The 144,179-nt window shown below is 41.5% G+C and overlaps 4 protein-coding genes across 9 annotated transcripts in view; 1 reads left to right on the top strand and 3 right to left on the bottom strand.

The window, feature by feature from the left end:
- Positions 1 to 22,622, bottom strand: part of LOC139545404 (vinexin-like) — a 39,450-nt gene extending 16,828 nt beyond the window's left edge. For 3 of the 4 annotated variants that reach the window (XM_071353131.1, XM_071353133.1, XM_071353134.1), the window contains exons 1-6: positions 18,065 to 18,176; positions 4,908 to 5,063; positions 3,518 to 3,712; positions 2,526 to 2,604; positions 1,873 to 2,009; positions 1,094 to 1,157 (exon numbers count right to left, since the gene is read on the bottom strand). In XM_071353131.1, the coding sequence (XP_071209232.1) occupies positions 1,094 to 1,157; positions 1,873 to 2,009; positions 2,526 to 2,604; positions 3,518 to 3,712; positions 4,908 to 4,919 (487 nt within the window). In that variant the 5' untranslated portion in view covers positions 4,920 to 5,063; positions 18,065 to 18,176. Of the gene's footprint in view, positions 1 to 1,093; positions 1,158 to 1,872; positions 2,010 to 2,525; positions 2,605 to 3,517; positions 3,713 to 4,907; positions 5,064 to 18,064; positions 18,177 to 22,539 lie in introns of those variants that run through there. The other variant, XM_071353132.1, reaches the window with a different exon arrangement.
- A 4,507-nt stretch (positions 22,623 to 27,129) lies between these two features.
- Positions 27,130 to 36,169, bottom strand: LOC139545961 (E3 ubiquitin-protein ligase NEURL3-like). Its single transcript, XM_071354230.1, has 4 exons — positions 36,151 to 36,169; positions 30,104 to 30,616; positions 29,789 to 29,974; positions 27,130 to 28,825 (listed from the first exon to the last, which is right to left on the bottom strand). The coding sequence occupies exons 1-4, from the start codon at positions 36,167 to 36,169 to the stop codon at positions 28,656 to 28,658; spliced, it is 888 nt and encodes a 295-aa protein (XP_071210331.1). The 3' UTR covers positions 27,130 to 28,655.
- Positions 36,170 to 73,411: 37,242 nt separating this feature from the next.
- On the top strand, positions 73,412 to 76,462 carry nkx6.3 (NK6 homeobox 3). 2 transcript variants are annotated; one of them, XM_071353130.1, is made up of 3 exons: positions 73,412 to 74,268; positions 75,027 to 75,196; positions 75,365 to 76,462. In XM_071353130.1, the coding sequence occupies exons 1-3, from the start codon at positions 73,857 to 73,859 to the stop codon at positions 75,581 to 75,583; spliced, it is 801 nt and encodes a 266-aa protein (XP_071209231.1). In that variant the 5' UTR covers positions 73,412 to 73,856; the 3' UTR covers positions 75,584 to 76,462. The 2 variants fall into 2 exon arrangements, with proteins under 2 accessions (XP_071209231.1, XP_071209230.1); XM_071353129.1 differs by having other exon boundaries at positions 75,353 to 76,462.
- Positions 76,463 to 78,465: 2,003 nt separating this feature from the next.
- Positions 78,466 to 124,483, bottom strand: LOC139545401 (inositol polyphosphate-5-phosphatase A-like). Of its 2 annotated transcripts, XM_071353128.1 has the most exons (17): positions 123,498 to 124,483; positions 109,814 to 109,988; positions 104,969 to 105,010; positions 104,417 to 104,517; positions 104,004 to 104,091; positions 90,848 to 90,911; positions 90,109 to 90,212; positions 89,815 to 89,867; positions 89,110 to 89,229; positions 88,913 to 88,997; positions 88,711 to 88,803; positions 88,539 to 88,613; positions 85,477 to 85,550; positions 85,256 to 85,367; positions 85,078 to 85,146; positions 84,914 to 84,973; positions 78,466 to 83,794 (listed from the first exon to the last, which is right to left on the bottom strand). In XM_071353128.1, the coding sequence occupies exons 3-16, from the start codon at positions 104,984 to 104,986 to the stop codon at positions 84,932 to 84,934; spliced, it is 1,098 nt and encodes a 365-aa protein (XP_071209229.1). In that variant the 5' UTR covers positions 104,987 to 105,010; positions 109,814 to 109,988; positions 123,498 to 124,483; the 3' UTR covers positions 78,466 to 83,794; positions 84,914 to 84,931. The 2 variants fall into 2 exon arrangements, with proteins under 2 accessions (XP_071209229.1, XP_071209228.1); XM_071353127.1 differs by lacking the exon at positions 109,814 to 109,988.
- Between the last annotated feature and the right edge of the window lie 19,696 nt (positions 124,484 to 144,179).

Raw genomic sequence — 144,179 nt, 5'->3', positions numbered from 1 at the left:
ATGGCAATTTTCAGAAGGAATCAAACCACTGTATCTTTGATTCATCAATATATTTTGTGTGTAAAGGCTCTCCAAATCATTTTTTACATTTCTTACGTACTTTCCTAACCCCAAAGTTTGCCTATATAATCTACAAGATCAGATACTTTTTTTATCTAACAGTTGGTATTGAAATGGAGACGAATATGCATATATTTGGATTTCTTTCATTGACCCCCATTTTCTGAACCCGTTCTCTCGATGTATTCTAGTCTGTTGACAAATTTCTAATTAAAGGTATACTGTATTTAAAGGGATGGCTTAAGATAAATTCACTGAAAACCCAATTGAATGAAAACTCAATGAGAAAATCTGTTGACCAGCTAGTGGGAGGGTTATCACCGGTTCAATTACATTTATTCAGCGGAGCAAGGTAACCACACCTGCAAAGCCCGTTACACACCTTCATAAGGTAAGTCTGAATAACAACTACTGAGAAGGGCTGAAAGGCGTGCCTACGAAAGGCGTAATTTCCTAAGTCAGAATCGGGCCCTAGTGACATTCCAATGCAATTATGATATGTGACTAATGCAAATATTTTCTGTACTCTGTCAAAGGAATCCATCACCTGCACATTAATCAGGTTGGTGCCTATGGCACAATGAACCAGCACACTAGACACTGCTCTCAGGAGGGATCAGTGGCTGTGAAACCTGTAGTGGGTTAAAAGCCAACTGCCTGGAGAGTGGTGACACCTGAGAATCAGTTTTAAACTCCACCCAGGCCATTTCTGTCCTGTCACTCTGAGGACCTGAGTGCTGCCTGTCAATACCACCAAGCAGACACATAACCAGAAATAGACTACTGATATACAACTGGATATAAGAACTGGTATGAAGGAATACATTTAGGATGGGGCTAGATATGTGGAGATACTGTAGATAAATTGGAATGATTGGGTATAGATATCAAAACATCTTGAGAGTTCTCCTGTCCCTGGAATAATCTGCCTTCTGGATCAGCTCTCTGGAGGCTGATATTGATAGAAAGGAATTCTCTGTCTGGGCTGGTGTGAGTGTGTGTGAGAGAAGGTGAGAGGGAGGAGAAGTCATACCTTCTGGCTTCTTGTGGATCTGCCTGAACATGCTCCTGTACCAGTCTTTGGGCTTGTTCACGCTCTGGTGTGAGAAAAGAAGGAAACATGACAAAAACATCTTGTTAGACATATGAGAAAAAGCTCTCAGAAGTTTCAGAGTACATGAATGAGGACATTTTGGCTCCACGTAAATGACAACTACAGATGTTGGATTTTAATTTGACCACAGAATTTTGCTGTACTGCAGGAAATGCAGATGAGCTTCATGTTTTACATAAATTCACTGAGAACACCCAATAACACATTTTTTAAATGTATTTTTGTATTTATTCTTAATTTAACTAGTCAAGTCAGTTAAGAACACATTCTTATTTACAATGACGGCCTACCCTGGCAAAACTCGGACAACGCTGGGCCAATTGTGCGCCGCCCTATAGGACTCCCAATCACGGCCGAATGTGATACAGCCTGGATTATATTAACAGTATTGCACTTTTCATGTAGCTTCATTTTGGACAGCTAATAGCCTAACCATCGATCAAGCAACATTATAGACTAAACGTTTAAATCCTGTTTCTGCAGGATTATTTTGCTGCGACAACACTGGTCAAATTAAGATCCTACACCTGTTTGAGTGTACCAAGGAGTTTTTATTATCTGCGTGACCAGATTAAGAAAAAGTCTGGGCCCTAGGGCGATATATGGTTATAATATAATATATAACAGTAATATATGCCACTTAGCGGATGCTTTTATGTATGGTTATGCATGCTGCTATCTGTCTGTGTTCATCTTACTGATCTTGAGGCGATGGGCATCCCTGTTTCATCCACTGGGCCGATCCCAGAGAACTTGATGAGGCGCTCCTCCCTTGTAGCAACACTGCGTGGCAGAGTGGAAGAGCCCCTGGTCTGGACTCCATTAGAAAGACCCCCTGTTACAGAAAGACAGGACAGATCTGTTATCAAAAGCAATTCTAACTGTCCTAATTTTTCTATTACATTTCAGCTGAGTAGCAGTATGAACAGTCAAGCCTTCTTCACCACCATTGCCACTGGGTGGCCACAGAGTGCCACTGTGAAATGGAGTTTGTTTTAATTTATTTATGTGTGGTTAATACCCTGCATCATATAATACATTTTAGGGTGATAATAACATGATTGTGAAGGCTTCATTAAAGCTGATGATAAAAAATATATTATATATACATTAACCCTTGACATTTGAAACACAGAGTTCTGAGAATCTTTTAGCAGAAGATTGCAGACTGCGACCGCAGCACATATCAGTCATGTCTCCATTGAGGGTATTCCAGAGTGTTTTGTCTTCTCTCCCACCAAAGATCCCATGATCCCATAATGCACATTCATGACTTAAACATAAAACATATTTAAATCAAACTCAAACTGTAATGCTCTATATGATAATTTCAAGAAAACTATAATCCTACCATTTGATTGAGCAGGGCCATAGTATGATCCAAAACGAAGAGGGTCGGTAAGAGGGTCACTCCCATTGACCTCTGAGACCTAAGATGGAAAATCAATTAGTCTGTTATAAATATTAACAGTCGGAGAGCATGTGACTGTATATATGAATAGTGTGTAAATAGTATTTTTGTTGTCTCTTTGTGTCTTTCCTATATATAACTCTTTATTTATAAAACAAAATGTAATATCTTATGTTGTTCTTGTCTATTACTGTTCTGTACTTCGTCGTGTACATGTACGTTCTAAACTAAACTGTGGAAATAGTCTGTAGTGCAGGACACATTATCATATATTGGATTAACCAACACAAATTCAGGTCCTCTATCAATATCCAGTATATTCCAATCCAGTGGCATAACACTGAACCTGTGATACTAGACAACTCCACAGAAAGGAGCCGTTGTCTCTCAATATAACGTGTGATCTACAGTGTACAAAGTGTACAAAGCATTAGGAACACCTGCTCTTTCCATGACATAGACTGACCAGGTGAATCCAGGTGAAAGCTATAATCCTTATTGATGTCACTTGTTAAATCCAATTCAATCAGTGTAGAAGAAGGGGAGGAAGACACGTTAAATGATTTTTAGGCCTTGAGACATTGATTGAGACATGGATTGTGTATGTGTGCCATTCAGAGGGTGAATGGGCAAGATAAAATATTTAAATGCTGTTGGGCTTTCACACTCAACAGTTTCATTTAAAACCTGTAGTGTATTTGAGGTTGAAAAAGGCCTCTGAAGTTTGCAATTTACACTTAGAAATGTCAGACTTGATTTTCCCTTAAGAAAAATGTATCAACCCCTACATAAATGTACATTAATTATAATTCATATAATAATTCACATTTCCTATTGCTGCAGGATTATTTTCCTGCTGTAGCAAATTGGCTCAAATTAAGATTCTACATCTGTACAATAACCATGTGTATCTCCTTAACAGTTTTGTTTGCCTTAATGAGCTCCACGGGTGGCAGTCTTGTGGAACGGAAGGGGCTGAGAAGGGGGGTGGGGAGCCCCGGGGAGATGACCACCACCTCCTGGGTCAGGTCTAGAGGGGACAGGTGATGCTGCTGGCTGGAGGGAGGGCCATCGTCAGAGAAGACGATACGAGAGCCGTTCAGATGGTCCAGGATGTCCACACGTTGCTACAGGAAAGAGGCAGTTGAACACTACATCTAAACACAGCCATGTCATGTTGTTAATGCTCTCTCTCTCAGTTTCTCTCTCTCTCTCTCTCTCTCTCTCTCTCTCTCTCTCTCTCTCTCTCTCTCTCTCTCTCTCTCTCTCTCTCTCTCTCTCTCTCTCTCTCTCTCTCTCTCTCTCTCTCTCTCTCTCTCTCTCTCTCTCTCTCTCTCTCTCTCTCTCTCTCTCTCTCTCTCTCTCTCTCTCTCGCTCTCTCTCGCTCTCTCTCTCTGAGGGAGGTCAGGTGAGCTTGTTAACGACATTGTTGTTATGTGGACATTAATTGGCCCTAACAGTGGGGCTCCTGGTGAAAAGGCCTCTCATTTATTTAAAGCAGAGCAGCAGAAGGATGTGCTGTTCCACCCACTTCATCATCTCCCTTGCAGAGGCTGTAGAAAGGGCCCATTCAGGACCAGGATCAGGGGGCTGAAACAGGAGAGGCCTATTATAAGCCCATTAACCATCCATTCAGCTGGGCCTTGTGTTCTCCAACTAGGGGGAGTGGCCCAGGCCGAGGGGGTCGAAAAGGGGTCGCTGATGTTGACCGCAGTGAAAGTGCACCAGCGTTAGTGATTCTCCCAAAGCCCTCCCCTGCTCTCTACGTTTCCGTGTCAACTGGTCAGCCTCCCTCCTTACTGCCCAACACTGCCCCTCTTATCCTACTCCTGCGTGTTTGAGTCCACAAGGGGCGTTTCAGCTCTCTCTGTGTGAACTCTGGGGGTCATGGGAAGCTCTTGTGCCTCTCACACAGATGAAACTGTATCTAGCTATTCCGAGAGATACCATTATGGAGCTAGGACTGGGGCATTTTCATGGAAATTGTAGCCTATAAATACAGTAAAAAGCTGTTATTTTCATTCTAACTTATAAGTGTTGTTGTTTTGCCTTGTTGTATAACATCTTTAAAAGGCACCTCTCTGTATGCTGTTCATGCCAACTCTGCCAAGACAGACTTCAAAGATTATTGTCTCTGACACAGCAAAATCGATTTGTTTTTAATATCTCTATCAAATCTTCAATACTTTGGGTCTGCCTGAATATGTTATTTCATAGAATTCAGTTCTACTAAGAATCTAGCTCTCTTCATGTGGAGTTAGAGAAAGATGTCAGTTTTACTCTCAAATCCTAAATGAAATTTGTGAGCCAAAATGCCTGTACCTGAGACTGCATTTCATTTGTTATGATCCTGGCTGGTCTCTGACGCCAAAGTCTTCGTGTTATGATCCTGGCTGGTCTCCGACGCCAAAGTCTTTGTGTTATGAGCCTGGCTGGTCTCTGACGCCAAAGTCTTCGTGCAGCTGCCAAAATATTCACCTGTGATAAACAAAACACACATACCGGTTAGATGGTGAGCAAATAATTGATATCAAGTCACTCTCATGCAGAGAACACCACGGTAGCATATTCTCTTACACAACACCCTACAAGGAGACAAACAGATTTATGGTCAATTACCTCTTATTCCAGAGACAATTGCATTATGCCTTTTAGTTGGGTCACGTCCAAGTTTTGAAGGCAAATAACCCACACTGGTTGAATCAATGTTGTTGTGAACCAATCTGGAATACACATTGAATTGACGTCTGTGCCCAGTGGGAAGGGACTGACCAAAGAGCTCAGGAGCTGCCTGCACTGATAAAAGTCACTTACAATGCAACAAACTGTACTTCTTCAGTTATTGGATAATTTTTTATAAATGCCGAACATCACTCCCAGAGATCTGAACGTTGATGCAATTCCCGGCAGAAGAGCAGGCAGGCATTCAAGACTGAATTGTGTGTTCTCTAAAGACGAGTGAACGCATTCCAGATCAAAATAGCATTACTATCTAGAAAACGTTGCACGTCTATATTACATGTTAATGTGTAACGTCCTTTGTTGGGTCTCTGTGGGATTGATTGATTCATCCTATGCCACAGACCATTCTTTTCAATGGAACATTTAACATTTAATCTCTGAGTCATTAGTCTGTCTGCCAAACAACCTTTTCGTCCATAAATCAAAACTAAGTCATGAGTTGAGTTGACTGGGGTTCTATTAACCCACTGTCAAGGCATTCTGAAAGGAGAACGTTTGTTATCCTCCTATCCCTGTTACCACAGCAGAGGCCATTCAAAACATGAGTCACAACTCTCCCTAAACTCTTCCATAACATACAGTGAAAGAGAGCTGCGGGAATGGCCACCGTGGAGAGAGTGAGCCATGTCAGGCTGAAGTCAGGTCCTAATCACCAGCACCTTGGAAAATCAGATTAGCTGTTTCTACATCAAAGGCCTTGGGGACTCAAAGGGAGGTCATTTCCTCTTCTCTACAGTGGCTCCAAAAGCCCATAATAGCAGGGTTGGCATGGAAACGCAAGACCTGAAAAGATTAACAACTGCTACCATGGGACTTGAAAATTGATACGTGATTATTAAGGCTTTCCATTTGTGATCAACTTTCTCCGACTTGTGCCTTGGCCAGGCGAGGCTGAGAGCCTCGGGTTGATGGGTTTTGGGTTGATGGGTTTTCCATGTGGCCCGTAACTTTACAGACTATAATCATTATGGTCAGTGCTCAGAGACAGATATATGCACTCTGTCTGTGTACAGTACAACAACACAAGACCAAATGTAGCAGAGAGATCCAATCAGTGTTTCTGGTTCCAGACAATGATGTCACTCTTTCTGACTCATCACCTCCGAATAAATCAGGTTACGTAAGAGGGAAAATATGGGAAATGGGGGGATCATTGTCTACAATAATACTATTACAACTCAGATACAACACAGATGTTAAGACTGCACTAAAAGTAATGATGTTTATGTGAGGGACACTTTAACAGTATATCACACTTGCCAACAGTGTAAATCAGTTAGGCTTTCTGGTTGTTTTCACTGTGGTATTTCAACATAAATATTCACACTTCCAGCATTATAGATGTTTGACATCATGTTGGTTTCTCTTGATTCTGGGGCCATTACAACCCTCAGGTCAGGCTGTATGTGGTGCTCTTTGGGCTGACATTCACTCTGAGATCCCATCTCACTGATGGACAACTGGACGTGGAATTCATTGGCATTTTGGACAAATAATCTTTCCACATAGGAGGACTGTTCAATCTAATACTCCAAAGGGCAAACAATTGAGCTCCTTTTTGTTCCAAACACTGCTGCCATTCATGTCTCAACGTCAATCACTGCAGCAATAGGGCTGTCTCATATTTCTTCTTTTCATGTATAAATATTATAAATTGTGTTATCACTGGAGAGACATATCTAATCATGATACATGAAGAGGGGGATCAACATGCATTGACTGTTTTGTTACAGACTTTGTAAGAAAACAGCTGCAGACAAATGTCCTCTCAGTTCACAACAGAACACCATTACAATATCTGCTCTGAGGGCGGGATTCAGTGAAACAGCCACTGTGGCACACCCACCCACACTGCATACTGCATAGACATACATAACTTATGCACTGCAAAAATGAATGCGTTCATTCACCACATTACTACAAATGCACTTCCAATTATGGCAGTAACAATATCGCTTCCTTACTGCAGGTTTGAAAGAATTCCAGCCTAGGTACTTTTAGTATCTTTGGCATCACAACAAAAACAACTTTAAGATCCAATGCAGTGGTTTTTTATCTCAATATCAAATCATAAGTACCGTATTGTGATTGTTCTCAAATTAAAATGGTCAAAAATAAATACAAATAGCTTCTTAGCTAAGAGCAATTTCTCAAGCAATAACTTTATTAACTTGTGATGTCACCAGGCAGACCAAAACTCCATCCCAAAACAGGCTGAAATTTCAGGCAGTTTTTTCAAACTAAAAGGGATTTATCATAATTTTCACAATTTTACAGTATTACCCCAACCTCATAGTGTTGAAATATATATAAAACACAGGAATATCACGTTTTTGACTGCGGTGGGCCTTTAAAATATAAAATCATAGGTAGAATTATCTCCATCAGTATGCATTAGAAGCACACAAAAAATGCTTCTCCCTTTGTCTGTGCATTTGGCCTCCACCATTCTCATTACCTAAATTAGTCTGGATGGAGGATGCAGGTCTAACTCTATCAGCCAGAGCTACACATATTACCACTACTAGAGCACCAAACATGATCCAGCCTAATAAGGTAAAATCAGCTGTAATATCTGGCAAAAAATCCTTCTCCAGAACCTTGCTTCTCCCTGGGATATGTTTACTTTGAACACCCCACACATTCTTATCTGATTACTAACGTTCAAATACCACGACTATCTCTTTCACACGGACCTCCAACAGTATTAAACAAAGTCATATACAATTCTACTAATCTAAATGCAATATACTGTATATATGAATAAAAAACACCTGCAAACCTCATCATGTCTGGTATACCATATAGGGTTGAAAATCCAAGATCAGGGCTGGTTTACTACTAGTGAGGAATGTCAGAGTCTGTCGACTTGACTTTGATGTCCAAGAGGTTTCTTGTACTCTGGATACCATGATTAAGTCACACAGGTATAATTTGGAATGCTCTATTCATTTTGGACATTTCTCACACATGCAATATCTTATGTCAGATTGCTAGAGCTGCAGTGTGCCTTGTGTAATGCCCTCACCATGTCTTCCAGCATCTGCCTTGTGGCCTTATGGGGCAACAACCAGGCTGCTTTGGGACAAGGAAAGAGGATAGATAATTGAAGAAATATGACAATTGGAGACAGGGAGGATGTCTGTGTGGTAATCCCTCTCACATGGCCTCACACATCTCTGCTCAATAGAACTCATTTAGTCCCTTTGAACTTTGCCAGATGCTTTGCAATAGACTCACATTTCAAGAGAATGGGGTAGTCAATAAACGTGACTTTACCTTTAATACATAAGCAGTTGTCTCCCATTTAATGAGATAATGGTTCACAAACTCAGATGTTAGATACAGATACAGAGATCAGTAGAGACCAGTAGACTAATTAGATTGAGACAACAGACTACTGTACTTTGCAGAGAGAGAAAGTAGGAGGTGGTGTTAGTTACAGTAACAGTGCACTATGATGCAGTGAGACAGAAAAGTGTTAGTCAGCATGGGGTCACTGAACTTCACCACTCCCTGCTGCTGATTCCCAGGAAATGTATGGGACGTTTCCCTCACGGCCCAGAATAGCAACCGTGTAACTGAATAGAATGGAGAAGCACTGTTACATAGGTCAAGGAACCGACTCGATAACTAACAGCAAAGCTGCTGTATGACTATATCAGTGACGTGCAATCAGGGTAGGCAGGGTATTTAATGCTGTGATAATCAAATAAAAAAGCTGTTATGAATAGCCAAATAGAAAGAAAAAAGGTATATATTTTTTGCATTCTTTTTTGTTATCAAATGTTTTTTTCCCAATGATTCTGGTGGTTTTTAGGCTCAAAATCAAAAAATATGCTAAGAATGCTACAAAACCATAGGAAAGGTGTCAAGGTATGCATACCTTCCATTCAAATCCATTCAAATTGTTGACGGGCGTGGTCGTTCTTGACTCCAGTCACTTTTGACTAGGCCTTGCTGCTTTGCCTAGCTTCCTTCGTTGCATTGAGACGATTTTATATTTTGTGCATGCATATTAACTAAACATTTGGGCGTGTGTACATAATTTGGCGCTTGCATCCCTTGAACTGAACAAAGCTAGCGAGCAAGCAAAAACAGTCTGACGAATGGACACTATACTGCACCTTCTAGGCAGAGTTCCTCTGTCCAGTGTCTGTGTTCTTTTGCCCATCTTAATCTTTTCTTTTATTGGCCAGTCTAATATGGCTTTTTCTTTGCAACTCTGCCTCGAAGGCCAGCATCCCGGAGTCGCCTCTTCACTGTTGACGTTGAGACTGGCGTTTTGCGGGTACTATTTAACGAAGTTGCCAGTTGAGGACTTGTGAGGCATCTGTTTCTCAAACTAGACAGTCTAATGTACTTGTCCTCTTGCTCAGTTGTGCACCGGGGCCTCCCACTCCTCTTTCTAAACAGCAGCCATCCTCTCCTGCGCCATTCTTTCATTTCTCATGTTTACTCAACAGTAGCCTAACCCTGAAATTGCAATGGAAAATTCATATAGGCCTACATTTACTTGTAACTGAAGTCCCTTTGTCTGTTCTTCAGGGTGAACCTCTCAGTGACAGCGTTGTAGAAGTCTTCTGTTTTACTTTTGCGTTTGAAAAGTCTCTCAGCCTCGATTGACATGATGGCCAAGGATGACAAAATGTTCATATCTGGCTTTCATTTGAACACTGATATTGTCCAAAATGTCGTAAAACATTTCTCTCCTCTCATCTATGCTCCTGATTGCTGTGTCTGTCAGGCCGAGTGTGGTGCATTTCTTTCCTCAAACCGAATAATAGAAAGTGTCAAACTCTTGTCTCTGGGAATCCAGAACTTTCATTATGCCACTGATACGTGCACAGCAGAACCCCATGTTCGTTATTTTATTCTGCAGAACACAAAAGAGTGCATCAATTCCTCTGAAAATCTCCCCATAGACCATCAGCAGAAAGCCGGTTGATGCCTTTGGCAGCCAGGTATCATATCCAGAGGCCATCAGCAGCATGTCGTTGTCTCGATCGCATTATTTTCTGTCCCTTCCTCTAATGTAGGTCATGAAGTGCAGGTGTTGGTCTCCCTCAAAATTATACCAAGTGTCCCTTGGAAATCCAGCTTGGGAAATTTGGGGTCACTTAGAAATGTCCTTGTTTTTGAAAGAAAAGCACATTTTTGTCCATTAAAAGAACATAAAATTGATCAGAAATACAGTGTTGACATTGTTAATGTTGTAAATGACTATTGTAGCTGGAAACGTCAGATTTTTTATGGAATATCTACATATGTGTACAGAGGCCCATTATCAGCAACCATCACTCCTGTGTTCCAATGGCACGTTGTGTTAGCTAATACAAGTTGATCATTTTAAAAGGCTAATTGATCATTAGAAAACCCTTTTGCAATTATGTTAGCACAGCTGAAAACTGTTTGTCTGATTAAAGAAGCAATAAAACTGGCCCTATTTAGACTAGTTAAGTAACTGGAGCATCAGCATTTGTGGGTTAGATTACAGGCTTAAATGGCCAGAAACAAAATACTTTCTTCTGAAACTCGTCAGTCTATTCTTGTTCTGAGAAATGAAAGCTATTCCATGCGAGAATTTGCCAAGAAACTGAAGATCTCGAACAATGCTGTGTACTTCTCCCTTCACAGAACAGCGCAAACTGTCTCTAACCAGAATAGACAGAGGAGTGGGAGGCCCCGGTGCACAACTGAGCAAGAGGACAAGTACATTAGAGTGTCTAGTTTGAGAAACAGACACCTCACAAGTCCTCAACTGGCAGCTTCATTAAATAGTACCCACAAAACACCAGTCTCAATGTCAACATTGAAGAGGCGACTACGGGATGCTGGCCTTCTAGGCAGAGTTCCTCTGTCCAGTGTCTGTGTTCTTTTGCCCATATTAATCTTTTATTTTTATTGGCCAGTCTGAGATATGGCTTTTTCTTTGCAACTCTGCCTAGAAGGCCAGCATCCCGGAGTCGCCTCTTCACTAGTGCCCACAAAGCTAAGGACCCTGGGACTAAACACCTCCCTCTGCAACTGGATCCTGGACTTCCTGACGGGCCGCCCCCAGGTGGTAAGGGTAGGCAACGTCACATCTGCCACCTTAATCCTCAACACGGGGGCCCCTCAGGGGTGTGTGCTTAGTCCTTTCCTGTACTCCCTGTTCACCCACGACTGTACTCCCTGTTTACACTGCTGTTACTCGCTGTTTACTCTCTATGCATTCTCACTTTACCCCTACCACCATGTACAAATTACCTCGACTAACCTTGACCCACGCATGTTGCCTCGGTACCGGTACCCCCTGAATATAGCCTCATTATTGTTATTTTATTGCGTTACTTTTTATTTTATACTTTAGTTTATTTAGTAAATATTTTCTTAACTCTATTTTCTTAGAGCTGCATTGTTGTTTAAGGGCTTTTAAGTAAGCATTTCACGGTAAGGTGAAACACACTTGTTGTATTCGGCGCACATGACAAATACATTTTGCTTTGATTTGACAACATCCTTTGATGCTTTTGATTAATCAAGCTCAAATTTTGTTTTGATGAGACACTTTTTTGATGTTTTGAATTGCGTTTTTCAGTCATTTTGATTGTTGGACATTTCATTAGAATCGTATTATATATGTGTGTGTGTAATAATATTTCACATAATATTATTATTATTATTTGTGTGTGTGTGTGTGTGTTTGTGTGTGTGTGTGTGTGTGTGTGTGTGTGTGTGTGTGTGTGTGTGTGTGTGTGTCTTTTCGCAGTGCTTGGAAGAATTGTAAATCTATTGTGAAAAGCAATGGAGTTTGTGTTGTAAATTATTCTGATTAAATGTGTCCATATATTGGTATTTTAGTGACACTATTAGTTGTTTGGTTGTAACTGTGGATGCTACATCGGTCTATGGCTGAGCTGAGTTAACTTGTTATGGCTGCAGGGGGCGTATTGAGTAACTGGAAAGAGGTGACCATTTTCAAACGGCCTCGTACTCAATTCTTGCTCGTACAATATGCATATTATTATTACTATTGGATAGAAAACACTCTCTAGTTTCTAAAACCGTTTGAATTATTTCTCTAAGTGAAACAGAACTCTTTTTACAGCCCATTTCCTATCCGGAAGTGAGATTTCCAAAAGCGAGGTCTCTCTTCAAGAGCTTGTCTATAAAAGGGCATGTCACTTATGACTGTAGAAACACGTCAAACACCTTCCCCTGGGTGTCATGCGGAAGTGAGAGCAGAAATGACTTGATTATCTCGTTCTGGGATTGAATACAACCTCTTGGAGTGAGAGGTCCGCCATTATTTTTTTTTGGAAGGCGCGAAGTTGGACCTGGAATCGCCTCCTGGAAAACCGTCGTTATAGGTGAATATGATCTCCGGCTTCGATTTTATTTGATACATGTCACAATATCATCCTAAAGTATGTTTTTTCAATATAGTTTAATTATATTATTGAAATTTATTTGGGACTTTAGACGTGATACGTTGCAAGAATTTGTTCAAGAAGGAGAGGTTAGCGCCGCACGGCCAGTGTGCTTGCTAATTCAAGAGGGAAATAGTTCGTTCTGGATCCAAACAAAGACGGTTCTGAACAAAGGACCCCTTGTACAACATTCTGATGGAAGATCAACAAAGATAAGGACCCAATTTGGGATGCTATTTCATATATCTGTCGAACTGTGCTATCGCTACCGTTTGCCCTGAATCAATGCTGCTGTGTGTTAGCTATTGTAGTAAGCTAATATAACGATATATTGTGTTTTCGCTGTAAAACACTTAAAAAATCGGAAATATTGGCTGTATTCACAAGATCTTTGTTTTCCATTAGCTATCCACCATATATTTTTCTGAAATGTTTTATGATGAGTAATTAGGTAGTTGACGTTGGTGTCTGTATTTACTCTGGCTACTCCCGTGCGATTTCTGACTGTAGCTATGATGGTAGCAGTAATGTAAAACTGATTTATAGCTCAAATATGCACATTTTTCGAACAAAACATAGATTTATTGTGTAACATGTTATAGGACTGTCATCTGAGGGAGTTTTTTCAAGGTTATTTAGGTTGGTTCTAGGTTAGTTAGGTTGGCTTTGTGCATGCTACCTGCATGCTACCGTTGCTGTGAAAAATGTCTGTCTTTTGTATTTGGTGGTGAGCTAACATAAATATACGTGGTGTTTTCGCTGTAAAACATTTTAAAAATCGGACATGTTGGCTGGATTCACAAGATGTTTATCTTTCAAATGCTGTATTGGACTTGTTAATGTGTGAAAGTTAAATATTTTAAAAAAATAGATTTTGAATTTCACGCCCTGCACTTGAGCTGGATGTTGTCATAAGTGTACCGGTGTCGGGCTTGCAGCCATAACAGGTTTTAAGCAGTGTTTCATTTCGTCGGATGATACAAAATATGATGCCATCGTAGGCTATCGCTTGTGTACAGTATCTTTGCTACATTGGTATTTACATTTGGTGAAAATAGTTTGTCAATCTCAGTTAATAGCCTATGTCACTCTGGTTGTTGGAGCGATCTGTCGTATGGTTCATCAAGGTTTATCTGTGAGTAAATCTGTCTTCGATAATAGCTAGTGCAGCGTTTCCCAAACTCTGTCCTCGGGACCCCAAGGGGTGCATATTTTGATTTTTGCCCTAGTACTACACGGCTGATTCAAATGATCAAAGCTTGATGATTAGTTGATTATTTGAATCAGCTGTGTAGTGCTAGGGCAAAAACCAAAACATGCACCCCATGGGGTCCCGAGGACCGAGTTTGGAAAAACCTGATAGTGCCTACACAGCCAACGACCTCACAGTACATCACTGGACTATATTAGCTTTCATCATAGCCGATAACGTACGGGGACATTTTTCATATATTTGCTTTAATCTTCAATCCCATAAATAACTTTTATTACTAGAAGGTGTTTCACAACAGGATTTATCTAAGCACCAGTATTTTTTTTATGGTCAAGTGTTGCAATAGGATGATCTCATGAAAAATAAGTTGGCACTCTGTTTCTCTGTCACCCAGATTTCTCCTTTGATCCTCTCCTCCTCTTCTCTGCTGTAGGAGGCCACTGGGCAAAAACTGGTTGAATCAACTCTGTTTCCACATAATTTCAACAAAAACATTCAATATGATGACATTGAATCAATGTGAAAAACTGATTGGATTTGGAAAAAGTCATCAGCGTAAAGGTGGTGCAAGCTCTTGAGTGGTGCAGTGGTCTAAGGCACTGCATCGCAGTGCTAGAGGCGTCACTACAGACCCGGGTTCGATTCCAGGCTGTATCATAACTGGCCGTGATCGGGAGTCCCATAGGGCGGTGCACAGTTGTCCGAGTTAGGTGAGGGTTTGGCTGCGGGGGCTTTACAAGTAGGGCGTCATCGTAAATAAGAATTTATTCTTAACTGACTTGCCTAGTTAAATAAAAAGGCAATGTTATCTTTTTTTCACCCAAAATTGAACCTACATCCATGGTGAAATGTATTGTTGATTTCACATTGAATTCATGTTAGTTGACAACTCAACCAAATGTAAATCAAAACTAGACGTTGAAATGACATCTGTGCTCAGTGGGAGTTTTCCTGTGACTCGGCCCAGCTCTGACCTCTTCCACATCACGTCCACCAACTCCTCATCCAGTGCATTGTTCTCCCAGGGAGTATGGTTGTCAGGACAGCGATAAAATACACCTCATGAGTTGTTGTTCTGGTTGTCGCGGTGGCGACCCCTGAACTTCTGCTACCAACTGTATCACCACAACAGGCAGCCTGCCAGGGCCCCAGCAGGGTAGAGGGAGAGTCTACAGTCAGTTGGAATAACAATAGAAAAACTTGTCTTCATGCCAAACATCATGGAAGCATTTTTCAGCTTGAAAGAGAATGGACGAAACTCAACAATTGAATTGATGCATTGATTCACACAATTTAGACATTTTTCATGTTATTTGACATAAACCAAAAAGTGCAGTTCATGGTAGTATCATATAGGGCTGGGAATTGCCAGGGACCTCACAATACAATATTATCACAATACTTAGGTACTGATACGATATGTAGTGCAATTCTCACGATTCTATATGTATTGCGATTCGATACTGCAATTTGATGTTCCGAAGAGAGTGCATGAGAGAAAAGAGAGTGCATGAGAGAAAAGAGAGAGTATGAGAGAAAAGAGAGAGTATGAGAGAAAAGAGAGAGTATGAGAGAAAAGAGAGAGTATGAGAGAAAAGAGAGAGTATGAGAGAAAAGAGAGAGTATGAGAGAAAAGAGAGAGTATGAGAGAAAAGAGAGAGTATGAGAGAAAAGAGAGAGTATGAGAGAAATGAGTTTTGATCAGTCATGGAAATAAAAGTGCTGAAAACATGTTGGCTCACTTTTTAAAAGAAGATAGAGAACAAGCTATAAGAAAATACAGGAGTTTGGTGTAGGTACATCTAACTAGCCCGATTTAACACTATCTAGCAAAACATTTTTATAACATCGCAATATGTAACTGTATCGATTTTTCCCCCATCACTAGTATCATAGCTTGAGTATAGTGAAATTGGTGTGCAAAGTCAGTTTATGGATAACTCGATTTGACACCTAAAAAAGTGCACACAACTAATCAAACTAGTGACATCCTCTCTATTCATTGTATGTCTATGACTGACCACCTCCATTGGCCTCTGTGTGTGGGGCTGTGTTTAGCAGGAGGAGCATGTTAATCATTGACTCCATAATGTTGTTCCCAGCCATGACAACGGATCTAATTCCTGCTCAGAGTTAGACTAATAAGGACAGACCAAAACACAGACATGTCTGCTTAAGGTGGTAATTTTGTTTGTTTGTGTGTTCCTGTAGTGTAGTGCAACACAGGTCCTGAAAACATCTTGGTTTTCTTTAATATCAGACAGCATAAACATCCCTTCATCTGCATGTATCCTTTAATGGAAATATATATATATTTTTTTCTTTTAACGTTTGGGCAAAAACTGATTGAATCAACTATGTTTCCATGTCATTTCAACCCCAAAACTCTATGTGATGACATTGAATCCACGTGGAAAACTGATTGTTTTCAACAAGTCATCATGGTAAGGGCATTTTGTCTTTTTTTCACCCAACTTTTAACCTAAATCCAATGATGTTGATTTCACAATGAATTCCAGTTAGTTGAAAACTCAATCAAATGTAAATCAAAACTGACGTCTGTGCCCAGTGAGCCATGTCTGGTCTCGCACAACTACTCTCCGGATGAGTAGGAGTCAGGTAATGCCTTATCAAATAATCTCACACAATGTAGTAAATTCCAGGGGATAAGTTTCGTATGAATAAACCTGAAAAGACTGTCAATATCTTTTTGCTTGAACAGGATGTAAGATCATCGCAAATCCTTTTCAAAGACCTGAAGGGTGACTCATCATCAGGTTGTTATTATAAAGATGTTCTCTAAAGTATCCTACAAGGTTAATCACACACTCCTGCCTTGTCTCCAGACTGCAACTTGGCCCATGTGAACACACAGCCGTAGACCATACAAGGACCTGGACCCGGCCTGTTTATGACATGCGTTTATTGAGCGATACACACATTTATCAGAAGGAAACTATTCAGCCTCCTTGTATGGTGAAGCCTGCTGCTTGGGGGAAACATGGCTTCAGTGTTACTTGTCAATGGAGATACTACATGTTCCCTGCTGGATTAGATGCTCTTTATCAGACATACCATAGCCTCACTTTGAGGGGGCCGCTAATAATATGACGGCTGAACCAGAGAGTGTTTGGAGTTTTCACAGAGGTTACTGTACTCACATTAGGGCTCATGCAGTGCTATGCAAGGTAGTTCAGCCTTTACACTCGTTTATTTTTGTAATTATGTAATTAGTTTTGTAATTAATTTGTAATAATTATTTTTTTTTTTGAGTGAGTATAGGCTGTGGTGATGGAGCAAGAGAGATCTCAGAAGAGCTCAAAGAGGATCAGTGCAGGGTGGAGAAATCCTCCTGACATCCACAATAACCCCCAAGGTAAAGGGTGAACAAGTCTGGAGCCAGTGGGCCCTGTGTTAGGGGCAGTGTCCCAGGGAAGTGTCCCTGACAGGGATGTTTATTTCCACATGTGTCACATCATGGGAATCACACCTCTATACAGAGTTAATAAGAAAGCCCCCATGATTACAGTATAGTATTTCCAAACCCGTGGGCAGAGCAGTGAGTAACGACCATAATAACACAGTCCCCTCCTCTCATGCCCACCCTCTGTGTTTCTGTAATGTGACAGGGGGTGCCTCAGAGCTGCCCTCTCCTCTCCTCCACTCAATCATCCACATGCCACAACTCAGACTGCTACTCTAGGACAGTTCCTAAATCACAGCATTGACGTCATCACGGAGGGTAGCAGAATAAAACAACCTATTTTGTCAGAATGAGACAGCCTTAACGTAAGTATATTTATATTGTACTGGGTCTCGCTGTATGGCCATCCTCTCAGTTTACTGAGTCTCTAAAAAAAAACACTGACAAATTCCTGGGAAAGTCTGCCTCACTAATCCTGTGAAGCAAGTAAGCAAGGAGCAGACAGGCCGACGGGCAGGTTAATCAACTCTTCAATAAAAACAGAGCAAAGCACAGCCTAGCACAACCACGTGATTACATAGTTACATAGTTAGTGCAAAATATCTGTCTGGCTATATCGGACAAGTGTATCTAATGCTATGTCATCCTACAGTACTGCCTCATCATAGGAAAAATGTAGGCTACTCACCTCTGATGCAGAATCCCAGGGAACAATACACCTCTCAAAGTCCTGTCTGCTCCGTGGTGCATGTAAGCCCAATATGTTGTGGGCAGTCACTCTCTACTCGCACTCTCTCTTTCCCGCTCGCTCGCCCGCCCGCCCGCCCTCCCTCCCTCCCTGTCTCTCTCTCTCTCTCTCTCTGGACTTGCTCCGCCTGTGAAGGACTTCCCGGTTGACAGGCATAGCCATGGCAACCCCTGGGCCGTGTTCAATAGGCACCCTCCTCTTGGCTTGTCAGTGTGGGGCTCCTTCAATGAAGAGGGCCCATTGTTGTGATAAGGTGATATTTCACAGCGCAGGGTTAACCAAAGGGGAATGCAAATAGTTGATCACCTCCACCTCCCCAACACCCCACACTATCACACACCCCTCTCTCTGTCGATTTCTCTCCCATGACTACCTCTCTTTTGTGCTGCTGTTTGTTTGTGTCTGTTCTGGGGGCACATACAGGCCAGGTCTCTGTCCAGTCAAAGGGATGGGAGTAGAGAGGAGGGGAGGGGAGAGAAGGAGCTATCTCAGTCCAGGAGGGTTCTCTGATGATCCTCTGGCATCATTAGTCTTTTGGAGGGTCCACCCCATGTATCCTACTGACACTGGAGCCACCACTAGACCCTAGACAGATAGACAGAGCTGGTCTCTCTCATATCCCCTGCCCTTCCACACATCACTGATATCCAACTACAGCACGTTAGTACGATGACTAAAGAGGAACTATATGTGAGGGTAGGTGAATACATTTTAATATGCTTCAGCCACTGATAGCAATCCAGAGATTCTGTTTTCAAATATCTAATTTGCCTTTCATAATATTTATCCCTTGGGGAACACAGGCCATACATCAAGTGCATGAGATATTACAGTACATGGCACTATACTGTGTTAAAGTGAAGAGAGAAGCACACTCTCATATTCCTTAGTTGTTCTCTCTACCATACATGGAAAATTAGAACTGGGTTCTCCAGTTTGTCTGCAGTGTTTGCCAATGGAGAGAAACTGGATTAAACCCTGAAGTTTTGTATGCTGACATAAATGTGTCTGTCACATGTTTCTCAGGTACTGAGTTAACCTTTACACGTTCCACGTTGCAGGTGGTAGTCCACTCACCTTTATTGCACTTTCCAGACAGACCAGCTATAAACTAGAAATTATTTGATAAGCTGTATGCGTGTGCGTGTGTGTGCGTGTGCGTGTGCGTGTGCGTGTGTGTGTGTGTGTGCGTATGCGTGCGTGCGTGTAAGCCCCTCTCCTTGGCCAGTTCCAGGTTGGAATTGAAAAAGTCAACTCTTTTTTAATAACTCAGCGGTTTGGCTTGGGACAGTGAATCTCAGGCAAATACCAGGCAGTATCCACTTACTGAGTCTGCACCCCTTCTCTGGAGGTTGTTTTTGCTAAAGGAAAGCAGAGTTTTTCAGCCCTAGGAGAAGAAATGGTTCTGGATAGTTTGGCCTGTAGTGGAGTAGGCTATAGGTCCCAGTTAGGGAAGTCAGGCAGGCACAGTCCCCCGCTGTGACCCAATCCTGCACCCTGTCACTCTGTGGCTCAATGAGGTGCAAGAGATGATCGCTGCTTTGGCCGAGGACCCAGCACCTCTCTCACAAACACCCCCCCCTAACTCTTCTCTCCTTCTCTCTCCCCTATACACATGCATATCTTTCTCTCTCACTGCCATCTTGCCTGTACCTCCCTCCAATGACAAATACTATATTTGGAGAGATGGGAACTGTAGCTTGTTTCACTATCCCACTGAGTTCATAGCATGGTTTTTGTAACAGTGATGGGATCCTAATAACAATCCTAGCAACTCTCAAGCTCTGTACCAGACTGGTAAATCCCACCTAGCAACTTTCAACTGCAGCAAAACACATTCAATCCTGTCCTGTCTCAGTGGTATGTCACTATGTTCCAGTATGTTTCTATCAAACCCTGTCCAAACTCAGTGGTATTTTCCTGGATGTTCCAGGATGTTTCTATGAAACAATCGTGTGGGTCATTAAAATCCCAAATGCCAAGCCAAGTGAGTAAATACATCATGACATAAATCTCTGTCACATACCAGTGAACTACCTCACTTGATGATGGCTATAGGCTGCATACTTTTACTACTGCTTAGGAAAAACATTTCCTAGTAAAGCACTAGACTTCAGTATCTGAATATATAGCAAAATGAATCATGCATTTGGAATTAAACAATCAAAACCTCCCATAAAAGGAACTATTTGGTTTCCATCAAGCCTTTAAGATTTAATACCTAGTAGTATAATACTATTACTAAGTATTGCTGAACACTGAAAGACGTTTAACGTTTGTAAAGACGTTTGTAAAGACGTTTAACCTTTGCCTAAATGATCACCACTGTCTCCCATACAGCCTAAATGATCACCACTGTCTCCCATACAGCCTAAATGATCACCACTGTCTCCCATACAGCCTAAATGATCACCACTGTCTCCCATACAGCCTAAATGATCATCACTGTCTCCCATACAACCTAAATTATCACCACTGTCTCGCATATAGCAAAATGATCACCACTGTCTCCCATACAGCCTAAATGATCACCACTGCCTCCCATAAAGCAAAATTATCATCACTGTCTCCCATACAACCTAAATGATCACCACAGTCTCCCATACAGCCTAAATGATCATCACTGTCTCCTATACAAGTTGGCTGGATGTTGTTTGGGTGGTGGACCATTCTTGATACACACGGGAAACTTGAAGATGAAAACCCAGCAGCGTTGCAGTTCTTGACACAGTCATACTCCGTTCAAAGGCACTTAAATATTTTGTCTTGCCCATTCACCCTCTGAATGGCACACATACACAATCCATGTCTTAATTGTCTCAAGGCTTAAAAGCCTTCTTATCTTATCCACTTCATCTATACTGATTGAAGTGGATTTAACAGGTGACATCAATAAGAGATCATAGCTTTAATCTGGATTCACCAGGTTAGTCTATGTCATGGAAAGAGAATACCAGTGTACAATGTGACAGTGTTCTTATAATGCTTTTCAGAAGGACACAACAGCATCATGGGGGTTGTTGGTTTGTTTTGCTTGTACACAAACCTTTGGTGACAGCGGTTGGTCCATCTCCCAACCCTATGAGCCATAATGCTGACTGATGGTGAAGCCAACCATTCCCATGCATACCTCTGCTTAGACTCTCCTTAGGGGAATGCTCTTCTGAGAGTTAATCTATGATAAGAAACCTCTATAACCTCTATCGTTCTCTCTATCAGCACTAAGATGCACAGCACTTATGCACCCGGAGTATCAGAGTAGAGGAATGAACAAAAGAAAATATGCTTGTGGTGGTTTGCCCAAAGAAGAATCTGAATAATCATTATCCATTTGGAGCTCTCAAGGTTATCTACTACTAGGATAAAAACAACCCAGCTAGGGCCTCCTGAGTGGCACAGCGGTCTAAGGCACTGCATCACAGTGCTTGATGCGTCATTACAGACCCAGGTTTGATCCCAGGCTGTGTCACAACCAGCCGTGACCGGGATTCCCATAGGACGGTGCACAATTGGCCCAGCGTTGTCCGGGTTAAGGGAGGGTTTGGCTGGGGGGGCTTTACTTGGCTCATCGTGCTCTAGCGACTACTTGTGGTGAGCCGGGCGCCTGCAGGCTGACCTCGGTTGTCAGTTGAACAGTGTTTCCTCCGACACATTGGTGCGGCTGGCTTCCGAGTTAAGCGGGTGGGTGTTAAGAAGCGCGGTTTGGCGGGTCATGTTTCGGAGGACTCATGACTCGACCTTCGCCTCTCCCAAGCCAGTTGGAGAGTTGCCGTGATGAGACAAAATCGAAATTGTGGAGAAAAAAGGGGGTACATTTTTTTTTTAACAAGCTAAACAGAGAACAAGCACCAAAACCACAGAAGTGGAAATGATAGTTAAATTACTAGTAAGCCCTTCACATACGGTATGGTAACAAAATGATCATGATAAAACACTGGCATGTTGAATGAACGAATGAACAAATGAATGTATACAGTATGTGTACATGAACATGCACAGCATAACCAGAAGTGCAGTACTGAAGTGGTTTCCTTCAGCATAGCTCTTAGCCCAAAACAACAGCCACTGAAACAGCAGAAACCTGTTTTTCCGTGGAGTTCTGATTCCTATCTGCTCAACCATAGACAGTGAAAGATAGCTCCTCCCTAACACAACGTTAGAACTCTACCAGAACTACTCGGCTGTTACTGTTTAACAATATTCAGACAAAAAGTAATTGACACACATGGAGAACTAAAGATAAACAGAGTTCCAGTTCCCACAGTTCAAGTGTATAATCCTGTCATTACGCTCCTGATCTCTTTAGTGCTCTAAGTGATAGAGCAAAAGAGAGAGAGCGGGAGTCTCACAATATGAACTGTTTTTTAGTCTTAGTGTGGAGCAGCAGAGACAGACAGAGAGAGAGTTGTACTTACAGAGCAGTGCAGGCTGAGTAGAGAGGTGTTCTTGGTTCTTGAGAAAGAAAAAGAAGGAGGGAGGGAGAGAACCACTGCTGCTCTTTCTCACTCTCTCCAGCCAACAGGGTGTCTTTTATCTTCTGCGAGCTTGAGTTTGAATGTTTTTTTGTGTGTCAGTGAGTGACTGTATGTGTGTATGTATGTGTGTGTGGGTGTATGTTTGAGCATGCACCCCCCCCCCCCCCCCCCCCACTCCACTCCACTATACAGCGACTTTGTAATAGTTTCCATCTGCAGCTGGAAATAATAGAAATTCCCATGCAGGCACAGCCTCAGTGGCACCGACCTTTTGTGTTTCATGAGCAGGAACCGAGGAGGCCATTTCCATAGCCATCTAAATAAACATACTTTTGTTTGAGATAGATCCAGTAATAGCATGGTGCTCCATTCACAGTCTAAGGCCTGTGTGAGCAGCCTGGTCTCATAGACTAGACGTTACATAGTAAATGTAAATCTGACTTGCATTAGTATGATATGTTACGTTTGGTGTGGTTACAAAAGACAGACGGTTACTTGGTTGGGGTGGATGGGTGGGACTTTAGCGCGAGCGTCTAGCAACCCAAATGTTGAGAGTTTGAATCTCGTCATGGACTACTTTAGCATTTTTGCTAATCAGCTACTTTGCAACTACTTAACATGTTAGCCAACTCTTCCCCTAACCCTAATCCTAATCCTAACCCTTACCTTAACCCTTTTAGCTAACCCTTCCCCTAACCTTAACCTTAACCTTTTTAGCTAACCCTTGCCCTAACTCCTAACTTAACCTCAACCTTAACCCTAACCCCTAGCCTAGCTAACGTTAGCCACCTAGCTAGAATTCGTAAAATATCATACGTTTTGTGAATTTGTAGCATACAATACGAATTGTAATTTTTAACATATCATACGAAATGGGTGATGAACATCCACAAATGAATACATACCGTACGAAACGTAACATATCATACTAAATGGAGTGTCTCGGATTTACGCACAGAATAATAAGAAATGCTCTGAAAAAAGGTTGGTGTGAGAGAACAAGATGCAGATTTGCTAAACTAAACCTTGAGTCATAATATAAGTTGACACAAAGCAATGCATACACGGCTAGGGTTGCTATCTCTGCACGAATACACAAATTCAAAATACAGACCTGGGCTCACACTAACACACTTAGTCACACATTTACATTATATACACATGCCCAAAGCTGGAGGAGAGGAATCAGTGTTTCCATGGTCTGCTCCAAAAGCAGCCATCCCCATGCTGCAAAGGCAGGCCTCTCTTGCCCACCCAGTTTGGGAATTAGTGTGTTGCAGAGGAAAGTACTGTAGTATGTAGCAGGACAGCAGTGTAAAGTGGACACATTGGTAACTGCTTTCTACTTTAGAATATCAAACATGCTGAAGAACAAGAAACTCATGGAATGTGGTAGTGGTTGGAGAAATGACCTTTAATCTGTTGTAATGACAGCTGTTATGACAGCAGTATAAACAACCTGTTTCTCAACATAAACAACCTGTGCAGAAGTAGAGATAATCTGGTCCAGAAAGTGTACTTACAGTACAGGTACAAAGTTATTCCTCCTGTTTCGGTTCACAGAGTTCCTTAGTTTTGTTGTTATTCCTGACAACCTGTGGTAGAGAGGCTGGCTGGCCCCTCTGTCTTTCCCAGCGTCTGACTCAGTCCTCAGATATTCTTCAGGCCCATGGTAGACTAGTGGATTCCTCCTCTCTCTGGCTCTCTCTATCTCTCTCTGTCCTGACTGCAACCCAGCTCTGCTCTGCCATCCAAGATAAATATTTAACAGCCTGGCTGTGCTGTGAGATCAACAACCCCCTCTGTTCCCCTCCCTCCACATTATCTCCTCATGAAAGAAAACCAACTGTTCCAGGCTTCCAGCATCATGTCACCTTACCATCAGCTGAGTCACACCAACCATAAATGAAGAAGAAAGCTGTATAAGAGATTGATATTTAGTGGGTTATGGCATTGGTTTCAATGTGGCTCAAGTCACACAACTGGTCGTGTTAAACTTGTGGCCTGTGATCTGCCTCTTGAATTTAGAAGGTGTAGCCTAGCTCTTCATTAACAGTGTAACACTGCCACATAGTGGTCAGATTAAGTAATAACCCAACATAATTTCCAACATGTTGCCTAAAGTAGGAATTACAGGTTAGGGTTTAGGGTTATGGTTAAGGTTAAGGTTGAGCCAGGGTGTTGACATGGAGATTAGGGTTGGGGTTAGCGATTTTGGGGCCCGTTTCAAAATGCCTTTGAGGGGACCCCCATACCCTACAAAAGAGAAAAATGTCCATGGACATTATCTGCTTTGATTATTATTATCCCATAATTGAAAATATCTCTTTCAAAACCTATTTTAGAAGAGAAATTATGCTGCCACCATAATACATGAAAACACAGAGGGTTTCAATATGTGTTGTGTTGTATTAGATTTGACCCAAACCGGTAGTTTTTCATTTTGGCCAAAAAGTAAGAATATTTGTCTTGCAGTATTAGTTAATGGCCTTGTTGCAAATATAATGAATGATTTGGAGTGGATTTTTTTTAAACACAGGCTTCCTCCTTTTAACTTTGGCATACAGGCCAGTAATGTGGAGTGAATACAATGTTGTTGAGCCTCTGTATTTTCAAGTATTGTGGTGGCACTGGCAGCATCATATTATGGTTATGCTTGTAACCGGCAGGGACTAGGGAGTTCTTATCAAAATGAAATGAGCAAAGCCCAAGTAAAAAGTTTGAGAAAAACCCTCTGTAGTTGTCACGCCTGCTCCCGCTCCCCCTCTCTGGTGCTCGAGGGCGCCAGGCTGCCCATCATTATGCACACCTGTCACCATCGTTACGCGCATCAGCGCTTCATTGGACTCACCTGGACTCCTTCACGTTTTTGATTGCCTCCCCTATATCTGTCTATTCCTCAGTTTCATCCCTGTGTCAGTATTAATGTCGTTTTGTTTCCCCTGTCCAGACGCTGTCCGTGTTCTGTTTCATGTCCGTTATTTATTAAATGTTCACTCCCTGTACTTGCTTCTCATCTCCCAGCGTCTGTCCTTACAGTAGTCTTCTAAAAATCTAAGACTGGGATCGAGTTATATTTTTCAGAAGGACAATTACATAGATTTGAATGCTTCAGTGTTCCTGAAGGGCCCAGAATCAGTCCTGACTTAAATCTGCTTGAAAATCAGAGAAACAGAGTTTGAATATTGTTGTTCATCAATGATTCCCAACCAAATTTACTGAGCTTGAGCAATTTTGACAAAAAACAATGGAGATATGTTGCCCTATGAAAGGGAAAGGGGGATACCTAGTCAGTTGTACAACTGAATGCCTTCAACTGAGTTGGGCAAGGTTGGTAGAATTGTATTCAGAATTATTCACAGTTGTAATGGCTGCCAAAGATGCTTCCACCAAGTATTAGCTCTGGGGTGTGAAAACATCAATACATCTTCATTTTATCTTTTTTATTAATTAAAAAAATCTATAGTTTCCTTTCACTTTGAAAATGTGGAGTAGATTGTGTAGATCCTTATGAAAAAAATCCAGTTATCGCTTTTTAGTAATTTGGACACAGCCCTTAGCCATGGTGTATTGGCCATATACCATAAACCCCCGAGGTGCCTCAGTAAAAATACATGTTTTGTAATAGTCAGCCTTCAGGGCTCGACCCACCCAGTTTGTAATTCTGATTATAACATTTCTTTACAAAGACATCTGATAACACAGAGTTACTGGGTAGATGTGGGTGATTACCTGCATGGCAACATACAGTCGCTAGTGACAGTCCCTTGCACAGTCTTCACATTTTGCCAATCAGAAATACTATCTGATCCCTAAATGGGCACATTTATATGCCTACATTTGCGCACAGGCCAAGTATATATAGGCCTACTTCAATGCATGTGCGTCCTTACTCAACATTGACAGGAGCGCTCCAAACAAAATACAATGACTAAATTGACAGAACTTGTAAATGGGATTTTAAAAAACAAAAGTTATTTCTCACAAGTGTAGCATACATTGTGCACTCTGCAAACAATGTGTCCAGTCCGACAATGATAACAGGAAGACTGGAATAATAATATTAAATGCATTAAAATGAATGACCGTAACCAATGTAACAAACATTGTAGAGTCGAAATGATAGGAATTAACTGTATATTTACTACTGGTGATATATGTAATGGGGAATTGATATACACTAACTAACAATCAAAAGCAAACAATTCACACAGAGCCCCAGCTGTTTTGAGCCCCACCTGTTCAGCTAAAATATATATCTAAAAAAGTTGAATGACAAAATTTGCCCACAAAGGACCACCACCTTCCTGTTCAATTGAGCACAGTACAACCAAGTGAGTCCAAAAATGACGTAATATGCCAGGGTGATATGTATACTGTAGTTAAGAAAGTAATACTGATTGTATGTTGTGTAGTAAGCTGTTAGTAGCCAATGTGCCTCACCCTAATAAATTGGTCTCTTTTCCACTGTTCTGACTTGGTGGTGCGCATGTAGCCTATAGCCTGTTTTAGAGAAATGTCATCATAGAATATTTCATTGTCTGCTTATATGCCCGTTTATTTATCCTACGGTTCTGACTTGGTGTTGTCACGGATCCCTCCGGAACACCTGTCCCCTATTCCCACTGATTAGTAGTTGTATATATGTGCCCTTTGGTTTCCATTTGGAGGGTCGATTATTGTTACTATGTCCGTTGGTGCGTGTGAGTACCTGTGCGGTGTGTTTTGGCTTTCGTGCCATTGTGGATTGCGCAGATGATTACGGGTCTCGTCCCGAGTGTTAATCATTGTGCGCGTGTGTTTTTAATTCAAGGTACTCCTCACTCTTTTGTTTGGGTTTCAACCCTGTGTTTTTGTTACGTGTTTGTTTGGTCTTCGTTCCCGTGCCTTTACACGGCTCGCCGTAATGTGTGCTAAATTTTTAAAACTATTACGCATTCCTGCGTCTGTCTCCCGATCTTTCATGCCAACTGACAGGTGTACAGGGAGAATACTGTAAAAACGGCCCATGTTTTCAATTCTGTTGCTGTACATTTCGAAAGTGCAGAACAAATAGTTAAATTGACTACGTCCGTCCTAGCTCGCTCATTCATGTCTTAATCGGAATTATGGATTGCCTCTTATCCGCTCGCCGTCCCCTTATACCATAGTTTGTACATCTCAATTGTCAGTAAAAAACACATTTGTTTAAGAAAGTCAGCCATATCAGCTATGTTTTTTAAAAGGCAGTAAATGAGTCTGAATGAAGTGTTTTGCTGCCAGACAAGGCTTCGCTGATGGCCAGTGGTGTTGTGGTCAGGTGTTGGGACTGCTGTTGGAACAGCTTTATGTAGGCCCTAGCAGTTTGTGGGCACCGTTTGTCAACGCTGTAGTGCAATTAATGTATTGTTTAGTGTTGTGTAGTGGCTTTGCTGGCATGCATCCCAATATGTTTTGAGGGAGCTTGCCCCACCAAGATTTACATGCTAAAATGGCCACTGGCAAAAATTGGCAGGGGAGAGCACATTCTGGAGAGAGAAGTGCATTGTGCATCTGGACGCATGGTCAATCAGACGTCTGCGTTGGCCATGCAGCATTTATGGTGATACGGCCTCAGCAAAAGTCATGGCAGGAATGGCCTCTATAGAAGTCAGGGCATTCATACTTATTGCCCTTCGCAGAGCAATGCAGAGCTGTTGTCAAGGAAGTGAGTTTGTGTTTATACAGGATGTACCGCCCCACCTACCGTCAACCAATCATGCCAATGCTGAATTATACAGAGCCCGCCACATTGTTAAACATTTTTGGGAGGCGCATGGCGATGCGGTACAGAGCTCGAATTGGCCTCTGCATGCCTCTGGAGGCTCCGCAATTGTCACACCCTCCATATGGAGCCTCCGACCACATTTTCTAATCAAACATAAATGGGCTTTTAGTCTAGGCCTCAATGGATTAAGTCACTGAGATGGGCGCAAATATATATATCTGTTACTGCTCGACTAAAACAATCTCTGTCGACCAACAGCCTAATGACCAAACAATCGACCAGTCGAGTAATTGGGGTCAGTCCTACTGGGTCATTTAGTTTGCAGGAAGCTCTTGATGTTCTGGCGACACAGAGGGCAGTATCCAAACTCCTGGATCACTCTGGTGGCACACTGGAGACACAGGCACTGGTGGCCACACTGCAGGCTGATACAGGCCTTCTGGCTCATACACACCACACAGTCCTCCACGCTCTCACAGTCTGCAATCAAATGAGATAAACTCAGTTACATGACCTATAAGGTCAAGTGGGACTTGGCTCAGCCTCACTTTGAAGTTTGGGTGGCTAGTGTTGTTGTGTCCATAAGGTTGATCCGGGTGTCATATCTGCTAAACCTAGGGTATGGCAAAGTTACAGGGCTGGGGGGAGGTATTTTTTTTTAAATAGTTCAAGCTCATTTACTGCACTTCTACACAATTTCAAAACTCTAAAATACTATTTGGAGAACAGCAAAAACTAGCTAAACTGACTCCAGCCATTATCACCTTAGCTGCTGTAGCTTAATTCACCTCAACACATGTCATACAGCAATTAGCTGCTACACCATAGCTCAGCACCGGGATTAAAAACGAGTTAAGTTTCATGTCAAGTCAAACATCAGTTACCTAGTGTCCTAGTCATCTTCAGCCACCTTCCACCTCTGCACTGTCTTTAAGAGAAAAGTCGCGCTGTCCACCAGCCAGCTCCGAGGTGTCCACATGGGCCTAAAACATGCTCTATACTACCGTGCCAGTCTGCTCTGAACCATCTGCATGGTCCTAAAGCCAGCCCACTGATACAACTAAACTGCATTTGCCTTTTAATGGGGATTTAAATTTTGGTGCTGAGAGCTAAGGTATGGCAACCGCCACACTCTGCCATACCCAATAGACGCCCCTGAGTCCTACAGTACGTGAGGCTAACATGTACTGTATCTATGTCCTTGAACAAATGTGGCTTAGGTGTTTCTGTAAATGTTAAGCTACACAAGTATGTGTGTAAAATGTAAACTTGTAGAAATTGTAGGTTTGCCAAGCATGTGACAATAGAAACATATATATTTATTACATTTTTTAAAGAATGCCTTAGATTAAATATCAAGATATTATACTCAAATGAAGTACCATTTTCATAAAATATCCAAAACAAGATAGCAGGAATTTATTGTATAATTGTGATGCTTACCTGATGTCTGCTTATTGGCTGGACGGGGAAGAAGATAGCTGTCATGAATGTCATCACAAATCTGTCTCACATTCACATAGTTGTCAAAATTGAGCGAGGTGTGTCTCTGAAGAGCAGAACAGGAGGAACGCCGTTGAGGAGCAGGACAGGACTTTTGATTCCCCAAAAACTCTTTCTTCTCCGACCCTACAAGAAATAACCAGATTTGTGGTTAGTCACTGACACTGACAGATGGACATCATTTCAAACCAAGAAATCAAGTTAGGACAGACTGCACTGTTCATTCATACATGTTCCATTGATTTCTGAACTTACCCAGTAAGAGCACAGAGCAGGTCTGCCCATACATGTCAATCATGGCCCACAGGGGACAGCTGAGGTCCACTCCCTTCAGCAGTTTGTGTTTTCGGCTGTTTTTTCGGCTGTTGGCATTCCTGAAATACACTCTACCGCCATGGGGGACCCAGAACTCCAGCTCTGAGCCTGGCAGGCAGCAAGTCTCAGGCACAGGAGCGGCCCAGTGGCCAGGGAGGTCTGTGAGGTCTGGGATGGCCAGGGAGGGCAGGGCTCTGGCAATAGGAAGTACATTGGTGAAGCCCACACGCATAGCTCCATGCCAGGTCAGCTCGCACAACTCCACTCGCAGACGCACCCTCTCCTGGGGCCGTACCGGGCGGCTGCTGAACGCCAGGCCGTGTCTGAAGGTGACCCCAGTCCTGTCTGCCCGCCTGGCCCCCTGGCTCAGGCTCACCAAGGCCCCCACCACCTCCTTATGGAAGGTCAAGGGGCCCAGGCAGTGGGGTCCACAAATGTGTGCTGGCTCAGACTCTAAAGGAGATTAAAAAGAGCAACTACAGTTAATCATTGAAATGCTACAGTACCTCAGTCATGATAAAAAAGATGGTTGTGATCAAACAAAACTAACAAAGAATGTATGTCTGAAGGTGACTGAGAATGAAACTGAAACTGCTTTACTGAAAGATTTTTTTTTTTTTGTGCCAACAAAGTAGATCAGTATATAGAAGTCTAGTCAAGGGATCTGAATGACAACAATTTGTTTCACATTCAGTAACTTTAAATCTCTAATGATATCTGGTGCCATTCTAAAGTGTATAGTGGCTCATGATAACAATGATCAATACTAAATGTTACTTCTAAAATAAAAAATTAGATGAGTGTTATTAGCTAACTAGTACAGGGTGGATCCTTTGAGTTTTGCATTGACACTGCCAGCAGGAAAGGCAGTTATAGGCATAGACATAGATAGATAAATACAGGAGAGTAACCTGGTTAAGGAAGATGCTTGCTCACATCACATACTTGTTTACAGTGCACTCACCAAGTTATCTGATTTTGACGCCCATTACATCATATGTCTTAAACTTGTTTCAATGTAATTGTTCAACAAAACATAAGTCGTGATTGAATATCACATGAATAATTACGTAACCCTCCTTTCAACCCAGATCAGACATGCCTTAGGAAAGCAGATCTTTGGTCAGTAGTAAATTAACTTGCTAGTCATGCCAAAAAAGCAAAAAAATAAAATACTTATCCAATCAACTGAATAGATGACTGGTTGCCACACAATCTCTCCTCTCAGAAAGGAAGGAAGTAAAATCTGTTAATGATTTGCACAGCCATATGTAACTGGCCATGTACAGTATGCCAGTGCTGTGAATTACTGGCTGTACTGTCATCTGTGCCTACCGGAATCCCTTGACGAATATGTGTATGATTAATTGAAGAAAAAATACAAAATCTTCGAGCGGTTTCAGAACTGCACAAGAAAGTTTTTCTGATCTACTTAGAAATAAACTCAGCAAAAAAGAAGTGTCCTCTCACTGTCAACTGTGTTTATTTTCAGCAAACTTAACGTGTAAATATTTGTATGAACATAACAAGATTCAACAACTGAGACATAAACTGAACAAGTTCCACAGATATGTAACTAACAGAAATTTAATAATGTGTCTCTGAACAAAGGGGGGGTCAAAATCAAAAGTAACAATCAGTATCTTGTGTGGCCACCAGCTGCATTAAGTACTGCAGTGCATCTCCTCCTCATGGACTGCACCAGATTTGCCAGTTCTGGCTGTGAGATGTTACCCCACTCTTCCACCAAGGCACCTGCAAGTTCCCGGACATTTCTGGGGGGAATGGGCCTAGCCCTCACCATCCGATCCAACAGGTCCCAGACGTGCTCAATGGGATTAAGCTCTTCGCTGACCATGGCAGAACACTGACATTCCTGTCTTGCAGGAAATCACGCACAGTACGAGCAGTATGGCTGGTGGCATTGTCATGCTGGAGGGTCATGTCAGGATGAGCCTGCAGGAAGGGTACCACATGAGGGAGGAGGATGTCTTCCCGGTAACGCACAGCATTGAGATTGCTTGCAATGACAACAAGCTCAGTCCGATGATGCTGTGACCATGACGGACCCTCCACCTCCAAATCGATCCCGCTCCAGAGTACAGGCCTCAGTGTAACGCTCATTCCTTTGACGATAAATACGAATCCAACCATCACCCCTGGTGAGACAAAACCTAGACTCGTCAGTGAAGAGCACTTTTGCCAGTCCTGTCTGGTCCAGCGACGGTGGGTTTGTGCCCATAGGCGACGTTGTTCCCGGTGATGTCTGGTGAGAACCTGCCTTACAACAGGCCTACAAGCCCTCAGTCCAGCCTCTCTCAGCCTATTGCGGACAGTCTGAGCACTGATGGAGGGTTTGTGCGTTCCTGGTGTAACTCTGGCAGTTGCTGTTGCCATCCTGTACCTGTCCCATAGGTGTGATGTTCAGATGTACCGATCCTGTGCAGGTGTTGTTACACGTGGTCTGCCACTGCGAGGACGATCAGCTGTCTGTCCTGTCTCCCTGTAGCGCTGTCTTAGGCGTCTCACAGTATGGACATTGCAATTTATTGCCCTGGCCACATCTGCAGTCCTCATGCCTCTTTGCAGCATGCCTAAGGCACATTCACGCAGATGAGCAGGGACCCTGGGCATCTTTCTTTTGGTGTTTTTCAGAGTCAGTAGAAAGGCCTCTTTAGTGTCCTAAGTTTTCATAACTGTGACCTTAATTGCCTACCGTCTGTAAGCTGTTAGTGTCTTAACGACCGTTCCACAGGTGCATGTTCATTAATTGTTTATGGTTCATTGAACAAGCATGGGAAACAGTGTTTAAACCCTTTACAATGAAGATCTGTGAAGTTATTTGGATTTTTACAAATTATCTTTGAAAGACAGGGTCCTGAAAAAGGGACGTTTCTTTTTATATATATATATATATATAGTTTATATATATATATATATATACACTACCGTTCAAAAGTTTGGGGTCACTTAGAAATGTCCTTGTTTATGAAAGAAAAACTAATTTTTGGTCCATTAAAATAACATCAAATTGATCAGAAATACAGTGTAGACATTGTTAAAACCTGTTTGGGATAGGGGCAGCATTTTCACTTTGGATGAATCGCGTGCCCATAGTGAACTGCCTCCTACTCTGTCCTAGATGCTAATATATGCATAGTATTATTACTATTGGATAGAAAACACTGTGAAGTTTCTAAAACTGTTTGAATTATGTCTGTGAGTATAACAGAACTCATATGGCAGGCAAACTTCCAAACAGGAAGTGAGAATTCTGAGAAGGGTCAACAAAGTTAAAGTCATCGCCTATTCAATTCCCTGTAATATATGGATCTGTTTGCACTTCCTACGCCTTCCACTAGATGTCAACAGTCTGTAGAACATGGAATGAAGCCTCTAGTGTGATGTGGGGCCGGATGGCAGCTATTTGAGTCAGTGGTCTGGCAGAATGCTAGTTCCTGGTCACGCGCGCTAGTCATGATATGGCCATGTCTTCCATTACTTATACAGACATGAAGAAATGCTCCGGTTGGAACGTTATTGGATATATATGATAACAACATCCTGAAGATTGATTCTCTACTTAATTTGACCAGTTTATTCGACCTGGAATATAACTTTTTGAAGTTTTCGTCCGAGTTCGCCTGGACCGGCGCCAGCGTTTGGACATGTGAACTAAAAGTGCTAGCAAAAGTAGCTAATTGGACACTAGTAATGGACATTATCGAACAAAACAATGATTTATTGTGGAACTAGGATTCCTGGCACTGCATTCTGATGAAAGATCATCAAAGGTAAAGGAATATTTATGATGTAATTTCGTATTTCTGTTCACTCCAACATGGCGGAGAAATGTTGTGTATTTCTGAGTGCCGTCTCTGATTATTGCATGGTATGCTTTTTCCTAAAGTTTTTAAAATATCTGACACAGAGGTTGCATTAAGAACCAGTGTATCTTTAATTATATGTAAAACATGTATCTTTCATCAAAGTTTATGATGAGTATTTCTGTTATTTGACGTGGCTCTCTGTAATTACTCCGGATATTTTGGAGTCATTTCTGAACATGGCGCCAATGTAAACCGAGATTTGTGGATATAAATATGCACATTATCGAACAAAACATAAATGTATTGTGTAACATGATGTCCTATGAGTGTCATCTGATGAAGATTATCAAAGGTTAGTGATTAATTTTATCTCTATTTCTGCTTTTGTGTGACTATCTTTGGCTGGGAAAAATGGCTGTGTGTTTTTTGGATTTGGTGGTGATCTAATATAAATATATGTTGTGTTTTCGCTGTAAAACATTTTAAAAATCGGACACGATGGGTAGATTAACAAGATGTTTATCTTTCATTTGCTGTATTGGACTTGTTAATGTGTGAAAGTTACATATTTCTAAACTATTTTTGAATTTCGCGCGCTGCCTTTTCAGCGGAATGTTGTGGGTGTTCCGCTAGCGGAACCCCTGTGCTAGAAAGGTTAATGTTGTAAATAACTATTGTTGCAAGAAACGGCAGATTTTTTTATGGAAAATCTACATACTGTAGGTGTACAGAGGCCCATTATCAGCAACCATCACTCCTGTGTTCCAATGGCACGTTGTGTTAGCTAATCCAAGTTGATCATTTTAAAAGGCTAATTTATAATTCGAAAACCCTTTTGCAGTCATGTTAGCACAGCTGAAAACTGTTGTTCTGATTAAAGAAGCAATAAAACTGGCCTTCTTTAGACTAGTTGAGTATCTGGAGCATCATCATTTGTGGGTTCGATTACAGGCTCAACATGGCCAGAAACAAATGACTTTCTTCTGAAACTCGTCAGTCTATACTTGTTCTAAGAAATGAAGGCTATTCCATGCGAGAAATTGCCAAGAAACTGAAGATCTCGTACAACGCTGTGTACTTCTCCCTTCACAGAACAGCACAAACTGGCAGGAGTGGGAGGCCCCGGTGCACGTCTGAGCAAGAGGACAAGTACATTAGCGTGTCTAGTTTGAGAAACAGATGCCTCACAAGTCCTCAACTGGCAGCAGTGAAGAGGCAATTCCGGGATGCTGGGCTTCTTGCTAGATTTGCAAAGAAAAAGCCATATCTCAGACTGGCCAATAAAAAGAAAATATTAAGATGGACAAAAGAACACAGACACTGGACAGAGGAACTCTGCCTAGGTCAGCATCCCGTACTGAAGGGAGAAGTATACAGCGTTGTACGAGATCTCCAGTTTCTTGGCAATGTTTCGCATGGAATAGCCTTCATTTCTCATAACAAGAATAGACTGATGAGTTTCAGAAGAAAGTTATTTGTTTCTGGCTATTTTGAGCCTGTAATCGAACCCGCAAATGCTGATACTCAACTAGTCTAAAGAAGGCCATTTTTTTTGCGTCTTTGTCTTTCAGTAAAGCAGTTTCAGTTTCATTCTCAGTCACTTCAGACATACATTCTTTGTGTAATTTTTCTTTGATCACAACCATCTTTTTGCATCTTTAATCATCACAACATTTTTCAGCTGTGCTAACATAATTGCAAAAGGGTTTTCTAATGATCAATTAGCCTTTTAAAATAATCAACTTGGATTAGCTAACACAACAAGCCATTGGAACACAGGACATGGTTGCTGATAATGGGACTCTGCACGCCTATGTAGATATTCCATTGAAGATCAGTCTTTTCCAGCTACAATAGTCATTTACAACATTAACACTGTCTACACTGTATTTCTGATCAATTTGCTGTTATTTAAAAAAAAAAAAAATCTTTCAAAAACAAGGACATTTCTAAGTGTCCCCAAACTTTTGAACGTTAGTGTATATATTGTACTACTCTAATGTTTGTAGATATAAAGATCAACTTCACACACATGAGACCATTATAATATAAGTAATAGGTCTGTATCTATCAAAATGTACATATAGCGTTATCATTTTCCTCCTATAACAATTACAACACAGTTGTCATCATTCATCAATAAGAGGCCATCCTTACCAAGGCTTCTGCTGACCATCTCCTTCACCATCTTGTACAGGTTGCTCTTCGTATGCTACGTACACCTACAATAGGTTGAGTATAGTTCTAAGATGGTGGGAGTGTTTGCTGTTTTTATACTCCTCTCAGTCTGCACATGTGCCTGTAGTTTATACACAAATCATAACTCATCACATAAGGAAAGAGAAAGGGGATGGCTAAGGGGAGGGACAGTTCTCTGGAAAATACCTACGTTCTAACAACGAATGCTGCTTATTTCTTCTGGTGCCAACACTCACTTGACTCTACTGAGTCAACACTCACTTGACTCTACTGAGTCAACACTCACTTGACTCTACTGAGTCAACACTCACTTGACTCTACCGAGTCAACACTCACTTGACTCTACCGAGTCAACACTCACTTGACTCTACCGAGTCAACACTCACTTGACTCTACCGAGTCAACACTCACTTGACTCTACCGAGTCAACACTCACTTGACTCTACCGAGTCAACACTCACTTGACTCTACCGAGTCAACACTCACTTGACTCTACCGAGTCAACACTCACTTGACTCTACCGAGTCAACACTCACTTGACTCTACCGAGTCAACACTCACTTGACTCTACCGAGTCAACACTCACTTGACTCTACCGAGTCAACACTCACTTGACACTACCGAGTCAACACTCACTTGACTCTACTGAGTCATGTCAAGTCTAAAAGAAAATCTATCATATGATTACTACGAGTTAGTTATTGTACTAAAATTGACGATTTTTTAAAATGTGTTTTATGCAACACCATTTCACATTTTATGATATCTTTGAAAACAGTACAGATCATTTTTTGAAAGCATGATCAAACTGTTGTAGGAAATAAACCACATTCAGATCTAACAAGGTTCTTTATGTACAGTGCCTGCAGAAAGTATTCACACCCAATGTTCCCTCTGATTGTTTTCGGCACTGAGCAAATGTCAGGTTTGCTAAGCGCAAACTTGAACATTGTGAAAATTCTATGCAACTTCCGGTGTGTGTTTACTGTGAACACTGAGGCTGTACCCACTTTAAATTACAGTTTTAACAGTGGCTAAGTAGGCAACTGTGGCTTTTTGGTCATAATGTAGGCCTACCAGAGTAGCTTACCATCATAAACAATGGAGTAAAAGGCATCCCATAACATTTTCACATGGAAATAGCTGTTCTGTCTGTAGCAGCAAATGTGTGGTGTTCAATGTAGGCCTACATTCCATGAGATTTATGAAAAAAATATGCAGGGCTTGACATTAACCTGTTTGTCCACATGTCCTTCAGACAAGGAGGTGACTGAAAATGTTGTGTTGTTTGATGCAAGAAACCACTTTACAAAATAAAATGCATTATTATTCTAATACCAATTTTAGAGAAAAAACAGACAAATGATGCTACCCTCTGCCTATTGACTACTTAGCTTATTTAAGACCGTCTCAAAATACAACACTGTCCCTTTAAGACATAAAAAAGCTCTTTACCTGACTCGCTTTTCAAAGATGGCTAGAGATGTACACATTCTGTGCTCTTGTACTCCCCCATTGTTGACTAGAAATTAGCCATAACTGGGCTAATAACTCACTAACCAGCAAAGAATATGAACAAATGTGCAGAGGCGGCTGGCTACATGCAGCTCTTGATTTGATATCAAAACAAGCGCATCTAATCGTGCCCACTCATGCTATAAACACAGTCCAGTTCAAAGTGAAACACAGTTCAAAGTGAAGCACATATCAAATCAAAGTTTATTTGTCACGTGCGCCGAATACAACAGGTAGACCTTACAGTGAAATGCTTACTTACAGGCTTTAACCAACAGTGCAATTTTTAAGTAAAAAAAGGGTATTAGGTGAACAATAGATAAGTACATTTATAAAAACAGTACAAAAAACAATGAAAAATAACAGAAGCAAAGCTATATAGTAGCGAGGCTATATACAGGCACCGGTTAGCCGGGCTGATTGAGGTAGTGTGTACATGAATGTATAGTTAAAGTGACTATGCATATATGATAAACAGAGAGCAGCATTAGCGTAAAAGAGGGGTTGGCGGGTGGTGGGTGGCGGGACACAATGCAGATAGTCCGGGTAGCCAATGTGTGGGGTCACCGGAAAGACGGGCTAATTGAGGTAGTATGTACATGAATGTATAGTTAAAGTGACTATGCATATATGATAAACAGAGAGTAGCAGCAAAGTAAAAGAGGGGTTGGGGAGTTGGGGGCAAGCAATGAAAATAGTCTGTGTTGCCATTTGATTACCTGTTCAGGAGTCTTATGGCTTGAGGATAAAAACTGTTGAGAAGCCTTTTGGTACTAGACTTGGCGCTCCGGTACCGCTTGCCATGCAGTAGTAGAAAGAACAGTCTATGACTGGGGTGGCTGGGGTCTTTGACAATTGTTAGGGCCTTCCTCTGACACCGCCGAGTGTAGAGGTCCTGGATGGCAGGCAGCTTAGCCCCAGTGATGTACTGGGCCGTACGCACTACCCTCTGTAGTGCCTTGCGGTCGGATGCCGAGCAGTTGCCGTACCAGACAGATATATATGGCAATGGCTATTTGCATATAAGCCTATTGCAGCTCTGATTGGTTACCAAATCAAATTAAATGTTATTGATCACATACACATATTTAGCAGATTTTATTGTGGGTTTTGTGAAATGCTTGTGTTCCTAGCTCCAACAGTGCAGCAGAATGGTCTGTGTGCAGGCCTGAATCCTGCCTGTCAATAGAGTAGAATCCTACTCCAATGTTCGCTGCTTACAAGAAAATCTCTTGCACAGTTAGGTTTGCACAACAAGTCTTGCATAGTTCGTTTTGTTTCGGTATGTTACATTGAAATGGCTAATATTGCGTTGATTCGAGCACAATTCCCACAGTAGAGTGAAACGTTAATAGTGATAACTAAAGGGGAAAACTCTAGAAGGTTGAGTGAAGTTCAATCTCAATTGTTTTTTCCCCTCATCAATCTACACACAATACACCCATAATGACCAAGTAAAAACAGTTGTTTTAAATTTTTATTTTTTTTGCTAATTTATCAAAAATAAACAATTGAAAAATCACATTTAAATACGTATTCAGACCCTTTATTCAATACTTTGTTGAAGCACCTTTGGCAGCGATTACAGCCTCGAGTCTTTCTGGGTATGATGCTACAAATTTGGCACACCTGTATTTGGGGAGATTCTCCCATTCTTCTCTGCAGATCCTCTCAAGTTCTGTCAGGTTGGATGGGGAGTGCTGCTGCACAGCTATATTTAGATCTCTCCAGAGATGTTTAAAGTCTTGGCTCTGAATGGGCCACTCAATGACATTCACAGACTTGTCCCAAAGCCACTCTGGCATTGTCTTGGCTGTGTGCTTAGGGTCATTGTCCTGTTGGATAGGTGAACCTTCACCCCAGTCTGAGGTCCTGAGTGCTCTGGGGCAGATTTTCCTCAAGGATCTCTCTGTACTTTGCTCCATTCATCTTTCCCTCAATCCTGACTAGTCTTCCAGTCCCTGCCTCTGAAAAACATCCCCACAGCATGATGCTGCCACCACCATACTTCACCGTAGAGATAGTATTGGCCAGGTGATGAGCGGTGCCTGGTTTCCACTAGATGTGACGCTTGGCATTCAAGACAAAGAGTTCCATCTTGGTTTCATCAGACCAGAGAATCTTGTTTCTCAAGGTCAGAGAGTCCTTTAGGTGCCTTTTGTCAAACTTCAAGTAGACTGTCATGTGCCTTTTACTGAGGAGGGGCTTCGGTCTGGCCACTCTACCATAAAGGCCTGACTGGTGGAGTCCTGCAGAGATGGTTGTCCTTCTAGAAGGTACTCCCATCTCCACAGAGGAACTCTGGAGCTCTGTCAGAGTGACCATTGGGTTCTTGGTCACCTCCCAAACCAAGTTCCTTCTCTCCCGATTGCTCAGTTTGGTCGGGCGACCAGCTCTAGGAAGAGTCTTGGTGGTTCCACACTTCTTCCATTTAAGAATGCTGCAGACATTTTTTGGTACCCTTCCCCAGCTCTGTGCCTCAACACAATCGCGTCTCGGAGCTCTATGGACAATTCCTTCGATCTCATGGCTTAGTTTTTGCTCTGACATGCAATGTCAACTGTGAGACCTTATATAGACAGGTGTGTGTCTTTCCAAATCATGTCCAATCAATTGAATTTACCACAGGTGGACTCCAATCAAGTTGTAGAAACATCTCAAGGATGATCAATGGTCTTCCGAGTGGCACAGCATCTCAGTGCTAGAGGCGTCACTACAGACCCTGGTTTGATTCCAGGCTGTATCACAACCGGCCGTGATTGGAGTCCCATAGGGCAGCGCACAATTGGCCCAGCGTCGTTAGGGTTTGGCCGGGGTAGGCCTACATTGTAAATAAGACTTTGTTCTTCACTGACTTGCCTAGTTAAATAAAAAAATTTTTTAAAATGAAACAGGATGCACCTGAGGGTCAATTTGGAGTCTCATAACAAAGGGTCTGAATACTTATGTAAATAAGGTACCTGTTTTTCATTTTTAATACATTTGCAAACATTTCTAAAAACCTGTTTTCACTTCGTCATTATCGGGTATTGTGTGTAGATTGATGACGGTAAAAAATAATTGTATCCATTTTAGAATAAAGCTGTAACGTAACAAAAAGCGGGTCTGAATACTTTCTGAATGCAATGTAAATGATAGAGCTAAAAGAAGGAAGCCTGTACAGAATCCAAATATTCCAAAACATTCATCCTGTTTGCAACAAGGCACTTAAGTAATACTGCAAAAACTGTGACAAAGAAATTAACTTTGTCCTGAATACAAAGTATTATGTTAGGGGCAAATCAAACACAACACATCGCTGAGTACCACTCTTCATATTTTCAAGCATGGTGGTGGCTGCATCATGTTATGGGTATGCTTGTCATTGGCAAGGACTAGGGAGTTTTTTTTAGGATGAAAAGAGACGTAATACAGCTATAAGCACAGGCAAAATCCCAGAGGAAAACCTGGTTCAGTCTGCTTTCCAACAAACACTGGGAGATGAATTCACCTTTCAGCAGGACAATAACCTAAACACAAGGCCAAATGTAAACTGGAGTTGCTTACCAAGATGAGATTGAATGTTCCTGAGTGGCATAGTTACAGTTTTGACTTAAATCGGCTTGACAATCTATGGCAAGACTTGATAATGTCTGTCTAGCAATGATCAACAATCAACTTGACAGAGCTTGAAGAATTAAAAAAATAATAATGAGAAAATATTTTACAATCCAGGTGTGCAAATCTGAAAGAGACTTACCCCAAAAGACACAGCTTTATTCGCTGCCATAGGTGTTTCGACAAAGTATTGACTCAGGGGTGTGAATTCTTATGTAAATTAGATAGTGTTTTTGTTTTGTTATAATTATTTCATTTTCAATAAATGTGAAAACATTTCTAAAACATGTTTTCACTTTGTCATTATGGGGTATTGTGTGTAGATGTTTAAACCATTTTGAACTCATGCTGTAAGACAACAAGAATGGAAGAAGTCATGGGGTATGAATACTTTCTGAAGGCACTGAATCATGTTACAAATCATACACAATTTGAAAATTACTGCTTAACCAGAAATGACAGTCTTTCTATAATAATGAATTCCCCCAAGACAAATAAGTAAACATGTAAAGTATGGGTGCGGCCTACAATGCAAACCACTATAGGCATTGGTTGAATAAAAACGGTGGGGAATCATTTGTTTCAAACAAGGTTTTTTTTAAGCAGTTGAATCAGCGGTACCAATGCTGTTCATACCTGGAGCATACTCCACATACCTGGTTCACACTGGGATGAGATGAGCAAGATCTACCATCTACGGCTGTGTCAGGAGCCTAGATGGAATTTCCACTGATAGAGATTTACAGTTATCTAGGATCTATGGGACAGGTGAAGAACATGGGGGTTTTTCCTTCTCTATGTTGGATCCACTTTTTGTCTGGCTCCTGTGTTGTTGTTGTTCTTGCAAGAATAAGGCTGCATTGTTGGTGCCACTTTATTTATATTACCATATCCACCACACAATTTTTGTTCATAGGAAGAAGAACACTTGCAACAGTTACTCGACAATTGTAAAATTCACAAAAGAAGTAATCAACTAAAAAGTATATGTAATCAGGGATGTAGTGGAGGGTACACACACGTAAACGCAGTTTATGCATCTTTTTATTTGTCAAATAGCGTTTAGGCCTAACTCACCTTTTTATTTTGTTAATGATCATTTACCCACTTATTACTGCATTTCCAGCATTGATCAAATGTTCTAATCAAGTTCTAATCATGCCTGCTTCTGCAAATTAGTGGAATCATAAATGATTCAGGCATGCTCATTATGTTCACTTTCTCCCCGGATTTACCTTGTTAGCAGCACATTCATAGAGCTCGCCAGCCCGGAAATAAGTTACCTCTGGTTCGTTCAGGGCCCTCACCTCCTCCCTGTAGGCTGTCTCTTCATTGTTGGTAATCAGTCCTACTACTGTTGTGTCGTCTGCAGGCTTGATGATTGAGTTGGAGCCTTGCGTGGCCACGCAGTCATGGGTGAACAAGAGGTAAAGGAGGGGGCTGAGCACGTATCCTTGTGGGGCCCCATTGTTGAGGATAAGCGAAGTGGGGTGTTGTTTCCTACCTTCACCACCTGGGGGCGGCCCTAAGAGCTTGGAGTGTACTATGGTGTTGAATGCTGAGCTATAGTCAATGAACAGCATTCAACACCATAGTACCCTCCATAAAGTAGATGTTGCACGTCAAAAGTCTGATTTATGACCCTATGTCATGATGATGTGTGCACACCCATATTTGGGCTTCCTGTCAGGACATCCTGGCGGGAAAGTGACCATGTGGTTATATTAGGTGCATCCTGTTCCTGTTCTCACGGCTTAGAACGAGTGCGAAAAAAGGTATATAATGTCTTTGAAGTTGTCATGATGCTTGATGTCTAGGGTCCTCTTTGAACGGGGTGGGGGGATGAACATTTCAAAGAGTAAGCATTTCAAAGAGTAAGGCCTCCCCCTATTTTATTGCCCTCAGGGTTGTTGTCTATGAAACACGAATGTCCTGGGGTATTGGGCTTTGCAGACGCCTTATAAAGCCCAGAACAATACATGCGTAAGACTAAACAAGATAACCCCCGGAATATTAAACAAAAAATGACACCTATGCCAATTCTCGGTATGTTATGCTCGTCTTGTCATGAACCCAGTGACCAAAGCCTCAAGGAAGTTCTGTGTGAAGCTCCAGAATGTTTTAAAGGAGTTTTGGGTACGAGTGAGGGACATATGTCTTACATATTCCAACCGGAGGATTCTACGGTAAAGATATTCAACGCCAATGGCCCCAAACCCCTTTATCAGGCAAAACCTGGGAGTTTTTCTCCTGCTCTGCGGATGAGAGAATGGCTGAAGATTAGGCTAGCGCTCTGTAAAATTGAACAGGCCCTGAGTGGTACAAATGTGCCCGGATATGCGTTGGAAGAACAGGTCTGCGGACGCAGTGATCTGAAGGCACTAAGAATCGCTTCAATGGCCTATAGCCCTGACGTCAAAGTGACAATTTTAGCCTGTGAACAATATGATAGTGCTAATGCGACAAAGTCTGTCATTTCTCAGGTATCTTCCATAGCCTGCAAGGATGTAAACTTTTTTATTCCTGTGTATAGTTTTAAATGGGTGGATTATCCCATTTTCATAACACTTATGAATAAACTGGACATTCTTTTCCAAAATCGTGAACAATTACGGCGCTGGCCGCGGCTATCCTTGAGACATACCCAGGATCTAAATGCCCGACGGATTATATACCCATGGAGTGAAAACTTACGGAGTTTTGATGGACCGTGCAAGAGAGCCAGGCAGTTTGATGGGGAATTGGACACAGATAATGGGGATGGTTACCCAGGCCCTTTATCTGTAAGAAAGGCATAGTAAAAAGGCGACATTAATTATGAACGGCTATATACTGTATGTACTTGATTTTTTTGAATGAAATAAAGGTGTTTTTAAAAGCAGTATCTCACCACTTAATGAACTCTCTCGTTTTTCACTCTCACCCCGTTCTGTCCCGGAGAAAAAAGAGAAAAGCCATGTGCGCGCGTGTGTGTGCGTGCGTGTGCTGTCGTGTATGTGTGTGTGTTTCAAAACAAAAATAAAAGGGGAGGAGTGTGTGTTCAAAAATACCCATGCGTCTGTGCTCAAAGCTCTCTCTCTCTCTCTGCAGGGACCGTTTGAAACCCAGGTTTACAATATCCTGCAAAACAGATGCCTACCCCCAACAAAAAGTGTCTCGGTGTCTTTTAAAAACGGACACTTACGATTCATTAACACATGGGTCTTTCAAACCATAATTTAGCTCACCCCCCAGAGGATGTGAGGTCTAAAAAGTCAAACAGCCCAGAAATAATAGCTATGTCTAGACCGACCCCAGGGGTTGAAACATTGATATTTCAAAGCAACGCATATCCTAAAGGTGCCCCCACCACAGGTTTATAGATTTACAACGGACACAACATCTAGGTGCTATATCCCTGAGGATGTAGAATATCAAAAGGGGAATACTGTCTCTACACCCCAATCCTGTTGTTTGAAACCACTACCTTTGTAATCAAATATACCGGATAGCGCCCGGAAAAAAAAAAACGTCATCCCCTGCTCTGTAAACTCTTTCTATACTATCACTACTTTTGAGCCAAGGCTGCAAAATTCTCAAAGAGTCTATTGACAAAAGGTCCACTCTGTTAGAACCGTTTTAGCGCGGCTACACACCTGCAGGACAGCAGCCCCGAATAGTTATCGGACTGAACAGTTAAAAAGATCATCTGGGAATCCCGCCTAATGGAGCTTTCTGAAGGTGAACTCGTGAAAAAATTATACTATATATTAGATTTGGCTGTTGTGGAATTGTTTGAACATTATGGATATTATAGTAATATTAAACATGCGTTATATGTGTTCTAAACGTGGACCAAGGGCCCGTATTCTTAACGTATAACATGTTAATATTAGCTAAAGATAATATTATATAGCTTTAATATTATCTAATGTTTTGTAGGTTCTCAAACATTCACGCAGCTCCTCCGAGGTATAAACGATCTGGAACAGACCTCGTTAAACGGTGGTTCTCCGGAACAAATCGCCTGCAGCCTAACTCCGTCACATTATTGTAGACGTAAGTACAATAATCCCATATACAAGAATATTTATACATTAAAAACAAAAAAAATGTGGGCACCTTATATTAAAAGTTATTTTATGTGTTTACAGCTGACATACAGCCAAGAAGGGTAATGGGCTCCATATGGACCCTGAATGGCTTCGGAGGAGCAGAGGACACATCAGAGGATTCGGATGCAATTCTACCTTTCTGTACGAATGTTTTTTCAAACACGCCGAGAACAGATGCTTTAAACGGCCGGTCAACTCCCCCGGGAACATCCACCAGCACGCACCATATTCCTAACCCCACCAAACAACGCACAATTAGGGCCCAGATACACTGCTCAGAATCATCCCCTCCCGAAAAGTACTACTGGGCAGGGCTTCACGAGACAGCGCTCCATGGACACGATATGAATCCATTATATATATTATTATTTATACATATTTTATTATTTATACATTTTTAGGCTTGAATATGTTAAAACAAGGACAAATAATGTTTTTTCAGGCTCCAGCGCTACATGGCAGGCAGAATCGGTAATTCTTGACGACAAAAGACAACCTCCCCCGGTTTCAGCGATTCTTCAGAACAGCCCTCGTCAAAAAAGCAGAGGTATTTTATTCATGTATTGTTAATATATAGGATTATATCTGAAATGTATTTGACATTTTTATCTAACATATTTTAGGGTTAATAATCTATTTTGTATGTATTAATTTATTTCAGACTCCTCTCCGGCGTATAACGGCACAGAAGACCATACACATCGAGAGCACGCAGAGGATTTCGGCGCACAGGCCACCATCAATAAAACAACGAAACCGGATGATTTCAAAGTTTTAAATGACATTTCCGAGGTAGACGATTTGAGGTTATGTGAAGCGGCCAACCTTCTTGATTCTGCCAATTCTGTGGGGGCACCAGACGGTTCTGAAATAGAACAAGCTAGGTTTTTAAAAGCTGTTACCCAGGGTTTAAAATCCCGAAGTGTTTTGCTCCACAGATGTATGGGTGTTTTACTAGAGCGTCAATACCGTCAGGATATATCATTCTGGCGTAGAGCGATTCCCCGTATGTTAAACAACAATCAGGTTAAAACACGCAAATACCGGCGTTAAAAGCATATATGTAACACAGATCAATCCAGAATAACACAAGAACACACATCCTTAATTATCCAAATGGCGCCCCCAATAGACCTAGGAGAGACAATTGAAAACCTCTTATCCCAGATCCCGCCAGAACTCCAAGCTATAATTAACCAGATGAATGATGCGGGGGTAACAGACATAATGGCGATAGATGAAAACATATTATCACAGATTCCAGCCGAACTCATAGAAATTATTACACGTATGAATGAGTCAGGGCCGTCCGATGAAAACATGTTATCACAGATTCCCGAAGCCCTCATATCGCTAATTACCCAGATGAACGAGAGCCAGAGGTTTATTCTGCAACACATACACCTCTAAACCAGCCGTTAACACCCATGTCCGAAGAGTCTGAAATGCAATACAATGTTTTTGAACAGTTGGAAAATTGTCTAACAAATCTGGAGGAGGACGGTCTTGATCGCAGTGTACGTGTTGTGTACCGAAATAAATTCAACAATACCGAGGTTCGACAGTTTTTCAATTTCGCATGGGTGAATCAGAATCTTGACTATGCTGTGTTTTACGTAATGATTTTGGACACTTTGAAGGAACTGCTAGATAGGGCTAGAGATTATGGCGAACCCCGGGATCTCTTACAGTTGGAAATTTGTGGAGACAGTCTGCATAGCACGGTATCTCTTATCTTACCCAATGGTGAAGCAGATCTTGAACAATTTATAGCCCTGCTAGAACGACTTGTTCAGTTAAATTTAGACGTCATAGCCGATAGGACCCTCGAGCTTGTAGTGCAAATAATTTGTCAACCACAGGGTGGGGGTGGTCAGAGAAGAAAGCTCGATAGCCTTATGCAGTCAGAAATCATAAGCAATAAAAGGGCCTACCTCATAAACGTTCACAATCCTGGTAATAAGCTATGCTTTGCAATAGGGCATTTACCATTTACTCAGCCCTGGATGTACTGATCTAGCAGCGTTACAAAAAGCTCAAGAGCTCCAAACTGCTGTGGGTCTCAGTATACATGATGCTGTGGCTTTCTCTGACATAGTCCAATTTGAAAACTTTCTGAATATCAAGATTGTGGTTTTGTACCACAGTAGAGCGAATGCAGCTCTCTTGAAATTCCAAAACAACCCCGAACCACATCCTCAGACTTTGTACTTTTATGTGCAAAACGAGCATTACTATGCCGTAACTAAAATCACTGCGTTTTTAGGCGCACCATATGTGTGTCCATCATGTCATACCGGCTATACCCGAATGGGGGGGCACTTGTGCCGTTATAACTGTTCAGTATGTCTGGATAAAAATTGCCCAATGCAACCCTTAAACTTGACACCCTGTGAGGATTGCCATAGGACATGCCGTTCGGCCTACTGTTACGAAAAACACAAAATTGAAACATGGCACCCCAAGGCCTGTAAATCTGTAAGCAGTTGTGACCGGTTCAATTGTTGTGAAGAAGGCTTCAGGGTGCCCAAGAAAGTCCAGCAAGCGCCAGGACCATCTCCTAAAGTTGATTCAGCTGCGGAATTGGGGCACTACCAGTACAGAGCTTGCTCAGGAATGGCAGCAGGCAGGTGTGAGTGCATCTGCACACACAGTGAGGCGAAGACTTTTGGAGGATGGCCTGGTGTCAAGAAGGGCAGCAAAGAAGCCACTTCTCTCCAGGAAAAACATCAGGGACAGACTGATATTCTGCAAAAGGTACAGGGATTGGACTGCTGGGGACTGAGGTAAAGTCATTTTCTCTGATGAATCCCCTTTCCGATTGTTTGGGGCATCCGGAAAAAAGCTTGTCCGGAGAAGACAAGGTGAGCGCTACCATCAGTTCTGTGTCATGCCAACAGTAAAGCATCCTGAGACCATTCATATGTGGGGTTGCTTCTCAGCCAAGGGAGTGGGCTCACTCACAATTTTGCCTAAGAACACAGCCATGAATAAAGAATGGTACCAACACATCCTCCGAGAGCAACTTCTCCCAACCATCCAGGAACAGTTTGGTGACGAACAATGCCTTTTCCAGCATGATGGAGCACCTTGCCATAAGGCAAAAGTGATAACTAAGTGGCTCAGGGAACAAAACATCGATATTTTGGGTCCATGGCCAGGAAATTCCCCAGACCTTAATCCCATTGAGAACTTGTGGTCAATCCTCAAGAGGCGGGTGGACAAACAAAAACCCACAAATTCTAACAAATTCCAAGCATTGATTATGCAAGAATGGGCTGCCATCAGTCAGGATGTGGCCCAGAAGTTAATTGACAGCATGCCAGGGCAGATAGCAGAGGTCTTGAAAAAATGTGACAACACTGCAAATATTGACTTTTTGCATCAACTTCATGTAATTGTCAATAAAGGCCTTTGACACTTATGAAATTCTTGTAATTATACTTCAATATTCCATAGTAACATATGACAAAAATATATAAAGACACTGAAGCAGCAAACTTTGTGGAAATTAATATTTGTGTCGTTCTCAAAACTTTTGGCCACGACTTTACAATGTTGATACACGGTAACTTCTGTTAACTTCTTTGGTATAGGGGGCAGCATTTTCACTTTTGGATGAATTTCGTGCCCATAGTGAACTGCCTCCTACTCTGTCCCACATGCTAATATTTGCATATTATTATTACTATTGGATAGAAAACACTGTGAAGTTTCTAAAACTGTTTGAATGATGTCTGTGCGTATAACAGAACTCATATGACAGGCAAAAACCTGAGACAAAATCCAAACAGGAAGTGAAAATTCTGAGAGTGGTCGTTGTTAAAGTCATCGCCTATTCAATTCCCTGTAATATATGGATCTGTTTGCACTTCATATGCCTTCCACTAGATGTCAACAGTCAGTAGAACGTGGAATGAAGCTTATGCTGTGTTGTGGGACCGGATGGGAGGGGAATGAGTCAGTGGTCTGGCAGATTGCCAGTTCTTGGTCACGCGCTTTCCTCATTATATTGTCTTGCGTTCCATTACTTATAGAGACTGAAAAGAATTCTCCGGTTGGAACCTTATTGGATATAAATGATAACAACATCCTGAAGATTGATTCTCTACTAAGTTTGACCAGTTTATTCGACCTGGAATATAACCTTTTGAAGTTTTCGTCCGATGTTTGCCTGCATCTGCGCGAACGTTTGGACACGTGCACTACACATGCTAGCAAAATTAGCTAATTGGACATAAGTAATGGACATTATCGAACAAAACAACGATTTATTGTGGAACTAGGATTCCTGGCACTGCATTCTGATGAAGATAATCAAAGGTAAGGGAATATTTATGATGTAATTTCTGTTGACTCCAACATGGCGGAGAAATGTTGTTACTATCTGAGCGCCGTCTCAGATTATTGCATGGTGTGCTTTTTACGTAAAGTTTTTTTTAAATCTGACACAGCGGTTGCATTAGGAACAAGTGTATCTTTAATTATATGTAAAACATGTATCTTTCATCAAAGTTTATGATGAGTATTTCTGTTATTTGACGTGGCTCTCTGTAATTACTCCGGATATTTTGGAGGTATTTCTGAACATGGCGCCAATGTAAACATGCACATTATCGAACAAAACATAAATGTATTGTGTAACATGATGTCATATGAGTGTCATCTGATGAAGATGTTCAAAGGTTAGTGATTAATTTTATCTCTATTTCTGGTTTTTGTTACTACTATCTTTTGCTGGGAAAATGGCTGTGTTTTTCTGTGGCTATGTACTGAGCTAACATAATTGTTTGGTGTGATTTCCCCGTAAATCCTTTTTGAAATCAGACATGTTGGCTGGATTCACAACATGTGTACCTTTAATTTGGTGTCTTTCATGTGTGATTTCATGAAAGATTGATTTTTATAGTAATATATTTGAATTTGGCGCGCTACATTTTTTCTAGATTTTGGCCAAGTGGGACGCTACCGTCCCACATATCCTAGAGAGGTTAATGCAATTCAATCTGCTACACTTGATCATCAAGTTTTATTTCATAACATTTACAACTTTTGTAAATTTCATTGTTTTGTAAATTTCTTTATTATCTATTGTTTGCATGCGAGTATGTATTTTTTTGTCGGTCCTGTCAATGTTGAGTGATCACATATGCCTCAGCACGCATAGAAGGTTACTTTGCCTGCTTGCAAATGTGTGCTAAAAGTGGGGATGTTTCATAGTATTTCTGATTATCTTAACTCTCCACCACCAATTGTTTTTACAGAAACCACAGAACCACCACTGCAATATAGGCCTAAACTCAGAAAAAAAGGTGCTATTTAGAACCTAAAAGGATTCTTCTGCTGTCCTCACAGGAAAACAATTTTTGGTTCCATTCCACAGAGGGTTCTACATGGAACCCAAAAGGGTTCTTACTGGAACCAAAAAAGGGTTCTCCTTTGGTGACAGCCAAAGAACCCTGTTGGAACCCCTTTTTCGAATAGTGTACTCAACAAGTTCAACCAGTTCAGTTTCCCCCATTTCATTCTGTACTCAAACATATGCCTGGTATTCAAGACAACACGGAACATAGCACCACTACCTTTGGAGGTTTTCGTCAACCTCTGCTCAGACTTAAATAGCAGTTCCAAGGGGTGACTGTAGTATCCTCAAACGGACAAAAAGGAGACACAAGAGGGCACCCAACACTCATTTTAGATCCAGAGGTCTTTATTTTCTTACTGTATGCTTTCTCTCATCACTATCTCCTTAGCCATCTTCCATTTATGGCATTTCAACAATGACACAGAGAGGCACATCACACGTCTTTCCCATCCACACACACTACTGTTGCATCTTGTTTACATTTCTCACATTTTAGGGGGTCCAGCTGAGGCCATGGATGGATCGTGTTGCACTGAGATGGGCACAGGGGTATGTACAGTCCTTTTAAGTGTGGCGGCAAAGTAGTACAACAGGAGAAGAGGATGTGGTTACTTGTGGCGGGAGAGCAGTGGGGGTGGTGGGTTGAACAGCAGCAGTGATGCTGATTGGTTGCTCTGGCTCATCACATCTTCTTGACTAAAAGAAAGATACATTTAGAAATGTATTTGACATTGCCATAGTTCAACAGCTGAAAAGCCTTCATTAACATACTCCCAGAGATAGCAAGACATTCAGTATTCACTGAATGAAGTAGCCTACCTATCCCCATTTACAATTTAATACATCAATGAAATAAATTATACTACAGTACATTCAATTACATTATTAGTGTAGACTATAGGCTACTCCTGTATCTACCTTGTACAATACCGTAATCATTGAATGAAGTAGCTTACCCATCCACATTTACAATTTAATTGACCAATTAGATAAATAATACTAGCACACATAGTTAGTTACATTATTGTAGAATAGTCTACTCCTGTATCCTCACTATATTAGGATACCGTTATGATTTCATTGGTCTTGTCAGACATGATTTTAGGTCTTCAATCGAAGTTGTATGTTGTACCTTGTTACCCTTCTTCAGTGAGAAGTAATTATGCATCCCCCATTCAATTCAGTTTGAGTGTGAATGTTTAGACCTAGTGACAGTGGAAAAATAAACCCATAGCTCCAGCACACAATGGCATGTAAGGGTTTTGTATTACAATGTAAAATATGTATATATCCTGTAGCACCACCACATGTGTATATTTTCATTTACAATTTAATTCATTCATGAAAAAAATCATACTAGCATATCAAATTACATTATTATTGTACACTAGCCTACTCCCCTATTGACACAGTAAATAATATTGCCTACGTGCCTTCGACAATACGTTATCAACACAGCAAAAATAAATAATTTTCAAATAACCAAAATTGCCTTAACACAGTGGGCCTAAATATTTCCTAACGATATCACAACTTAATAAATATAGCCTAATTATTTTCATTGTCTCTGAGGAAACTATATGGAGCAGACACTCTCGAAAATGGTGTCTGCCACTTGTAAAAAAAGAAAAAGAAAAAAAAAAAGGAATGTCTCAAATACCGTGCCTGTCTCTCACTCTATGAACGGTCACTGCTATCCGGATTCCTTGGGACGTCCCTACCCTGAACCCTAAACCCTAACACTAAACTGAACCAAACTATTTTACGTTTCTACTTGATTGAGATGGGGACATCCCAAGGATTCCGAATAGCACGGATCCTCTGGGAAAGCCTATGAAATCGTCTATTCGACTGAATGCCACGGACACAACTCTTATTGGTTGTCTGATATAGGCTACTGGGAACTGGTATCAAAACAGTCTGTGATTGGCTAACAATGTTTAGATCTGTATACAGCGAGACAAGATGACATACCATCCCATGAGCTGTTGAGGGGAAGACAGATTACCTATAGATTGGACATTATCTTTTCTAGGCCATGAGTGATAACATGAAATACACTATAGCTCAAGGTGGTTACATCAGAATGTCGGCTTGCATGGGAAAAACGGTACGTTTCTAACATTTATGGTTGATATTTAATATAAGCTATGCACCGTATGACTTTCATTAACACGCAGGCGTCACACAGACGTTAGTAAGGCTTTGGTATCATATCATGTCAGTCAGACGTTCAATGTTAGGCGACATCCCCATGGTGGTACTGTTGCCTTGGCTGAATTTAGGCCTGTATCTATGGGGGGTTATTTATGCCAGAATTATGCCTTGTGAAGCTACTGATACCTTTCACCAAGTAACCCCATAAAATAACGGCATGAATTAACAAACTGTCAATGGAGACAAGTTTGTTTCTAAGGTGTCAAACTGCCGACACGTTCATGTCACGTGATACGTCACGTGTCAGTTTATTATGAATGATCTTACCATGAACGCCTTTGAAAACGTCTTCATGAGTTACACGTTACGTGTTAGTTTAAGTGTCTGTTTAGTTCATCAATTTCATTTGTCGATTTAGCTAAAATAGGCCTATCACCTCAATGTAAAAATTATTAGGCTAGTTGATATCACAGCCACCATTACTGTGTAGATATGCCTATTTCTCGCATCAATACAAACGCGAGGGCTTCTTGCTAGCCTAGTTGTTAGAGTGTTGGGCCAGTAACCGAAAGGTTGCTAGATTGATTCCCAAAGCTGACAAGATAAACGTTTTGGTCGTTTTGCCCGAGTAAGGCAGTTAACCCATTGTTCCCCAGGCAACGAATACGTGGATTTCGATTAAGGCAAACCCCCCGCACCTCTCTGATTCAGAGGGGTTGGGTTAAATGCGGAAGACACCTTTCAGTTGAATGCATTCAGTTGTGCAACTGACTAGGTATCCCCCTTTCCTTTTCTTTGTTGGAGGTCTCTAGTGGCACATTCAAAACAACTCAGAAGTCAGCAATCTCTGTCTTCCGACTTCAGTGCGTTCAAGACAACTGGGAACTCTGAGAAAAACAAGCTCAGATTGGGATTTTTGTTTTGAACAGTCATCCAACTCGGAATCTCTGGCATCTTTCTCTGACCTGAAAATCACTGATGTCATGATTTGACCTCGCCCCCACTTTACCAGATTAACAGACACAATCACTGTCACCATGTGGCGATGTCTTATGGTTAAAAGCAGGGTTCGAATTGAGGGGGTATGTGCAGATATAGGCCTTGTTATGGAGACGTGCAAAAGCATATGCTACCACTTGTTTGCTGAGCCATAAGAAAAGAAACGGTCCAGATTTTATAAAGGATCTAGGTTATAACAATGATAAACTCCACGATTATTTCCACAGTCTACTAGCCTATCGAATGTCTTGCGCAGCCTTACTTAAAACCTCTCTGAACCACCCATCCCGGATCCGGGATAATTGTCATCAGAAACGCTGACTAGCATAGCCTAGCCTAGTGCCACAGGGATATAATAAAATATAATTTCGTGAAATCACAAGTCCAATACAGCAAATGAAAGATAAACATCTTGTGAATCCAGCCAACATGTCCGATTTTTAAAATGTTTTACAGCGAAAACACAACATATATTTATGTTAGCTCACCACCATATCCCAAAAACACAGCCATTTTTTCACAGCAAAGATAGCTTTCACAAAACCCACAAATAGAGATAAAATTAATCACTAACCTTTGAACAACTTCATCAGATGACAGTCATATGACATCATGTTATACAATACATTTATGTTTTGTTCGATAATGTGCATATTTATAGCCAGAAATCGTGGTTTTACATTGGCGCCATGTTCAGAAATGGCTCCAAAATAGCGAGAGTATTTACAGATAGCCACGTGAAATACACAAATACTCATCATAAAACTTTGATAAAGATACATGTTTAACATTTAATTAAATATACACTGGTTCTTAATGCAACCGCTGTGTTAGATTTAAAAAATAACTTTAGTAAAAAGCACAGCATGCAATAATCTGAGACGACGCTCAGTAGTTACTTTTGCTAGCGCGTTTAGTACACATATCCAAACGCTCGTGCAAGTCCGGCATAATGTCGGACGAAAACTTAAACATTTTATATTACAGGTCGAATAAACTGGTCAAACTAAGTAGAGAATCAATCTTCAGGATGTTGTTATCATATATATCCAATAACGTTCCAACCGGAGCATTCCTTTGTGTCTGTAGAAGTAACGGAACGCAAGGCAATATCATCTGGAATGCGCGTGACTAGGAACTGGCAATCTGCCAGACCACTGACTCATTCCCTTCTCATCCAGCCCCACAACACAGTATAAGCTTCATTCAACATTCTACAGACTGTTGACATCTAGTGGAAGGCGTAGGAAGTGCAAACAGATCCATATCTTACTGGGACTTGAACAGGCGATGAATTGAATATCGACCAGCCTCAGAATTTCCACTTCCTGTTTGGAAGTTTGCCTGCCATATGAGTTCTGTTATACTCACAGACATAATTTAAACAGTCTTAGAAACTTCAGAGTGTTTTCTATCCAATAGTAATAATAATATGCATATATTAGCATCTTGGACAGAGTAGGAGGCAGGTCAATTTGGGCACACTATTCATCCAAAATTAAAATGCTGCCCTCTATCCCTAAAAAGTTCCTCATTGCCAGGAAAGGTGACAGGATTCTGTGCTTGTCCCATTTCCCATATCTGATTGGGGGTCAGATTTTGCTCGGTGTGCAAAGAATGTTTATCCCATCCATTAGTAAAGGTGTCTGTCTGCTTGGAGGCGCGGGAGGAATACAGTGCGCCCAGAATAGGTGAAGGCTGTTTGACAACTGTGTAGGACATTGTAAAATATGTTTGACACGGTCATCCACACGTTCCGCCATAACTGTTCAAACCTGTAAGCATATGAGAGAACATTTGAAGCAACATAACATTCAACATCATACCCAGTCCTCTGTTCTACACAACTCATTACTATTATTTTAACCTTTCTGAGCATAAGAAGATGTAATTGGTCAAAGTATTCTAAAGCACGTTGCATTTCTACTTCACCGGCTCCTGCTGAATTTAACGGTTTCTAAATAGTTGTCAATGCATCTGAGAGATTAAATTGACATTGGATTCTATAGCTAGGTTTCCATTCAAATTTTCATGCAAATATTATAAAGTCTGCCTAAAAAAAATATGCAAATTTGCCCAACAGTGGTGATTCCACCAAACGGACTTGTTGAAGATACGAAATCAGTGCGTGATGACGTACTCTACACAAAATCCATCACATTTTCAACTCTCCCGAATGTTTTTTAACAAATGGTTGCATTAAATAGCAAATGTGCCCACTCTGGTCTTGGTACGTGCACTCTAGCTAACAGCTTGCAGATACAAAAACTTCACGCAATGTAGACTGTGTGGGTAGGCTAGTCTACATGATGAGATTATTATGGATAAGAATGAGATTATTTTTATTTGTCAAATGGCAGCCAAATATCGATCATCATGTCACCAGAATAAGACCCTAAATATCTATTGGAAAGGAGCGTCAAGATCACTGTGCACTTTCACCACCCTGTGAAGTTCATCATTTATTTCATCTGTAGCCTAATAAACCGCATGGTTTCCCGAGGCATAGTGGGAGGACCACAAGACTTGACTAAGTTTAATTCGATATGATGGTTATTATATCAATATTTGCGCATAAAGGCGTTTCCACCGCCATTTTTTGCAAAAAGATTGCACCATATCCAACGAACAAATTATCTGTCGGTATTTATCAAATTGTACCAAAACCTACTGTTTCCATCACAGCTGTCATTATTTTATAAGGTATGACTTTACTTGCCTAAATTTTTTTAATGGAATCGTGGTCTATAAGGCACTCCTTGATTGAATAACGCACTCTTTTGCAAAGCATTTAAACTCCAGTTATGCATGAAACACATAATCTACTCAGTGCAGGGATTATAATTTAGGTATAAGCCACCTGCCTAACTAGACTCTAGAAAGTATAGCACCGTTCAAATTTCAATAATATGTGGTCATAATCTATCTATTCAGCACACACAAAGTGGTGGAAATTACTGTTGATTGCGAACACTTTTACCAGGGATAAAGCTTCCCCTGCCACAACCACGAACATGAAACATGCATCTTGCGATGTCCACATTCTCCAAGCCTTGGTCTGCTCTCACCCTAGATGTTGACATACAGACAGACACTAGGATTATAGTCAAGACAACTGTTCATCATAATTCAAGGTGTAATACAATCACGCTCTTCTATTTGGTCAAACTTGGTCAACATAAATATATACTTGTCTTGATAGACAAGGCCTCAGGCAGACCTGGCATATGGTCTAATTCAAGACCATATACAAAGCAACCAACGGTGTCCATATACAAATGCCTGATTCCACACAGCACTACTTAGGGAATGATGCTGTTACTTTAATGGAAAGTCATGCTTCTCTACAGACTCCAGGAAGAAACCAATGGCAGTTGAGGCTTTGTTATTGGTTGCTGCACCAAGGTACATGATAATAATTAAAAATTGGATGTAATAAATGTATCACTAGTCACTTTAAACTATGCCACTTTATATAATGTTTACATACCCTACACTACTCATCTCAAATGTATATAGTGTTCTCTATACCATCTACTGCATCTTTCCTATGCCATTCGGCCATCGCTCATCCATATATATTTTGATGTACATATTCTTATTCATTCCTTTACACTTGTGTGTATAAGGTAGTTGTTGTGAAATTGTTAGATTACTTGTTAGATATTACTGCATGGTCGGAACTAGAAGCACAAGCATTTCGCTACACTCGCATTAACATCTGCTAACCATGTGTATGTGACAAATAACATTTGATTTGATTTGATTTTGTAGGATATCATTATGAATCTGATTGTATAATACAAAAAAATAAGTAAATATTAGATGATCCACATTGAGTCAGACAAACATTACGATGAGAGATCAATCGGTTACCTTTCTTGAGAAGCTGTCTATACCACCAAATATTACAAAGCCATATCTGTTGAAAGACCATTTTGGACAGTTTTGTATACTTGCCAAATCAGCCATATTGCGGTAAAATATAACATAGGCAGCATTGTATGGGCTATGAGTTACATGACTAAATGTGTACCCCCGAACTGAAGGGGGTCTAAGCTTACCTGATCAACTTCTGTTTGGTGTCCACATGTATGAGGGAAAGAGGACCCCGAACAGAGTATGTTCTTCTGACAACACATCCAAGTCGTGCCATTCTTTCCTGTATTCCTGCAGCATCTACACGATAAACTGAGTCCGATACTCGGGTCCACTGGACATTGAAAATGTAACATGATATTTTCGAGGAAGGGTGAAATAATGGATGTTGAAATCAAAAACCAAACAATTGAAAGCAAAATGTATCGAATTGTAACAAAAAATTATGACATCAAAAGCAAAGATATGAGTAGCGTAACCAAAAGGTAGTAAATGCAGGCAAGAGTGTAGGTAAAGTGGATTCAATATGATTGGTTGTTGGGAAAGTTTAACTGAAAATAGTTTTTGCATTCGTTTTCAAATAATTTATTGAATCAACTGTCATAGAGTTTTGCTCTCTCTAAAATGATTTGCATGTATGTATTTTTTTGATTTTTTGATTTTTTGATTTTTTTTGATTTTTTTTGGGGGGGGGTGGATCAGCTTAATATTGCGGAAAGAATGTTGTTTCCAATGTAATTGTCTGCATCATTTCCAATCCCCCATATTTTTTGGGGTAAATATATATATCCATTCACGTATGCATACATATACACATATACAGTGGGGAGAACAAGTATTTGATACACTGCCGATTTTGCAGGTTTTCCTACTTACAAAGCATGTAGAGGTCTGTCATTTTTATCATAGGTACACTTCAACTGTGAGAGACGGAATCTAAAACAAAAATCCAGAAAATCACATTGTATGATTTTTAAGTAATTAATTTGCATTTTATTGCATGACATAAGTATTTGATCACCTACCAACCAGTAAGAATTCCGGCTCTCACAGACCTGTTAGTTTTTCTTTAAGAAGCCCTCCTGTTCTCCACTCATTACCTGTATTAACTGCACCTGTTTGAACTCGTTACCTGTATAAAAGACACCTGTCCACACACTCAATCAAACAGACTCCAACCTCTCCACAATGGCCAAGACCAGAGAGCTGTGTAAGCACATCAGGGATGAATTGTAGACCTGTACAAGGCTGGGATGGGCTACAGGACAATAGGCAAGCAGCTTGGTGAGAAGGCAACAACTGTTGGCGCAATTATTAGAAAATAGAAGAAAATAGAAGAAGTTCAAGATGATGGTCAATCACCCTCGGTCTGGGGCTCCATGCAAGATCTCACCTCGTGGGGCATCAATGATCATGAGGAAGGTGAGGGATCAGCCCAGAACTACACGGCAGGACCTGGTCAATGACCTGAAGAGAGCTGGGACCACAGTCTCAAAGAAAACCATTAGTAACACACTACGCCGTCATGGATTAAAATCCTGCAGCGCACACAAGGTCCCCCTGCTCAAGCAGGCGCATGTCCAGGCCCGTCTGAAGTTTGCCAATGACCATCTGGATGATCCAGAGGAGGAATGGGAGAAGGTCATGTGGTCTGATGATTCAAAAATAGAGCTTTTTGGTCTAAACTCCACTCGCCGTGTTTGGAGGAAGAAGAAGGATGAGTACAACCCCAAGAACACCATCCCAACCGTGAAGCATGGAGGTGGAAACATCATTCTTTGGGGATGCTTTTCTGCAAAGGGGACAGGACGACTGCACCGTATTGAGGGGAGGATGGATGGGGCCATGTATTGCGAGATCTTAGCCAACAACCTCCTTCCCTCAGTAAGAGCATTGATGATGGGTCGTGGCTGGGTCTTCCAGCATGACAACGACCCGAAACACACAGCCAGGGCAACTAAGGAGTGGCTCCGTAAGAAGTATCTCAAGGTCCTGGAGTGGCCTAGCCAGTCTCCAGACCTGAACCCAATAGAAAATCTTTGGAGGGAGCTGAAAGTCCGTATTGCCCAGCGACAGCCCCGAAACCTGAAGGATCTGGAGAAGGTCTGTATGAAGGAGTGGGCCAAAATCCCTGCTGCAGTGTGTGCAAACCTGGTCAAGAACTACAGGAAACGTATGATCTCTGTAATTGCAAACAAAGGATTCTGTACCAAATATTAAGTTCTGCTTTTCTGATGTATCAAATACTTATGTCATGCAATAAAATGCGAATTAATTACTTAAAAATCATACAATGTGATTTTCGGGATTTTTGTTTTAGATTCCGTCTCTCACAGTTGAAGTGTACCTATGATAAAAATTACAGACCTCTACATGCTTTGTAAGTAGGAAAATCGGCAAAATCGGCAGTGTATCAAATACTTGTTCTCCCCACTGTATACATACACATACCTACATAGACATACATACTTTTTTTTAAAGAGTATACCTTTATTATTATTCCCTGCAAACCCTACCACCGATCCCCCAATTGGAGTAAACTGATAAACATTTCTGTTTTTACCTTCAATTTATACATCTTATACACATTTACAGACACAGTCTACTTTATAATAGTTCTCTCTTGTTTGTTCTTAGTCCTTCCTCTATTTCTGTTGTCCATCCAGTTTGATTTCCACTTGTAACTGTGCTATTTCACAATAGCTCCGCACCTATACACATTTCACAGATCCCGTATGCCCTACATTGTTTATCTTGTTATTAGTCCCACCCTTCAGCTCCACTCAACCTTTCCCATCTATCTTCCAACATCATCCATTTCGGATTTTTATTTGCCATATATTTTTCAGCTGTGCTGTGATGCTTCACAAAATATTTGAATCTTCCTATTCTCATAGCTTCCACGGATTGTAAATTAAAAATAAACATTTTTGCTAAAATAATTATTATATTATTGATTGATTGACTATGGCTTTTCAAATCCCCCAGTATTGCTATCTGTAGCGTTAGTTCTACGCAAATGTTGCAATTCTTCAACCATTCCTGGACCTGTGACCAAAAACGAGCTACATGTGGACAATACCAAAATAAATGGTCTAATGACTCTGCCTCCTCACAGCAGAATCTACAGATCTGAGAAGATTGTATCCCCCATATATATAACATTCTATTAGTTGCAAGAATTTTGTACAATAATTTAAATTGAAAAATTCGAAGTTTTGAATCCGGCGTTGTTTTGCGTATCAATTCATAAACCATGTGCCATGGAATGGGTACATCGAAAATCTCTTCCCAACTATTTTGCAATTTATATGGCACAGCTGTAAGTTTTTTGGTCCTTAAATGAAATTGGTATATGTTTTTATTTATCACACTTTTCTTTAACCATTTATGTTCTTTAATATAAGGCCGACATACAAGTTCCTTACTTTTATCCCCTTCCACCTGCCTCTTCCATTTTTGTGGTAATGCTGCAATTAATTGGTTGTAATTTTGGGTAGAGCAGACATTTCCATATGTCTGTGTTAGTTGCATGTGTGACATTACTCCACCAGTCCTATTTATGATATCATTCACAAAAATTATACCTTTTTTTAAAATTTCTTCGATAAATACAGTTTTTTTATCAATTACTATATTTGAATTTAACCACAAGATTTGTTGTACTATTTGTTCCGTCCTTTCAGGTGGATTAAACTGAAATTGCAACCAACTTTCTAAGGCTTGTTTAAAAAATAAAGATATTTTGGAGATTATTTCCTTTTCAAGCAACCGAAAGTGAGCAGGTGTAATCTGAATAAAGGGAAAAAGGCCCTTCTTGAACATAGGATGAGACATTCGTACCAATCTACTAGAGAACCAGTTTGGATTTAAGTATAACTTTTGTATGACTGATGCCTTTAGTGAGAGGTCTAATGCTTTAATATTTAATAATTTCTGCCCTCCGAATTCATATTCGTTATATAAATAGGCCCTTTTAATTTTATCTGGCTTGCCGTTCCAAATAAAATTGAATATTTTTTGTTCATATAATTTAAAAAGCAGGTCACTAGGTGTAGGCAAAACCATAAGCAAATAGGTAAACTGTGATATGATTAAAGAGTTAATCAGGGTGATTTTCCCACAAATAGACAGGTATTTTCCTTTCCATGGTAGCAAGATCTTATCTATTTTTGCTAACTTTCTATAAAAATTTATTGGAGTGAGATCATTTCTTTCTTTTGGGATTTGTATACCGAGTATGTCCACATCACCGTCAGACCATTTAATTGGTCAACTACATGGCAATGTAAAATGTGTATTTTTTAGTGATCCAATACGTAATATGGTACATTTATCATAATTTGGTTTTAATCCAGAGAGGATAGCAAATGTATCTAGATCCTCTAAGAGGCCGTGGAGAGATTCTAGTTGTGGTTTTAAAAGAAAACATGAATCATCAGCGTACAATGACACCTTAGTTTTTAGGCCCTGGATTTCTAATCCCTTAATATTAATGTTTGATCTAATTTTAACAGCTAACATTTCGATGGCAATAATAAATAGATATGCCGATAGTGGACAACCTTGTTTTACTCCTCTAGATAGTTTAAAACTTTCTGAGATGTAGCCATTATTTACTATTTTACACCTAGGGTTACTATACATAATTTTTACCCATTTTATAAGAGATTCCCCAAAATTGAAATATTCTAGGCATTTATATATAAACTCCAGTCGTACTTTATCAAAAGCCTTTTCAAAATCAGCTATGAAAACCAGGCCTGGTGTCCCCGATATTTCATAGTGTTCTATTGTTTCCAGTACTTGCCTTATATTATCTCCAATGTATCGTCCATGTAAAAAACCTGTCTGATTAGGATGAATAATATCTGACAATACTTTTTTTATTCTATGCGCCAAGCATTTTGCTAGGATTTTTGCATCACAACACTGAAGTGTAAGAGGTCTCCAATTTTTTAAATGGACTGGATCTTTATATATACCACTTGGGTCCTGTTTCAGTAATAATGATATCACACCTTCTTGTTGCGTGTCTGATAATCTATCATTTATATAGAAGTGGTTAAAACAAGCTAATAGTGGTCCTTTGAGTATATAAATTTTTTTTTTGTATACTTCCACTGGTATGCCATCCAGTCCTGGAGTTTTCCCATCCTTAAAGGCCCCAATTGCATCAAGTAGTTCCTCCTCTGTAATTAGGCCTTCACATGAGTCTTTCTGTACAGATGTTAATTTTACATTATTATTAGGGAAAAAATCCATACAATTAGTTTCAGTTAGTGGAGATGGAGGAGCCTGAAACGAAAATATATTCTTAAAGTACTTTACTTCCTCTTTCAAAATATCATTTGGTGAATCATGCGTGACTCCATCATTTGTAACAAGTTTTAATACGTTTTTTTTGGTAGCATTTCTAAATTGAAGATTGAAAAAGAATTTGGTGCATTTTTCCCCATATTCCATCCAGTTAGCTTTATTTTTGTAATATATTACACTGGATCTTTCTTGAATAAGTTCCTCCATTTCTTTTTGTTTTTCCTCTAACTTATTCTGTGCCTCTATGGTACCGTTTTTATTGTTATCTAACTGTACTGTTAGTCCTTCAATTTCCTTTGTTAATATGGACTCTTTTGATCGAAATTGCTTTTGTTTTATAGATGAGTACTGAATTGCATGGCCTCTAAAGGCACACTTAAAAGTGTCCCATACAATATGGGGATCTGCTGTACCTATGTTATGTCTAAAAAAGTCAGTTATAAATTCTTCTGTCCTAGTTCTAAACAATTTATCATCTAGTAGGCTTTGATTAAATTTCCAATATCCTCGCCCACGTGGAAATTCTGTAAGAGTAATATACAGTGGGGAGAACAAGTATTTGATACACTGCCAATTTTGCAGGTTTTCCTACTTACAAAGCATGTAGAGGTCTGTCATTTTTATCATAGGTACACTTCAACTGTGAGAGACGGAATCTAAAACAAAAATCCAGAAAATCACATTGTATGATTTTTAAGTAATTAATTAGCATTTTATTGCATGACATAAGTATTTGATACATCAGAAAAGCAGAACTTAATATTTAGTACAGAAACCTTTGTTTGCAATTACAGAGATCATACGTTTCCTGTAGTTCTTGACCAGGTTTGCACACACTGCAGCAGGGATTTTGGCCCACTCCTCCATACAGACCTTCTCCAGATCCTTCAGGTTTCGGGGCTGTCGCTGGGTAATACGGACTTTCAGCTCCCTCCAAAGATTTTCTATTGGGTTCAGGTCTGGAGACTGGCTAGGCCACTCCGGGACCTTGAGATGCTTCTTACGGAGCCACTCCTTAGTTGCCCTGGCTGTGTGTTGCGGGTCGTTGTCATGCTGGAAGACCCAGCCACGACCCATCTTCAATGCTCTTACTGAGGGAAGGAGGTTGTTGGCCAAGATCTCGCGATACATGGCCCCATCCATCCTCCCCTCAATACGGTGCAGTTGTCCTGTCCCCTTTGCAGAAAAGCATCCCCAAAGAATGATGTTTCCACCTCCATGCTTCACGATTGGGATGGTGTTCTTGGGGCTGTACTCATCCTTCTTCTTCCTCCAAACACGGCGAGTGGAGTTTAGACCAAAAAGCTCTATTTTTGTCTCATCAGACCACATGACCTTCACCCATTCCTCCTCTGGATCATCCAGATGGTCATTGGCAAACTTCAGACGGGCCTGGACATGCGCTGGCTTGAGCAGGGGGACCTTGCGTGCGCTGCAGTATTTTAATCCATGACGGCGTAATGTGTTACTAATGGTTTTCTTTGAGACTGTGGTCCCAGCTCTCTTCAGGTCATTGACCAGGTCCTGCCCTGTAGTTCTGGGCTGATCCCTCACCTTCCTCATGATCATTGATGCCCCACGAGGTGAGATCTTGCATGGAGCCCCAGACCGAGGGTGATTGACCGTCATCTTGAACTTCTTCCATTTTCTAATAATTGCGCCAACAGTTGTTGCCTTCTCACCAAGCTGCTTGCCTATTGTCCTGTAGCCCATCCCAGCCTTGTGCAGGTCTACAATTTTATCCCTGATGTCCTTACACAGCTTTCTGGTCTTGGCCATTGTGGAGAGGTTGGAGTCTGTTTGATTGAGTGTGTGGACAGGTGTCTTTTATACAGGTATCGAGTTCAAACAGGTGCAGTTAATACAGGTAATGAGTGGAGAACAGGAGGGCTTCTTAAAGAAAAACTAACAGGTCTGTGAGAGCCGGAATTCTTACTGGTTGGTAGGTGATCAAATACTTATGTCATGCAATAAAATGCTAATTAATTACTTAAAAATCATACAATGTGATTTTCTGGATTTTTGTTTTAGATTCCGCCTCTCACATTTGAAGTGTACCTATGATAAAAATTACAGACCTCTACATGCTTTGTAAGTAGGAAAACCTGCAAAATTGGCAGTGTATCAAATACTTGTTCTCCCCACTGTATATGCCAATTATGTGATGGTCCGACCGCATTCTGTCCCCTATCAAACACTTTTAAAACTTTTGGTGCCAGAGAGAATGATATAAGAAAGTAGTCAAGGCGACTAGCTTGATTAAGCCTCCGCCATGTATATCTCACTAGGTCAGGGTATTTAAGTCTCCATATATCCACTAATTCCAATATATCCATGACATTCCTGATTTCCTTAAGTGCCTGAGGGTGATAGTTTGTAGTGTGATTTCCTTTCCGGTCCATAGAGGTATTTAAGACCGTATTAAAATCTCCCACTATAATAATAGTCTAGTGTTGCTTGTAGAGTTGATACATTCTTATATATATTGTCAAAGAAGCTTGGATCATCATTATTCGGACCGTATAGGTTAATAAGCCATATATGTTTATTGTCCAATAACATATTTAAAATAATCCATCTACCTTGAGGATCTGTTTGGACAAGTTGCACATTTGGATCAAAGTTATTATTAATTAAAACCATCACCCCTTTTGAATTTCTTTGCCCATGGGAGAAATATATTTCGCCCCCCCAGTTCTTTTTCCACAAAACTTAATCTAAAACTGTTGAATGGGTTTCCTGTAAACAGTAGATATTATAATCCTTCTCTTTTAGCCAGGTAAATACTGATCGTCTTTTCTTATTATCTACTAAGCCATTACAATTGTAACTGGCTATACTTATTTCACCACTTACCATAATGAGACACACCTTTCAATTATTTTTATCAAAATATATGTTTGTAAACGTCCTATTAAAAAGTAACATAATGATTGAGTGTCTATATAGTTGTACCATGACATTTGCATCTCCACTAAGCAAACCTCCAATTGGTCCCCACTATTCCACCCGCCAAAAGCCCCCATCTCGAGTTGGGTTGTCATCCCAATGCCCGGCAGACCACCCCCGACCCCCCGCATCGCACAGCCCCGGACCGACTGGGATCCATCCTTCGAAAAGTGCACACAGCACCATCCACCGAACCGAAGCAGATCCATTGCCAAATGCATTTCCATCGCCCTCACCTCGATTTTTATTCCATATTGCTGTGAATCATCCTCTATAGTCCCTAACATCTTTTACTTCTTCCTTCGCAACAGTTGTGGGATACACACATACACCCACACACATTCAGCCCTTACCCCCACACAACCATAAGCTCACCCTCTCAACAATTGCACCATCCCAGAGCCCAACTCAAGATGGGTCATGATTTACAAATGTACTTGCAGTTGCAGCTGCATGAGAAGGCCTGCAAGACCGCGCAAAAAATGAGCATAAATGTAGAGATTTATTTACCATTGTCACATCCTAGATGATGGAGGTCAAATGTACACCTTCTTCCTGAAACACCCACAATACGGTCATCCATTTTGACCATGTTCCCAAGCCTCTCCATGCAGTCCGATTGGTTTCGTGCCACCAGGGCCACAATAATATACCCCCTCTCTGAATGTCCGAGTGTGACCCCCTCCCCATGGGTTACTGCAGCTAGTGTTGCCAGCACTGCCACTGCCTGGGTGGGGGCACCCCACCGGAATCCCCACCGGCTAGGTACAAGGTCATCAAGGTTCTCATTAGCAGCTTTGAGAATTTCCTTGTTTATTATGCTCTCCCTTTAGGGGGCTATGCATGTATGTTTTGCTTTTGATGTCATAATTTTTTGTTACAATTCGATACATTTTGCTTTCAATTGTTTGGTTTTTGATTTCAACATCCATTATTTCACCCTTCCTCGAAAATATCATGTTACATTTTCAACTTTATTTTTGGTATTTGGTATTTATTTATTTTTTGATTCAATACATATGGCGTGAAATTGGCTCCATAGCCACGGTACATCTTACAAGTAGCCCAAAAACCCTCAACCAATACATTTTCACCTGCGACATCGTCGCAAAAAGAGGACTCCTATGGTATTTACATATTTGCAGAAATCCATTTCTGTATTTTTTGGTGATCTAATGATCTAAAGTCGTGCTGTTGCTACTGCCTGTAAACACACAGTCCAGTTCAAAGGGAATGATGGCAGGCCCATGTGGCAAATGGTTTATTAGTATATAGGCCTACTGTAGATCTGATTGGCTATGGCACGGTCCTGGACAAGACCGATGTTTTATTTACTGCAGTGTCCATTAATTGTCCAAACGCACGGCCGTTTTCCCACTCTACATCGCTATAGAATTTTCACAAATGCCTAATATGCTGACCAGACCGCTCGCATGCGTGCGTCCATGTGCGTGCATGTCGATTTTGTCCACCCACACCGGATGCGTTCAGGACACGCAGGTTGAAATGTCAAAACGAACTCTGAACCAACTTATACATTTGGGGACAGGTCGAAAAGCATTAAACATTTATGTCGATTTAGCTAGCTAGCTTGCTCTTGCTAGCTAATTTGTCTTGGGATATAAACATTGGGTTATTATTTTACCTGAAATGCACAAGGTCCTCTACTCCGATAATTAATCCACAGATAAAAGGGTAAAAGTTTGTTTCTAGTAATCTCTCCTGCTTCAGGCTTCTTCTTCTTTGGAATTTATATGGCAGTTGGCAACCAACTTTAAGGTGCATTACCACTACCAACTGGACTGGAGTGTGGATCTCAGTTCATCTTTCAATTACCCATGTGGGTATATGCTAGCAGACATTTTCTTATGCTAAGTAGCTTGCCAGCATTTATTTCACCTCAGACTTTCAAGGACATTTATGTAAAAACAATGTATGAAAACAATATTTTATTGCAAACATTTTGAATAACAACCATTGTTAGACATTTAATTAATTTAAGCCAAAGTAAGGTTCCAAAAGTAGCCAAAGGGCAGAGCTCAATGAAGTATGCCAGTGTTTTTGAGAGATGGGCCCAGATTGCAGAGGGGTCATCCACATAGAAGAGCTCAGTGAGCAAAGTGAAACTGTATAATTTGTGGTATGTCCAACACAGGTGTGGAGGGTCACCTGCTTGTGAGAATCACCAAAGTGAACTGCCTGGATTTCACTGGTGTATTTACACAGGTAGTTCTCCGCAAAGTCAATGTGCATGAGGATCTCCTCTTTCCACAGATTCTCTTTTAATTCCCTCAGTTTGGAGTATTGGTGTCGCATGTTGTACACGTGTTTCTCCAACTTCTCTTTCAATCCTTTGGAGAAGTCCTCCAGTAGAATATTCAGTGTGCCACACACCTTTTCTATTACTGTCAAATGGACAGAAGGAGCACTCTGTGTACATGCACTCTTTCTTCAGGTTCTCACAGCACAAATACGCAAATAAGGTTCTCAAAGTTTCTGCAGCTGATCAGTTTGTAATACTGTAGTTTCTCCGCCATGAACTGGACGTTGGCGTGGATTTTGCAGAGGCATGTGTCCCTATCCTGGATTGTTGTCTTGACAACCCAAAAATTACGTATTTTGCAGAATTCGTAATAGTACATTTTAATCTCAGATTTGTCACTCTTAAAATTCTGATAAAGGTCCTGAATTGTGCCATTCAATAAGCGCTTCTGCTTTTTCTTGTTCATCGTTAGTGTGTCCTTTTTCCCAGTTGTTGCTCTATTGTTGACATCACGTTCACAGAATCTAGTGATTTTATTTTCTGTGGCTGTGCTAATTATGTTTGCTGCTTTTTCCTGGAGTATTGAAAACTTGTTGGCCTGTTTTCATTTGCCCTCTGACCAGGCCATACTTTCTCAGGATGTTGCCTCTAAGCATTTTTGAAGCCACTTGTTTGTTCTGGGCACTGCACAGTTTTTGATACTTTTGCTTTAACTCTGCAATGATGACATTTTGAAACAATAAATTCCTTCTTAAGTTCTTCGGAGTTCCCTTCATTTGCTGTTTTGTCTTTGTCTTTGGGGAATCTTGTCTCTCCATTTTCTTCATCAGTGGATCATACCTTTTTTTTGTATTTTTCAGCTTTTCTTTCCTTATTTTTCAGTTTTATCAAGTTTGACATTTGTCATGCAACGATCTCTGTATGTTTTTGAGTGACCTCTTCCAACCTTTTTCCTTCCATCAAGTATTTGACTTCTCATTCCTGTTGCAGATGATGAGGAAGGGGTATCAGGGCGTGCATCAGGGGCAGGTAAGTTAGGGGCAGGTATGTTGGCCTCATGTTCTGGCTGCAAGTCATCTGGTGACTGAGGTGGTGTGTTGCCTGATGGGTCGGTCTCCATTGTAACTGTTCTCTTTAAAGGCTGTCTTCTATTCCGTTGGTTGCATTTCCATTGCCATCTCTTGCTTCTTTGTTCTCGCTTTGTAAGCTCAGAGATAGATTTCACTTCTTCCTTATCTTTTTTCTTCCAGTATCTCTTCCTGTCTATTTGCAGATGTTCCTGGTATCGTATAGGATCTTTTTTTACATTTTGTTTCTATGTCTGTGACCTCTGTGCCGTTTTATGTGTCATCTTTTAAAAGCAAAGAAAAATACTAACGTTTTCAACTTGTGCACACCTTGGAGAATTTTCTAGATTAAATTAATTTAAACATGATTAAATAAGCCTAAAGTTAAAAATAAGTAATAACAATGGATTTTGCCATTTCCACCACGTTCTGTCATTTCCACCAGTTAAGTTTGTGATGGAAATGACTGTCATGGAAATGACGCTTCTACAGTTTTTGGAGAAAAATTACAGACTGCTTATAATGTTTTGGCTAGTATTACAGCTAGCATATAGTTTACACTAAATACATAAAATGTAAAAAAACATATTATAATAATTCTACCACAAATTAAAGAAATTATAGCCTGTTTGGAAATTACCGACAATAAAAATATTCTCTACACAAGCAATATTTACCTAGATTTTTTGTCACGCCCTGACCATAGAGAGCTTTTTATTCTCTATGTTGGTTAGGTCGAGGTGTGACTTGGGTGGGTTATCTAGGTGAATATATATATCTATGTTGGCCTGGTATGGTTCCCAATCAGAGGCAGCTGTTTATCGTTGTCTCTGATTGGGGATAATATCTAGGCAGCCATTTCCCCATTGTGCTTTGTGGGATCTTGTCTAGGTATAGTTGCCTGTGAGCACTACATGAGCTTCACGTTTCGCTTTGCGCTTTATTGTTTTCTTTGAATTTCACTACCTAATAAAGAGGATGGAACCATACCACGCTGAATCTTGGTCCACTCATTATAACGATCGCGACAGAAGATCCCACCACAAATGGACCAAGCAGCGTGGCCAGGAGGAGCAGATATCCTGGACATGGTAGGATATCTTGGACGGTAAGGGATCCTGGACGTGGGAGGAGATCCTGGCAGGAAAGGATCACCTTCCATGGGAGCAGACGGAGGAAGCGAGGGAGGAACAACGACGACACTGGGGTTCGCGGCCACGACGGAAGCCCGAGAGGCAGCCTCAAAAAAAAATTGGTGGGGCACACGGGGTGGTTGGCGGAGCCAGGGTTTGAACCAGAGCCAACTCCCCGTACTCACCGTGGGGAGCGTGTGACCAGTCAGGCACCATGTTTTGCGGTGATACGCACTGTGTCTCCAGTGCGCATTCACAGCCCAGTGCGTCCTGTGCCAGCTTCCCGCACTCACTCAGCTTCCCGCACTGGTCATTTGTCCAGGACGCGTTGTGCCAGCTCTACGCTCCACACCTCCAGTGCGTCTCCACAGTCCAGTACGTCCTGTGCCTCCTCCCCGCACTCGCCCTGAGGTGCGTGTCACCAGCCCGGTGCCATCTGTACCGGCCCCACACATCAGGCCTCCAGTGCGCCTCCACAGTCCAGAGCTTCCGGCGACAGTTCACAGTCCAGAGCTTCCGGCGACAGTTCCCAGTCCAGAGCTTCCGGCAACAGTTCCCAGTCCAGAGCTTCCGGCAACAGTTCCCAGTCCAGAGCTTCCGGCGACAATTCCCAGTCCGAACCTCCGGCGACGGTCCTCAGTCCGGAACCTCTGGCGACGGTCGGCAGTCCGGAACCTCCGGCGACGGTCGGCAGTCCGGAACCTCCGGCGACGGTCGGCAGTCCGGAACCTCCGGCGACGAGCCACGGTCCGGTTCCTCCGGCGACGATCCCCGCACCAAAGCCGCCACTGAAGATGACGTATCCGCGAGCGGAGTGGGTACTTCGCCCCGCACCGGAGCCGCCCCCGACGGTAGATGCCCACCCGGACCCTCCCTTATTGAGTCAGGTTTTGCGGCCGGAGTCCGCACCTTTGGGGGGGGGGGTACTGTCACGCCCTGATCATAGAGAGCTTTTTATTCTCTATGTTGGTTAGGTCAGGGTGTGACTAATTTTGGGAGGGATGACCTGATGTGCATTTTGTGTTATTTTTAATTACATAAAATTACATTAGGCTTCCCTATAGACATGCATGAAAATCCATTGTAGATTCAGTGAGCAGGTCATCTATTGGGCCAGGGCTGGGTCTCTCACAGGGGACTTGGCATGGTGGCAGAGTTTACCCATTTGCAAAGTAGGCTGATTGCATCACTTACCGCTCAACTGTAACCCATTTCAAACTGTGTTTTTAAGATTCTCCTGAAAATGTGTAATGGTAACTCCAAAAGCATATTTTCAGGTAGTTTTTTCTGATGCCATTCAAATCAAAGCAAGTTGATCCAGTCAAGTCAACCTTTCATGGTTATAAACAGACGACTTAAAACTTAAACCAAACTGCTTGTCAAACCCACTGATTATATTGTGTTCAATGAAATATACCATATGAGAAGCAGTGAATACACTAACTTGGTAAAAAAATAAAATGTGCATTTGGCTGCCCTCTGTTAGAGAGATGCAACATGCAGAAATCGCTCCTCCAATTCATAGTTGCTAAAATTCTAATAGTTTGCCTAGTTTCAGTTTGTGACAAAACAAGCACTCATAGTGTAGAGAATCATTATACCATCTAAACCGCTGTGAAATATATTTTCCATAACCCAAAAGATTGTGTTTGAAGCTGGTGTACAAAGCTGAAAGTATAAGACGCAAAAAAACACATTTAAGAACGGGAAGCATAGAAATAACTTACATTGAACAGGTCTATGTGAATTTGGTCGGATCGCCCAAAAAGTTACATATTGTATCTTTAGAGGCTGTGGAATCGGCAGGTTCAGCATCATGTGTGACAGGATACAGACCATTTACAGTACGTTCTAAAATCACCTTTTTTGGAAAGTACTGGGCAGATTTATAGTAAAGAGAAAGAGTAACCAAAAAAGTGATCTACATGTTATATCTTTCCTCCCACTAAATTGCCCCAGGACAACTCTAAATGTCAGGATTACACAAGAATATGCAATGCTCTTGGCATTTCCCCTTACTTTTTCATCTGTCCTGGCAAGAGCAAACAGTGTTTTGAATGTGTCATGAATTTGACTTCTGCTAAATGTGCCTATATAGACAACTACAGAAATCAGAGCTTTATGTGCGCATATTACAAATACACCAGTTAATGATGATGATAATAATAATTAGTTTGTTACTTTCTGTAATAAATATACCCTACTACATGTAGTAAGGATTTTAATTTATATGCACAGTTGGATTTAAATAATCTGTTTTAATAAATTCACTGTTTATATTTATATTTCCATAGAGCGTTAAATACATTCCAATATAGACAAAGGACAAACAAATTGATTTGCATCTATTCATCAAATTAGTATGAAGAGATACAGAACACCATTAAAGATGATGCATAAAATGGACAGAGGGTAGTCACTGAATGTATCAACATTATAATTAAACTTACTGCAAAAGAGAAATCCAATGATTCCATTGTGCATCAATGCATTTTATAATAACCACTGTTCACAATATCTTACAAAAAAGGTAAAGATGATACAGAGCTATTGTTTTACGATAAAGCTGATCCATCACAATATCAGTCTTTCCCATATTAGCGTTGATACGCCATACTATGGACTAAAACAGAAGACGTATAAACCTGTGTGTTGAAGCTGCTTCTGCCTCAGCACCACAGAGAGCCAGCCATGGCAGGTCATCAAAAAGCAACTTGTTCCCACTCCACCTGTTCAAAATGCTATTAATCTGCTGCCTTCCAATAGAAGGCTTGGCTTTGTCCCGGGAGCCAATAGAAATACGAGAGCTGCGGGACCGACCAATCCAAGGCAGCATTCTAATATGTTCTTTCTTTATCAAGGTGCCACTCCACTTCAAGATACTGCTTATTTATGACCCCCGAGGAGAGAGCAGGGAGGAGATATTTGTCTTAAGGAACAACTGTGAACACTGTTTCTCAGGTTGCACAACACCTGATGTTGATTTTGGAACTGTCACCTTCAGTACTATGGCACAAAGCAGGTGAAGGAAGACAGTGAAGAGGTTTTATGCTGGCACCTGCCCTCTGCTATCATAGCCAGCTAGAGAGACACCTCTGCAGATACCAGTGACCTGGAGTAATCTAGTCCTCAGATAGGGGACATTGGCATCAGCATCATTTGAACATCAACAGACTGGATTAAGAAATAAGAACACAATCAACGAACCCGTATTCATCCAGTCTTGGTGAGAGAGGTAAACGTGAACCTTTGTGGGCCGCACTGGGTCTTTTCATGACTGGACCTTGTTAGGTGAGTTGGTGAAATCTAAAAGTGGAGGCACTTCTCATGGATTCCAACATACCGGGGTCTTTTCTGTTCAACAACAGCCTGAACCAGTTCTCCTCGGACTTAAAGGCACCTGTGTGTCAGTACTCAGTGCCCAACTCCTTCTACAAGCTCAACCCAGGCCTGAACAGCCAGCTGCAGGCAGCAGGCACACCCCACGGCATCAGTGACATCCTCAGCCGTTCCATGATGGGCGCTACGGGCACTACCACCCTGCTCTCTGGATACCCTACCATGGGGGGCTTTGGCACCGTGGCCACCCCGGGGGTCTACTACAACCGTGCAGACTACAACCCCTCACTGGGCGGCTTCACCAAGCCTGGCGCTGAGTGCCCCGTGAAGGGTCGCAGTGGCAGCTGCTGGGTAGAGAGCGGGTACGAGTGGAGAGGAGGGAGGCAGCAGTGCAATAACAGTGAGTAACTCCGCACCATAGTCACCTGAACATCACACGACTCACACACCAACTGACTGAGGCATGGCTTATATCACCCATCCATAATACTCAGAGAACTGTATTATTAGCTAGATTTCATGTTTTTTCTCAAAGCTTAAACAAATTAATATATTTGGTGTAAATTACTTTGTAACTCCTCTGTTTGCTTAAAAAACAAATATCTTAAAACATTTGAGTAACATAATTTCTCATAAAAGTTTTTAAATCAAGGTTCTGTTATTTAAAGGTGTAAATATATTATTGTATAAAGTGTATGGCAGTCTATTGTAATCTATAATGTAATTGTATGTGTCATTGTTTAAATACTGGTTATCACTAACCATTCAGTCTTTCGGTAAAGACAGTGTACATAGAATTTGGCTGACTCATTCACTTAACATACATTCAAATATCTGAAATCTGATTACATGCTATACAAGGATAATGCTGCATAGGTCACATAAAACATTTTAAGATGTGAAAAAAGTTTGTATTGAGAAATGTATCTAATATTATATCGGATCATCTCTGTAATACAAACACACAAAAAATACAGTACAAATGGTTGTATATTCATTTTGATTCCTCCAATATGAGTATTTGACTAACTACTACTAATATTTTACAGATATGTAAAAATATCTATGTAATTGACCATCATTATTTACCTCACTATTTGTATGCAGTCTCCAAGTGACGTAAATTGAAAATAACTGTAATGCATACTTCATTTCCAGACATTGGGCATCTAGAGGATATTTCAGGCAGGAAGAAGCACACCAGACCCACATTCAGTGGACATCAGATATTTGCCCTGGAGAAAACCTTTGAGCGGACCAAGTACTTGGCCGGGCCAGAGAGAGCTAGACTGGCCTACTCCCTGGGCATGACAGAGTCACAAGTCAAGGTAAAGCAAAAGTCCCCATATAGACAGATCTAAATGCATGCACTGACTATACACTTCATCTGAATTAATTTAGTAAAAAGGATTACAGTATTGTATAATTGAATGTATGCTGGTTAAAATAAGAAATCCCACTAAGTAAAGAAATTATTTAATCAGGTGTGGTTCCAGAACCGCCGCACCAAGTGGAGGAAGAAGAGTGCCTCAGAGCCCAGCTCCACCCAGGCGATGCGGGGTGAGCAGGGAGGGGAGGCCTCGGAGAACGAGGTGGAGGATGAGGAGTACAACAAGCCTCTGGATCCCGACTCGGACGACGAGAAGATACGACTGCTGCTGCGCAAACACCGCCGGGCTTTCTCTGTACTCCGCCTTGGACCACATCACGTCTGACACATACATACAAAAGCTGCCACGCACACACGCACACAGACACACACGCACACATCAGATGTGCATGTTGTAGCAAGGGGTAGAATTAAACACATTTTGTAGTACAGACACACAACTAAATATTCAAGCATGTTCAAAATAAGGCACATTTATAATACAGTACGTTTAAGGAGAAAAAAGGGTAACGGTTCACGTGAAGTGATGCCTTGACGTACCGTATTTGTAACCATAATGGAAACAGAGGGAAGATGTTACCATTAAATGATGGGTGAAACAGTTTAAATTGAAAATAGAATTCATCAATGAGTTTCAATGAGGCAAATGGTTAACTGTTATGTAGGAAACCCATCATGATCTATTATCCTCAGCTGCACTATGATGGTTGCATCAAACGTGAAAGGAAATAGTTTCTCATGTGTACATACACATTATTGCAGACCAAAGCTAAATAGATATGTAAACCATGGATAATGCAGTTGACAGTACCTGTTTTATTTGAATAGAATAAACACTTCAGGTCAAGGACTTTTTATTTTAGTTCATCAAATTAATTTGCTTGTTGTACTCTTAATATTGAATGTCCATTTGAACTTGTTTCAGTCAACTGCTGTACCCTAAACACAGAATATTTCTATTATTAACTTTGATTCATTTAATTGAGAGCCTGGCAATGCTGTTTTTTTTAACACTGGCGTTGAGGGTACACATATCAAGATAAGTCTTGACCTTTTATTTTGACTAATGTGTTGGCTAATGTCATGCAGACATGCAAGCTTTCATGACATTTGAGGGTTTCTGCACATCCAAATTAAGTTGCATAAGGATAATGTAAATGAATGATGACATTTTTAATTGTACAATAAATTATTGTGAATTATTTATTGAATACAATGGTACAATGATTGTGTCATGCCTTGGTTTTTCAGTAATTGTTTTCATATAAAAGACAACAATCCCCAAACAAACAACTTATACTCTGCTGTATCTGACATCTAAACAGACATTGAAGTCTATAACAGCAATAGAGTTGTTAATACATTAAAAGTGACAGTTAAGACAGATGGCGGGTAGAAAGGCACAATCATTGAGTAGAAGTGAGGGGTCAAAGGCCAATCCCAAGGTGATCTATGTAGTTACCAGGGTGCTGGAATTGGACTGGCTGAACTGTTCTGTGTAGAAGACAAAGCCATCAGACCCATCCACGCCATCACAAAATCAATGCTACTATTCTATTTCATTCACTAATTGAATATCTCTCACCCCTGGCCCCTGCAGCTCAGTGCTGTTTGTCATTAGGACAGATGCTATGGGAGTGTGTGAGGGTGTGCCCAGCACCAGGGAAAATATGCATTGTGCTTGTTGTACTGTTGAAACAATTCTGCAATTGTTGATAGTAAAAGATCAACAAGATGCTAGTCTCCCTAGGCAGACGGGTTGCCTCCCACAATGTGAACAATGCTCCAGGTCTGGGACTTCTGAGAATAACAAGACGCTAACGTCAAGAGTTAGGTCGCTCTACAGTTCAAGATAGAGATGATATATTAACAGCAACAGCATACAGACTACAAACTTTGAGAATATAACCATATGAATATACTATACCAGATACCTTTCTACTACTAAAAGTTCTATAAACAGGAGAGAAAAGGCAGTGGTAAAGGCTGGGAAACCCATCTCTGAGAAAAGCTGAAGAGCAACATTGATATCAGTCTGGGCATGGTTGGGAAACGAAGCCTGTGCTGTATCACTGAATCTAGGAAACTCTCAGAACACTTCAGTTCTTGTGCAGCTTCGTATGAAAGTGAAAAAAAGATGTCTAAGAGCCCAGTTCTGTGAAACTGCAAAAGCTCTTCATAAATGAGACTTGCATATTCATAGGATCTGCTTTACTTAAATCTTTCAGCATCTAGGCCAGGACAGTTCATTTCCATTGTTTTTGGTGCGCAATTTACATTTGCTGACTGCAGACTGTACTTTTTCTGCTGATTATTTTGCCTAGCACTTGATAAATCCAAGGCAACGGTATTGGATCAACATTTGTCCTCCAAAATGCAATAATTGTGAGAATCGAATTCAGAGCAACTCACAATTTCAGTTGGCTTTTCCTTTCCGGAGTTTTAAAGGGTATTGATCGAAACAACTTGGCCAGTTCTGACTGTCCGAAATAGCCAGCCCATTCCACCTTGAGAGGGCACGTTTAATATCCCATCTACTTCACACAAAGTCCTATCAATACGCAGCCTCACTTTTTCTCTCTCCAACCAAAGAGGCATGTCTCAGGCTGGGCTGAATTCTCAAACCATAGAATGGGAATAAATAACATGGCCATAATAAGTTAAAGTTGAGTGTGTAAGGTCCAGATGGACATTTAGCATGAGAATAATCAAATAAAAGTTGACCTATTTCAGCATGACCTCTCCAAAACACCTTGCAGTGATCTGTGTGTGTTCCTCCCTGACAGCAAGTACAACCCATTGTAACCCAGTTGATGGGAACTGTTTAAGGACACTCCACCACAAGCATTGGAGATCTCGTTTCATTTTCTCGTTTCATACATTAGGCCTACATTAAAGGAGTGGTACGTCGTCTATGGTATGTTACAAATCAGCTGCATCCAGTGGTGTCGATAAGCATTGGAGTGAAACCATACATAATGAGCTTTATTTGAAATCACTTGGCAATGGTTGTGTTATGCAGAGCACTGGTGTGACTGAAAGAGAAAGCCCAATAGTGGTCAGAGTTACCTGCCAAAAGGAAAACCCTTGCACAACTCTAAGATAAATTGCAATTAGAATGCCAACTGAAAAGAAACAAGCTAGTAGCTCTAAAATTGATATTGATTTTGCAAGGTAGAATCTCATTAAGGGAGAGTTATACAGTAATGTAATTGCAGTGGTCAACATTTATTTACAAAACTGGAAGCATTACAAGAATGTAGTGTTTGTTTGTGTTCGACCAGAAATGACAAACAACATTAGTCCACTCCATCTAACAATACTACTGGCCTCATGTTGAACTCCAAACCAAGAGCATTCCCTGGAGGGCATTATTAGAATATGTTGACCATAACATGAATCAACTACTACAAATATATTATTGACAGGTAGGCCTTGCAATTTCCACGCAGACACATCAATCATTAATTGTAAACAAACGTAAGGAAATTTGAGAGGGTCCAGATTAAAAGGATGATCTATACATTTGAACTAATGAATCCTGGTATTATCAGTCTACAATTACTTCACAGCAGATTGAGTGTAAATCAGTCAACACATACTACAGAGGAAGATTGATAACAAATTATGCATTTTCTACCTCAAAATATAGAGAGTATAACAGAAAAATAAAAAAGTCATTAATATGCATTGATCATTTAAGTGCATTCTGAATAACACATACAACTATAAAATAACATGAAAACCATGATTATATTTTAAAAGTCTTTGAATTAGTCCATAATAAAACAAAATTATGCAAACCAGCCATCCATTTCATACAAAATACAGAGGATGGACAATGAACAAAGATCTGCTGCAGCACAAATCAGCATAGAACACGGAAAATAGATCAAATCAATAAAATAACTTCAACCAAAATGATATAGTGGTTTCAAGCTTAAAATGTTGTGAACTTTGCGTGTGTTTGTGTGAGCATGTGCCTGGGTGTGTATGTGCGTGCTTGCATGTTATTTTGTGTGTGGCTGTGGTATCAGACATCCATTCCAGACACATTCATTTAAAATAATTGTATGGTAAACAAGTTATAGTGATTTGGCAGAAGTTAAACTGATCACAGTAACTGAAACAGTAAAACAATAGATGGGTCGTTCCACGAAATGAGTGCCTTTTGCGTCCCTTTGATATTTTAAGAATAAATTATGCACAAATATTTAATTTTAAAAGCCAGTTATATTCAATTAAGTGCCCTTTAATATAGACCACACAGATAATTCAATAAATCAGATGAGTAAAGACTCTCTAAACATCCCTCCGTGTACCCTCTGTGACTTCTAGGAAGATTAACCCACTTAACCCCAACACTTCTCCAAGTTTTCACCATCATTGTAAAGCCCTAGCTATTTTGTTGCTTTGACAGTCATTTCTGAAGATAATTTATTTCATGTGATTAGTGATTCATTTATGTCTGTTCCTCATTTTAAGGTCAACCCTGTTACATGAACTGAACTCTTCATTTAATATGGTTAAACTACTCCTTTTTAAATATCGTTTTTCCAAAAGAAACATTAACATCTAATTGTCAAATCATAGTGTAAAAGCGGGTGAGCTGGTTCTACTCTTTTTGGCCATTTTCTGGTGTTTTGTGGTGGAGAACTGAGCGGGTCGAGAACAACACGTCAACCCCGTTACCCACATATAGACAGTCTACATTTTATTTAACAATCACATTTCTGGGGTGAAGCTTGCATTCAATTGCCACTCTGTTGCACACAACAAGCTTATATTCCCCGTCACAAGGGGATTTGCGGCTGATTTACAGTGGCAAGAAAAAGTATGTGAACCTTTTGGAAATAACTGGATTTCTGCATAAATTGGTCATAAAATTTGATCTGATCTTCATCTAGGTCACAACAACAGACAAACACAGTGTGCTTAAACTAATTGTCTATTGTTGTGACTTAGATGAAGATCAGATCAAATTTGATGACCAATTTATGCAGAAATCCAGGTAATTCCAAAGGGTTCACATTCTTTTTCTTGCCACTGTAAGATTAAATTGTCAACCCTGTTACTTTATTTAGCACTTAATAGGCCCTTTCTATAGTATTTCTTAAATTTAACCTCTTGAGATGGGAAAACTTGTTTTTTATTAGGTTGAACATGTGCTTTTTATGACAGAATGTTAAAATTAGGTGAATGCATCATTAAAAACAAAATAACATTCAGCCAGTTCCCCTGAACAAGAGAAATCTCTATTAGCACACTCCTCAATTCTCTAAAAAGTTATGAACAAATATTTGAAACTTTGAGGAGCTACTTTAAAGGATTAGCCCATAGTTTGTGGAATAAAGCACTTCATGGTAACAACGTAGCTGCGTACCACAGGCAATACACATCAGAAATGAAAACAGACTACATAACTGCCAGCTATCATGGTGTCCTGACTTAATGTCCTGTAGAGTAGGGACTAACCTTACAGTTGAACCATAATAAGTTTGTCCATTACATGGGCCCACCCCATAATATGTCAATGTACAACCCGCCAGAGAGTATACCCAGCAGAGTGGAGTAGCAGGCAGGCAAAGCCCAGTGATAATCAGTATTCAGCAGCATGTAGATGTTATACTTTAGAGTCTGCGGGAATCCAAGGTAGAGGTCCGATGGGGAGGGAGGGCATTTCCATTTTTCATACTGACCTGATGGGCTCCCAGCCTGAATCTGGCCCCACTGGTCTTTTACATGATCTTATTGATTTAAGCTGAGTTATAACCATAGCTACGGAAGGAGGTTAGGAAAAGAGACCTCAGCGTGGCATTTTTTTTTTAAGTTCGACTGTTCGAGGGATGAGCTGGGATAGTATGTACAGTGCATTCAGAAAGTATTCACACCCCTTTACTTTTTCGATATTTTGTTGTCAGAGCCTGTACTAGAAATAGGTTACATTTAGATTTTGTGTCACTGATGCACACACAATACCCCATAATGTCAAAATTGATTTTTTTTTAAATAATTATTTTTGAAATTAATAATAAATGTAAAGTTTAAAAGCCTTTCGTCAAATAAGTATTCAACCCCTTTGTTATGGCAAGCCTAAATACAAAAATAAAAAGCAGACGCTGCTAAATATCCCTTTGAGTATGGCGAAGTTATTAATTAGGCTTTTGATGATGTATTAATACACCCAGTCACTAAAAAGATATAGGTGTCCTTCCTAACTCATTTGGAGGAGAGGAAGGAAACTACTCAGGGATTTTTGTGATTTTGGTTGTGATATGAGAAAACTGACGATGGATCAACAACATTATACTCACTCCACAATACTAAACTAGTCTCTATGGGGGTGCCACAGGGTTCAATTCTCGGGCCGGCTCTTTTCTCTGTATATATCAAGGATGTCGCTCTTGCTGCTGGTGATTCTCCGATCCACCTCTACGCAGACGACACTATTCTGTATACTTATGGCCCTTCTTTGTACACTGTGTTAAAAAACCTCCAAACGAGCTTCAATGCCATACAACACTCCTTCCGTGGCCTCCAACTGCTTATAAATGCTAGTAAAACTAAATGCATGCTCTTCAACAGATTGCTGCCCGCACCCGCCCGCCCGACTAGCATCACTACTCTGGACGGTTCTGACTTAGAATATGTGGACAACTACAAATACCTAGGTGTCTGGTTAGACTGTAAACTCTCCTTCCAGACTCACATTAAGCATCTCCAATCCAAAATTAAACCTAGAATCGGCTTCCTATTTCGCTACAAATCCTCCTTCACTCATGCTGCCAAACATACCCTCGTAAAACTGACTATCCTACCGATCCTTGACTTCGGCGATGTCATTTATAAAATAGCCTCCAATACTCTACACAGCAAACTGGATGTAGTCTATCACAGCGCCATCCGTTTTGTCACCAAAGCCCCATATAGCACCCACCACTGCGACCTGTATGCTCTCGTTGGCTGGCCCTCGCTACATATTCGTCGCAAAACCCACTGGCTCCAGGTTATCTATAAGTCTTTGCTAGCACCATAGCTGGGTTGTGTTCCGGAGGATGCACGGCTCTCGTACGGGAGTTGCAGCGTTGAGACAAGACTGTAACTACCAACTGGATACCACGAAATTGGGGAGAAAAAAGGGTAAAAAGGTATTTATTTTTTATAAGGCCAAATCTACACTGGAGTTGCTTACCAAAATGACATTGAATGTTCCTGAGTGGCCTAGTTACAGTTTTGACTTAAAACGGCTTGACAATCTATGGCAAGACTTAATAGCGCCTGTCTAGTAATGATCAACAATCAACTTGACAGAGCTTGAAGAATTTTAAGAGGCATAACGGGCAAATATTGTACAATCCAGGTGTGCAAAGCTCTTAGAGACTTACCCAAAAAGATTCACAGCTGTAATCACTTTTAAAAAGCATTGACTCAGGGTTCTGAATACTTATGTAAATGAGATGTTTCTGTATTTCATTTTCAATAAATTTCCTAAAATGTATAAAAGCATGTTTCACTTCGACATTATGGGGTATTGCGTGTAGATGGGTGAGATAAAAAAATGTTTTATCCATTTTTGGAATTAGGCTTTAACACAACAACATGTGAAATAAGTCCAGGGGTATGAATACTTTCTGAAGGCACTGTATGTACTGGTGAAATGTATGTTTTTAACAAAAGACAACAGAACATGAGAATGCACAGAGAAATGTGTATTATGCTACTGCTCTATTCTGAAGAGGGATGCAAGCTGGCCAAACATGCTGAGGGTGCATTGAAATACTGTAGTAGCTTTTGTTTATTGTGTTTCTAAATATTTGATTTAAGCATACTTATATTGATAGTAACCAGCTAAAAGTTAGAAAATAAATAGGGAAAATAAAAGACTACTAAAATACAACTGAAAAGCATGCATGCATATTCCATTCAGGGATATCAGAAGGAATACTTAACCGTAAACCCTTGACACTTGAAAACCGTTTGATCAGCTGAAGTTAGGGTATTTACTTGGCAAGATGCCAGTGTGTGTGTCCTCACATGTCTCCTTAATCCCATTGGGACAGACTTGCGCCCTCCATGACAAGACCATGGGCTGAACATCAGCAGTCCCACATTGTCTTTTCGTTGGCCCTATTCCATCCAGCAATCTGCCACACATACTCTGGTTCCAATGGTCGAGCACTGAAGGTAGGACTCAAAAAAATACCCCTGCATCTCTGTGTATTTTGGGTTCAGACGATTTAAGATATATAGCCCAGCACAGAACAGAGCAAATTGTCCGTCAAAAAAATCCATAATGCTGATGATCAAATCTGTGGTGATGTCACCCAAGCCATGGCAATCAATAACTTGGAGTGAGAGGAGAAGAGAACGTGAGAGACCTGGTTGGGTGGATACTGACTGACTGCATGCACATCAGGTAGAGGCTGGGTCCCGTGACTGGCTAGGAGCTGTTCTGTTTATCCTCTGGTACAGATAGTGGAGTGGGAGTGTGATGGTGATGGCCAGTGGGACTTGTGTTGGATAGATACTGGCATTCCTAAAGGGAGAAAAGTTAATACACTCTTTACCATCCACAAGGAAAACATAACATCTATAAATAATTTGTTATTTCAATGTGTAAATGAATGATATAGGATTGGTAAAGGAGTTATAAAAAAATAAAACATAAAAGTCCAAATTGGGTGAAATCCTACTGGATTCATAGATGGAACCAGGATAGGCATGGCAGACCAGATAATCACATATTATTTGGAATGCTGTCCCTCTCATTGAAAAGCTAATTGACAGCCCTAAGTTCTTCCCATGCATAAAGCGAAGCCAGTTCAGAAAGGGAACCTGAGTGCATCTAATTAGATGCTAGTAACAATCACGCTTACCTTATTTGGCGGTCCATTTAAACTGACGGGTTCTGTTCAAACATCCTACTGCCGCTTGCTGCTACTGCTAGTATGCGTTTGCTCCCACCACCAAACCAGCTTCCACCTGTTAGGTTCTGTTTCCTACTGGGGGATTGGTATAGCCATCTACGCTCACTGCTTGTAGGTCATTTTATATATTGATGCTTTGATTGGGCTGTGAGCTGCCCTGAAGGAGCAGAGCCTATATCGCCAAGACTTGCATTATTAATTCTTTAATAAATGGTTAAACATATTTTTATGTGGTGTTTCCTTTCTGAAATGGCTTTAATCACTGTTGAAGAGGAATCCTTATAAAGGAGAGAACCATCCTATGAAAAAGCCATATAACAGGCAGCAAAACAAAATCACGGCTGTAAAAATGCCAATACACTGCTCTGCACGATGCATGTCTCTCTGGCCGGCGATCTGTCTGGTAATGAATGAACAGAGGTCCCACATTGGGCTTGGTGTAGCTACACACAGTGACAGAAGAGAACATTCTATAGACATAGATCAACAGAAGTGACATTAAACTACATTATGCACAAAGGAGACAGTTTGTCCACAGAGCCACTTCATCTTAGTTCATCCCCACAGCACTCCACTGGACCAGCCTGGCCTTTGGCTCTCTGGGGAATAAGGCCCAGGAGCTGGAAATGATTTTGGCCTGTAATCGCTCTTTCAGAGTGACCCCCTGGTTATGGTCCTGTATACCTACACAACATATACTACACACTCACTAGCACATATACTCTTACCATTGAGCGGGATCCTTGTCAATGGCCATTCGTCTTCAGTGCAAAGGACAAGAAAACAGGCTAGGAAAAAAGGAGGAATACACAATGGTACATAAGTTTCCTCCTGTTTATCAAGGGCCCTTTTCAAGACCAGACATGTAACATTATATAAAAAAAAACATTACCTTGTGGTCTCCCATGCAGACATTAGGGCCCATTGTGTTGTAAACCACACTGCTCGCTCCCTCATCTCTCTAAAATGAAACACACAGCTGTTTAATAGGCCTGTAGAACATGGATCTATGGTAAATACATCAATTAATCTATGAAGTGTGGATGGCAGAGTGTTGCCAAGTGACTCACCCTGTGGATGATGTCTTGGGCAGTGTGAGACATGAGAATGCGGTCACACCAGGAGGGGCAGCGAGTGTTCACGTACTGGGTGGGTTTAGTGTAGTCCTCACTGTATGGGTAACTGACAGACAGACACACAGCATGGCAGTTAGTGTCAGCAGTAACACTCCTCAGGCATAGTAACAGGGATTGATCGTAATTGTGGGAGTCCTGCCAGGGATGAGGCTTACCTGGGTGGAAACAGGATGTCTTCCTCTGTAATGACATCTTGAAAGGCTGAGATCTCCTTGTCATACTTCAGAATCTGAGGGATATAGAAGGATTAACAATTACTGGAGGTCTGAAAACATGGTATCTCCAAACCATAAAGATCTGCATAATGTGAATATTCAATTTCACCTAGAATTCACCAATACTTGAACAAAAATATTTAAACGCAACATGCAACAATTTCAAATGTTTTACTGAGTTACAGTTCATATAAAGGAAATCAGTCAATTGATCTAAATTCATTATGCCCTAATCTATGAATTTCCCATGACTGGGCAGGGGTGCAGCCATGGGTGGGCCTTGGAGGCAGCCGGGCCCACCCACTGGGGAGCCAGGCCCAGCCAATCAGAATTAGTTTTTACTCATAAAATGGCTTTTTTACAGACAGAAATACTCCTCAGCATGAAGTGTACCATAACAGTTTTCATTAAGTTGGGTTTATTTCAATCCTGGCCACATGCCCACAGCTGGCAGCATCCAAGTGATTGGGTCGGGTGCAGCTGAACCCAACCCAATCGATATCCATAAGTTAGGGACCATCGGCCTAGTTAGGGACCATCAGTAAATTACACAATGTACATGGGACAATATTTTTTTTATGTCAATAGTTCCAAATTTCAACAACTTAAAAACCTAAAACCAACTATAAATTGTCAAAGTTCATATACAAATATTGAAAGCATTTAATGAGACGACTAAAAGATGTGCAACATGAAAATATTGTCCCATTTACATTGTGTAATTTATTGATTGTTCCCAACTAGCCCTAGAGATAGGCTACCCAATGTCAAACCAACTTTGCTACCGTTGCACACCAGCCGGCTGAAGCTAATTGGTGAAAGAAGTTGGCAAGCACTAGCTAGCCTAGGTGACTTCAAGACAAGACCTGGTTAGACTGTTTCAAGTTATCTAGAAGGGTGAGTGACTAACTGTGTACTGTTTTGACAGAGTGAATATACAAACTATTGCCACGTTCAACCACACACACACACACACACACACACACACACACACACACACACACACACACACACACACACACACACACACACACACACACACACACACACACACACACACACACACACACACACACACACACACAAATTAAACCACCCTCACAAGACGTGTGGCTTCAGTCATGGCCGCTGCATTTCTTAATGACCAAGCCGAAAAATGAGGCCAAATCAGGAAGTTCATCCCCCCTTTAAAACTTCTTATGGCTGCAATCCCGTTAACGGGATCGATATGACAACAGCCAGTGAAAGTGCAGGGCGCCAAATTCAAACAACAGAAATCTCATAATTAAAATTCCTCAAGCATACAAGTATTTCACGCCATTTTAAAGATACACTTCTTGTTAATCCCACCACAGTGTCCGATTTCAAAAAGGCTTTACAGCGAAAGCACCACAAACGATTTCTGAAATTTCTGAAATGGCTTTAATCACTGTTGAAGAGGAATCCTTATAAAGGAGAGAACCATCCTATGAAAACGATTATGTTAGGTCACCGCAAAATCACAGAAAAACACAGCCATTTTCCCAGCCAAAGACAGGAGTCACAAAAAGCAGAAATAAAGATAAAATTAATCACTAACCTTTGATGATCTTCATCAGATGACACTCATAGGACTTCATGTTACACAATACATATATGTTTTGTTTGATAAAATTCATATTTATATCCAAAAACCTCAGTTTACATTGGCGCCATGTTCAGAAATGCCTCCAATATCCGGAGAAATTGCAGAGCCACATCAAATAACAGAAATACTCATCATAAACTTTGATGAAAGATACATGTTTTACATAGAATTAAAGATACACTTGTTCTTGATGCAACCACTGTGTCAGATTTCAAAAAGCTTTACGGCAAAAGCACAATATTCAATAATCTGAGAACAGCGTTCAGCCACAAAAGGAAGCCATACAGTTACCCGCCAAATTGTGCAGTGAACAAAACTCATAAATAGCATTATAAATCTTCACTTACCTTTGCTGATCTTCGTCGGAATGCACTCACAGGACTCCCACAAGAAATGTTTGTTTTGTTCGGTAATGTCCATCATTTATGTCCAAATAGCTATTTTTGTTAGCGTGTTTGGTAAACAAATCCAAAGTCAGGAAGCGCGTTCACTAAAAGCAGACGAAATGTCAAAAAGTTCCGTAACAGTCAGTAGAAACATGTCAAACGATGTATTGAATTAATCTTTAGGATGTTTTTAACATAAATCTTCAATAATGTTCCAACCGGAGAATTCCATTGTCTTCAGAAGTGCGATGGAACAGAGCTCCCTCTCATGTGAACGCGCATGGTCAGAGCATGGTCAGCTCATGATAGACCTTACTCATTCCCATCTCCTTCGGCCCCACTTCACAGTAGAAGCATCAGACAAGGTTCTACAGACTGTTGACATCTAGTGGAAGCCATAGGAAGTGCAAACTGACCCATATCCCACTGTGTATTCGATAGGCGATGAGTTGAAAACCTACAAACCTCAGATTTCCCACTTCCTGGTTGAATTTTTTCTCAGGTTTTTGCCTGCCATATGAGTTCTGTTATAATCACAGACATCATTCAAACAGTTTTAGAAACTTCAGAGTGTTTTCCATCCAATACTAATAATAATATGCATATATTAGCAACTGGGACTGAGGAGCAGGCAGTTTACTCTGGGCACCTCTGGGCACCTTTTCATCCAAGCTACTCAATACTGCCCCTGCAGCCATAAGAAGTTAATGAAGTATCTTCTGTGGTTGTTTTCGGTTTAGAACTGGTAGGGACGGGAAAGGGAAATGGGCTACCTGGTCAGTTGGACAACTGAATGCATTCAACCGAAATGTGTCTTCCGCATTCAGCCCAACCCGTCTGAATCAGAGAGGTGGGGAGGGGGGGTGCTGCCTTAATCGACATCCACGTCATCGGCGCCAAGGCATTAATGATTGCTGTCAAGGCAGCAAGCGGTAGCCCATGAGATTAATATGGGTGGGGTTGATGTATACAGTAGATAATGTTCTCACCGCTCTGCCGTTGTCCTCTGTGAACACTGCCTGGTGCAGGTAGGCAAATATCTTGGTCTCAATATGGAGAAGAACCTTGAGATGAAGGAACAGGAGATACAGTAAACGTCTGAATCTGAATAACAACAGGGAGACAGTAGGACGGAAGAGGTTGATGGGTGGGGAGACTCACCTTTTGGTCATTGTCCTTCTGCTCACAGATAATTTTTTCCACCTCATTACTGCTGTCCTTCACTGTCTGCACCACTGCTGAAGTGGACAAGTTCTGGAACACACACACAGTTAGGTCAACTAAAACTCAATAGTCATCTAACCATTAGTAAAGCTTCCTGATTCTCATTAAATTCTTAAGGAAGTGGGCCATGTAATAATACCTGGACCAGGCTAAGGGTGTCCAGGCGGAAGTTGAAATCCCCAAACAAGAAGAAGGGGAGTGGGGTGTAGCTGCTGTCTGATATCCTGGAAGGAAACGACAGTGGTCTTAATCGAAGTGGGCTCAATGCAAAAGCCTTATATCTCTCAAGTAGTTGCACTTGAGTTGTTCTCCAAAGCTGAGAATGGACAGGCTTACCTGTTGATGACATATCTCAGGGCCTTCTGGCGGTTGTCTGAGTAAATGGAGGGACTGGCGTTACAGGCAATGAGGTTGGAGGCATCATGGAAGAGGTGTACGTTGACTAGGTCCAGACCCCTGCCGAGAGCACACACATGCACGCAGGCACGCAAGCACACACACACAAAGTCAGAAGTGGCAGGCAGATCTATGAAAAAATGAAAATCATTGGGAAGATATTTGTTATTGCCTTCTATCGAATCTACACGTGTGTATGTGTGGGAACCGTTCAGTGGTAGTTATGAAGAGCTTACTTATTAGTGAGTGCACTCGAGGTGCATGCTAGTCCACAAAGAAACACATTTGTCTCCTGTGCCAAGCATTAACTCCTTTTCTGCTGCTGCCACCCGAACACAATTAATGTGCATACAACTGGCAGGCTGTGTTTACTTACAGGGTGACCTTGTAGCACTCTGCCCATGAACTCCTTTTGTCTAAGACCCGGTGGTAGTGACACAGGAGGGCAAATAGTAACTATTGTGCAGAGGAAACCGAGGGTGTTTGCTGAGCTTCAGCTTCAACCACTGCAGTAGCAGTGAGCAATGGGCTGACAGCTGGCTGTGACTGTTCGAGCAGCCTCTCTCTCTGTGGGTCCCTGTCTATTGATGAGCTGTGATAGTAGATAGTAGAGTAGAGTAATGTAGAGTAGAGTAGAGCACGTACTGGTTGTGAATGATCCACCGGGTCCTCATAAAGCCCTTCCTAGACCATTTGAACTGCAAAACACATCACACAACAGAAGCTATACCGATGAATGTTTTGTATGTGAAATGTTCAACAAATAGCACCATTTAACTAACTCATTGGAGGGCCATTCTGGTAATTATTGATTATTCAATACAATTTGTCTCATATCCCTGTCAGATTGGGCAGACTCCCCCTTCAGCCCCTATAGACCCATTTGTCCCAACACATCCCGGCCCACCCTGACCTCCCAGCCCACACACACACACTTACATCGGGCCAGAAATTCTTCAGGAATTTTTCTTTCTCCACTGTGGTTACTTCATCCAGGGAGCCTACATACTTGTTCTGTCCAGACACTGCTTTAAAATCCTTAACTGTGAGGGGGAGAGAGGCGTGGAAGGGTAAAATAGTGAGAAAACATGCAAACACTAATCAATAAAGTGACGTTCAGCTTATAACAGCACCATATGTGATCAGAGAACCTATAATCAGGCCATTAGGCAGTGTTTGGTCACTGTGCACTGATCTGACTGGCGCCACAGAACATGGCAGGCATGGGATGTTAATGGCTCTTCCATAAGCCTTTTCTGAAGAGCTTTTTCCATGCCTAACGTGACTGGACTATGCAACAAGAAAAGAATACATCCCACTTTCAATTCAGATTCACTGATATGTCTGGGCCAAAAGATGTGTCCATCCCCCGGCGGCGTTCAAAAGATGATCAGACACGTTATATAAAAATACAGACAGGAATCTCCAGACTGACATACAAAATTGATCTTGCTTCCTCCTAAACTCTTTTGTGCCAAACTCTAATTATATTATAATCATGATATATTACAAAGGGCCAAGTTTGCACACCAGGACTGATGCAGATGTTCTGAAATTATCGCCATGTGCAGGGCCTGAATGGAAGTGATCCATCATAAGGTGATAACAAAGTGTCATTAATCTTTTGTTATTCAAAGTCAATAATGATGTCATACAGATATGATTGTAATGTCCTTACCATTAAAATCATATTGGTAGATGTTTTTCAATGACTTATGGATGAAGTACATGCTTCCCAAGGCCTGTAAGGACAAATAATAAAATACAAGCTCCTTTAAAACAATTGCAGAGAATGGCAGTTTGCTGCATTGATGATAGTATAGAGTTTGATTTAAGTTTGCAATTTTATTACGTACATTAGCTAGTACAGTACAGGTAGACAGAATTTTTTATTTTAGTGAATATAGAATGTCTGATTTTCCAATATTGCATCCTTCAAGAAATACCTCGTACAGTTCTCACTTATAGTTTGAATCCATGCCAAATAGTTGTTTCAAGTTTCAACGTCATAATTTCTTGCGAAACAGCTTTATTCACTTCAACATGCTCAAGAGACATGCTAGACCATGCTGGTCAGACACAGCCCTCAGGCTTCAGTGGTAAAATACAGTCATAATGACTTAAAGAAACAACCTAATGGCTGAGTCAGTGTCATCCAACATGATCTGATCCTGATTCCATTATTATCATGAACCATCCCAATCTTCAGTAGATCTAGTCTCCTGCCACACACACACACCCGGCCTTCAATCCTCCCCTTTTTTCAAGCAATTATATTACGCTCAACTCACTTTTCTCCACAGAAACACATAGTCTTACTGCAATAACATGTACACAGTACACACTCAAACGTGCACACACACATATACACACACGCAAGCACACAAACACACTTTAGCACCTAATCATCCCTGACATGGGCTGACAATTTTGATTGTACTAACTGCCTGCTTCAATGATCTGATTAATCAAACCCTGAGATCAATAAAGACAGAAAATTAAAACAATTTAAAAGGTATTAAGCAGTACGGCTGCTGTCTGCCGCCTTGACGGCTGCGACTCGGGGACGAAGAAAAATATGGCGGCACCCAGAGGGTCTCAGGCGTGACGGCAAGAGAGATCTCTCCCTGAAGAGACCATTCATCTTCACTGCCAGAGCAATCCTCATTTAATGGGATGGAGCTGTCCCTACTCCAACTAGCCCGGGTGACCAGCGATTAGGGACAGACCTGTCCATGTTGTGTTGAGGGAGGAAGGGGGGTTAGCTGGGGGTTAGAGGAGAGAAAGGGGGTACGGACTAAACGGAGGGTCTCGCAAGTTCGATCTAACATCGACTAATTAAACTGAATCCCTTGGTTATAGCAGTTATTAAATTACATCACATTTTAGTTTGCTTGAGCATTAGCTCAGTTTGGAGACAACATGGTGGCAGTTTTAAGAGTGTTTACCGACTAAGAAACATTGTATAATGTACTGTATATATAGTGAAGGTATCAATAGCATTGGATGTTTTTGTTGTTGATATTCTTAAAACCATAAAACTGTTTTATGACTGTAAAAGTCTGCTGTGCCTTTTCATAAAAACCTTAATGTCACACACATACACACACATACACACACAGAAAGGTTCTCCTCCACATACTCTGCCAACCACCTATCTTCATCAATCAGGTTTGTGCACAGTTTAATAAAAAACTATCGACTTACAAGTGATTTTTTTATCAAAACACCATTTGTACAGGGAATGCCTGCATGCCTGCCTCCCTCCTCACAGCCCCTTTGAACAGAGACCCCTCCCCCCTATCCCTCAGCCTCTCCTGGCCAGGGAGCTGATGATCCACAGCCGAAGAGAAACAAATTGAAAATCAATGTGGGTGGCACAGGCGAAATGAGAATGAGGCATTGGGGGCTGCAGCCCTCTTAGGGCAGGGGAGGAGGGGCGCAGACACCCCAGCACAGCGGAAACATAGTCCCAGCTGTCCGCCACTCCCCTCAGCCCTTATTTATTGTTTACAAATGGCCTGGGATCAATAGTTTTAATCTAGAGTTAAATTTATTGACTTTGGCCTGTCTCCCCACACCTGGCCATTGACTTTCCCCTCCACTTCACACACTCTGAGTGTGGACAGATCCATTGACCCCCACTGTCAGGTCTCCAGTGTTAGGGTCTCACCTGGGTGGGGTTAGGGTTAATACTGTGCCACTCTGCACGTGATAGGGATGGACCCTCCCAAGACTGGATTTATGCAACAACTACTGTGTTGACCTGCCAGACCATTAGGAACCAGGCTCTACTATGACAGTTAGAATGTGGCTCAGAATTAAAACCGCTGGCAAACAGTACTTATTCCAGGTACAGAGGCCATTGGAAAGGAGGCTGAAGATAGAGTTGGTCTAAGAGCTGGCAGTATGACAGGTGTGGAGATTGAGACAGCGTCCATGACCGAGACAGCCTCCTACAGCTCTATAATGGCAGTTTAGTGCTGTACCGACACACAGTCATATACTGTAGTTACATTTAGAGAGAGGTGGGGGGCCAGAGAATAAATTAGGATAAGACCTGGGGAGAGCCAAGACCAAGTGTATAAACCAGCCTTTAAACACATGGCCTCTGTGTGTACTCACACTCTATAACTTTCAGAATATACAGTTCATCATACTATAACTAAGAGAAACATTCCCACCCACATACTGTCACGTTGCAATAAACTATACAAAAGGATACAACAGTTAAGTGTGTTGGTATTTCTATTCCTTTCACAGGTCAAATATACAAGCTCAGCATGTAACCCAAGGTCCTGCCTACACACGGAGAACAAAACATCCAACTGGGATTTAGGGAAAACCAGGGAATTTATTGAATGTTCCAGGAATAAAGGCAACAAGCAACAATTTCAAAGATTTTACTGAGTTACAGTTCATATAAGGAAATTTAAATAAATTCATTAGGCTCTTGTCTATGGATTTCACATGACTGGGAATACATATATGCACCTGCTGGTCAAAGATAACTTTTAAAAAAAGGTAGGGACGTTGATCTGAAAACCAGTCAGTATTTGGTGTGACCACCATTTGCCTCAAGCAGCGTGACACATATCCTTTGCATAGAGTTGATCAGGCTGTTGATTGTGGCCTGTGGAATGTTGTCCCACTCCTCTTCAATGGCTGTGCAAAGTTGTTGGATATTGGCGGGAACTGGAACACGCTGTAGTACACATTGATCAAGAGCATCCCAAACATGCTCAATGGGTGACATGCAATGTTCCTTCTAAAAAAAAATTGCACTGAGCACATTTCTGGTCTGCTGAGTGCAAACTTGAACGTTGTGAAAATTCTGTGCAACTTCCAGTGTGTGTTTACTGTGAACACTGAGGCTGTACCCACTTTAAATTACAGTTTTAAAAGTGGCCAAGTAGGCAACTGTGGCTTTTTGGTCATAATGTAGGCCTACCAGAGTGGCCCATCATCAAAAAATATATAGAAAATGCATCCCATAACATTTTAACATGGAAATAGCTGTTATATCATTCAGCCTACGGTAGCAGCCAATGTGTGGTGTTCAATGTAAGCCTACATTCCATGAGACTTAAACATTTTTTTTACAAACTTGACAAAATACTTTACAAAATAAAATACCATTATTACAGAGAATCAGACAAATTATGCTGCCATCTGCCTATTGGCTACAACACTGCCCCTTTAAGACAAAAAAAAGCAATTTACCTGACTTTTCAAAGATGTCTAGAAATGTATACGTTTTGTGCTCTTGTAGGAAGCAATCACTCCCCTATTGCTGACTACAAATGATCTAGAACTGGGCTTATAACTCACAAAGGATACAAGCAAAGGATATGAACAAAATGTGCACACGTGGCTACATGCAGCTCTCGCTTTAATCTCAAAACAAGCTCATCTACTCATGACCGCTCATGCTGTAAACAAAGTCCAGTTCAAAGTAAATGGCACAGATCCATATTTTGCAATGGTCTATTTGCATATAGGCCTACTGTAGCTCTGATTGTTTATGCCGCACTGGTCTGTGTAGAGTATGGGCTGAGTAGTGCATGTCAATGCAATAGAATCCTACTGTGATGTGTTCTGCCTACAACAAAATCTCTTGCATAGTTCGTTTTGTTTTGGTATGTTGCATTGAAAGTGGCTAATATTGCGTTGATTCGATCACAATTGCCACAGTAAAGGGAAACGTTAACAGTGTTAACAGGAAAAACTCTAGAACAGTGGTCACCAAGCTTTTCTGAGTCAAGATCCCTTTGAGTCAAAATTCAAGCCGAGATTGTAGTAGCCGGGCTGGCAAAACACTGGATCACTGCTACTCTAACTTACAAGGCCCTCCCCCACCCTCCATTCGGCAAATCCGACCATGACTACATTTTGCTTCTCCCTCCTATAGGCAGAAACTCAAACAGGATGTACCCGTGACGAGGACCATTCAACGCTGGTCTGACCAATCGGAATCCACGCTTCAAGATTGTTTTGATCACGTAGACTTGGACATGTTCCGGGTAGCCTCAGAGAATAATATAGATTTATACGCTGATTCAGTGAGTGAGTTTATAAGGAAGTGCATAGGAGATGTTGTTCCCACTGTGACTATTAAAACCTACCCTATCCAGAAACCGTGGATTGATGGCAAACCACCGCATTTAACCATGGAAAGATGACCGGGAATATGGCCGAATACAAACAGTGTAGTTATTCCCTCCGCAAGGAAATCAAACAAGTGAAACGTCAGTATAGGGACAAAGTGGAGTCGCAATTCAACGGCTCAGACATGAGACGTATATGGCAGGGTCTATAGGCAATCACGGACAACAAAAAGAAAACCAGTCACGTCACAGTCACCGACATCTTGCTTCCAGACAAACTGAATACTTTCTTTGCCCGCTATGAGAATAATGCAGTGCCACCGACGCGGCCCACTACCAAGGACTGCGCCCCCCCTCTCCTTCTCCGTGGCGGACGCAAGTAAGACATTTAAACGGCTCAGACGGCATCCTTGGCTGCGTCCTTAGAGCATACACAGATCAGCTGGCTGGTGTGTTTACGAACATATTCAATCTCTCCCTATCCCAGTCTGCTGTCCCCAAATGCTTCCTGTACCCAAGAAGGCAAAGGTAACTGAACTGAATGACTATTGCCCCGTAGCACTGACTTCTGTCATCATGACGTGCTTTGAGAGACTAGCCAAGGATCATATCACCGCCACCTTACCTGTCACCCTAGACCCACTGCAATAAGCATACTGCCCCAATAGGTGCACAGATGATGCAATCGCCATCACACTGCACACTGCCCTATCCCATCTGGACAAGAGGAATACCTATGTAAGAATGCTGTCATTAAGCTTGAGGCTCTGGGTCTCAACCCCGTCCTGTGCGATTGGGTCCTGGACTTTCTGACAGGCCGCCCCCAGGTGGTGAAGGTAGGAAACTCTCCACTTCGCTAATCCTCAACACTGGGGCCCCACAAGTGTGCGTGCTCAGCCCCCTCCTGTACTCCCTGTTCACCCATGACCGCGTGGCCATGCATGCCTCAAACTCGATCATCAGGTTTGCAGACGACACAACAGTAATAGGCTTGATCACCAACAACGATGAGACAGCCTATAGGGAGGAGGTGAGGGCACTCGGAGTGTGGTGTCAGGTAAACAACCTCTCACTCAACGTCAACAAAAAAAGGAGATGATCATGGACTTCAGGAAACAACAGAGGGGGCACCCCCCTATCCACATCGACGGGACAGCAGTGGAGAAGGTGGGAAGTTTCAAGTTCCTTGGCATACACATCACGGACAAACTGAAATGCTCCACCCACACAGACAGTGTGGTAAAGAAGGCGCAACAGCGCCTCTTCAAACTCAGGAGGCTGAAGAAATGTGGCTTGTCATCTAAAACCCTCACAAACTTCTACAGATGCACAATTGAGAGCATCCTGTCGGCCTGTATTACCACAGGAAGGCCAAAAAGCTCATCAAGGACAACAACCACCTGAGCCACTGCCTGTTCACCCCACTACCATCCAGAAGATGAGGTCAGTACAGTTGCATCAAAGCTGGGACCAAGAGACTGAAAAATAGCTTCCATCTCAAGGCCACCAGACTGTTAAACAGCTATCACTAACACAGAGAGGCTGCTACCTACAGTTGAAGTCGGAAGTTTACATACACTTAGGTTGGAGTCATTAAAACTCGTTTTTCAACCACTCCACAAATTTCTTGTTAACGAACTATAGTTTTGGCAAGTCGGTTTGGACATCTACTTTGTGCATGACAAGTAATTTTTCCAACAATTGTTTACAGACAGATTATTTCACTGTATCACAATTCCAGTGGGTCAGAAGTTGACATACACCTTCAAACTCAGTGCCTCTTTGCTTGACATCATGGGAAAATCAAAAGAAATCAGAAATAAAACTTTAGACCTCCACAAGTTTGGTTCATCCTTGGGAGCAATTTCCAAACGCCTGAAGGTACCACGTTCATCTGTACAAACAATAGTACGCAAGTATAAACACCATGGGACCACGCAACCGTCATACCGCTCAGGAAGGAGACGTGTTCTGTCTCCTAGAGATGAACGTACTGTGGTGCGAAAAGTGCAAATCAATCCCAGAACAGCAACAAAGGACCTTGTGAAGATGCTGGAGAAAACAGGTACAAAAGTATCTATATCCACAGTAAAACGAGTCCTATATCAACATAACCTGAAAGGCCGCTCAGCAAGAAAGAAGCCACTGCTCCAAAACCGCCATAAAAAAGCCAGACTATGCTTTGCAACTGCACATGGGGACAAAGACCATACTTTTTGGAGAAATGTCCTCTGGTCTGATGAAACAAAAATAGAACTGTTTGGCCATAATGATCATTGTTATTATGTTTGGAGGAAAAAGGGGGACGCTTGCAAGCCGAAGAACACCATCCCAACCGTGAAGCACGGGGGTGGCAGCATCATGTTGTGGGGGTGCTTTGGTGCAGGAGGGACTGGTGCACTTCACAAAGGAAGGACAATTTTGAGGAAGGAAAATTATGTGGATATATTGAAGCAACATCTCAAGACATGTCAGGAAGTTAGAGATTGGTTGCAAATGGGTCTTCCAAATGGACAATGACCCAAAGCATACTTCCAAAGTTGTGGCAAAATGGCCTAATGACAACAAAGTCAAGGTATTGGAGTGGCCATCACAAAGCCCTGACCTCAACCCTGTAGAAAATTTGTGGGCAGATCTGAAAAAGTGTGTGCGAGCAAGGAGGCCTACAAACCTGACTCAGTTACACTAGCTCTGTCAGGAGGAATGGATCAAAATTCACCCAACTTATTGTGGGAAGCTTGTGGAAGGCTACCCGAAACGTTTGACCCAAGTTAAACAATTTAAAGGCAATGCTACCAAATACTAATTGAGTGTATCCCCACTGGGGATGTGATGAAAGAAATAAAAGCTGAAATAAATCATTCTCTCTACTATTATTCTGACATTTCACATTCTTAAAATAAAGTGGTGATCCTAACTGACCTAAGACAGGGAATCTTTACAGAGATTAAATGTATTTGGCTAAGGTGTATGCAAACTTCCGACTTCAACTGTACATACAGACTTGAAATCATTGGCCACTCTAACAAATGGATCACTAGTCACTTTATTATTGCCACTTTGATAATGATGTTTACATATCTTGAACTACTCATCCCAGATGTATATACTGCATTTTATAACCATCTATTGCCTCTCGTCTATGCTGGTCGGTCATGGCCCATCCATATATTTATATGTACATATTCTTATTCCATCCCTTTACTTAGATTTGTGTGTATTAGGTAGTTGTCGTGGAATTGTTAGATTACTTGTTAGATATTGCTGCACTGTCGGAACTAAAAGCACAAGCATTTCGCTACTCTCGCAATAACATCTGCTAACCATGTGTACAGTATGTGACCAATACAATTTTATTTAAAATTGTTAAATTAGGAGCGTAGTTGGTTTAGCCACGGAAAAATTCAGGAACCTTCCCACTAGCCATGATTGGCTGAGGTAATAGATGGGCTGGACATGCCAGGAGAAGAGTTTCGATTGGTTAGCATGATTCTGTCTGTAACGTGAGCTGTTTAGTATATGTTGATATTCCTTTCTATCATGCCGTTTTTGTAAGATACAGTGGGGAGAACAAGTATTTGATACACTGCCGATTTTGCAGGTTTTCCTACTTATAAAGCATGTAGAGGTCTGTAATTTTTATCATAGGTACACTTCAACTGTGAGAGACGGAATCTAAAACAAAAATTCAGAAAATCACATTGTATGATTTTTAAGTAATTAATTTGCATTTTATTGCATGACATAAGTATTTGATCACCTACCAACCAGTAAGAATTCCGGCTCTCACGGACCTGTTCGTTTTTCTTTAAGAAGCCCTCCTGTTCTCCACTCATTACCTGTATTAACTGCACCTGTTTGAACTCGTTACCTGTATAAAAGACACCTGTCCACACACTCAATCAAACAGACTCCAACCTCTCCACAATGGCCAAGACAAGAGAGCTGTGTAAGGACATCAGGGATAAAATTGTAGACCTGCACAAGGCTGGGATGGGCTACAGGACAATAGGCAATCAGCTTGGTGAGAAGGCAACAACTGTTGGCGCAATTATTAGAAAATGGAAGAAGTTCAAGATGACGGTCAATCACCCTCGGTCTGGGGCTCCATGCAAGATCTCACCTCGTGGGACATCAATGATCATGAGGAAGGTGAGGGATCAGCCCAGAACTACACGGCAGGACCTGGTCAATGACCTGAAGAGAGCTGGGACCACAGTCTCAAAGAAAACCATTAGTAACACACTACGCCGTCATGGATTAAAATCCTGCAGCGCACGCAATGTCCCCCTGATCAAGCCAGCGCATGTCCAGGCCCGTCTGAAGTTTGCCAATGACCATCTGGATGATCCAGAGGAGGAATGGGAGAAGGTCATGTGGTCTGATGAGACAAAAATAGAGCTTTTTGGTCTAAACTCCACTCGCCGTGTTTGGAGGAAGAAGAAGGATGAGTACAACCCCAAGAACACCATCCCAACCGTGAAGCATGGCGGTGGAAACATCATTCTTTGGGGATGCTTTTCTGCAAAGGGGACAGGACGACTGCACCGTATTGAGGGGAGGATGGATGGGGCCATGTATCGCGAGATCTTGGCCAACAACCTCCTTCCCTCAGTAAGAGCATTGAAGATGGGTCGTGGCTGGGTCTTCCAGCATGACAACGACACGAAGCACACAGCCATGGCAACTAAGGAGTGGCTCCGTAAGAAGCATCTCAAGGTCCTGGAGTGGCCTAGCCAGTCTCCAGACCTGAACCCAATAGAAAATCTTTGGAGGGAGCTGAAAGTCCGTATTGCCCAGCGACAGCCCCGAAACCTGAAGGATCTGGAGAAGATCTGTAGGGAGGAGTGGGCCAAAATCCCTGCTGCAGTGTGTGCAAACCTAGTCAAGAACTACAGGAAACGTATGATCTCTGTAATTGCAAACAAAGGTTTCTGTACCAAATATTAAGTTCTGCTTTTCTGATGTATCAAATACTTATGTCATGCAATAAAATGCAAATTAATTACTTAAAAATCATACAATGTGATTTTCTGGATTTTTGTTTTAGATTCCGTCTCTCATAGTTGAAGTGTACCTATGATAATAATTACAGACCTCTACATGCTTTGTAAGTAGGAAAACCTGCAAAATCGGCAGTGTATCAAATACTTGTTCTCCCCACTGTATATCGTTAGCCACAAAAGTTTTGCTACTTTTCTCAACAACATTGATCCCCTGAATTTAGCAGGTGCAATCGACAGATCAGTTGGAAAAGTGATGGGCTACTTTCTGCCAGAGGTGTGGACTTGAGTCACATGACTTGGACTCGAGTCACAAATATGATGACTTGGACTCGACTTTGACTTTAACACCATTGACTCGTGACTTGACTTGGACTTGAGCGTTATGACTCAACCTGACTTGATACCCTCCCCAAGCCCAAATATTAAACATTATGCTATTTAAAAAAGTGTGCAGCGCATCAACTCTTCATTTAATGGATTACAGTTTGAATCGAACAGCAGCCAATAAAATTGTGCCAGCTGAGAAAAAGTTGTGCGAGGCAGTGCAGAGGAACATCGGCGGGTGAATTCAGATGGAGCCCTTGGAAAGATGATACCCCAAATTATTATTTTCGGATATAAAGACAACGCTGTATCAACAAGAAACGGATTGCAACTTGAAAAACATGCGGGAAGAAAATTACAGATGGAGGCGCAACAATTTCCAACTTTGTTTGACATTTGAAGCTGCACAAAGAACGGTAAGTCGTGGCTAATATAGCCGACAGCTATATATTTTATTACTTTACTAGTGTATCATGTAGGCTAGCGTAAAGTTAAATCAATGAGCCTCCACACAGTCAGTCAGTGTGGGAACGTGATCATTGCACCCAAGATTGAGCTACAACTGGCTAGGCAGTTGGTAGCCTAAATCCTGCCTGACGTTCCTAAAACAAGGTTGGGCGATTGTGTACAAGCCTACATCGCCCGATTGCGCCCCATAGCAATCCTCGATAGTCGATCACTATTGGGGGGGGGGTGTCTTTCTCATGGCTACCCATGTATTTCCATGGAAATATAACGTTTATTGGAAAGCAATAAATATATTGATATTTTTAAAAGCATTCGTGATTTGCGTAAATGTAATATACCAACTATTACTCTTGTTATCTCCTGCACATCTATGACTCCAGTATTTTATTGGTATATTGTAATTACTTCGCCACCATGGCCTATTTATTGCCTTACCTCCCTTATCTTACCTCATTTGCACACACTGTATATAGACCTATTCTACTGTATTATTGACTGTATGTTTGTTAATTCCATGTGTAACTCTGTGTTGTTGTATGTGTCGAACTGCTTTGCTTTATCTTGGCCAGGTCGCAGTTGTAAATGAGAACTTGTTCTCAACTAGCCTACCTGGTTAAATAAAGGTGGAAAAAAGAGCACATTATGACTTGTTTAGGACTCGAAACTCAAAATTAAAGACTTGAGACTTGACTTGATACTTGACAGTCTTGACTTGAGACTTGACTCGGACTTGCCTATCTTGACTTGAGACTTGAGTGCTAAGACTTGAGACTTACTTGTGACTTGTAAAACAATGACTTGGTCCCACCTCTGCTTTCTGTCACGGTCAGTGTGAATCGGAGTGACTTGACACAATGCTGGCCAAACAAGATGTAGCTACAAACAAAACGGAGTTAAATGATTCCAGTCTGCCGTGAAGCGTTCATATATGGGTAAGAGTCTAGCTACATTTTCAGATATAAGTTTCTAATTTTGTCAGAAATGATTTTTTATTGCAAGTTAAAGTGTACTGTTATTTAGCTAGCGAATGTTAGCTTACTGGCTCGCTAGTTAACGTTACATGTATGATCTGTGTAGTAATATTATTCAAATCAGAAATCTATTTGCATTAGCTAGCTAACATTGAACCTAGTTTGTTAGCTTTAGCTACCTGCAGATTCATACTACGCCTATTACAATGTTTGTATTGGTAGTAGTATGAGTTGGGATTGTGCCGGTTCATTGTTTAGCTAGCTACATGACTAAACAAAATACTCCACTTCGTCCGGATTATTACTTGACCCATCAAAATAGCCAGGGGTGATTACGTCCATCTATTGTATTTCATGAACATGTGTAGACAATAGTGACCCATCCACTTAGCTAGATGTGGCTGGGGGGTGGTTATAGCATTTCCTTCACATGACCCATCAATTTAGACAAGTGTGTCGGGTAATAATCTAATAATTATAAAATATGTATCAAATATTTTGATCTGGACACTTTCTTATTTTGATATTGCTATTATGCAAGTAACCATCTCAGTGTACCGTTTACACCATCTGTATCCTGTGCATGTGACAAATAAACTTACATTTTATTTGAAATAGTATGTGTTTACCAGATGGCCTCACATGTGAATCCTTAAAGAGATGGGTGGGGCTAAGGCTTAAGAGGGTGTGAACGATGCGGAATGGGTGTAGACAAAGAAGAGCTCTCCTGTAGGTGTACCAAAACATTCAAGGGCCATTTTCTCAAAAGTGGGGTTACAAGTTGATCAACTTTCAAAGCAGAATTACTTTCCCATTGTTCCTCAACTGCAGTGTATGACATACCATTTTCTAGCGCGGAGTCTTTACCTTTACCCAATGTACAATTTGAGAAATTAAGCTTTTTGTGTGTATGGATAATTTCCCGGGATCTTTTATTTTAGCTCATGAAACATGGGACCAACACTACATGCTGCATTTACATTTTTGTTCAGTCACCCTAGTTTTAATGTTCAAATAAACTGCGAGACCCTAAGTCAATGATAAACCTGAGCTGTCCGGTGGGTTAGCATTGACTGCTTTCATGTTGTTGAAGCTTGGTCCTCAGATTATACTATTGGAGAAAAGCAGATATTTATATATTTAAATGACAAGCTTTTTGTAAAAGAAATATGGCTACCCTGTCTATGTAATGAAACGATAATGTAAAGCCTCACCCTATGATCATGTTCAAAATACTCATATCATGTTCAACAAGGTGAGTGTATCAGGTATGCTTGAAAAGAAATGTCAAATTATTTAAGTAAGACCTTTACAGAATTGATGTCCTGAAGATAGCATTTTGCTTTGGCTAGCATAAAATGTATATTGATATTCTAATATGCAATATTCCCTCTGTTTCTCAATCTAAAAATAAACAACAGGGCATTTATAAGGGCCTCTGGCCCTCAGTAGAGCAGTAGTATGGAGCAGGGCCCCACCTTGTGGTCACAGAGGTACACTGCTGTCTGAACAATAATTTGACTGTCGTAGGAGATACAAGCTCTTCTAAAGGCTTGTACACATTCCACCGAATGTGGATCTAGCATTTATCTACTGATCCTTCACCCCACTGTGTTTTAGGGACCACCCACTGTAGATGTCTGACAGCCTCATTTTTCACACGATTCTACATGTAAAACTCAGTTCACAAATTACGTTCAGAGGTGCTAAGTACTCTCGGCCAGCAAATGCTATTAGTGTGTCTGAGCCCTAAAGACAAAGACACCAATGGTAACACTTGTAAGGATTTACACAACATGTCATTGCTTAACCTAGGCCTCATGTCCATCAAGCTCCACTGCATTACTATATCGATGTTCATGTCAAACAACTGAAATTTGTGTAACCCTAGACCAAGCATGGTGGTTACAGAGAGTCTCTCAATTCAACTTCAGTCAGTTGATCACTGTAGAACTCACAGTGAAGCTGTCCACGTTCTTGAAGTGGCTGTCCACATAGGTGCAGACCCTGTCAAAGTCCCTCATCTCCTTATTGGACTCAATGTTCCTGAAGACCAGAGGAGGAGAGAAGAATAGGCTGAACATATTGCTGCATACAATATCACAGTATCATTACTTTTTAGGAACTTGGTTGTCTGGTGGGAGGTGTGGACAGTAGATGTCTGAGGTTATGATAACATCATATAGTCTTTCACACAGATTTTATAAAAATGTTCACAGTTAAAATCCCTTCTGGCACACCACCTGCCAGATAAATCATGAGAGTTATACTGCTGATTAGATAAAATAGTCAGAAAACTATAATGAGTCTAGGCAGCATTTATGAATACTTTGGAACGTGAACCATAGAGTTTGGCACAGTGATATCTTACCAAAAGAAGTTCTCTGCATGGCCCATGTTGACCATGTAGTCCTTCCCTCCAACCTCCTGGAAATGCAGGGCGATGAAGCGTGGTTTGTGACTCTGGACTGTCTGTGAAAAAACAGAGACATCAGGCAGGCCGTTAATCTACCACAATCATGTGCCATAATGGTGGTAAGTGTGGGGCTAGCTACTGAATTCTGGTAAGTAAATAATATTTCTTAAGATTACTTTTACAACTTTGGACTTTTACTAGGCATAATGTTTTGGCTAAATAGTAGAAAGTGTCTTTTTCACTTCTTTGGGAATGGAGCCAGTATCTAATGACTGATATTGAAAAGCTTAAGTAGCAATGACAGTTTATAATGCCCATATCTGGTCAAAGTCCACCATCCAGGAGTGTTCATGATTTGGTCACAGAATGAGTGAGTGACTTAAGGTGTTTGCATTTCAACAGTAAAACAGCTGACCTATGTAGTAACAGTAAGGAAGAGTCACAGAAATATTTGTTTTACTTGAGGATCCATTCTATAGTGGACACCTGAGAGGGATCCAAACTCACCCCAAAGAATTCTCGCATCCAGTCACTCTCAATCTCACCCACCTGTTGGTTTAAAAACATAAACATTTTAAATTCACACATGGTTTCTACCACTTAGCCTACAGTCAAATATAATAACTGAACAGTTGAGACATATAAAACACAAAGGACATAAACATAATGGTTTAAATGAGATCCCGGAAGTTATCATGTCAACCCAGGTGTACCAATCAACCTGACCAGGCACCTTTCCTCTCCACTGACCATGTTTAATAATATATTAGCATTTGACAGTGGAGGATATAAAACATGCAGAAAGGTGGATAAACACAACACAGTCTTGTCAAACATTTCGGTGGGAATACAGTAAGGTTTATGCAGACACCCACCATGATTGACCAAACAGGTAAGATTATATGTTGAACACTTAACTAATGCAATACACAATGTTAATGTGAGATTAAACTAGCTATTTGTCCTTCCATATTGTTTAACCTCTTAAATGTAAAGTCCCCATATTTGGTGACCCTATTAGAGTTTTTTTTATTCAATTCAGTCTGGTATGAGAACAGTAGCCCCTATCTGCAAAAGCAGGGTGTATGCAGAAAGCTGAGTGTCTTGGTTATTGATCTGTGCCTTAATCTTTGGTGTGACTTATATATGGGCATACGAATGTATAAGGGCAGGCAGAGCAGATTACCTAATTTCAAGATGGCTGATACCTACATTCCGGTTAGCGTGGTGAAGCATGAACAAAATAAACAGGGAATACGTTGATTCACACCGAAAGCCGGGACTCCACAGATCATGAGGATGTCTTATTTGTCTGCTTGTGACCTACTGTTATTGATCACAAGCCCCGAGAGTCAAAATGTTTATTTAACACAACGTTTTTATCAAACAGCAAACATCTTACAAGGTAAGCTTCGATTTGGTCTGTGTTTGAGCTATAACTACATGGGGTTATGAAATTAATCCTTAGGTTGGTAGGAACAAATCTAACATATTGCCAATATTATTTGATGATGTATGACTTAATGGCAACATTGAATGTCCACCGAGTGCCTATCTTTGCGCATGAAAAATATGATGTGTCCTGCTTACGTGGCATATCCAGGGATATGCAGTTGACCTGGGTGGGACAAAGCAAGGCCTAGAACCTTACATGCTGCCCAGACCGGACACGTCGCAAAATAAATTTAGAAATCCATGTTATTCAATTATTGCACCCACACTGCTCGCGCGTGCCAACGAGCGTCTGCGTTACCAAGGGCTAAAATAGAAGTCATTCCTATTTCTGACGCAGATCCCGCTGAAAGTCCTGCCTCTCCCATCTCCTCATTGGTTTATAGAAGCAGGTACCCACGTGCCAACTCCTCATTGGTTATACCCACGTGGGTGATAGAAAGACGAACTTTGTTGCCGGTTGTCGTGGTAATACAATGAAAGTTTAGATGCGATCACCATATAAATTCTAAGATGAAAACGCCTGGAAGGAGGAGAGATGACTAGAAATGATTCGGTTGACCGTTTTATGTGTGGATTAATTGTCGGAGTAGAGGTCCTTGTGCATTTCAGGTAAAATAACAACTCAATGTTTATATCCCAGGACAAATTAGCTAGCAACAGCAAGCTAGCTAAATAAGACAAATTAACGTTAGCTAGCAAGTGCAAGCTAACTAGCTAAATTGCCATACATGTTTAATGCTTTTCGACCTGTCCCCAAATGAATGTCATTGGTTCAGAGTTTGTCTTGATATTTTAACCTGCGTGTCGTGATCGCGTTTAGTGTGGGGGGGCAAAATAAATTTATGCACGATAGCGCACGCGTGCAGCCGGTTTGGGTTCCGTGTTATGTGTAACGCTTCGATTACACCGACAGCGTCCTTGCGCAAAATAGCACGCAGCATCATCTGGATATGTATGCAACAAAAGTAAAACATTCACCTTCTGCTATCATTTCTGTCAAGCCGTCACGCATACAGTTTGAGGCATATGTTCGATAAATCTAAAGTATGCACCACTCTGCAACTGCCTCTGCAACGCAATGCTGCAAGGCAAACGCAGCATTTCATTGGAAATTTATGTAATTCTGGTGTATCAAAACGCAATGATGCTGTCGGTGTGATCGAAGCGTAATGCGAACCATTGCTACCTGGCTCGGAGACGAGCCGCATCAAGTACGCTACATTACATTGTAAACAGATTTCATATCTTTCATTTCATAACATTAGCACAAAAGATGGTTTCTCAAGGGGGACTTTTTTTTTTTTACTAAGAATATCGAACAGGAAGCTAAAAAGAGGCAGTTATGAAAATGTATACTAGAGTTGGACTCGGATCAGGGGAATGATTTGGACAAGGATTTCGACTCGGCCGACGAAGATCGCTTTCTAGAAGGATTGGATCCACTTTTAGATCTGTAAGTCAATTATTTTCATGATTTACTATATGTATTCCATTTTTTTTTTTTTATGTTGTCTGATTTTTGTGCTTTGGATTTAGTTTATAGGCCTATGTAATAAGTAATTTCAATGTTATATAATTCCAAAGTAGTTATTGTCCATGTTTCATATTAGTTCACTGTTTGCAGTTCTAAGTTAAATCCCTTTAACTTTGGAGAGACCATTACACTCTCATGGCCATTGTTTATTTGTGGTTCTCACCTCTGCCTTTGTCTCCAAAGTGTTACTGTTTGCAACGGTGTGTGTGTGTGCTTCACACCTTCTATGCGAGTCAAATCAAATCGTATGTTACATGCACTGAATACAACCGGTGTAGACCTTACATTTTAAATGCTTACATGCCCTTAACCAACAATACAGTTAAGAAAAATGTGTTAAGAAATTATTTACTCAAATAAACTGAAGTAAAAAATTAATAAGAAAAATAGAAAAATAACAATTAAGGGGCAACTATAAAATAACAGTAGCAAGGCTATATACAGGGGGTACCGGTACAGAGTCAATGTGCGGGGGCACTGGTTAGGTGAGGTAATTGAGCTAATGTGTACTGATGGGTAGAGGTAAAATGACTATGCATGGATAATAAGCAGACTGCAGCAGTGGCGTAAAAATGGGGCTTGGGGACAATGCAAATAGTCCGGGTAGCCATTTGATTAGTTGTTCAGGAGTCCAATGGCTTGGGGGTAGAAGCTGTTAAGAAGCCTTTTGGACCTAGACTCGGTGCTCCGGTACCACCTGCCATGAAATGGCAGAGAGAAGAGTCTATGACTAGGGTGGCTGGAGTCTTTGGCAATATTTTGGGCCAACCTCTGACACTGCCTGGTATAGAGATCCTGGATGGCAGGAAGCTTGGCCCTCATGATATACTGGGCCATACGCACTACCCTCTGTAGTGTCTTGCGGTCGGAGGCCGAGCAATTGCCATACCAGGTGGTGACGCAACCAGTCAGGATGCTCTTGATGGTGCAGCTGTATAACTTTTTGAAGATCTGAGGACCTATGCCAAATCTCCTGAGGGGGAATAGGCATTGTCATGGCCTCTTCACGACTGTCTTGGTGTATTTGGACCATGATAGTTTGTTGGTGATGTGGACACCAAGGAACTTGAAGCTCTCATCCTGCTCCACTAAAGCCCCGTTGATGAGAATGGGGGTGTGCTCGTTCATCCTTTTCTTGTGGTCGACAATTATCTCCTTGTCTTGATCACATTGAGGGAGAGGTTGTTATCCTGGCACGACACTACCAGGTCTCTGACCTCCACTATAGGCTGTCTCATCGTTGTCTGTGATCAGGTTGTGTCGTCGGCAAACTTAATGATGGTGTTGGAGTCGTGCTTGGCCATACAGTCATGGGTGAAAAGGAAGTACAGGAGGGGACTGAACACGCATCCCTGAGGGGTCTCTGTGTTGAGGATCAGCGCGGCAGATGTCGTTACCTACCCTTACCACCTGGGGGCGACCCGTCAGGAAGTCCAGGATCTAGTTACAGAGGGAGGTGTTTAGTCCCAGGGTCCTTAGTTTAGTGATGAGCTTTGAGTCCTGGTAATCCGTCTGGCCCTGCGGCCTTGTGAATGTTGACTTGTTTAAAAGGTCTTACTCACATCGGCTACGGAGAGCGTGATCACACAGTCGTCCGGAGCAGCTGATGCTCTCATGCATGCTTCAGTGTTGTTGGCCTCGAAGCAAGCATAGAAGGCATTTAGCTTGTCTGGTAGGCTCGTGTCACTGGGCAGCTAGCGGCTGTGCTTCCCTTTGTAGTCCATAATAGTTTGCAAGCCCTGCCACATCCGACAAGCATCAGAGCCGGTGTAGTACAATTCAACCTTAGTCCTGTATTGATGCTTTGCCTGTTTGATGGTTCGACGGAGAGCATAGCGGGATTTCTTATAAGCGTCCCGCTCCCTTTATCTCAGTGCGGATGTTGCCTGTAATCCATGGCTTCTGGTTGGGGTATGTACGTACGGTCACTGTGGGGACGACCTCATCGATGCACTTATTGATGAAGTCAGTGACTGATGTGGTGTACTCAATGCCATTGGAAGAATATCGGAACATATTCTAGTCTGTGCTAGAAAAACAGTCCTGTAGCTTAACATCTGCGTCATCTGACCACTTCCTTATTGAGCGAGTCACTGGTACTTCCTGCTTTTTTTTTTTTTTTTTTTTACTTGTAAACAGGAATCAGGAGGATAGTTATGGTCAGATTTGCCAAATGGACCGAAAACCCAGCAAGCTGTATGTTATCGATGTCATCGTTCGGCCGCGACTCAGTGAAACATAAGATATAACAGTTTTTAATGTCCCGTTGGTAGGATAGTCTTGATCGGAGCTCATCCATTTTGTTATCCAATGACTGCACTTTGGCTAATAGGACTGATGGTAGAGGGGGATTACTCACTCACCGTCAGATCCCTGACCTACGTCCCCCGATATCTCTGTCTCTTCTTCATACGAATGACGGGGATTTGGGCCTTGTCGGGTGTCTGAAGTAAATCCTCCACGTCTGACTCGTTAAAGAAAAAATCTTCGTCCACTCTGTGGTGAGTAATCGCTGTCCTGATATCCAGAAGCTCTTTTCTGTCATAAGAGACAGTGGCAGAAACATTATGTACAAAATAAGTTACAAATAACTCGAAAAAACACAGACAATAGCACAATTGGTTAGGAGCCCATAAAACGGCAGACATCTCCTCCGACACAATCATCACTCACTGTACAGATAAAGTTTAGGCTTGGTGTTTTTACTTCACAGTAATGGCATTTTGTAAATTTTGTCAACTGTAATTCTGTGTGTCTTACAACAATATCCCTTTTTTAAATTCACCACAGAGTGGAGAATGCAGCTGATTTGGATGGTGATGTTTGGGAGCCACCCCTCTCAGCAAGCGCCCCCAACGGTGAAGGTTTTCACCCCCCACTGCTATGTCAATCACCCCGACTGATGGTTCTACATCCACTTTTCATAGACCTCTTGAAAAATAAAATAGGTGTTTGTGGCACCATTCGTCCTAACAGAATCGGTTTCCCCAAGACGAAGGTAAAAGACATGACAAAGACAGCAGAGAGGGGGACCATACATTGGCTCAAGACAAACAAGCTGCTTTTTGTGAAATGGAAAGACACTAGGAAAGTAACCATGCTCACCACACAGCATAAGGCATTCAATAACAACCATGTCTCAAGGAGGGTGAAAAAGGAAGAATATCCCCATTCCTGTTTCTTGTGAAGGACTACAATGCCAGCATGGGGGATGTCAACCTATCTGATGCTCTGGTAGTAGCCTGGTAGTAGCCTACCAGGTCCTCCACAAGACCAGGAAGAGGTATGACTTTTTTTTTTACTACTTTGTGGACATTGCTACAGTAAATGCTTTCATTGCTTTTTGTTTCCTGGCAGAGAGGTACTGCTTCAAAGACTATCACGACATGCACAAACTAAGTTGAAAGTGAAATATAATCGTCTACACCTGCGATGTAAAACGAACACGAATGCCATTTGTAAATAGTTCAGCATATTTCTATATTTGCTCCTTTTTTAGTGAAGGACACGTGTGTAACCAAGTTTGTGTTTGATAAAACATGTTTATATATTTTTTTATGTCTCTGTTGCTTTTATATTGTTTTTGTTAACAGTTCATTTGTATGTGGGACCAATACATTGGATATGCCTAGGCTAAACATTCAGGCACCTTGGAGAGGTTGAAAAAACTATTGGATATCCCCTGTATGTCCCCCAACACCACCACAATGTTTGAGAGGTTGATGTTGTAGAATTTTGTTTTTATAGTGAACACTAACTTTTAGGCACATGCAGAGTGCAAAAACAGTGCAATTACCACATTCAGATACTTTGGAGCAGTTGAAAGGACACTTGAATGTATCCTGGATACACCATAACACCACCACAATGTTTGAGTGAGGTTGATATGGTAGAAATTGTGTTTTTATACTGAACAAATAGCATTTAGGGATTGCAAATATATAATAGCACTGTAATTATCTAATTTATAGACATTTGCCACTTTGGAAAGGTTTAGGGACACCACTTACTATAACATCTGCCCATTTCTAGTTGTTAAGTCTATCAATCCCATTTTTCTTCTGATATTGTTCACATGTTGTGGAAGCCATCTGATGTGTTTCCAGCTCTGTGCATCAATAATTCACTTACAGCTTGTCAATGAAAGATTTTATTTTAAAAGTAATAACTGTTATTTCGTGTGTGCTTGATCTTGTGTATTCTGAACTATGTAACTCCTATATTCTTATAATTTCCTCATAATCTCCCAGATCTCATCTTTCCAAATATACCAAGTGTCAGCATGTCATGTAATTACACATGAATAGCAGTTATTTTTGGGTATGTCTATTTAGGCGGAAATCAACATTTTGCAATTGCATCTAAGAGGTTGATGACTGTTCTTCAATGAAACATTTCCAGGGAAACCCTGTGAGTAACTGAGTATCCAGAGTACTGTGGGTGTTTTGGTGTTTCCCCGCAATGCCAGACCAGAATACAGATGGTGTTGTCTTTCCCAGCGCCAGCTTGATCCAGGCCAATCTGCCAGAGTAGTAGCAGCACCACACTGGCTTTGCATAGGGCATTTGCATGGCTGAATGACTGCTGCTGCCCACCGTACCCAGGCTATGAGACCTGATAGGAGGGGTGCTCATCCATAATACAGGTGTCTGACTGAAGAAGCCCAACTGCATGTGTCCTCATGCTTCATGGGACAGTATTCTCTTCGTCCAGCGAAACTCATCCATAAAAACATAATGGTTAGGTCTAAAACAGATGCTGAGATGCAATTTTAAATCGCAAAGCTTTTTATTGAAGGTTTGGTGTCTGAAACAACACTCCATTTTCTTCAGTTTCTTAGGGTATAACATTTTATACAGACACAGCAAGATGTAACAAGGTAAAAATACAAAATCCTGAAAACCCACCCAAAGATCATGTGAAATGACAAACAAAAGGATCCAAGGCACTCTAGTAAATCCCTCTGATCTTGATCTGAAGTCCTTTCGAAGTAACAGAAAGGGTTTTCTACAGAAAGTGAAACTTTCCCTATTCTGATCCAAACACCATGGCAACCCATATTAATTGACACAATGCTCTTTAAAGGTAGAGAACGCCAATATAAATGTATGTCCATCTAGGGTTGCACATTTCGGGGAATATTCAGAGGTGGAAACTTTCCGTGGGAATTAACGGGAATATATGGGAATTAATATTAATACCATTTAAAATGTAGATGTTTTTTGCATTGGATATATTTACCATATCATATGGAGACAGAAACATAGGTAAAATGTTTATCATAAGTAGACATAATTGCAAATAATGAAACCATTCCAATAGAAAAAAAGGAAAAATTAGTTGATGAGTTAATTAAATGAGTTGACTCTTCACATGGGATGATTTCACTGAACAGGAAAAGAAAGGGAATATTGAATGATCCCCAATGATCCATCGCATCTCCCAAAAACATTTAACATACATCTGTAAAATAATAGTCTAGAAACTAAAGCTTGGTTGCCTTCCTCTCAGGCTTCCATGTCTTCTCCCTTGACCTCATCAATGTCCACTTCTTGAACATCAGACTCTGAGGCCTCATCTTCACTGTCCAACCTTGTTGAGTATGGCTTGTTGTCAGGCTCAAAAAAACTCAAATTTGCCCAGATGGCCACCAATTTTTCAACCCTTGTATTGGTCAGCCTGTTGCGTGCTTTGGTGTGTGTGTTCCCAAACAAGGACCAGTTACGCTCTGAGGTGGCTGATGTTGGTGGGATTTGGAGGATGATGAAGGCAACATCGGACAGAGCCTCAGATCCACAAAGTCCCTTCCACCAGGTGGCTGATGAGATATGTTGGCACGACTGCCATATTGCATCTCCATTCCAAAGCCCTTGCTTGGAAGTGTACCTCGCCAGACTGCCAAGAACCTTGCCCTCATCCAGGCCAAGGTGGCGAGACACGGTAGTGATGGCACCATAGGCCTTGTTAATCTCTGAACCAGACAGGATGCTCTTGCCAGCACACTTGGGGTCCAACATGTATGCTGCGGCATGTATGGGCTTCAGGCAGGAGTCTTCATACTTTTTGATGCAATTCAGAACTGCAGTTTCCTCAGGTTGGAGCAACAATTAAGTGGGCAGGGCAGTACAGATTTCTTCTCTTACATCTGCAAGCAGAGTCTGAACATCAGACAGGATGGCATTGTCTCCCTCAATCCGTGCAAATACTACTGCTTTAGGTTTCAGGAGTTTCAGGCTGCTTTACCACTCTCTCCCAAAATACATCATCCAGGAGGATTCCCTTGATGGGGCTGTCCATATCAGCAGACTGTGACATGCCCATTTCTTGGAGAGACTCCTTCCCCTCCAGGAAAATGTCAAACACCCCAACGGGTGTTGCTGGGCAGCTTCAATGTGGTGCACTTATTCTTCTCACTTTGCTTGGTGAGGTAGATTGCTGCTATAACTTCATGACCCTTCACATACCTAACCATTCGCTTGGCTCTCTTGTAGAGTGTATCCATTGTTTTCAGTGCCATGATGTCCTTGAGGAGCAGATTTAATGGGTGTGATGTGAGTGTAGGACTTCTCCACTTTAGACCAAGCAGCCTTCATGTTCTCACCGTTGTCTGTCACCAGTGCAAATACTTTCTGTGGTCCAAGGTCATTGACTGCCTTCAGCTCATCTGCAATGTAGAGACCAGTGTGTCTGTTGTCCCTTGTGTCTGTGCACTTGTAGAATACTGTTTGAGTGGTGTAGATGTAGTTAATTATTCCTTGCACACAAACATTCGACCACCCATCAGAGATGATTGATACAGTCTGCTTTCTCTATGATTTGCTTGACCTTCACTTGAACTCTGCATCCAGCAAATTAGTAGATTAAGCATGTCTGGTTGGAGGGGTGTATGCTGGGTGACGAACATTCAGAAATACACATTGCCTGTGAGCATCAGCGGTGAACCAGTTGCATACACAGCTCGAGCAAGACATTCATCAGCATTTCTCTGACTACGTTCCTCCATTGAGTCAAAGTGCTATTGATAAGGTGTCCGATTCATAATTTTCACCTCAAATAGAAGTAGAGGGAATTTTGTCAGAGGTTGCTTGTTGTGAGTGTGAAGGGAACTTTATGCACTGGGCCAGATGATTCTGCATCTTTGTTGCATTCTTCACATATTATATATGATTTGGCACAGTATTTGCAAATGTATACAGCTTTTCCTTCAACATTAGCTGCAGTTAAATGTCTCCACACATCAGATAGTGCCTGTGGCATTTTCCTTAAAAATAATACAATTCCATATGCAGATAAATAGTTAAGCAGTTAGATTAAACAACTCCTTTGTAAGATAAATGTTTTAAAATGAAACATGAATGGAAACAGGTAAATTAAGACTCCTCAGTTAGCAGGCTCAAGCAAGCTAAAACCCACATGGTAGCAAAAACTAACCATCAGAAATTGTTAACAAGTTAGAAATGATTTAAACACACTTTGCTGTAGGCTACTATTTACTAGTTAACAAAAAATCATGTCATATAAAATATATTCACCCCACCCAGTATTGTAATCAAAACTTACCAGAAAGCATGTAGTCCTTGGCTCAGACAGTGTAGTAGTGTGGGCTCAATAGCATCTCATTAGTGTGCAAGATCTTGAGAATCAGCTGTACATGTGATGGAAGAATGCACTGTGCATGCAGAGGGTTGCAATTCCATTGAATTGGGGATAGTTTAACCAAAATATGCCACAAGACCTAGAATTGCCTTATGTGTACCCCACAAAAAAAGGTTCACTGTTATAAGCTAACTTATTTGATGAATTTAAGCAAAATTCCCCAAATTCTAAGGCTTAACTTCCCATGGAAAATGTACGGAAATTCACTGGAAAGTTTCCGACCCCATGTCCATCTAACAGTGACTGTTTTTCTGACCAGGGTAATTATAGTATTTCCATTGCTATGACCTTAACTGTATACTGTGCCAACAGGATATGTTTGCTGAAGAAGGCAACAACACCAGGCATGTTTAATAGCAAAAACCTGTAATTGAGACTGTTTGTTGTACAGGACATGGATGATGGGTCAATCTCTGCTCCATCATGCCCTCTAAAGAAAAGTCAGCCTACATAAAAATTATTCTAAACCTAGAGGTGATTTATACTGTTCTCCTCAACAACAAAATGTCCTTTAATTTCATGGCCTGGTGACTTTCATGTGCATTGATTTGATCGAGATGTATACATTAGCCCTAACAAACCTTGATTTCCAGTGCAGACCCCTCACATTTTTCCTTCATGTGAACAGGCCCTAAAAAGCGAGGCCAGCCAATGGGATCTAACATGTTTTCAACAGTGCCATATACGGCAACCGGAAACATGGTCCTGAGCCAAATTTCCATGAGTGTATGTTCCTCCCTCCCCCTCAGTCACAATGACAGCCAAGCCCCTTTTTCCCCAAACATCACGGCCCAAAACTAAAGACTAACGAACTGGAGTTTATCAGAGCACACCCACCTAAAGTAGGGCTAGAGTGATTCCTCACAAAACCCAGACGAAAGAAATACCGAGATTTTCATATAATGCAATCCATGGAATAGTCTTTTGAGGAAGGATTGTTGACTTATATTTGACATGTGCATCTAAAAGCATAACTGCGAAATAATGTATCAAAGTTGGCGTGTTGTTTCAGCAAGCCATGACACCCACCATCTCAGATTGTTATGAAATCGTTTGTGTAGTTAGGGCTCCCGAGTGGCGCAGCAGTCTAAGGCACTGCATCTCAGCATCTCAGTGCTAGAGGCGTCACTACAGACACCCTGGTTCGAATCCAGGCTGTATCACAGCGTTGTCTGGGTTTGACTGGTGTAGGCTGTCATTGTAAGAAATAGTTTTTAACTGACTTGCCTAGTTAAAATATTTAACCTTTATTTTTTTTTAAGTAGTTAGAAACGAATAAGATTAGAATTTGCAACATGATTTTGTTCAAATATAATTTACTCTGAGAAATGAAGCTAATTGATTGCACCAAAATTGGCCATTATAATTAATAGGATTCATATAATATTCAATAAATAAAGAACATCCGATTTGGACCAAAACAAATTCTAAAAATGAGTAAGACATGAGGAATCCAAAGAAATGGTCAACCACGAACCCCCCACACCAATCCCAACAATGAGTATACAGTATCTGTTCTCAATGTCTGACAAGAAGTATGGAGCTGCGGCTCTGAGTATCGTTTCTTCATCCTATGTAATGTATTTTCCCCCTCCAGTTCAGAGAAATTTGTAATTTAAGTTGTTAGGTTAATGCTTTGGTTTTGTTTCCCTGGCCACTGTATCAAATGCTAACTTTTGAGCATTTGTGGCACGAATTCAAGTCAATGGTAACTAAATAATTTTGGCGTTTCATATCCAAATCATCTATAAGTAACATTGTGTAACTTTGAACATGTGTGAAAATGCTAATATACAGTACCAGTCAAAAGTTATTTTATTTTTACTATTTTCTACATTGTAGAATAATAGTAAAGACAAACTATGAAATAACACATATGGAATCGTGTAGTAACCAAAAAAGTGTTAAACTCTGGGTCTTCCTTTCCTGTGGCGGTCCTCATGAGAGCCAGTTTCATCATAGCACTTGATGGTTTTTGCACCTGCACTTGAAGAAACATTCAAAGTTCTTGAAATTTTCCAGATTGACTGACCTTCATTTCTTAAAGTAATGATGGACTGTTGTTTGTCTTTGCTTATTTGAGCTGTTCTTGACATAATATAGACTTGGTCTTTTATCAAATAGGGCTATCTTCTGTATACCACCCCTACCTTGTCACAACACAACTGATTGGCTCAAACGCATTAAGAAGTAAATAAATTCAACAAATTAACTTTTAACAAGGCACACCTGTTAATTGAAATGCATTCCAGGTGACTACCGCATGAAGCTGGTTGATAGAATGCCAAGAGTGTGCAAAGCTGTCATGAAGGCAAAGGGTGGCTACTTTGAAGAATCTCAAATACAAAATATATTTTGATTTGTTTAACACTTTTTTTGGTTACTACATGATTCCATATGTATTATTTAATCATTTTAATGTCTTTACTATTATTCTACAATGTAGAAAATAGTACAAATAAAGAAAAAACCTGGAATGAGTAGGTGTCCAAACTTTTGACTCATACTGTAGGTACCATTGACTTAAATTGGATTTCTGCTACAAATGCTATAAAGTTAGCATTTGAAACAGTGGCCAACAAAACCAAAGCATGGGTTGCTGTCATACTTTGTCAATAGACTGCTTACAAGGTAAGGAAACCACTGTAATTTTGTCATTTGGGTGAACTATCCTTTTAAAATTGGTAGGGGGGAATCTTCAAACTTTTCACCTAATAGCAGGAACTGCACAAACTAGTGGTCAGAAACGGGTAATATCAGGATGTAGGATGGGACATACAGCTAACAACTTCAATTACTAATTTCTCTGAACAGGGGGGGAAAAACGCATCACCAAATTCACTGAGAATAAATTACATACAACAATACTCTGAGCCGCAGCTCCCTACTACTTGTCAGACACAGAGAACTGATACTATATACTTGTTGTTGGGGTGGGATTGGTGTGGGGGGGTCCACGGGTGGGATTGGTGTAGGGGGTCCACGGGTGGGATTGGTGTAGGGGGTCCACGGGTGGGATTGGTGTGGGGGGTCCACGGGTGGGATTGGTGTGGGGGGTCCACGGGTGGGATTGGTGTGGGGGGTCCACGGGTGGGATTGGTGTGGGGGTCCACGGGTGGGATTGGTATAGGGGGTCCACGGGTGGGATTGGTGTAGGGGGTCCACGGGTGGGATTGGTGTAGGGGGTCCACGGGTGGCTTTTCACCATTCCTCTGGATTTCACATGTCGAAAACTCATTGTTAGAAAAGTTTGGTACAGGTACTATGTCAGGTACTATAATTATTGAATATTATATGAATCCTATCAATTTAAAATGTCCAATTTGGATGCAATCAATTAGCTTCATTTCTCAGAGATCAAATTATATTTCAACAAAATAATGTTGCAGGAAGGCTCATTTGATCTGTTTCTAACAACATAAAATATTTCAGAACAATCTGAGATGGTGGGTGTCAAATCCTCTTTCTTGTGCTTTTTGAAGTGTAAAGACCATGGCATATTTATGACATTTCGCCTTACCTAGGCCTCCTTTAAGACTCCATAGTGTTCCATCTGTTGGTGTTACAAAGCAAACATTGGTGTCATATGAAGCTTTACCACTTGCTCTGTAATATGATACTGCCTTCAGATAGGATTTATGCTATTACACTTGTAAAACAAATTGGGCAATGTTTATATGACCTCCTTACAAACAGGCCCATTTGTACCACACTTTATAACTCCCTTGAGCATGCCAGCAACGAATGGTTTTAGTGGAGGGCAGATGTGGGTGGGCGTCTATTTTAATAAATCTATTGAGAATATACACCATCAAAAATAAATCCATTCATTTCTTTAGGCAGTTCCTAAGAAACATTATAAGACTAATAAAATGTATTTTCAAAAGAATAGAATGACATATTTTGAGGTGAATGATGTTACTGGTCTGTGCAGACTATATGGCTGCAGCATGAAATCAATAGTTATTTTGTTCATTAAACAGACAAGACACACTTAGGCTACCCTGATCACAGTCAACACACTCATATTTTATACTAGGTTAATTAAGAATATAATGAAATATAACTAAAATACTAATTATATTTTTACCACACAACTTGCGTCATGCCAACCGCTGTCATAAAAAATATATATTTTGAAAATAGAGCTCAAGGCATGCCCATGCTTTTTTGATCCGCATTTCATATCTTTCTTACCATCACTCTGTTATGTTAGAGAGCAGGTGTAAGGTCTAATATTGAGAGTATTTTCAAAATGATACTGATAGAAAATAATAGCAATCTATATTGAAGCACTGAAGTCTTGTGTTCATATTTCACAACCTAAACACGACCCAGCAAAATAATAGACCTACACTAGATTTAGGCTACATTATTACATGCTAAATGTTTCTGATCAGTGATAGATGAGCAAACAAATAGATGAGCTACACCACTTCCACTTATTTGCCCCGCCATAGAATTAACCAAATATACTGACAGAGATTCAGTGAAAAAAGATCACATTGATTGATTAAGACACGTCACAGGGTTTTGGTCATTTTCTGACCAATGCTAATAAATGAGCTTGTGGAAGGCCAAAATGTAATAAATGGGCCTCCCGGGTGGCGCAGTGGTCTAGGGCACTGCATCGCAGTGCTAGCTGCGCCACCAGAGTCTCTGGGTTCGCGCCCAGGCTCTGTCGCAGCCGGCCGTGACAGGGAGGTCCGTGGGGCGACGCACAATTGGCATAGCGTCGTCCGGGTTAGGGAGGGTTTGGCCGGTAGGGATATCCTTGTCTCATCGCGCTCCAGCGACTTTGATAAATTATTTCACAATTATGCTTTTAGATACAATTGTCAACAATCCGTCCTCCAAAGTACTACTCTACTGATTACATTTTGTGAATATCCCCCAAATCCTAGCCTTTTTTTGTCCTGGGTTTCATGAGGAATCACTCTCTACTCATATATTATATTGATTCCTTCCTATTATTTCCACACACACAAAGTATCATATCATCAAGGCAACCGTCTCCATGATCTCAAATCATAATACACACCATGTGACTAATAAGGCTGTGGCAGTGGTGTTTCCAGTAGCCTATCACTATCAGTGTGTCAGCTGGGAAGGTATCTGAGATGCTTAAGATCATACAGATAGGTAAATGTATATATTACAGGTAATCGTGACAACAAGGGTTCCTGGTGCCTACAAGTAGAGTATGTGAATAAAATCTTCCAGCATAGTAGCCTAGCTCTAGATCATGACCCAACATCAGATTCAGCATGGCCCCCACTGGCCATTAAATCTAATTGTATTTGTCACATGCGCCGAATACAACAGGTGTAGACCTTACAGTGAAATGTGTACTTACAAGCCCTTAACCAACAATGCAGTTAAGGAAATACCTAAAAATAAAAATAAGAGACTATATACAGGGGGTACCTATACAGAGTCAATGTGCGGAGGCACCGGTGTCGAGGTAATATGTACATGTAGGTAGAGTTATTAAAGTGACTATGCATACGAGCAGCAGCGTAGAAGAGGGGGGGAATGCAAATAGTCTGGGTAGCCATTTGATCAGGAGTCTTATGGCTTGGGGGTAGAAGCTGTTCAGAAGCCTCTTGGATCTAGACGTGGCGCTCCGGTACCGCTTGCCGTGCGGTAGCAGAAAGAACAGTCAACGACTAGGGTGGCTGGAGTCTTTGACAAATTTTAGGGCCATCCTCTGACACCGCCTGGTATAGAGGTTCTGGATAGCAGGAAGCTTGGCTCCGGTGATGTACTGGGCCGTACGCACTATCCTCTGTAGTGCCATGCGGCCGAGCAGTGGCCATACCAGGCAATGATGCAACTTGTCAGGATGCTCTCGATGGTGTAGCTGTAAAATATTTTGAGGATCTGAGGACCAATGCCAAATCTTTTCAGTCTCCTGAGGGGGGATAGGTTTTGTCGTACCCTCTTTCGGACTGTCTTGGTGTGCCTGGACCATGTTAGTTTGTTGGGGATGTGGACGCCAAGAAACTTGAAGCTCTCAACCTGCTCCACTAAAGCCCCGTCGATGAGAAGGGGGTGTGCTCAGTCCTCCTTTTCCTGTAGTCTACAATCATCTCCTTTGTCTTGATCACGTTGAGGGAGAGGTTGTTGTCCTTGCACCACACGGTCAGGCCTCCTCCCTATAGGCTGTCTCATCATTGTCGGTGATCAGGCCTACCATTGTTGTGTCATCAGCAAACGTAATGATAGTGTTGGAGTCGTGCCTGGCCATGCAGTCATGAGTGAACAGGGAGTACAGGAGGGAACTGAGCACACACACTTGAGGGGCCCCCATGTTGAGGATCGGTGTGGTGGATGTGTTGTTACCTACCCTTACCACCTGGGGGTGGCCCGTCAGGAAGTCCAGGATCCAGTTGCAGAGGGAGGTGTTTAGTCCCAGGGTCCTTAGCTTAGTGATGAGCTTTGAGGGCACTATGGTGTTGAACGCTGAGCTGTAGTCAATGAATAGAATTCTCACATAGGTGTTCCTTTTGTCCAGGTGGGAAAGGGCAGTGTGGAGTGCAATAGAGATTGCATTATCTGTGGATCTGTTGGTGAGGTATGCAAATTGGAGTGGGTCTAGGTTTTCTGGGATAATGGTGTTGATGTGAGCAATGACCAGTGACAGTGGAACCCAAGAGAGTGGGTTCGATACCAGGACCACCCATACGAAAAAGGGGGGAAAAAGTTGCTTTGGATAAAAGCATCTGCTAAATGTCATGCTGTAGGAATGCTCAACCGGAGTCGCTCATTCAGCCGACAGAAACTTTCAACCGGTTTTCCCCATTAAGCAGCGAGTCGGAGTCAGAAGCCAAGCCTTCTCTTGTCTCTACTCCTCCCGTTACGGGGTCTGAGACGCCGAAGCTTCCCACCATTAGCTCTGACAAATTGAAAACCCTAGTCATTGGCGACTCCATTACCCGCAGTATTAGACTTAAAACGAATCATCCAGCGATCATACACTGTTTACCAGGGGGCAGGGCTACCGACGTTAACAAACTGAGAGAGATTTTACCGAAAAACTTTGCAACTGCACATTTCTTTCAGTAAATGTGTCTTGTAAAATGTTCAGTGAAAATTGTTAAAAGTAGTTGTTGTGCATTGACCTGTATGGTTTGTTAAACTTTTAAATCAATGGTTTTGTTTGGCATAAATTTTAAGTGAAAAATCGAGTCTCATTCCGTTACCATGGAATTGCCCAGTTGTAACAAGCCTGCACACATTTCAATGGTGTCTGCAGCATTCAGTGGATGTTTAAGAGAAAATTATCTGTTTTCAGTTATATGAAATGGTGCCAATATTGTACTTTATGATCAGATTTGACAGTTATAAGAAAGGTGAAATCTTATAGTAAGTTGTTTTTGTCATTTGTCATTTCAAGCCCTATTGCCTCACTTTTGTTGAATAGGGGAAAAATCATATGCTTTTTCATAATTTCACAATATATGTACTGTGTGTACACTATGTACTTGAGCTTGTGTCTTCAAAAGTGAGTACACCTCAGCAATGTATAAACTATTTTTACCAGAAAGGTGAGTTCCAGACTAGATCTTTCTAAAATTATGCAACATTGCCAGTTATTATTTATGGCCATGAAAAATAGTTACGTCTATTTAAGCAGAAATCTAAATATTATATATCTAAATATATCAAAAACAGAACCATAGACTACTTTCAGGGTGAGTCAAACATAAAAAAAAAAATGTGAACTTCTCCTTTAAATGTGACGTTGTTGCACGCCATCAATTTCCTGTTTGATTTAAACTGTCTGGGACCCGTTGTTGCTTAATGGTTCTCTCCGCGGAGCTGATGTGAGGACACGCACGCAACCTCAATAATCATGCCGCAAAAAAAACTCTATAAATACGGGATGAGGATAACTAGGCAGAGGACTTGCAGTTGTATAGGTCGATCAAAGTAAATAACAAAACAAGTATGTCGTCAGAAGCCGCAATAACAGTGTCCCAAGGCGCAGCTACAGCGCGTTAAGTTACTTCAAAGTTATGATCCACATATCGATTAAAAATAAACCATTTAGGCTACATAAATAATGGTTTTCATGATGAAAATGAATAGTCCAAGGAAGCCTGATGTTGAAAATTAACTAATTTTATAAGGCCTATTAATGATCAATTTAAATAGTGGATTGGATCGCATGCCCGATGACAGCCTGTGGGATTTGAATTTGTCTCCATTCTAATCTATGGAATGTTGTTACAAGCAGTAGAATTTGGTCTTGTACGGTTCTAGTGTTCTCCGGCAGATCTAACTGCTTACATAGGAAACTCGCTGTTCCACTGAAAAATGGAATAATCGCAATTCAAAGTGACTTAAAACAGTATATAGTCAAGTAAACATGTGTTTAATACTTACATTGTCGAATAATGATCCAACATTTGCGGTGACAAGTAGGACGTCAGTGTACATTTCCATGATAACGATCGAATTCCAGAAATAGTCCGCGGGAAGAACTCCGTTAGACGCGATGGCAAAATCCTTTGCGTGTGTTACAAACAGCTTACTGATACGGTGCTGTATATGTCGCTGAAGAAGTCGGTCGTATAATTCATCTTGATCATTTGTTTCTGCTGTGTTTAACTTGCCCGCTTTTGGTTGATGGCGGGAGTCGTCTGTCGTCTGAACTCCTGCTCAAGGATAGACTTATCTTCCATGTCTGCTGAGAAATAGCAGGACAGGATTTCTGTCTTCGTTGTAATTGGATTTATACCTGGACCCTGCATCTGCTGCCTGCGCCAGAACAGTTCCTTCTGCGCTGCGCGACCAGATCAAGCAGTTGTTGTTCATGACACAACATTGACTTCGGAGCTCCGCCCACGGTACCCAGTTATTAAAGACACATTCCAACAATTTCTGAAAAACAATATCCCAGGTGTAAATACAGTAATGTACACCCACTGGGATAAAACAATGGATTTTGAGCAACAACAAAAAATTTGGGACACAAGTGCAAACTTCATGGAGTAGTAGGCCATTCAAGGAGTTGTTGGTCTGATGGTGCCCTCTGAGTCATGTCATCCGTCTCCCGCTTGCTTGCATGAACTGATGGGTTAGATTACAAATATCACAACGATATGCACGCTTCAATGGGGCAGAAGTTCGTGAGTTGTAATTCTGGATGGCCAGATAGCTACCAACAATGACAAGAAACTGCCATGTGGGGAATCGTACGTAACTCGTTTCAGCTAGTTATTGATACATATGTCTTCTTTTGACTGATTTCATGTCAATGCTAATTTGGCACAAATGCACTTGCTAGGTAACCAACAACTGTAACGATGTATTTGAAAGACAACAAGTGCTCATTGTGCAAATGTATCTGTTTTCAATAAACATCGGAGAAGAAATATAGTTTACATGTTGTCAACAATCTAAGCCACCCGCTTGTTTTGCCCCATAGTTCGCACGCGTCAGCACAGATACAATGAGACAGATATTTCACCAGATGTATAACTGTGAGAAATCCTGTTGGCGTTTCTACTCATTACCAAATATGGTGGTGAGAGGAAACTCAGTGACCGGCAGTGGGAGAAGATGGAGTGAGATGCTAATCGATTAAACATTTGATCTCAATACAGTTTTGTTTTGGTAGCGGGACGCATCAGTGGCACTGTGTTATCCCCAAATCGGGCGAAGAAGGTGTTTAACTTGCCAGTAAGCAAGACGTCAGTGTCCGCGACGTGGCTGGTTTTCCCTTTGTAGTCCGTGATCGGCTGTAGACCCTGCCACATACGTCTCATGTCTGAGCCGTTGAATTGCGACTCCACTTTCTCTATGCTGACGTTTTGCATGTTTGATTGCCTTAGTGAGGGAATAACTACACTTTGTATTCGGCCATATTCCCAGTCACCTTGCCATGTTTAAATGCGATGGTTCGCGCTTTCAGTTTTGCGTGAATGCTGCCAACTAGCCATGGTTTCTGGTTAGGGTAGGTTTTAATATTCAGTGGGTACAACATCACCTATACACTTCCTGATAGACGAATACGGTGACTGAGTTTATGTTGTTCTCATAGGCAACACAGAACATATTCCACTCCGCGTTATCAAAACAATCTTGAAGCGTGGATTCCGATTGGTCAGACCAGTGTTGAATAGTCCTTAGCACGGGTACTTCCTGTTTGAGTTTCTGCCTATAGGAAGGGAGGAGCAAAATTGAGTTGTGATCTGATTTGCCAAAGGGAGGGCCTTGTAGGCATCCTGGAAGCTGGAGTAGCAGTGGTCGAGTGTTTCAGCAGGTCGAGTGTTTTAGCAGCGCGAGTACTACAGTCAATGTGTTGTTAGAACTTCGGTAACGTTTTCCTCAAATTTGCTTTGTTAAAATCCCCAGCTACAATAAATGCGGCCTCAGGATATGTGGTTTCAAGTTTGCATAAAGTCCAGTGAAGTTCTTTGAGGGCTGTCGTGGTATCTGTTTGAGTGGGAATATACATGGCTGTGACTATAACCGAAGAGAATTCTCTTGGGAGGTAATACGGTCGGCATTTGAATGAGGTATTCTAGGTCGGGTGAACAAAAGGACTTAAGTTCCTGTATGTTATCACAATCAAACCATGAGTAGTTAATCATGAAACATACACCCCTGCCCTTTTATTATCCGGTGTTGAACATTAGCAAGTAATTTTCTCTAAAGCGGTGGATGTTGTGCGCACCTCCTGAGTCGGACTAAAAGTCCACTCAGATTACCTCTTTTCCGCAGGCGGTGTTTTGAAACAACGTTGTTTCCACGAAATTACATTGAATTTACGTGAAATAGACGCTGAATTGATGTCTGTACCCAGTGGGTGGAGTGGACTTTAATGCCTACCTTTTTTCTTAGTCAAGTTTTACTAAAACCACATCCAGACCCTAAAAACAGTAGGCTAGTAGTAGCATTTATACAGCTAGTAGCCTATTAGGTTACCACATTAACATATAACCCACACGTGTATGTCTGAGACCGGGGGAAATTATTATGAATGGTTGGGCCTATCAAAAACCAAATATTAAGCTACTTCACAAATAAATTAACAAATAAACAATTAAGCAACATTAAAATACATCAAATCAAATCAAATGTATTTATATAGCCCTTCTTACATCAGCTGATATCTCAAAGTGCTGTACAGAAACCCAGCCTAAAACCCCAAACAGCAAGCAATGCAGGTACAGAAGCACGGTGGCTAGGAAAAACTCCCTAGAAAGGCCAAAACCTAGGAAGAAACCTAGAGAGGAACCAGGCTATGAGGGGTGGCCAGCCCTCTTCTGGCTATGCCGGGTGGAGATTATAACAGAACATGGCCAAGATGTTCAAATGTTCATAAATGACCAGCATGGTCAAATAATAATAATCACGGTAGTTGTCGAGGGTGCAACAAGTCAGAACCTCAGGAGTAAATGTCAGTTGGCTTTTCGTAGCCGATCATTGAGAGTATCTCTACCGCTCCTGCGGTCTCTAGAGAGTTGAAAACAGCAGGTCTGGGACAGGTAGCACGTCCGGTGAACAGGTCAGGGTTCCATAGCCGCAGGCAGAACAGTTGAAACTGGAGCAGCAGCACGGCCAGGTGGACTGGGGACAGCAAGGAGTCATCATGCCAGGTAGTCCTGAGGCATGGTCCTAGGGCTCAGGTCCTCCGAGAGAGAGAAAGAGAATTAGAGAGAGCATACTTAAATTCACACAGGATACCGGATAAGACAGGAGAAGTACTCCAGATATAACAAACTGGCCCTAGCCCCCCGACACAAACTACTGCAGCATAAATACTGGAGGCTGAAACAGGAGGGGTCAGGAGACACTGTGGCCCCATCCGATGATACCCCCGGACAGGGCCAAACAGGCAGGATATAACCCCACCCACTTTGCCAAAGCACAGCCCCCACACCACTAGAGGGATATCTTCAACCACCAACTTACCATCCTGAGACAAGGCCGAGTATAGCCCACAAAGCTCTCCGCCACGGCACAACCCAAGGGGGGGGGGGGGGGGAGATCACGTCAGCGACTCAACCCACTCAAGTGATGCACCCCTCCTAGGGACAGCATGGAGGAGCACCAGTAAGCCAGTGACTCAGCCCTTGTAATAGGGTTAGAGGCAGAGAATCATGTAGCCTATTAATTTATAGAGATTGAACATGATCCACAATCTGTTATCATCAGTGGCCTGGCAACAGTTTGCCATCTGCTGAATCTAGGCAAAATGTTCAAAGAATAGAAGATGAAAGACCAGATGCAGTTTCCTGATTTAAATAATCCATCAAACTCAGACACTGTTGTTGTAAAACATAACTGGTTGACTATTTTCAATGATGGAAACAAAAAGAGCAGAGCGGTGTGATTTTAATTGGATTGAGCTCATCTCACCATCCTTTTATTCGTGACTAGCTCCATTTGGACATGTGCCCACCACTTTCTGCCACCATGCCTGACAAGACAGAAATATTACGTTTTTAAAGGGTTTTGACTGAATATGATCCATTTTAGCTTTACACTATGCTATGATCTTTGAGCAGAAACTACATTGACAGTTCTGCACTAAAACAGCCACATTCTTGAGTGATACACTGATATTGTGAAAGAGCAGAATTCTGCCCCTACCGCATGTTTTCATAGACCTCACAGCCTACTCTATTGGGCTTACTTGATAACAGGATAAACAACACCCCACTTATTATGGTGAGCTGTTGAATAATCCGGTCAGACCTAAGGAAGCGTATAAAAATGGCATAGGCCTATGGGGAAGGTCGGATAAATGTTTAACCTTGTGGTGAATAGGCCAGATAATTCAAGGATTAGGTGAAGCTCTCAGCAGAAGCACTATCTTTATTAAATGCAGTACATTGTACAAAAAGTTGCTTTTACAGTTCCTAACCATGTATTTTTCTTCCAAGTGGGGTTGCAACCATTATTTTGGTCTTGAACTTGCCTCAGTCTGAATTTGCGCAGAAAAAGTCAAAATAGTAAAGCACTGAAAGGGTGCAAGGGCCGAAAACATCTTCTCCATAGTGCTTGCAACGAGTTGATAAAGGTTGGTTGTGTAAACCATGCCATGGTTTGAGGTTTTCATACTGCTTCCTCTTGCTCCTCTGTGTATTGCATGCTGGTCAATGGATCCATTTGAAGCCATTGCATCACACAGAGGCAGAACATAATGCTGCCCTGTCCATCAGCAGTGGAAACAAAGCCACCTAAAAGGGAAATTCCCCTGAAAGGCTGCTGAGGCAGTTCCTCACTGTTGGGATGCCACCTGAGTACTGGATGGGGTCTCAACAGAATCACTGGCAATACTTTACCCTGGCTGAAAGGAGTCCTGGCTGGACAACATGTCACTGAGTGCATGGCCAGATAATGAATCGATATAGAACAGGGACCCCCTCCAAGCCAAACCATCGTACGTTAGCACACTTATCTTTTCATTTGATGATTGATAATGGAAAGGAGAAGTAATCATTATTTTGACATCCTAAATTATAATTGGAAGAGAAAATGCCAACTACCATAGCCTATTGCGACACTTTTAAGATACTCTGAAAAACAGGCAAAGCGTCAATACAGGACTAAGATCAAATCCTACTACACCGGCTCTGACGGTCGTCGGATGTGGCAGGGCTTGCAAACTATCACAGATTACAAAGAGAACCCCAGCCATGAGAACTGCCCAGTGACGCGAGCGTACCAGACGAGCTAAACGCCTTCTATGCTCGCTTGGAGGCTAGCAACACTGAACCATGCATGAGAGCACCAGCGGTTCCAGACGACTGTGATCACTCTCCATAGGTGATGTGAGTAAGAACTTTAAACAGGTTAACATTCCCAAGGCCGCAAGGCCAGACGGATTACCAGGACGTGTACGTTTCAAACAGACCACCATAGTCCCTGTGCCCAAGAATGACAAGGTAACCTGTCGAAATGACTATCGCCCCATAGCACTCACATCTGTAGCCATGAAATCTTTGAAAAGGCTCGTCATGGCTCACATCAACACACTCATCCCAGACACCCTGGACCAGGGGTCTCCACAACAGGTCGATCGTGAGCTACCAGCACACTCATGAGTAGCTCGCCAAACAATTCTGAAAGTACACTACATGCAATTCTCACGTGTTCCACTGCAAACTATCATAAATCTCACAAATATTAGACACTGCACGCTCCCAGCTACTATCTAATCAATGCAACATTGACATTATCCCACCCCTGGTTAGCCACTATTGGCTCAAAAAGCCAAACGTAACACAATATCTGGCAATTAATTTCCAGCAGTATTGCCCGTCTGTCTGTGGTGCACGCGTTTGTCCATCACTTCTTGTGTAGCCAGTTGATGTGATAACCGTCTTGTTGATTGACAGAAATACTTTACCTAAAACCTTAAACTAAATGTTAACTGCAAAGTAGGCTTACCTGGCAGAAGTATATCATTTGTATCTAGTATTTGTTATTTTCTAGCTTTGCCAGGAAATGAGCAGCAGCAGTACAGAACCATCATTAGACCTGAACATTAGATGGCACATTTCTCACTCGCTAGATGCGCAAATATTTATAATATGTTTATTATTTTCCAATAAAAATAAAGTAAAAAAGACAGCAATACAAACAATGACATTCATTGTACTGTTGAATGGGATGGCCAGTTTAGAGGACAAAACAAAAGTTAACTCACACATACACAAAATAAAACAAAATCCTATTAGGTGGTACATGTATAAGAAGACAGCATATAGTCATTACAAGCAGTGTAGTTCAGCCAAAAATAAATATTGAGTGGAGTACAGCACAGAGTAGCAGAAGATCGTCAGCCCAGTTATGAAGCGGGACTAGACCATTTATCCAGTATCGGCTGCCATATTTTGTAAAACAATGGACTTCTATTGGAGGTGTTGTATCGAATCTTTTCCATATGGATTACATTCCCTAAATCCCAATCCCGTAACCACATTTCAAAGGTAGGTACAGTCTCCAATTTCCAAAATTGCAATATGAGCCTTTTGGCTAATAGAGTACAAAGAGAGACAGCTTTCCCCTCCTGGTTATTCCCATCAACTGTACCAAACAGAGCGATCAATGGGTCTGGGGCTAGAACTCTATCAAAGGCCTTAGATAAGTAATCAAAAATGAGAGCCCAGTAAGCATGTAATTTAGGGCATGTCCAGAATAAGTGGGTCAACGTCCCCTCCTCCTGCTTGCACCTCTCACACAGTGGTGAGGTGTCCGGGAATATTTTATGCAGTTTTACTTTTGAGTAGTGTAACCTGTGTATCACCTTAAACTGTACAAGGTTGTGTCTGGCATTCACTGAACTGTGGTTTATATTCCTGAGAGCTTCTATCCAGTCCTCATTTGAGATTTCTGAACCAAGTTCTTGTTCCCAAGCCCAAGATCTTTTAATGGTGTCTGTGGATACCTCTATGTGGGCCTGTAGCACATCATACAGTCTAGAGACCGACCCTTTTGAATGGGGTTTGACAAGGATCAAGCTATCTAATGTAGGACTATTTGGCTTCATGCCATACTGTGGGATATGTGTCCTTAAGAAATTCCTGATTTGGAGGTATCTGAAAAAATGTGTTGTTGGCATGTTGAACTTTGCCTGTAATTGTTGAAATGAAGCTAACTGACCATCTATGTATAAATTACCAATTGTTGTGAGCCCCTTCTCCCTCCACTGTGAAAACACCACATCATCCAATGCAGGGTGGAAAGCATGATTCAGGCTAATCGGGCTGTCTATGTAAACAGTGGGTATGTTAAGAAAATCCCTAATCTGTTTCCAGATCCTAAGCGTATGACAAATGACTGGATTGGAGTCATAAGTGGCTTTTTTTCACATATGATGGGCTATTAACAAGTGCAGGGAGTGAGGAACGTTGACAGGAGGCCTGCTCGATCAAAAGCCATGAAGGCATATCCTTCTGTCTCATCGCAGGTAAACTTTCCCTCCAGAAAAACACAATGTTCAGATTAGCAGCCCAATAATACAGTTTGAAGTGAGGAAGGCCAAAGCCCCCCTCTATCTTGTACTTGCATAAATGCTTCTTTGAAATTCTGGCTGCCTTGTTATCCCATAAAAATGGAGTTACTATTGAATCCAGTTTCTTAAAATAGCTTTGTGGTATGAAATTGGGTAGACATTGGAAGAGGTAAAGAAACCTGGGTAGGACAACCATTTTAATAGCGTTTATACGACCAACCAAGGAAATAGGCAGAGTTTTCCAGAAATCTATATTTTGTTTAAGCTGATATATTTTCATGTCCCAATTCACTTTCAATAGCTGGTCAAGGTCTCTTGTCACTACAATGCCAAGGCTTGTGAACTTGTCCCTCACTGTTCTAAACGGGGTAGATTGCAGAAATTGCATATCCACAGGCCGTGATATTGGCATCAACTCACTTTTTTGCCAGTTTATCTTGTAGCCAGAGAAGGAGCCGAATGTGTTTATCAAGTTAAGTAATGGTGGAATAGAAGTTTTAGGCTTGGACAAAAACAAAAGAACATCGTCTGCATATAGGGAAATTTTGTGCTGTGTGTCTTTTATTTTAACAGAAGCTATATCGGCACATGCCCGAATGCGAGTAGCAAGGGGTTCCATGGCTATAGGGAAGAGAGCAGGCGAAATAGGGCACCCCTGTCGGCACCCCTTGAACAGGTGGAATGACTGCGACATTTCCTGATTGGTTACCACGAACGCCATTGGGTGTGCATAAATAATTCTTATCCAATTAATAAATTCCTTTCCAAATCCGAAATGCTCCAGAACCGACATCATATACTTCCACTCAATCTGATCAAACGCCTTCTCTGCATCAAGAGCTATTACCACTGCCTCAACTTTATGATCATGATACATTACGTTGAAAAGGCGTCTCAAATTGTAGTATATATGTCGGCCCGGGATAAAACCTGTCTGGTCAGGGTGTATGATGTCGGAAATATATTTTTTCAATCGGTTTGCCAATATCTTTGTCAACACCTTGTTTTCTATGGGGAGTAACGACACGGGGCGATACGACGACATCTCCATGGAATCTCTATCTTTTTTCAAGATCAGGGCTATTGTAGCCTCATACAGTGTTTGCGGGAGTTTGGTATTTTCTTTGGATTGTTGAAACATTAGCAGCATAAGTGGAGATAGACTAGCGCAGTACTTCTTATAGAATTCTATTACATATCCATCGGGCCCAGGGGCCTTGCTGTTTGGAAATTGTGCTATCGCTGTGTTAATTTCATCTAAGGTTATCCCTGCATCGAGTGCGGCAGCTGCCCCCCTGTCTAGTTTAGGAAGTTCACATTCAGCGAGAAAGCGTTCCATAGTTTGTGGATCAGTAGCATCGCATTTTGATTGGTATAGCTCTGAGTAAAACTGTGCAAAGCATTTATTAATGTCCTGCGGATCTGTTACTATTTTACCCTTCTTGTCTTTTATTTTGTGAATAGCTCTAGATGCTTGTACATGCCTTAGCTGTCTTGCTAATAATTTATGTGGTTTGTCCCCCAGTTCAAAATAACTTTGTTGCGTTCTAGCAAGTAAAGAGCCCACCCGTTTCGAAAGGATGGTATTGTATTCATACTTTAACTTTGTGATCTTCTCAAGGACTGTATACGAGGAATTTGTCCTAAAAACGTTCTCCTGTTCCCCTAACTCTCTTTCAATTTCTCTCAGCCTAGTATTGGCACGTTTCTTCCTCTCTGATGTATAAGAAATAATGTAACCTCTAATCACAGCCTTTAGAGATTCCCAAAGGGTGGAGTCGTCAACATCCCCCGTGTCGTTAGTACTGAGGAAAAAGGCAATCTGCTCCTTCAAATACTGACAAAAAGCCTCATCTTTCAACAGGTATGCGTCTAAGCGCCACGGTCGCCGACCTGTCGACATATTGTCGAGTTTCAGCACCATGGACAGAGGAGAGTGGTCCGTAATTAGAATGGAGTGATAGGTAACCGACTCAGCTGCTGAAATTAGTTTGGAGTCCAACAAAAAATAGTCAATTCTGGAATATGATTTATGAACTGATGAAAAGAAAGAATAATCCCTGTCTGTTGGGTGCGTCAGTCTCCAAATATCGACAATGTTAAGGTTTGTCATCAATGTATTTAGACAGACACTGGCATTTGATTGTTGAAGTGACCTTGATAGCTGTTTATCTAAAAGAGGATCTAACGTACAGTTAAAGTCACCTCCAACAATAACACTTGTATCCGAGATATTTGGTATGGCCTTAAATACCCTTTGAAAAAATAATGGATCATCGAAGTTGGGTCCATATAAATTGACCAAGGTTATTGGTTTTGAATTCAGTGTACCAGCCACAATAATATACCGACCATTAGGATCTGAAATCGAGGTTGAGTAAACAAAAGGAATGTTTTTCCTTATCAGGATTGCTACCCCTCTCGCTTTTGCATCAAAGTTAGACTGGTATATCTGACCGATCCAGCCGACTCGTAGCTTGGCCTGCGCGGAGCGTTTAATGAGTTTCTTGAAGAAGCACTATGTCAGCACCCAGTGATTTAAGATGAGAAAAAACCTTAGCTCGTTTCACGATATGCCCTAATCCATTACAGTTCCAGCTGACTATCTTTATTCCACCTGGTCTACTCTGTGCTCGGTCACTATGTGGCATTTCTTATTTTAAAGCAAATTGCTGCTGTCATACAAAACCCAGAAGAAAAACGTCCCGCCGTGCGGGAGCTTGTCATGCCACCTGTACTAATAAACGTGAACATAAAACACAGACCCCATCCCCCCTCCCGTCCCTTTACTGAGTGACTTCCCCAAACGAAGCACTCCTTGGCTAACACACAAACCTTAGGGTGTCTAGACATAAAGCTTGGACTAACTCGTCGTCTATAGATGCTCCGCATATAAACTAATATTAAATAACATTTAACTTAACTCTCACGTTAGGGGGTGAGTGGCGCTAAAACATGACATGCCAAACAATGCTATATTAGTCACAACATCTCACCTATCATATAAGTCCCAATTTCTGATCTTCTGATCGAAAAGACATAGGCCGGAAATTCAATTCACACACATTCCTGGCCTGTATTTGGCCATTTAGCCTGCTGGCACAGCCGTTCTGTATCCTCAGCCGGGGAGCTTGCTTGTCAAGAACAGATCGGCCTCTTTTGCGTTGTCAAACGTACGTGTTGATCCCTCGACTGTCACCTTAAACCGGGCTGGGAAGAGGAATCCATATCGGATGTTGGCCGCCCTGCATTTGTTGCGTACCTCATCATACTCTTTCCGTTGGTTCCTCACCTCTAAGGTAAGATCTGGGTAGAAAGACACCCTGGCTCCGTTGTAGTTAAGGGGGAACTTTTGACTAGCCAGCTTGAGGATGAGATCCCTGGTGTGGGGATAGTGCAGCCTTACAATGAATGGCCTTGGTGGCCCGCCCTTGGCCGGCTTCGTTGCCTGTGCTCTGTGTGCGCGGTCGATCAGGATGGCCGTTTTGAAGTGTTCACTCCCCAGCAATGCCGGTATCAGCTCTGAGACAAATTCAGTGGGTTTCCCTTTCTCAGTGTCCTCCTGGATCCCACATATTCGGATGTTCTGGCGTCTTGAATGCGACTCGAGCATTTCCAGTCGGGCCTTCAGGGTTTTGTTGTCATTTTTGAACGTTGCGCACTGTTTCTCTATGTCCTGTAGCCTGGCCTCGTGATCGATTGTCGTCTGCTCAACCTCGTGCACCCTTCCCTTAGTTGCCTTCACAGTTTCGGCCAAAGTCCCAATACTCTTTGAGATATCAGCCAACCTTGTGTCCACCTTCTTGCTTAGTGCGTTTATGGCAGCCAGTATGTCACTTTGAGTAGGATCTGTGGGGAACTCTTGGAAGCTAGCCTCTTCAGCTAGCTCCTCGTGGGTCGGCGACGTTGAAATTGGTTCGTTGTCTATCTCATTCCAATTATCTTGTTTAGCGCCCCCTTTTTTGTTGCCTTTTCCCTTTGTCATATTTGTTTGAAGTTATAGGTTGTGAGAGGTTAAGATAAATATTAATTTGTTTCAAAATTGAGCGGAGCTCTAGCAATGCACGTCTACTCCATAGCACGCTCTCTAGCGCCCCCAGATGCGCAATTATACTCAAGAATGAAAAGGTTAGTTTTCTTCCAGACCTAAAAAAAAATGTCTTGACATGTACTCAGAACATCCAATGTTGCTCTTTCTCCTTGGGCAATTGTAATTTGAGTAAAAAATAAAACCGAACATCATTTGGGAAAATATACAAAAAAAATTTTTTTTGGGGGGGGTGTAATAGATTTTATAGGGCCCCCTTTAGAGTTGTTTATTAACCATTTTACCAGGTATATTGACAGAAAACAACAGTGCACTACTTTCTATTGTACACTAAGGACCCAGGTAAGAGTTGCAGGGGAGAAGAATGTGCCTATTTGAACACTAGGGGGAAAAAAGTTGTAGCTTGTAGCACTCTTTTGTTTTTTTAAGTAGCTCTCGTGCTAGAAGGTTGAAGACCCTTGCCCTGGACTCACTCCAATTCACATATCGCCCCAACCGATCCAGATGACACAATCGCTATTGCCCGCCACACTTCCCTTTCCCACATGGACAAAAGGAACACCTACAGTGGGGAGAACAAGTATTTGATAACCTGCAAAATCGGCAGTGTTTCCTACTTACAAAGCATGTAGAGGTCTGTAATTTTTTATCATAGGTACACTTCAACTGTGAGAGACGGAATCTAAAACAAAAATCCAGAAAATCACATTGTATGATTTTTAAGTAATTAATTAGCATTTTATTGCATGACATAAGTATTTGATACATCAGAAAAGCAGAACTTAATATTTGGTACAGAAACCTTTGTTTGCAATTACAGAGATCATACGTTTCCTGTAGTTCTTGACCAGGTTTGCACACACTGCAGCAGGGATTTTGGCCCACTCCTCCATACAGACCTTCTCCAGATCCTTCAGGTTTCGGGGCTGTCGCTGGGCAATACGGACTTTCAGCTCCCTCCAAAGATTTTCTATTGGGTTCAGGTCTGGAGACTGGCTAGGCCACTCCAGGACCTTGAGATGCTTCTTACGGAGCCACTCCTTAGTTGCCCTGGCTGTGTGTTTCGGGTCGTTGTCATGCTGGAAGACCCAGCCACAACCCATCTTCAATGCTCTTACTGAGGGAAGGAGGTTGTTGGCCAAGATCTCGCTATACATGGCCCCATCCATCCTCCCCTCAATACGGTGCAGTCGTCCTGTCCCCTTTGCAGAAAAGCATCCCCAAAGAATGATGTTTCCACCTCCATGCTTCACGGTTGGGATGCTGTTCTTGGGGTTGTACTCATCCTTCTTCTTCCTCCAAACACGGCGAGTAGCGTTTAGACCAAAAAGCTCTATTTTTGTCTCATCAGACCACATGACCTTCTCCCATTCCTCCTCTGGATCATCCAGATGGTCATTGGCAAACTTCAGACGGGCCTGGACATACGCTGGCTTGAGCAGGGGGACCTTGCGTGCGTTGCAGGATTTTAATCCATGACGGCGTAGTGTGTCACTAATGGTTTTCTTTGAGACTGTGGTCCCAGCTCTCTTCAGGTCATTGACCAGGTCCTGCCGTGTAGTTCTGGGCTGATCCCTCACCTTCCTCATGATCATTGATGCCCCACGAGGTGAGATCTTGCATGGAGCCCCAGACCGAGGGTGATTGACCGTCATCTTGAACTTCTTCCATTTTCTAATAATTGCGCCAACAGTTGTTGCCTTCTCACTAAGCTGCTTGCCTATTGTCCTGTAGCCCATCCCAGCCTTGTGCAGGTCTACAATTTTATCTCTGATGTCCTTACACAGCTCTCTGATCTTGGCCATTGTGGAGAGGTTGGAGTCTGTTTGATTGAGTGTGTGGACAGGTGTCTTTTATACAGGTAACGAGTTCAAACAGGTGCAGTTAATACAGGTAATGAGTGGAGAACAGGAGGGCTTCTTAAAGAAAAACTAACAGGTCTGTGAGAGCCGGAATTCTTACTGGTTGGTAGGTGATCAAATACTTATGTCATGCAATAAAATGCTAATTAATTACTTAAAAATCATACAATGTGATTTTCTGAATTTTTGTTTTAGATTCCGTCTCTCACAGTTGAAGTGTACCTATGATAAAAATTACAGACCTCTACATGCTTTGTAAGTAGGAAAACCTGCAAAAGCGGCAGTGTATCAAATACTTGTTCTCCCCACTGTACATGAGAATGCTGTTCATTGACTACAGCTCAGCATTCAACACCATAGTGCCCTCCAAGTTCATCACTAAGCTAAGGACTCTGGGATTGAACACCTCCCTCTTCCTGACGGGTGGTGAGGGTAGGTAACAACACATCTGCCACACTGACCCTCAACACGGGGGCCCCTCTGGGGTGTGCGCTTAGAGCCCTCCTGTAGTCCCTGTTCACCCACGACTGCGTGGCCCCACAACTCTAACACCTTCATTAACGACACAAGTAAATGCTGCATATCTCAGCTCAAATTGGAAATGACCTTTACATTTCTAGCGCAGTATCTGTAACGCTTCAGCTGATCGTCAACTACAGGAAACAGATTGACGGGAACGCCCCAATTCACATCAACAGGGCTATAGTGGAGTGGGTTGATATCTTCAAGTTCCTGGGTGTCCACATCATTAAGGACCTATCATGGTCCAAATATACCAACACAACTGTGAAGAGGGCACGACAACGCCTCTTCCCCTTCAGGAGGCCGAAAAGATTTGGCACGGTCCCTCAAAGTTCTACAGCTGCACCATTGAGAGCATCTTGTTCTCTCCCTTCTCTCTGCTACCGCACGGTAAGCAGTACCAGAGTGCCAAGTCTTGGACCAAAAATCTCCTGAACAGCTTCTACCCTCAGCAGTCTTATGGCTTGAACAGTTAAAAAGGGGGTCAATGCAAATAGTCAGGTAGCCATTTGATTATTTGGACAGACTCTCTACCCACACATACATACCACACTGACACTCCAACACACACACATATTGACAAGACACTTGCAGATAGACACTTTCACATGCGCTGCTGCTACGGTTTGTCTATCGTGATTGCCTAGTCACTTTTACACCTACCTACATGTACATATTAACTCAACATCATACCCCTGCACATTGACTCAGTACCGGTACTCCTTGAGCTGGAAAGGTAACTCCAAACACATTTTCAATAAGAGCAGCTGGTTAAACAAAGTTCAGTCATGTGTTGGCAAAAATGTATGCCCATGTCAAAGATTACCAGCAGTTGTATTCTCTTTTCTACTGTAGGCATTTAATTAAATTGGTTTCTGTTGCTAGCGATATTCATATTCACAATTGTTTTTAAAGGAAATATCCTACACCACCTGCAATAATACCTCAGCAGTCTCAAAACCTCAGCAGTCTCAACTACATTGGTTAATGTATCCCTTAATGCAGTGGTTCCCAAACTTTAGTCCCGTACCCCTTCAAAACATTCAACCTCCAGCTGCGTACAGCAGCTAGCACCAGGGTCAACGCACTCGCAATTTTTTTTTGCCATCATTGTAAGCCTGCCACACACTAAACAATACATTTATTAAACATAAGAATGAGTGCGAGGTTGTCACAACCTGGCTCGTGGGAAGTGACAGAGCTCTTATAGGACCAGGGCACAAATAATATTCATCAATAATTTTGCTCATTATTTAACCATCTTCTATATAAAACCTTATTTGTTTATCGAAAATTGTTAATGAGAAGGGTGTGCTTGAAAGGATGCACATAACTCTGCAATGTTGGGTTGTATTGGAGAGAGTGTCAGTCAAATCATTTTCCACACAGTCTTTGCCTGTATTCAGTTTTCATGCTAGTGAGGGCTGAGAATCCACTCTCGCATAGGTACGTGGTTGCAAAGGGCATCAACGTCTTAACAGAGCGATTTGCCAAGGCAGGATACTCTGAGCGCAGCCCAAATCCAGAAATCTGTCCGCGGCTTCTGATTAAATTACATTTTCACAGAACCGCTTGTTGCAATTTCGATGAGGCTCTCTTGTTCAGATATCGGTAAGGGGACTAGAGGCAGAGTACGAAAGGGATAACGAATCCAGTTGTTTGTGTCATCGGTTTCTGGAAAGTACCTGCGTAATTGCGCACCCAACTCACTCATAGCGAAGCACCCATCACATTGTCCATAAGCTTGAGTTCATTCGCACACAAAATCATACAATGATGGAGAGACCTGTGTGTTGTCCTTGTTAATGCAGACAGAGAAGAGCTCCAACATCTTAATCACAGCCTCAATTTTGTCCCGCACACTGAATATAGTTGCGGAGAGTCCCTGTAATCCTAGATTTAGATCATTTGGGCGAAAAATAACATCACCCAGATAGGCTAGTCGTATAAAACTCATCATGCAAGCGGTCAGACAAGTGAAAATTATTGTCAGTAAAAACTAAGCTTGTCTCTCTCAATTTAAAAAAGTGTCAATACTTTGCCCCTTTTTAACCAGCACACTTCTGTATGTTGTAAAAGCGTTATGATTTATTCAACCCCATCAACCATTAATATAGCAACACTTCGTTTTTTGGACGACATTCAGAAACAGGAATACTTGAATAACACTACTGTGAAGCATCAATAACACAAAGCAATATCAGTCAGGCAGCCAACAAAATATTGAAAGGAACCTGGTACAGGGTCAAATGTAGCCAGCAGGCCCACAGCCGGCCACCTTCCTTACCGGAATGCCAGCTTCATGCTTTGAATTCTGATGGAATCCTTCTTCTTAGGGATTCCAGAGGACAAAGGCCACTCTTTTCAACAAGCTTGTCCAAGTGTGTGTTCTTGTATACTAATGAGAACAAAAAAAGAATGGCATATGCTTGCGTCGACAAGTGCTCTCAATAGCTCATTCTACATTAACTAAACGTGTACAAGTTTGATGTCTTCATACAGGGATTTTTATTGGTCAACACTGGACACATTGGATCAGAATGTTTATACCCCTGGTACAGTACTGGGATGAAAGAACCAAAACAGGAGTTTGAGGAAGGCGAGGGCCAGGGATTTCCACTAGGCTTGCACTGCAGCCTAACAGGGCGTAAAACTAACTCTGCATCTGCACTCCCTCTCCGTAAGGCCCCCTCAAATAAGCTGCCAAGCTATGGGAAGATAGTTGATAAAAAAAACATGACAGCTGTTCGCTGTCACTTTCTGAAGTGAATTTGGCAAGAGGATTCCCACAGTAGATGAGAAGCTTTCATAGAAATATTAATAGATTCAGCATCAAGGGAACAAGGCATTTTTTACATCTGAGGCCCAGTATATCACATTAAAACCATGTTATAACTACGGTGCCTTGCAAAAGTATTCACCCCCCTTTTCCTATTTTGTTGCATTACAACCAGTAATTTAAATTGATTTTTATTTGGATTTCATATAATGGACATATACAAAATAGTCCAAATTGGTGAAGTGAAAAAAATAACTTGTTTCAAAAAATGTCAAATGGAAAAGTGGAACGTGCATATGTATTCACCCTCTATGCTATGAAGCCCCTAAATAAGATCTGGTGCAACCAATTACCTTCAGAAGTTAGATAATTAGTTAAATAGTGTGCAATCTAAGTGTCACATGATCTCAGTATATATACATACACATACACACATATACATACACCTTTTCTGAAAGGCGAGTCTGCAACACCACTAAGCAAGGGGCACCACCAAGCAAGCGGCAATATGAAGACCAAGGAGCTCTCCAAACAGGTCAGGGACAAAGTTGTGGAGAAGTACAGATCAGGGTTGGGTTATGAAAAATATCTGAAACTTTGAACATCCCACGGAGCACCATTAAATCCATTATAAAAATTTGAAAGAATATGGCACCACAACAAACCTGCCAAGAGAGTAGAAGTCGACCGATTATGATTTTTCAACGCCAATACCGATTATTGGAGGCCCCAAAAAGCTGATACCGATTAAAAATCGGCCGATTTTTAAAAATGTATTTGTATGAATGACAATTACAACAATACTGAATGAACACTTATTTTAACTTAATATAATACATCAATAAAATCAATTTAGCCTCAAATAAATAATGAAACATGTTCAATTTGGTTTAAATAATGCAAAAACAAACTGTTGAAGAAGTAAAAGTGCAATATGTGCCATGTAAGAAAGCTAACGTTTAAGTTCCTTGCTCAGAACATGAACATATGAAAGCTGGTGGTTCCTTTTAACATGAGTCTTCAATATTCCCAGGTAAGAAGTTTTAGGTTGTAGTTATTATAGGACTATTTCTCTCTATACGATTTGTATTTCATATACCTTTGACTATTGGATGTTCTTATTGGCACTTTACTATTGCCAGTGTAACAGTATAGCTTCCATCCCTCTCCTCGCCGCTACCTGAGCTCGAACCAGGAACACATCGACAACAGCCACCCTCAAAGCAGCGTTACCCATGCAGAGCAAGTGGAACAACTACTCCAAGTCTCAGAGAGAGTGACGTTTGAAACGCTATTAGCGCGCACCCCGCTAACTAGCTAGCCATTTCACATCGGTTACACCAGCCTAATCTCGGGAGTTGATAGGCTTGAAGTCATAAACAGAAGAGCTGCTGGCAAAACACACGAAAGTGCTGTTTGAATGAATGCTTACGAGCCTGCTGCTGCCTACCACCGCTCAGTCAGACTGCTCTATCAAATCATAGACTTAATTATAACAATAACACACAGAAATACGAGCCTTAGGTCATTAATATGGTTGAATCCGGAAACTATCATCTCGAAAACAAAACGTTTATTCTTTCAGTGAAATACGGAACCGTTCCGTATTTTATCTAACGGGTGGCATCCATAAGTCTAAATATTCCTGTTACATTGCACAACCTTCAATGTTATGTCATAATTACGTAAAATTCTGGCAAATTAGTTCGCAACGAGCCAGGTGGCCCAAACTGCTGCATATACCCTGACTCTGTTGCAAGAGAAGTGACACAATTTTCCTAGTTAAAATAAATTCATGTTAGCAGGCAATATTAACTAAATATGCAGGTTAAAAAATATATACTTGTGTATTGATTTTAAGAAAGGCATTGTTTATGGTTAGGTACACGTTGGAGCAACGACAGTCCTTTTTCGCGAATGCGCACTGCATCGATTATATGCAACGCAGGACACGCTAGATAAACTAGTAATATCATCAACCATATGTAGTTATACCTAGTGATTATGATTGATTGTTTTTTATAAGATAAATGTAATGCTAGCTAGCAACTTACCTTGGCTTCTTACTGCATTCGCGGTATTCGCGGCTTCTTACTGCATTCGCATTCGCGTTCGCGGCTTCTTACTGCATTCGCATTCGTAATGCATTCTGCATTACGTAACAGCGTAACAGTGGCTTTACGGAAGAGCGGGCTCCTCGTGAGGCAGGTGGTTAGAGCATTGGACTAGTTAACCGTAAGGTTGCAAGATTGAATCCCTAAGCTGACAAGGTAAAAATCTGTCGTTCTGCCCCTGAACAAGGCAGTTAACCCACCGTTCCTAGGTCGTCATTGAAAATACGAATGTGTTCCTAACTGACTTGCCTAGTTAAATAAAGGTGTAAAAAAAATATTTTAAAAATTCGGCCAAATCGGTGTCCAAAAATACCGATTTCTGATTGTTATGAAAACTTGAAATCGGCCCTAATAAAAAAAAAAAAAAAACGGCCATTCCGATTAAATCGGTCGACCTCTACAAGAGAGCGCCGCCCACCAAAACTCAAAGACCAGGCAAGGAGGGCATTAATCAGAGAGTCAACAAAGAGACCAAAGATAACCCTGAAGGAGCTGCAAAGCTCCACAGCAGAGATTGGAGTATCTATCCATAGGACTACTTTAAGCTGTATACTCCACAGAGCTTGGCTTTACGGAAGAGTGGCCAGAAAAAAATAAGCAAACACGTTTGGTGTTCGCCAAAAGGCATGTGGGAGACTCCCCAAACATATGGAAGAAGGTAACCATTTGGTAACCACTCCCTCTTCTAATTAGGGCTAATTGGAAAAGCCTTTCAAAAGAGGACATTGTATTCTCCTTTTTCTGTACTCCCTGACGAAGGCCATGCAGCCGAAACGCGTCGGTTTTTAAACAACTTTGTTTCTATTGAACATGCCATACTAATAAAGGCATTTTAATTAATTATATGAAGAGTGCCTTGGTCCTCCTTTCTTTTTGATGACCAATTTACACCTTTTACCAAAGAGCACCTTCTATCTACCAAAATATACTATAGTGTACCTTAGTAGCGCTTCCCTTCCTCCTCTTTCTATATGGAAGAAGGTACTCTAGTTAGATGAGACTAAAATGTTGCTTTTTGGCCATCAAGGAAAGCACTATGTCTGACGCAAACCCAACACCTCATCTCCCCGCAGTGAAGCATGGTGGTGGCAGCATCATGCTGTGGAGATGTTTTTCCATTGGCAGGGACTGGGAAACTGGTCAGAATTGAAGGAATGATGGATGGCGCTAAATACAGGGAAATTTGAGGGAAACCTGTTCGTCTTCCAGAGATTTGAGACTGGGACGGCGGTTCACCTTCCAGCAGGACAATGACCCAAAGCATACTGCTAAAGCAACACTTGAATGGTTTAAGGGGAAATATTTAAATGTCTTGGAATGTCCTAGTCAAAGCCCAGACCTCAATCCAATTGAGAATCTGTGGTAGGACTTAAAGATTGCTGTACACCAGCGGAACTCATCCAACTTGGAGCTGGAGCAGTTTTGCCTTGAAGAATGGGCAAAAATCCCAGTGGCTAGATGTGCCAAGCTTATAGATACATACCCCAAGAGACTTGCAGCTGTAATTGCTGCAAAAGGTGGCTCTACAAAGTATTGACTTTGGGGGGGTTGAATAGTTATGCATGCTCAAGTTTTGTTTGTTTCACACAAAAAATATTTTGCATCTTCAAAGTGGAAGGCATGTTGGGTAAATTAAATCATACCACCCCCCCTTTTTTTTTATTTTTTATTCCAGGTTGTAATGCAACAAAATAGGAAAAATGCCAAGGGGGTGAATACTTTTGCAAGCCACTCTAAGTAAGTAAAAGCACAGAATGCTGCTTAAACCA

This window comes from Salvelinus alpinus, chromosome 19 (assembly GCF_045679555.1).
Source record: "Salvelinus alpinus chromosome 19, SLU_Salpinus.1, whole genome shotgun sequence".
In the NCBI taxonomy this organism is placed as follows: domain Eukaryota; kingdom Metazoa; phylum Chordata; class Actinopteri; order Salmoniformes; family Salmonidae; genus Salvelinus; species Salvelinus alpinus.
This window is presented reverse-complemented; position numbering and strand designations above follow the sequence as displayed.

Excerpts from the sequence above, each read along its gene's own strand:
- LOC139545961 (XM_071354230.1), bottom strand. Across the intron at positions 29,975-30,103 it reads CTGCTCTGTGCTCTTACTGG|GGTCGGAGAAGAAAGAGTTT; the intron begins GTAAGTTCAGAA and ends TATTTCTTGTAG. Across the intron at positions 28,826-29,788 it reads AGCCAATAAGCAGACATCAG|ACTGTGAGAGCGTGGAGGAC; the intron begins GTAAGCATCACA and ends ATTTGATTGCAG.
- LOC139545401 (XM_071353127.1), bottom strand. The coding sequence starts at position 123,557 with ATGGAAATGTACACTGACGTCCTACTTGTCACCGCAAATGTTGGATCA. Across the intron at positions 88,804-88,912 it reads ACACCCTTAGCCTGGTCCAG|AACTTGTCCACTTCAGCAGT; the intron begins GTATTATTACAT and ends TGTGTGTTCCAG. Across the intron at positions 88,614-88,710 it reads AGAAGGACAATGACCAAAAG|GTTCTTCTCCATATTGAGAC; the intron begins GTGAGTCTCCCC and ends CTTCATCTCAAG.
- nkx6.3 (XM_071353129.1), top strand. The coding sequence starts at position 73,857 with ATGGATTCCAACATACCGGGGTCTTTTCTGTTCAACAACAGCCTGAAC. Across the intron at positions 74,269-75,026 it reads GAGGCAGCAGTGCAATAACA|ACATTGGGCATCTAGAGGAT; the intron begins GTGAGTAACTCC and ends CTTCATTTCCAG. Across the intron at positions 75,197-75,352 it reads TGACAGAGTCACAAGTCAAG|GTGTGGTTCCAGAACCGCCG; the intron begins GTAAAGCAAAAG and ends TTATTTAATCAG.